The 140382-nt window shown below is 37.7% G+C and overlaps 11 protein-coding genes, 3 long non-coding RNA genes and 2 other non-coding genes across 25 annotated transcripts; 9 read left to right on the top strand and 7 right to left on the bottom strand.

The window, feature by feature from the left end:
• Window positions 1-894: 894 nt before the first annotated feature.
• LOC149040118 (uncharacterized) lies at window positions 895-8254 on the bottom strand. The gene is made up of 13 exons (XM_089181906.1): window positions 8144-8254; window positions 7408-7646; window positions 6895-7073; window positions 6358-6457; window positions 6154-6250; window positions 5824-6056; window positions 5574-5691; window positions 5142-5366; window positions 4117-4224; window positions 3704-3880; window positions 2990-3163; window positions 2644-2711; window positions 895-2041 (listed from the first exon to the last, which is right to left on the bottom strand). Exons 2-13 carry the CDS (start codon window positions 7471-7473, stop codon window positions 1106-1108), a joined length of 2481 nt encoding a protein of 826 aa, XP_089038032.1. The 5' UTR covers window positions 7474-7646; window positions 8144-8254; the 3' UTR covers window positions 895-1105.
• Window positions 8255-10435: 2181 nt separating this feature from the next.
• LOC149040117 (uncharacterized) lies at window positions 10436-12547 on the top strand. Its single transcript, XR_016179634.1, has 2 exons — window positions 10436-10818; window positions 11044-12547. It is a non-coding gene; the product is annotated as an uncharacterized LOC149040117 (long non-coding RNA).
• A 1045-nt stretch (window positions 12548-13592) lies between these two features.
• LOC149040116 (uncharacterized) lies at window positions 13593-16314 on the bottom strand. The gene is made up of 2 exons (XM_089181451.1): window positions 15551-16314; window positions 13593-15308 (listed from the first exon to the last, which is right to left on the bottom strand). The coding sequence occupies exons 1-2, from the start codon at window positions 15912-15914 to the stop codon at window positions 14143-14145; spliced, it is 1530 nt and encodes a 509-aa protein (XP_089037577.1). The 5' UTR covers window positions 15915-16314; the 3' UTR covers window positions 13593-14142.
• A 3528-nt stretch (window positions 16315-19842) lies between these two features.
• On the bottom strand, window positions 19843-22414 carry LOC149040115 (uncharacterized). Its single transcript, XR_016179632.1, has 2 exons — window positions 22035-22414; window positions 19843-21809 (listed from the first exon to the last, which is right to left on the bottom strand). It is a non-coding gene; the product is annotated as an uncharacterized LOC149040115 (long non-coding RNA).
• Window positions 22393-24404, top strand: LOC149040114 (uncharacterized). Its single transcript, XR_016179633.1, has 2 exons — window positions 22393-22731; window positions 24242-24404. It is a non-coding gene; the product is annotated as an uncharacterized LOC149040114 (long non-coding RNA).
• A 7086-nt stretch (window positions 24405-31490) lies between these two features.
• Window positions 31491-34193, top strand: LOC113676498 (uncharacterized). Of its 2 annotated transcripts, none has more exons than XM_027193162.2 (4): window positions 31491-31749; window positions 31838-32061; window positions 32434-32524; window positions 33444-34193. In XM_027193162.2, the coding sequence occupies exons 1-4, from the start codon at window positions 31629-31631 to the stop codon at window positions 33509-33511; spliced, it is 504 nt and encodes a 167-aa protein (XP_027048963.2). In that variant the 5' UTR covers window positions 31491-31628; the 3' UTR covers window positions 33512-34193. The 2 variants fall into 2 exon arrangements, with proteins under 2 accessions (XP_027048963.2, XP_089038029.1); XM_089181903.1 differs by lacking the exon at window positions 33444-34193 and adding an exon at window positions 32740-32901.
• Window positions 34194-36430: 2237 nt separating this feature from the next.
• LOC113676507 (leucine-rich repeat flightless-interacting protein 2) lies at window positions 36431-54697 on the bottom strand. 2 transcript variants are annotated; one of them, XM_089181901.1, is made up of 14 exons: window positions 54293-54697; window positions 48651-48746; window positions 48374-48433; window positions 47653-47769; window positions 47078-47187; window positions 46893-46953; window positions 46252-46344; window positions 45706-45823; window positions 45250-45338; window positions 40435-40525; window positions 38995-39074; window positions 37597-37650; window positions 37423-37473; window positions 36431-37082 (listed from the first exon to the last, which is right to left on the bottom strand). In XM_089181901.1, the coding sequence occupies exons 1-14, from the start codon at window positions 54380-54382 to the stop codon at window positions 36981-36983; spliced, it is 1212 nt and encodes a 403-aa protein (XP_089038027.1). In that variant the 5' UTR covers window positions 54383-54697; the 3' UTR covers window positions 36431-36980. The 2 variants fall into 2 exon arrangements, with proteins under 2 accessions (XP_089038027.1, XP_089038028.1); XM_089181902.1 differs by lacking the exon at window positions 38995-39074.
• A 2858-nt stretch (window positions 54698-57555) lies between these two features.
• LOC113676527 (uncharacterized) lies at window positions 57556-66542 on the top strand. Of its 3 annotated transcripts, none has more exons than XM_027193190.2 (4): window positions 57556-57921; window positions 58154-58304; window positions 61270-62034; window positions 62691-66542. In XM_027193190.2, exons 2-4 carry the CDS (start codon window positions 58272-58274, stop codon window positions 63138-63140), a joined length of 1248 nt encoding a protein of 415 aa, XP_027048991.2. In that variant the 5' UTR covers window positions 57556-57921; window positions 58154-58271; the 3' UTR covers window positions 63141-66542. The 3 variants fall into 3 exon arrangements, with proteins under 3 accessions (XP_027048991.2, XP_027048990.2, XP_089039478.1); XM_027193189.2 differs by having other exon boundaries at window positions 57557-57708; XM_089183352.1 differs by having other exon boundaries at window positions 57559-57713.
• A 587-nt stretch (window positions 66543-67129) lies between these two features.
• Window positions 67130-96293, top strand: LOC113676542 (telomere-associated protein RIF1). Of its 3 annotated transcripts, none has more exons than XM_089181899.1 (40): window positions 67130-67280; window positions 67454-67610; window positions 67994-68069; window positions 68393-68478; window positions 69463-69500; window positions 69888-69991; window positions 70109-70200; window positions 70699-70792; window positions 71331-71429; window positions 71786-71878; window positions 72306-72359; window positions 72494-72578; window positions 77856-77905; window positions 78636-78743; window positions 79451-79781; window positions 80352-80465; window positions 81231-81293; window positions 81603-81697; window positions 82156-82313; window positions 82705-82809; window positions 83220-83295; window positions 83887-83991; window positions 84097-84246; window positions 84475-84705; window positions 85695-85855; window positions 86363-86423; window positions 86623-86718; window positions 87172-87278; window positions 87813-87876; window positions 88054-88086; window positions 88652-88828; window positions 89608-89706; window positions 89876-89955; window positions 90919-91008; window positions 91094-91122; window positions 91711-92759; window positions 93178-93312; window positions 93479-93682; window positions 94415-94565; window positions 95140-96293. In XM_089181899.1, the coding sequence occupies exons 2-40, from the start codon at window positions 67501-67503 to the stop codon at window positions 95967-95969; spliced, it is 5883 nt and encodes a 1960-aa protein (XP_089038025.1). In that variant the 5' UTR covers window positions 67130-67280; window positions 67454-67500; the 3' UTR covers window positions 95970-96293. The 3 variants fall into 3 exon arrangements, with proteins under 3 accessions (XP_089038025.1, XP_089038024.1, XP_089038026.1); XM_089181900.1 differs by having other exon boundaries at window positions 67154-67306; XM_089181898.1 differs by having other exon boundaries at window positions 67144-67610.
• A 2089-nt stretch (window positions 96294-98382) lies between these two features.
• Window positions 98383-116618, top strand: LOC113676562 (ATP-dependent translocase ABCB1). 3 transcript variants are annotated; one of them, XR_016179631.1, is made up of 28 exons: window positions 98383-98554; window positions 100160-101499; window positions 101770-101968; window positions 102401-102525; window positions 103442-103558; window positions 104034-104088; window positions 104279-104389; window positions 104659-104766; window positions 104969-105094; window positions 105547-105750; window positions 106139-106309; window positions 106774-106935; window positions 107267-107312; window positions 107399-107535; window positions 108298-108438; window positions 108673-108771; window positions 109218-109295; window positions 109372-110152; window positions 110325-110590; window positions 110887-110964; window positions 111455-111693; window positions 112007-112107; window positions 112505-112645; window positions 113527-113671; window positions 113970-114167; window positions 114671-114877; window positions 115285-115416; window positions 116122-116618. XR_016179631.1 is itself a non-coding variant. In XM_089181896.1 (28 exons), the coding sequence occupies exons 1-28, from the start codon at window positions 98507-98509 to the stop codon at window positions 116323-116325; spliced, it is 5709 nt and encodes a 1902-aa protein (XP_089038022.1). In that variant the 5' UTR covers window positions 98383-98506. The 3 variants fall into 3 exon arrangements, 2 of the variants coding, with proteins under 2 accessions (XP_089038022.1, XP_089038023.1); XM_089181896.1 differs by having other exon boundaries at window positions 111455-111643; window positions 116122-116325; XM_089181897.1 differs by lacking the exon at window positions 98383-98554 and adding an exon at window positions 98720-98960 and having other exon boundaries at window positions 111455-111643; window positions 116122-116325.
• LOC113676563 (protein canopy 4) lies at window positions 116253-119560 on the bottom strand. The gene is made up of 6 exons (XM_027193232.2): window positions 118737-119560; window positions 118558-118654; window positions 118247-118341; window positions 117382-117509; window positions 116717-116834; window positions 116253-116578 (listed from the first exon to the last, which is right to left on the bottom strand). The coding sequence occupies exons 1-6, from the start codon at window positions 119041-119043 to the stop codon at window positions 116469-116471; spliced, it is 855 nt and encodes a 284-aa protein (XP_027049033.2). The 5' UTR covers window positions 119044-119560; the 3' UTR covers window positions 116253-116468.
• A 573-nt stretch (window positions 119561-120133) lies between these two features.
• On the top strand, window positions 120134-125935 carry LOC113676535 (protein canopy 4). Its single transcript, XM_027193203.2, has 6 exons — window positions 120134-120443; window positions 121532-121658; window positions 122019-122113; window positions 122467-122591; window positions 123445-123562; window positions 125601-125935. The coding sequence occupies exons 1-6, from the start codon at window positions 120203-120205 to the stop codon at window positions 125723-125725; spliced, it is 831 nt and encodes a 276-aa protein (XP_027049004.2). The 5' UTR covers window positions 120134-120202; the 3' UTR covers window positions 125726-125935.
• On the bottom strand, window positions 124150-124222 carry Trnat-ugu (transfer RNA threonine (anticodon UGU)). The gene has a single exon. It is a non-coding gene; the product is annotated as a tRNA-Thr (tRNA).
• Trnat-ugu (transfer RNA threonine (anticodon UGU)) lies at window positions 125181-125253 on the bottom strand. Its single transcript has one exon. It is a non-coding gene; the product is annotated as a tRNA-Thr (tRNA).
• Window positions 125936-127824: 1889 nt separating the features above from the next.
• LOC113676531 (ZP domain-containing protein) lies at window positions 127825-133795 on the top strand. Its single transcript, XM_027193197.2, has 6 exons — window positions 127825-128262; window positions 129720-129845; window positions 130286-130691; window positions 131472-131651; window positions 132477-132808; window positions 133245-133795. The coding sequence occupies exons 1-6, from the start codon at window positions 128190-128192 to the stop codon at window positions 133382-133384; spliced, it is 1257 nt and encodes a 418-aa protein (XP_027048998.2). The 5' UTR covers window positions 127825-128189; the 3' UTR covers window positions 133385-133795.
• A 2366-nt stretch (window positions 133796-136161) lies between these two features.
• Window positions 136162-140020, top strand: LOC113676569 (uncharacterized). 2 transcript variants are annotated; one of them, XM_027193238.2, is made up of 6 exons: window positions 136162-136274; window positions 136516-136607; window positions 137437-137577; window positions 137784-137927; window positions 139212-139348; window positions 139916-140020. In XM_027193238.2, the coding sequence occupies exons 2-5, from the start codon at window positions 136535-136537 to the stop codon at window positions 139334-139336; spliced, it is 483 nt and encodes a 160-aa protein (XP_027049039.2). In that variant the 5' UTR covers window positions 136162-136274; window positions 136516-136534; the 3' UTR covers window positions 139337-139348; window positions 139916-140020. The 2 variants fall into 2 exon arrangements, with proteins under 2 accessions (XP_027049039.2, XP_027049040.2); XM_027193239.2 differs by lacking the exon at window positions 139916-140020 and adding an exon at window positions 139555-139696 and having other exon boundaries at window positions 136171-136274.
• The last annotated feature ends 362 nt before the right edge of the window (window positions 140021-140382 follow it).

Raw genomic sequence — 140382 nt, 5'->3', positions numbered from 1 at the left:
GGCTATTTCGCATGCGAATTAAAGTCAAGATTTCTCCAAAGACATGCGAAATAAAAATTGTCCTGGCGTTTGGTCTAGATACATGGCCTTTGAGAGGGATATGGCAGACTTGGACAGCCAATTTGCACACAGTTTAACGAAGCATTTTTTTTTTTTTGAGTAGATGGCCACTGTTGTCAATGTCCACCGTTTGGGCTAGATATGTATAACCTCTGAGAAGGATACAGTCTAAGCTCTCGTAAGCGGACACCCTCGGTACGCGAAAAAAGTGTCCGTAACTGGAGCTGGCCGCTTACGAGAATGGTTCTGGTAGGCGGCCACCAGATGAAATGGCCGATTACAGGAGCTTGCCAAGCTAACAATAAATATTGGAAATATACCAAAAAATTTATTGCGCCCTGGCTATACAGTGCTACGATAGTGGCGATAACTAAGTACTAGGACTGTCCCTTCGTGATTTACAGTTGTAACCAACACTGAAACAAACAGTAGCTATGCAGTTTACAATATTTAGGAGTGCCTTTCATGATCAGGCCCAATTTCTCTGTATTTCTTTTTTAGGGTTTCCACTTACGGGAGCTGAAAAACAAAGGAACCGTACAAGCGTATCCGCGGCCGCTCACTGGAATGTCCGCTTACGAGAATGTGAAATTTGCAGTGTTTGTATGGGAGTTAAGCTGTCCGCTTACGAGAGTCTGTTAAGAGAGCTTCCACTGTATTATAGAATAGGGCACCCAATTCGCACACAGTTAACTAAAACCTTTTTTTGAGCTGATAGCCATTGTTGTCAATTTCCACCGTTTGGGCTAGATATGATGGCGTTAGAAGACAATTTTCATCAATTGGACTAGATATATAGCGTTTGGGAGGGATCAGACGGAATACGGCACCCAATTTGCACAGTTCAACAAAAGGTTTTTATTAGCTAATGGCGATAGGAGACAATTTCCATTATTTGGGTTTTATATACAGTCTATGTGAGGGATACGACAGAATGTCTGACTTTTGCCTTTATTGGAACCATTACACTTAGTCTTGAGCGTAGTGCATGAAAGATGATTAACCACTTGTATTAACCTATGTACATCGAGGATACTTAATGTCATTAAAAAGAAATAAAACACAAATTAGCGTAGGTGTCATCCTGTAGATCCAAAACTGTTTGGCAGACACTGACAAACTGATTCAAGCTGATTTGATGGCCCAGTAATAATTCGGCACCGTGGAGGCCATGTCGGTGTGTATCCACCAAAACAATGGACGAATTCCCGACTGGTATAAAGACAACTGTCTTCTCGTTCACTATTAACAGGGCAGCATCACCGTGGTCCCGTGCACACAGCCTTCTCAACTGGAACAACAACGTCGTGGGGCCATGTTCATCAAAAACGCGAACTGGCAAAGGGGAGTCAACTGAGACGCTTACACACGGTTGCGCGACGGTGGCAGCCTCTGACGCAGACAAGAAGCGTTGCGGCAAGCTTAGACGACAGCGGTCGTAAAGCCGGTTTCCTACTCTAATAGCGGCACAAAGAAGTTTGACCCACAGAGGAGACAGCACAAGTGTCGGTTGGAGATTAAGACCTTGATGCCATGCGCCATGTGCAAGGATAAGGGCTATAACACTGCAAGCCGAACTACCATTTCGGCCGTCAAGTGTTGATTGGCTAACTTCAGGCGGGAATTTCCATACGAACAAGTCATTCTGAGTAATGCTTTCCCCGAGGACTTCAAAATTGTCATCTGTTGACGTGTCGGTGTCAACGGCATCATTGTCGGAATTAGCAATATAATGCTCATATTCCTCTTCGACATCGTCATGGTCAGAATCATCACCTCCATCCCAATTGTCATTGTCATCCTTATTGTCTTGGATATTTAACGAATCCTCATAGTCACTACCAGATAGTGCTGTTTGAAATTTAGAGGCTGCGCTGACAAGTTGAAGCTTGCAGAAAGCGATCCCTTTTTTAGCATAGGCCAACTTCCCTCCAATAATTCTTGCGTCCACCGACACAGTTCTATAGCTGCCGATCATTTCCTAAAAAAATAACAAAAATGGGCACGTTATATAGCCAAAAAGGGTTGAACTGTATGTATTGTGTACTCGAAATCGCTCTATAATCATACGCGTCATTAAAAAGGACTTACACTTGCAAAGCGACAGACTGATTTGAAAGTCAATACTGTTACAGCAGACAGAATCGGACGACATGAACTTCGGTTGTCATGAAGTCACTTCTACGACAAAATGCAAGAAAGGGAAACGATTGGATCAACGTTTTAGCCAGTAAGGTGACAACAATTTAGATTGTTTTCGAGATACACCAGAAGGCAGCCCATTCAAGTGCTACTTTCTTGTTACAATGTAAGTATCTGTCAGACTACGCAAGTACGTGCTAATTCTTTTATTGTAAGGTCGGACCAGACCTCATCATTAATTAAAAGGTCGGGACCCAGTTATTCGAAGGTTGGATAACACTATCAACCGGATAAATCGTAATGCAGCTGATGTGACAAAGCAAAGCATGATATCCACTGCATAAACTAACTGATTTTTCCAGTGCAGAGTGTTTTCCATCGTTTAAACACTACGCTCAAGGCTTTGCGCATATGACAAATAAAAGTTTTTCTCAGTCCTACATTCTCCGACTCCACAGATGCTTCTTCGATTTCTGGTGGTCCACGGGCATCAAGTGGCCTGGAAAGATCTTAAAAGGAGTAAAGAACGAGAACAAATCAAATAAATCTATTTTTTCGGTGAAGAATGGTTCTCAACCGAAAACAAATTACAGTAGAACCTCTATTAAGCGGCCACCCTCCATTAAGCGGCCATTTTTTTAAGTCCCAAATTATTTCAGTGTCTCTAAACTGCAGTATTCGATACCTTTATTAAACGGCCAACCTCTATTAAGTGGCCAGTTTTCAAAGTCCCGAGGGTGGCCGCTTAATAGAGGTCCGACTATATTTTCAACTGATATTTACTAACTGTCTAATTTTCCCTGCAATTCCTCTGCGATCTTTGTTAGGTGGGGAATGCTCACGTCCATGTAATACGCAATGAAGTTGGCCATCTCCTTTTTTACCAGAGCAACTTCCTCGTCCCATCTCTTCGCTATCTCGCTCTTCTCTACAATTATTCTCTTGATCCGTATCGATGTATCTGCGATAGCATTATCATTAAAGAGAGAAGCAGGTAAACAAAGTACAGTTTTTACACAAATTAAATTGTAGTGAAGTCTTAACAATTTGAGAAATGTCCCGACGCGACTGCGTAGCATAAAACATTACCGTACGAACATAACAGAAGATATGGATTGTGAACATTAGACAATCGCTGTTGTAAGTGCTATAATTGAAGCGCAATAGACTATGGAAAAACGGAACAAATATTTAAGTTAGCGTTGAATGCTGTTACTACGCAAAACAACTTCGACTAACATTGTTGCAAATTATCACGACCATGTACAGCTGTTTCGGCCTATTTGGGCCTCATCAGCACGGCGTAGCAAACCACCCAGTGTGAATGCACATATATTAGTAACAAACTATTTGTTTACTAAAATATGTTTACAAAAGTAAAAGCCTGAGTAATCGGCAGCCGTGGACAGCAATCAGTACATGTCTTCAGCAAATTAAACAAACACTACCACATAACTCAATTGAATGGAAATTTCATAAATGAATATGGATCATGCTTCACCTGCATTTCTTCCCCATGGGAAGTTTCCTTTAATGACTTCAGAGACAGAACATGTACACTGCAGCTTGGCACCTTGAACACCCTGTGTCTCTTCATTATACCGTTGTATTTGAGAAGAAAGTTTGGCTTTATCTGCAGAAATTTTACTACGTAATCGTGTGCGTTGCTTGGATGATCCTGAACGGAATTAAAACAATTGAAAGGAGGCAATATGACCCCAAATCAACTTAAAGTGCTTATAGTATTACAATGATGTTTAAAACAAAGATGTGACCTCAGCTTAAAAAATAATAAATCTAAGCAAACGAGCGATCGAGCGAGCGTGCAAGTGAGTGGGTGAGTGAGAGACAGTGAGTGACGGAGTTGGTAGGTTAGCAGGTATAGTATGGATGGATGAATTTTACCAAACATACCAGCCAGTTTGTTCATGGATTGAGTAGTCTGCTCGATAGTTGAAACCATCATCTCTATTTCATCTTGAAGCCGAAGACGGCTAGAAGTACCCTGCAAGGCTTCCACTTCTGTTTTAAAAAAATATATATATTGTCATTTAGAAGTGACAGAATTTGATCAATCAGTTACCAACCTGGGTTACCAAGTAAACCTATTTTCATAACCTAATCTGAACTTCAAATAAAATAATTAAAAAACCTGGAGAAAAATGGGAATTGGTAAGCAGTATATTGAAACTTCTGCTCCTGATTTCAGGCTAGCCTAAATAGCAGAAATGGTTAGGCTGAGTAGCATTTAAATTGGCCCCAAGATCACTGACTAAAAAGGTGATAGCTACTGATAAACAATTGCAAACATTGCATGATAGCTATATATATAACATGATACAGACATTTGTTTCAGAATTGACTCTTATAACGCTTGACTACCATTAACTTGCTAAATAGAGAGCTACAGAGCGCTGTAAACAGCTTTTGCCCAGATTTCTTCAGTTGATCACGGTGTCTTACAATTGAATTTTGGAATCGCAGCATCTCAGGTTCCGTTTTTACAAAATAGCTAAGTCTTTGTCTCGGATTTTAAACGAGGGCCTTGGCGTCTCAGCTTGTCTTGGATTTTACCATTCTACACCCTTTCATCTGTACACCACATTTTCCTTACTTATAGAAAATTAGTGTAGAGCTCTTTCCACCACCAACAAAAAAATTTACAGGGTTCAAGTCCTACCAGGGGCATGTCGCTGTATCCTTAAGCAAGATGCTTTACCCACTTTGCTTCGTCTCTCGGATAAGACGTAAAGCCGGAGGTCCCGTCTCACAACCCTTCTATGTTACAAATAAATTGTGGGACGTAAAAGAACGCACGCACTGTTCGCAAAGAGTAGGGCACGTAGTGCCCGGTGTTGTGGTCTATCTCGATTTGTGCCGTCGTAGGTCTGGGTGGGTGAGGTGTGATCACAATGGACTGAAGCGGCTGCCAGAGGCGCCTTTAATATGCTGACGTCCGATCTCACCTCTCTGGTTCCTCCGCAATTCAGCCCTTGGCTGCAAGTGAGGAAATTGGCACCATTCATCTTTCATCTTTCTTTCTGTACACCACATAATATACATTTTACCCACACGAGTGTATCGCCGCACAAGACTCTGTACCATTCCAACAATTTTTCTTTTGTTCCACCTCAGTGCATGCTCAGTAATGAGCTCTTCTCGATCTTGAAAATTGTAATAAAAGAGATTCATGGTAAAATAATAAAATGATTTAGATTATTTTCAATTCGTACTGTATACTTGAAAAACTTTGCACTGTATAAGATTAACCAAAATGAAAGTAAGCTGCTACTAGCTAGTCAACCTCGTAAGGAAAGGAACTGTTTTAAACACACTTTATTACTGCATTATTGGTTAAAGTTTCAACTCACTCTCAGGAAGCATGTACTTTGTAGTGTTTCCACAACGAGACATGTGGGAATTGATCTGTTCCAATTCCTCGCCAGTGGAGCAGGCACTTCCATCTTGCCATCGGCCTCCCCATATGACCTGTCAACAAAAATTATAATAGCAAATTTTACAGTCAGCGCAAATCATTCAACATGATGTAACTTAGAATTTGCTGTCCCAAAAACAACCCCTTTCTGATATCACATTTAATTTCTATTTTTGATATACTACCTGGCATGTCCAACTATGAGCTTTTGCATGCATCACAGACAAGGCTGGTTTCACATCACAGTTTTCAAGCCCACCAGCTTTTGTAGCCCACTTCCAGTACTTGTAGACAATGTCTTCCCAGAAATACTTGACACCAGCTGGTATCATTTTTTTCTGGTGTACAAAGTTTGCATAGCCATACAGCTCTCCCTGGAACATGTTCACTGCCCACTGAGCCAAGCCATGTCTGCAACCTACGTGATTATATAAACAGAACTCTCGATAATTATTAGTACATCAAACACACCCTTATCAACCACATGTTTTCAACAAGTTACATTTTATTCTGACCTGCAATTTCCAGTCCAGTCTCGTCCAATTTGGCTGCCTTTCTGCCATGATTGTTTGCAGCCCTCCAATGTGAGTCACCACATCTATTATCAACGTCCTGTACATTGAAAACCCATAAAAGCATCATGTCATGAGAATAAACTCGAACATAGTGACCTAAGTTTTTATTTTAAAATTTGGAACAGAAAATGCATTTTCTAAAACCTTAGATTTGGACTTCTTTGCATAAACTGCCTTCAGGTGGCTGTCAACGTCGTGGTTCTTGGCAATGAACAGGTCTCCATAATATGATGGCCTTCTTTGACTAGGTAAAAGACAATTCAAACACAATTTATTGTATTTAATTTTAATATCACTTTCTCTGAATTGTTATTCTGATTCCAACACACACAATTTTAGTACTGCATTAAGATATACAGAAGGCAAAGTGTTCTTTAATTTTAACATCAGCGAACAAGGTATTTAATTAAAAAGGCAGCCCTTGATATGCTTCAGAAATTCAATAATAAGGCAGCCATTAAATTAATGTTGAAAATGCAGGCTTGCATTAAAAGAGATTGTATTCAAAAGATTCATCATAAATTGAAATAAGCAATGACCGAGACAAATCACATTGCATTAAATTTTTTTCAAAACTTGGAATTAATAAAGGTAGCATTTCACTATTACACTACAACATACAAACATTGGTTTTTCACTATTTAAATAAAACAATTCATCACACCACTATTGAATATTTACCTTCCTGATGTATTGTAACGATGAAGTTTCATATTGCCATCAACATGACATGAATGCTGAAAAACTGAACAAGGAGGGCACTTCATCCAATTTAGTCCTTGCAAACAATCTAACTCGTATTGCAAGAACTTCCACTCTTTGAATGAACGAGAGAACGCAGAATTATTGATGGTTGGTGCCTGTCAAAGTGAATAACTTACTAGTTAAGTTATATACAAAAATGGATTAACACTGTCCTAGAATAACATGTGCAAATGAAGCCATGTATTTTTAAATGTACATTTTTAAAAGAAATAAAAAATAATGTGTAACATTAAAAATTATACATGTATGACAAACCCTGATTATGACAAAACATCGGTTTTTATGATATTCTAATACATGTAGTTTATTTTTTACCCTTTTATATGGTATCTTTACATGTTCTATGGCACTTAGTATCACTGCGAGTGACTTAGTATCACAATGTAGCTATTATTTAGTTTATTGAAAATAAAAAGTGGAATCATGTACCCTTCCTTTTGTTACAGATACGTCCTCGAGAGCTCTGATAAAGGAGCTTTCTGAGCTCCCAGGCATTCTCTTTTGAATGGCATCCCATAGACGAAACAGCTGCTGATCAAAAAGATAGCTTGTGTCTGTTGGGCTTCCTGGCCAATACCCAGCCTGAACCACGTCACTAATGGACCCGGATGGGATAACAGCATCACATCGGCTACACTGAATGCTGAACTTGTTTAAATCAAACCTTCCTGAAAGAGAGAAAATATGTGCTAAAGTAAAAAGAAAGCTAAATATATAAATTTATTAAGAATCAAATACCTAATGTTCAGAGGAAGGGTTTCTATCATGGTTCAGATATAATGGGCACATTTAATGTCTATGAATGTGGTTTTACCAACTTTCCCCAAAATCAAAGATTAGTGTATAGAACAAAGTAAGAATCAATCTCGCCCAGGTGCACAAGCCTATTGCCCTCGTAAATACAGCCACGTTCAAAGGAAAGCTTATTTGAGCATTTGAAAAAATCTTTCTTTTAAGCTAGAGAAGAACCTACATAAAAATAAATATTATTAAAAGCAATTGTTTAGTGCATTTAAGACAACCACATGGCATGGTACCAATTTTTGAGAGGATACTTATTACTTACAATGGGTGGGTGAGGGGAGTTGTTTTAGTTTTTAGGTTTAAAGTGTGAAAGACTTGATGAAGAAAAAAACAATGACTTGAAACTTGTTCTATACACTACCTTTCTCGTTTATGACAATGATTGTTCCTGTAGTTGGTCGCTGCTCTAATACTCCAGCCTCATTACAGCATGGGCAATTTTCAGGTACACTGATGACAGGTAACAGTTTAGCTAACAAATAAAATGTCAGACATTATGATAGCAAAAGAACCATTTTAGTAATAACATAAAAATAAATGTACTATTTGGCAAGGAATCAAATAGCTGCATTTCAGGGTAAAAAACTGAAAGTAAACTGAAATAACAATTCTACATAAAGAAATTTATTCAAAAAATAGGAAAGCAGCACCTGCCAAATATCTAATTCATATATCTGCTGTAGTTAAAATTTATCTTTGGTTGAAAATTTTCAAACCAGCCTGATTTTTATTTCCCTTTGCTTCAGATTATGTTAATGGAGACAATAAAAACATTAAAATCATAAACTGTTTTCCTCTAACACCTTAACAGGAACCTGAGTAATTATATTTAATCAGACATTTTGCATAAAAAGTTAAAAAAATGAAATCAATATCACATAAAACAAAGAAAACAAAGTACATAATTTAAAAAAAATTGAAAATTAATACCACTGTTTGTAATCCTTAATTTAATGCCTGATAATTATTTATATTGTGGTTACTGTGTTCAGACCGTTAGTTTATACCTGCCTACTTACAATACGCTTTATTCCACTTTCATCAATTGTAATGGTTAGAGGGATAGCCTGAAAGAATCCATTAACATAACCATCTCTGTCATGAAAAGGTAACAGAGAATGCACATCTTGGTCACATGAAGGACAGAAAAATTTCTTTGGGCAGTCATGGCACCGTATGCGAACTTTTCCTTCTAAACACATATGACAGCGATTAGGTGAAGGAAGCCCCTCACAACTAAGGACAGCCTCCAGTAGAAGTTTTCGGATGTTATCCCAGTTTGTTGACAAGTTCACCATGCGTGTCTCCCAGCTTTGAGATGAAGCATCGAATGAGCTGAGAAGCTCATTGCATCTTGCCAAGGCAGCGTCAAGATTGTCTGTGGAACAAGTGTTAATATATTTGTTCATTAAACCAGGAACATATGTAATTCCTGAGTTTAGATTGGTTTACAGGCCATGGTATATGAACTCATATATCATGGACCATAAATACAGAGTCTTTCACAATGTTGTATTAAATTTTCAGAAACTTTTTTGAGGTTTTAATAAATCAACTACTCCACTCGCATTTGTTTAATATGACAGAGTTATAGCCATAGCACTGAGTTGGCTATACAGGCTATCAAAAGACGTGTCATCACATCCAGTGGGCTTATGGTATGATGTTAAATATAACCTTGCCAAACAAACTTCATATACAAAGAGTCTTATATGAAGAGTTTCTGTCTATAAACTTACCTGTTTCGTCAACATCATCTGAATCAAACTCATAGCCTGCGTCCAACCCAGTTATGCCAGGAATCGGTTCTAAAGAAAGGCATAAGGAAGGAGTTAGGGGCTTTTGAACAACGAAGGATTATGGACTAGGTCATTATGTTGTGGTTCAATTTTATCTTTGATTAATTTTTTTTAACTCAGATTGATTTTGATTGTAATAGTCTCATACTAATATTAAATCATAATCTGAAACACTGGGTAATGACTTTCCTATTACTTTGAAAAACTATAAATTAAACCACAATTGATAGTTAAGCAGCAGGTTATATCACCTTATTCTCACTCGCTGATCTGAGTTAAACAGTTTACGTGCATAGTGTAATCAACAAAATAATATCAAATCACCTTCGAATTCCACTGATGCATTAGCAAAGGCATTATTTGCCTCAGTATTTATGCTTTTCTTTTCACGAGGCCGATACTCGTACTTGTATTCCCTGAAACCGGTTGTGGAGTCCCTGTAAAATTCGGAATCACTCTCGCCTTTCTTCCTCTTTCGCGATTTTTCTTTTTCTTCTAGCAAACTTGTTGCTTCCTGGAGCAGAACCTCAAGATCTTCTTTCTTCTTGGAGGCCTTCTTCGCCGCCATTTTGTTTTTGGTGATTCGTGTGCTTTTACTCTCTCCAGTCTTCCACTGGCTTCACGGCCATCACAATGTTGAATGATTATACTTCATTTTATGTCATTTGAGAAGTTATGATAATCCTTCATTTGCAGTGGAGATCGTGTTGATTCCATCAACATGATCTCGAGACCGAAATTACGATTATCGTTATTTCTAAATTGGCACCAAATTTATGGATATAGTAATTTCGTGGCACTCTTTACCAATCCTCTTTACACGTCTTAAATAAAGAAAAGGACTCGGTTCCACTGTCTTACAACATTCAAGATGGCGGAGGAAAGGGGTAAATGTGCGTTCAGTTGTGATCAGCATGATCTCGACACCAAAATAACGATTACCGTTATTTCTAAATTGGCCCTGAAATAACGAATATCATAATTTCAATGCATGTCTGAGACCTTCGGGCTCGAAGCTTGGGAACTAGTATTCAGGGAAAGATAAAATGGCGGCTTACGGCGGCGAAGGAAATCTCAGTAGTTTAATATTTAGCGTGAAAAGGCTTGGGTGTTGTGATCTGGTTCTCAAGTAAAAAAAAAATCACGGTCTGCAATGGCCCTACCACCTTTTGAACAACAAGAAAACATTGAAACGGTGGTAAAAAGCAGCAAGTTTCGAAGTCTAAACGAAAGATGGGTAAGCTGAGTTTCAGTCAAATATCATGACATTTGGGATGTAATTTCGATACCGAATAAATAGTTCTACATGGTTATACACGCATAGGATTCTGTTGTGTTCACGTGAAGGCCATTTCAGCCATTCCTGCCACTTGTAAGTGGTAGGAAATAAAAGATATGTATAGTTGTTTCGTATTGAAGCCCTGTGAAATCAAAAATTTGATTTATTTCTTCTTTGTTTTAGGTGGTCATTATCCATTACTTTTGGAAGTCGATGCTGATGAGAAAGAAAAAATGTTTATGATTATTTCTTCTCTCGAACATTTTACTATTTAGGTACCAAATAATCTTGATATTGAAGATCATTGCATTCATTATGGAAAAATTACCCTTGATTGCTTTGTCAACTGGAATGTATAATGTAATATACTTTGTGATTTGTGGGATTTTTACAAGTAAACTAGAAATACTTGAAGAGGGTAATGATGTACTTAATGCAGAGCATTTGGTACAAAGTCTGCTTTGCTGTAATCTACCTGAAGGTGCTTTTTATATGCTAGTAACACTTGCACAGCCCAGTCAAAATGTTTTTGAGTAGTAGAAAAGCTGGCCAAACCTCTTCCTGAAAAGCAGTCTGAAAAATGTGAAGTTAGCGGAAGGTACTTCATTGTAGGCGGCCAAATTGTAAGCTGCCAGCCCATTTTGAGTGAGCAGTAAAACTCAAGATAGGCTATTTTAGCTAATTTTATTGAGAACCAAATTCCCAGCAACGGGCACAATTTTACTGGGCTATTTGTTATTTAACTACTTAGTAATATTCTTATTAAAATTTACTGCATTCCTTTCTAATAATTTGCTGTTGATTGTATGCTGTATATAGCTTATGATTTGTGTGATTTTCACAAGTAAATTAGAAATACCTGAAGATGGTAATGATGTACTAGATAATGTACTTGATGCAAAGCTATTTTGGTGCAAAGTGTGTGCCTTGTCCGTAGGTGATTTTGCATGCTAATAAGACTTGTAATTCAAATAATACACATCAGCTGGAGTGGGAATATTAAAAGAAAAATAATAATATTTAGCTATACCAAGTTCTGGTTTTATGTCCAAAGTGTGTGCCTTGTCCATAGGTGATTTTGCATGCTAATAAGACTTGTAATTCAAATAATACACATCAGCTGGAGTGGGAATATTAAAAGAAAAATAATAATATTTAGCTATACCAAGTTCTGGTTTTATGTCCAAATTAAGCACTTAGTTGAAGATCACTGCACTGCTCAGGTCCAGAAGGCTGAAAGAGTACTGTCTGCTGTTAGTTTGATTTTTGTCATTTCTATTGATTTATTTTATTTATCAATGTTTCTTTGAATTGTAATTCATTGATCTCTTTCAATAGTGCAGGTTCGCTCATGTAACCTAATCTCCCACTTATGTATGTATGTATGGATGAGCTCAGTCAAAATGTTTTTGAGTGGAAGGCAAGCTGGTGATAGTAATAGGCAGCAGAGGCTGAACCTTGTCTTGAATGGAAGTGTGAAAAGTGTGAAGTTAGCGGCAGCTATATTGTGGCAGGCAGCCAAATTGTCAGCTGTGGCACATTTTGACTGGGCTGATTGTGTGTAGTATATATGTGCACTTCTTTTAGGGTGTTAAACAGGTTAAAGTACCAAGAAATCCTCTGTGATAACTTGATAATTCAAGATGTAAAAATTTTAAATAATAAGGTAAAGCTTGATCATTCTTAAGAGTTTCCATTTGTTCTAGAAATTTGGGGGAGGGTCAGGGGAGCACTATTTATATATAAATAATGTACATAAAAAGTAAAAAAAAAGGCCCAAGGTAAAATCCCAATTTGTTTTAAGAGTTAATTTTATTAAGAGAAAACCCTGGATATAGCTTGGGATTTGTGTGATTTTCAAAAATTGTTAGGAACCTTGTTAATTTTCAGCTTCAAGAACACAAGTACATAATCTTTAGTGCAGCCCTCTTTTCTCCCCGCCATTATTCTAATTTTTTTATCAAGTTTCCTTTTTCTTGTGTTCAATTAATTTATTGTCTTTACAGGTGAAATTTTAATATCTGCTAGCACAATTATCTCTGCTAAGAGTGTCTACCATCACTCTTGCCGGTCTCAAGCCCAAAACGCTGCAAGCTAGCTGAAACTACATGTATTTCGTAAAATTGCAATGAAATCTATCTAAAAACACCAAAATCCGGCAGAACGCATGAGTTTTTGCCAAATTTGACGCAAAAGTTGACAAAAGCGCTCAATTCGACCTGAAAAACACTTTTTTTTTTTTTGCAAAAATCAGCCTATTTTACATTCAAAAGCACGATGTCTTTAACAAAATAGGGATACAATCCATGTGAAAACACTTATTCCAGCTAAAACGCAGTGTTCTCAGTAAAATTTGGGGAAAAAACGCGTAAAAACCGTCAGAAACACGACAAATAGGGCTGATTTTACCCACTTTTTGTGTAAATAGCTGCCAAAACCCTCTAAACTAGCTGGAACTACATTTTTTTCACAAGATCGCCATAAAATCTTGAAACGTTGTTTTAGGGACCTTTATGCCTCCAAAACGAGTTTTTACTTTAAAAAAAATGGAATGAACAAAGATGTTAAAGGGGAAAAAGCTGTGAGAAAGGAGAAGTTTAGTGTTGCTGTTTGATATGCCGCCCAGATATATCAATTTATTAATTTAAGGGGGGATTCTACCTAAAAAAAGTGCATTTTTTCAAATAATTGTAGGAATTTAAGTTTTGGTCACAACTATCTAAAACTATATATCACTGGAAAGCTTATGAACTATATTTTTCAAAAAAAGGTGTTATGTCACACCTGCAGCAAATGTAACCTGACACCGGTCATTTCAATTAACAACTTGTAGTGTCTCACCTATATGTACTTGAGTAAAGATTGTTAGAAACTGTTTCAATGAAATACCAATATTTTGCTGTTATTCTAAAGAATATTGAATACTTGTTGGGATGAGTGAAGGATTTCAAGAATTTTTTAAATTTGACATCACAGCACTGGTGTCAAGTTACACATCTAACACATGATCACTATTTGTTTAATCATTTCTTTTGAAAGACCTCTATGGCATTTTCCTTCACTCATCCCAAATAACTCAATTAGATCAGCAATCCCTAAAAATTTCAGGTCCATAGCTCTCATACTTCTTGAGTAATCTTTTCTCAAGTATTAAAAAATACGTTTTGAGAAAAAAAGGCCTAAAGTTACAAGATTTTAAAATTAAACACCTCCTGTATTCAAATTATGAAGTCAATGAGTAGCCATAAGTTCAAATATAATTAGGATAGGCAAGAGCAAGAGTTAGAATGCCCCAGCTTCATATGAAACATCTTCTTTTTCACGAAGAGCCGCTTCTCTTTGAGTACGGATAAGCTGCAATCCCTGCCGGCGCTTCTTCTCCTTGGCCGTTGCCTGCTTATCAGCTTTCCGAAGCCTTGAATTATCTCTTAGTCGAAATGCATCCTCAGTAAATGCACCTCCAGGAATTGAAAGCCTTTCCATCAATCTTTCTCTGCTTTCTGCACCTCTGTGGAAGTGGCAGACTGCAGACGCAGCAGCACACCGGACAACTTTCACTCCATGGTGTTTATGTTTGGGACACCGGACCCAAACCATTGCGTTGATGCTTTCATTTGGGTTCTGGGTTTTTCCTCGTACACATCTTTCTTTGCCCATCCTTTTCTGCACATGGCCTACACAATCCAGTTTAATAACTTCACAGTCATCATAGGCATGTTGAACAGTGTTAAAGGCCTTACTGTCCCCGTCTGACACCATCCATTTGTACCTCATGTTATGAAGTTCGATGGATCTATTCCAAAGAACAGAAGCTCCTTCTGCTTCCATAGCAGGTGAACTTCCTTCGAAGTTGATGTCACAATCTCCAGATGCAACATGCTCCCTCCTCCATTCTTCAAACTCTTCCACATTCCCTTCACATTGTGAGTTCTTTAGGGAGCACTTACGGCAAGATTTAGACATCACGTGATAGTCTAAAACTTCTCCTGTGTCAATTGAGATGACGAAAACAACACCTGTTAGTGATGTGAAACCTCTTTTGGCCCAAGTGCCATCAAAGCTAACAGCAGCATCAATTATTGTGGTGCTGTCTGAGATGCCATTTTCCTCCATGATTAGCTTTCGGAGCCTTTGGCCTGCACCTTTTAGTTCTTCTTTTGCTTCACTTTCCAGTGCTTCCAAAATTACATCAACTTGCTTGTAGTAAGCAGCTCTTGACAAACAAGGCATGTTCATTATCGCACAGAAAGAAGAGAGTCCGTCGTAGCCACTTCCAGTTTCTATTGAGTGGTAGACAGCTCTCCGGTTGACATCAAATGATTTGCCTTTCTTGGCAAGGTTGGGTGATGTCTGCCAAGGAGTACTTTCATCACAAGAATTGCAGTGAATGGAGAGATCTGACATCAGTCCATAACGGCTAGCGGTATTTTCTTCAATAGTAAGGTCTCCTATATTAAAAACATGACGGAAAAGGATGCTATTAGCTATAGTTACTGAACCAAACAGAACCACAATGTTGGAGCATTAGTTCACACCTCCATAAATGTGTACAAGTGTTGCAGTGAAGAAAGATCAGAAAAAATGATTAAACAATAATAAAACTCCTTTTCTGCAAATAATTCTAACTATCGTTTTTCTTTAGGTTCAAGGGGCTGAAAAGCATATTTATGATGTGTGATATTTTTCTCACCTTCTTCGCATTTGTGTAAAGTTGAGAGCACAGAAGAGAAGCTCTTTAGATCAACGAGCCTGTATCCTTTTTCTACCTCAGCTACCTCGAAAACTTTTTTGTTTTCATCAGAACTTGAAGAAGACTCATCTTCTGAGCTCTGGAATCTCATCTTCTTCCTTGAAGAACTAGGAAGCTGATCGCTTTCTTCGCCAAAATCTGACAGATCAGACTGATCGTGCGAAGTTCCTGGGGTCGGTTCGTTTGGTTCACTCTTCCTGTTGCAACCGCTTTTCTTCAGTAATTGCGCTTTTTTACGATCTCCTCCATGCCCCTTTCTTTTCCTAGTTTTCCTGTAAACGGTTCTTTTCTTCTTTCCAGTCATTCCAGCACAAAAGAGACAAAAGGAGTTCAATATTTCGCAATACACTGTGACAACTTTCACACAAAAATCTCTCACTCGTCTCCAGTGTTACTCTTTCAATTTCTTATTTTCCCCTTCATGTAAGATAGCACAAGGATTCTAAGGGGCGTTTCGGGCTTGTTTGACATATTTTGAGCTCCAAACAGGCTGGTAAACAAGTAAGAAACAAAAAATGCTGTTTTGGTTGCCATGGAAACGAGATTTCTATTTAGATACCTCTTCTTTTCTAACGTAATTTCTCATTTATATTTTAAAATTTTTCGGTAAAAACGATCGTCAGTGTAAAGTCGAATAGTTGAACCTCGCATTTCTGAAGAAAACAAAAAAACAATATTTTGAGCTAATTTCAGGTAGAATCCCCCCTTAACGCCTTTAGCCGTGGGCAAAAGTTTTTCTCTAGACTAAGAGGACCCTCCCTATGTTGACGAACCTCAATAACTCGTTGATTTTACTGTTTTTACACAGATTTGATTTTAACCATATTCGCCAAAATAACTGCCAAAACACAACAAACCAGTATCTCGGCCAAGAGCGATATTGGCCATTTCACACATCCTTATTAGATATGAATTTTATTAAAGATTGTCATTCTAGCATATGTTGGCTAGTTACCACAGGTTTCTTGATTTTCATGGGAAAGTGGCATTGGTTGGTACCATGACCAATCTCCTCGACTTTCCCATGATTTTCATAGGATGTTAGCGACCCATACTTCGAACCTCAGTTTTTTTTTTTTTACATTGGCGCGAGTTTCACAACTTTCTTGTGGTTTGGCATTGACTCAGAGTTGGGCTTATTTTTATGGCTAATCCATCGGCGACTTTCTCATGATTTTCTTGGGTTCTCAACAGTGACACGCACTTTGGAACCATAATTTTATAAATATGTCAACACTGGCAAATACTGCTAAAATCTACACTCTACTAAACTCCATGTACCACAATATCCACACAACTGCGTGTGCCTACTTGAAAATCCTAACCCTAACCCTAAAACTATCCAGTTAGCCTAGTATTGTATTGCTGGTTTGAGTGACTAAACTGGCTCAAATGATCCAGCTGCTTAAAAATCTAAGCACAGAGTAAGTTTAAAAGATTCAATTTTGTAAGGTTTCGAAACAGTTCCAAAATTAACATGCACATAGCTCAGTGTAAAACATCGAAGCTTCTAGGACTTCTTATGATTCCTACGAACGTACACACCTAATGCACGTCAATTTGCCTTTGTTGTCCTCGAACGATCACGTCTTCATGGTAACGTGGTGTAAGAACTGTACAGCACTTTATAAATATATGTTTTACTTGACGGTAAAAGTTTGAATCCGTACAAGGAAACGTAACGGAAACAGGCGATGATAATATTCCGTTGACAGAAATGCAACGGAAACGTGTTGTCATATTTCCGTTCAGGAATCATAACGGAAACATAACAGGTCCAAGGAAGAAGTGAATGATGTGGAAACATAGAGTTTCATTTTTCCGAATTACGGAATCATGCTATTTCTTCCTGTGCTCACTCTAACTCTGTGCTATCCTAAACCTAACCCAAACCCCAAACCAATCCTAAGCTATAGTAAAGGGTTTAAGTCAGGGTTGAGGATAGGGTTAGGGCAGGAGCCCATTACCTGGTTAGGGTTAGAGTTTGGGTTGCTTCGGGTCAGAGGGGTCTAGGGTTAGGGCTAGGGTAAAATTATGCTTAGAGTTGGCGGGGTTTAGTGTTAGAATTAGGGTTAAGGCTAGGATGAGGCTATGCTTAGGGTTGGCGTTAATATTTTTCTACAAGCATTCAATTGCAGGGTTTTTGGTATTGTGTTTGTAAATTTCAGTAACTACTTGAAAGTTTACTGAAAAACAAACGATAGGCCGACTGGTACACTTACAGGATAGATAGAGAAGGTTGGGGTTAGGGTTAGGGTTAGGGTTAGGGTTAGGTCTAGGTTAAGGGCTATAGGTTAGGGTTTAGGGTTTAGGGTTAGGTTTTAGGGTTATGGTGTGGGGCTAGGGTTAGGGTTAGGGTTTAGGCTTAGTGTTAGGGTTAGAGGGTCTGCGGTTGAGGTTAGGGCTAGGGTGAAGGTTTGGGGTTAGGGTTTGGGGGTAGGGTTAGTGTTTAGGGTAAGGGTGTAAGCCTCTTCAAAAATATTTTTAAGAAGATTTTGTCACCTTTTTCACTTAAATAACCACCGGAAGAATTTTGACCAGTTAGATTATTTGAAGCGGTTGGAATAATTTTGATTGGGGTTTAATAACTTTTAGTAGTTGGATGATTATTTTTACCAGTTGAACCACTGTAATATGCTGGATCTTTTTAACTAATGTTACCATCCTTACCTGAATTATTTGAACCATTTTCACTGGTTACACATGCATTATCCAGTTAGACCATTTCAACTGGTTGGATTATTTAAACCAGTTTGTCCATTTTAGATATTGGCATCATTTTATCAAGTTGGATCATGTTAACCAGTCGCACCATTTTACTAAGTGAGATCGTTTCTTCCGATTGGACCATGTCACGTATTTAAAATCTTTTCACCGTTTAAACCATTTTATCTTGTTTTGGCTGGTTGGACCATGTTAACCAGTTGCATCATTTTGACTGAAGTGAAAAGTTCCGTTCTTAACCCGAGCCCTAACCCTAACCCGGGGTTAGGGTTAGGGTTAGGATAGCTCGCAGCTAGAGTTAGGGCTTGGGTAGGGTGGGATTATGATTAGGCTGAGGGTCACAATTTTTTCTGAAAACATCCAATTTTTTTTTTGGTATTGTGTTTGGCTCTAAACTTTAACAACTACTTGAAAGTTTGCTTGAAATCAAAATATACCATTTTTTGCCAAAATAACTGCCAAAATGCGCAATTCGGGCCTTTTTATCAATTTACACCTGGTTTAAGCTTGGTTTTTGTGTTTTCCCACAGACTCTTAAACTATTTTGCTGAGAACATTTTTTGAAGCGTTTTTAAAACTGAAATAAGCTTATTTTTGCAAAAAAAACAAACGTGTTTTTCAGTCGAATTTAGTGTTTTTGTCAACTTTAGCGAAAAATTTTGCAAAAATCGTACATTTCTGCCGTATTTTGGAGTTTTTAGACAGATTTCGTCGCGATCTTGTGAAAAACATGTAGTTTCAAGCTAGTTTTCAGTGTTTTGGCAGTTATCTTGGCAAAAAATGGGTAAGTCAGCGCAATTGTTTTTTTTTTTGGTTTTTAAGGTTTTGTTTGCCCAAATTTTACTGAGAACACTGTGTGTTAGCTTGTCTCCATTGTTTTTTCGCAGATTCTATCGCTGTTTTGCTGAAAACATAACGTTTCAGCTTGTTTGCATCGTTTTTGGTCGTGAAATAAGCTAATTTTTGCAAAAGGAAAAAAACCTGTTTTTCAGCCCAAATTGACATAAAGGATACAGAGGAACATTTGCTTATTGCCTTTTATTTTTGTCCTTACTCATGAAGTTGATTTTGGCATTTCAAACAAAAACTCTGCTAGAGCATTAATTGAATGACATATCATGCACTTACTTTGAAGCAAGAACACTTTTTTTTTAATTCAGAAAAATACCTTTTTATTTTTTTTTTAAGGACTGCTGGATATAACCTGTACAACCAAGGTGAATTTACATTCATTATTTGTCATAACTTACACTAAATTAGAAATTCAAGTATGAAATGAGGGTACTAGCCCTTTAATAGTGTTCAAAATTTCCATATGCAGGGGTACTTGTGGCTACTGGAGAAGAATCAGTCTTTAACCCTTCACCCCCCCCAAGGGAGATAATAAGTACAGATATCCTCTTCCCTAGGGGCAACTAGCTCAAAAGTGAGTGATCTCAAGGGCCCTCCAAAAACGTTTTCTACAGCAATAACTAAGCTCTACAGAAGCACACTATGCAGACAAAAGGTGTAAGAGAATTAATGAATTCTTTAATTCTTGGTCCCTCCCAGGCCAACCTATTGTACAAATCTCATGACATCTGTTCCAGTTTCATCAGTCAATTTTTCAAGCTTCAAGCTTTTCCTGCAATTATGTACTTGTTCTTGAAGCTGAAAACTAACAAGGTTCCTGTAAATTAAGTTTACATAACAACCTAACAATTTGTGAAAATCACACAAATCCCAAGCTATATCCAGAATTATGCTCTTAATAAAATAAACTTTTAAAGCAAATTGGGATTTTGCCCTAGTTCTTTTTATTTTTTTGTTACTTTTTAAATACATTTGTATAAATAATGCTCCCCTAACTCTCCCCAAAACTTTTAGAACAGATGCAAACTCTTAAGAATGATCAAGCTTTACCTTATTATTAAAAATTTTTACATCTTAGACTACCAAGTTATCACAGAGGTTTTTTTCGGTACTTTGACCTGTTTAACACCTAAAAAGAAGAACACATACATAACACACACACAATCAGCCAGGTCAAAATGTGCTGCAGCCAACAATTTGGCCAACTACAATGAAATAGCTGTCAATTTCACACATGTCAGACTTCTATTCAGGACAAGATTTGGCCTCTGCTGCCTATTACTATTGCCAGCTTGCCTGCCACTTAAAATTTCAACTGAGATTGTACATACATACATGTGGGATTAGGTTACACGAGCGAACCTGCACTATTGAAAGAGGTCAATGAATTATAACTCAAAGAAACATTGATAAATAAAATAAATCAATAGAAATGACAAAAATTAAACTAACAGCAGACAGCTCTTTTTTGGCCTTCGGGGCCTGATCAGTGCAGTGATCTTCAACTAAGTGCTTAATTTGGACATAAAACCAAAACTTGTTATGGTTAAATATTATTATTTTTCTTTCAATATTCCCATTCCAGCTGATGTATATTATTTGAATAACAAATCTTATTAGCATGTTAAAATCACCTGAGGACAAGGCATACACTTTGTGCCAAAATTGCTTTGCATCAAGTACGTTATCTAGTACATCATTACCATCTTCAGGTATTTCTAATTTACTCTTGAAAATCACACAAATCATAAGCTATATACAGCATACAATTGGCAGCAAATTATTAAAAAGGAATGCAGTAATCTTTAATAATAAGAGTAGCTAAATAACAAATAGCCTAGTCAAAATGTGCCGGTAACCAGGGATTTGGCTTTCCACACAGAACATTTGTTAGGCGTCTAGTCTGGACAAGGTTTGGTCTCTACCTTCTGTTACTATAGCCAGCTTGCCTACTTCTAAAAAACGTTTTGACTAAGCTGAAAAAAATGTTTGAGAGAAAAATGGCCACAACAAGCCCACTTACTGCAAAATAAGAAACATAAAAGTAACACTTCAAATTAATACAGAATATAAGCCTTGCAGGATTTGGCTCTCAATAAAATTAGTTAAAATAGCCGATCTTGAGTTTAACTACTCACTCAAAATGGGCTGACAGCCTGCAATTTGGCCACCTACAATGAAGTATCTTCCACTGACTTCACACCTTTCAGACTGCTTTTCAGGATGAAGTTTGGCCTCTGCTGCCTATAATTACAACAGCCAGCTTGACTACTACTAGAGAACATTTTGACTGGGCTGTGCAAGTGTTACTAGCATATAAAAAGCACCTTCAGGTAGATTACAGCAAAGCAGACTTTGTACCAAAACACTTTGCATTAAGTACATCATTACCCTCTACAGGTATTTCTAGTTTACAAGTGAAAATCCCACAAATCTCAAGGTATATTACATCATACATGTTGACAAAGCAATCAGGGGTACATTTTTCATAATAGGATGCAATGGTCTTCAGTATCAAGATTATTTGGTACCTAAATAGTAAAATGTTCGAGAGAAGAAATAATCATAAACATTTTTTCTTTCTCATCAGCATCGACTTCCAAAAGTAATGGATAATGACCACCTAAAACAAAGAAGAAATAAATCAAATTTTTGATTTCACAGGGCTTCAATACGAAACAACTATACATATCTTTTATTTCCTACCACTTACAAGTGGCAGGAATGGCTGAAATGGCCTTCACGTGAACACAACAGAATCCTATGCGTGTATAACCATGTAGAACTATTTATTCGGTATCGAAATTACATCCCAAATGTCATGATATTTGACTGAAACTCAGCTTACCCATCTTTCGTTTAGACTTCGAAACTTGCTGCTTTTTACCACCGTTTCAATGTTTTCTTGTTGTTCAAAAGGTGGTAGGGCCATTGCAGACCGTGATTTTTTTTTTACTTGAGAACCAGATCACAACACCCAAGCCTTTTCACGCTAAATATTAAACTACTGAGATTTCCTTCGCCGCCGTAAGCCGCCATTTTATCTTTCCCTGAATACTAGTTCCCAAGCTTCGAGCCCGAAGGTCTCAGACATGCATTGAAATTATGATATTCGTTATTTCAGGGCCAATTTAGAAATAACGATAATCGTTATTTTGGTGTCGAGATCATGCTGATCACAACTGAACGCACATTTACCCCTTTCCTCCGCCATCTTGAATGTTGTAAGACAGTGGAACCGAGTCCTTCTCTTTATTTAAGACGTGTAAAGAGGATTGGTAAAGAGTGCCACGAAATTACTATATCCATAAATTTGGTGCCAATTTAGAAATAACGATAATCGTAATTTCGGTCTCGAGATCATGTTGGATTCCATCCACCAAAACCACCTTGGTCGAGAGGGACTGAGATGGAATGATGGACAACTCATGACTAGTTATATTAAATGAAAATTACGAAGCTACGACAACATGCCGACTTATCCCGATGACCTAAGTGTATCATTTGTTTGGGAAATTGCGTCAAAACTTTTTGCTCAAGAAATGGTAAGTATTAATTTATTGTTCGATTGTAGTATTATAAAACAATTTACCCAATTTTATGCAGATATTTCACGTATTTAAAAGGTGCCCAGATGTTACGTAGTTTTGGTAGATGTCATTAGGGAACATCCACCAAAACTTTGACCAAAACCATCAACAATATATTTTTTTAATTTTATCTATAGCCACTGTTAGATGTTCAGGGAGACAAAAGATTTATACCACTAATTAGCAGTTAGTGCTCTGGCTAATTATTTTTTATGGTGCACAATTGCTGACCGACCAAACGTTCATAATGATTATCATAACTCTTAACACATAGAATAAAGTGGTTTTGGTGGATGTTTCTCTCCATCCACCAAAACCACCATAGCAATTTCTGCTACTTCCTTATAGAAGACTGATGTGACCTGCTATTTGGAGTACATAACCACAATCTATTTCTTTGTATGTAGAGATATTTTGCAAAGTTCTTGAGTCAGCACCTTTTATTATTGAAACCATAACCATAACATGGTGCACAATATAGAATACAAAAGGTTCTGGTGTGGTAATCATGTAATCTTGAAACAGGAGAGTTTTTAACTGACTTAAACTGATTTAAACAGACATTTGCAACAAAATTCCAGGTCCAGAAATTTCTTCCACTATTTCCGCTAAAGTCATAACCTTTAAGTACAACAAATCAGCACATTAGTTATCAGGGGTCTGAAAATCCTATAAATCTTTCACATTTATTTCAAGTAACCTTTAATTTCACATGGATGAATAAGTATACGCTCAAGATGCAGAATGTCTTACATTTTACAAACTATTTCCCTTTTTATGGATAGACAGTGAAAGGCCTTTGCCACATTGGTGAATCAAACCATTGTATACCATGCATTTTGTGATAATTGTTTGTTTTTGCTCACAATATCCAGAAAAATGGAGGGGATAAATTGGTTAAAATTGAATAACATTGGAAGATCAAATTAACTTTGTACTGTTTAAAATTCAGTTTTGGTTTCTTGCTTATTCCAGCCTCTTAATATTCAAAAGCATTCCTTGTCATTTTTGTGTTCTTCTGTGTACATAACTTGAAAAATAAACACAGAGAAAGGAAACCACAAAGGATTAAACTTGAAGCTAAAGCAAAGTTTAAGTTGAGCCATAGCTGATCCAAATACTGAGCACTTTGTATTGTAACCCATTTAGCACTAAAGTTTATCTAGATGTCTGCCAGCTTGTCACAAGTCTTACCCCTCTCCTTCAAAGGTCTTTATAAATACATTTTTCTTTGTGGTCCCTAATTGATGATAAGTATATTACAGCTCCTCAATTTTCCTCTTTCAAGACAAGGTTACTCTAAATTTAACAAAGTAATGGACTTGATAAAACTCAAACTATAACTCAGCTGGCTGCTACTTGCAACCTTAATTTCTAGATATCATTATACAATAATCAATATGTTATGAATAAGAACCCTAATGCTTAATTTTGCAGTGATCACCTTCCTCCTTTTCATTTGCAGACCAGACTGGAACCTATATAGGTGTGTTTGCTTGTTTTGAGTGGGGATGGAAGAAAAGGAGTCATGCCGCATATCTGATTTATTAAATTGCATTTGTTCTGTTTATACATGAGTAGAACTACCTTGTTCTCTGAAAAAAATAAAATTTCTCGCATTTTTATCTGTGCTTTGCAGTCAAACTTCCTTGTGTCTTGGACAAGAAATGTTATTTTCTTGAAAACAAAATCTTTGTTTCTGGCCTTCTGTAATAGGTAAATATAACAGTGTAAGATGAGTGACAGTGTATTTCTCAAGTTATTTTTTGGAATGTGACAAAACGGAAGTGTCATAGCGTGATAAGGAGCAAACATATGATTGCTTTATAGAAAGCAAAAAATGCAGAATTGCCCATTCATGTATTTGACCTTTCGAATTAGTAAGCCATAGTTGACAGAAACACAAAGGTTGAGGATAAAAAGAAATTATTATATACAGTACTTCTTCTGCATCTTTTCGTTTCCTTTTCTCTCCAGCTGTTCTATCTATGCTGTGCTGGCAATTGAACACTTTCCTTCCCAAAATTAGGAAAGGAACACCAGTAAAAAACGAATTTTTGCTCCTTAAATATCTCATGCATCTTCCCCCAGTATTTTGTGACTTCCGTCCGAGGAAGGAGGTGTAAGCATTAAATTAACCCGAATGATTCCACAACTGTGGTATCATCCAAGCCATGCCAGAGGACTTGAACTAGATAAACTAGTGAGAATGCACAATAGCGATAGCAAAGCTTTGTAATGCTAAAGAGCTATATCAATATTTATATAATTATATATATATATATATGTTCCCGAAACCTTTGACAGCTTTAAAGAAAGAAAACTTCGTCGTCAATCCTGTTTCAAATTCCGCAATAAGTTTATGCGCCTCATCAACAGAATTTACGTATCCTAAATTATCTGCATGTCTACCATCAATGGTTCGCGACTTAAAATTCTCGCTCTGCTGTTTCTGTTTGTTCCTCAAGAATCATGGGATTTACAGCTTCGGATGTTCGGCTACATCACTTGCGGATTTCCGAGAATCTTCGGTTATGTTTTGCAAGTCATTAAGAGCGAATTTTTTTTATCACCGCGTGGAAGGTGGCACATGATCGGAAAAATCACTATCCTCATATTTCGCTCAGAGATACCTTAGGGTAATTCTATAAACGTGGTATAATTTTTTTGTTCAGAGCTGTTTTTATTTTCTAGAAAATCACCAAACACTGTATCGAGCCCCAACCGCCATAAAATGACCGAAATGAAGTCGACGAGTAGGGCAACAAAACCTTTATTCCTCAAAAGCGCAAAAGAAAGCAAGTCTTTCTGAATTTTACCTATTTGTATACGAGGTATTAAAAAATGATTTGAATCTAATAACGGGCTTGTTGACATAACTATGAATTATTGGCGAATATTTGAAAATAGCCAAAATTTGATTGATTAAAAATTACATTTTGGAGAAGTTTTTCAATAAAAATATTTCCTACCTGGTATAACTCGGAATCACTTGAGATGAGCATTTTTCCAAAGTGGAAAGAATGTTCTTTCCATGGATATAAAAATTAATTTGGGGCTCTTAATTACTGCGAAGAAGTAGCCCGGTCTATTTCGTGCAAATCGCAATGCCGCCATGTAAACAACCGCAGATAATCCAATTAGGCTTTGTATTATCGAAGCCATAATTCCAACAAAATCTTATCGCTTTGACCTATACTAAATTGTAAACTGGACTTCTTAGGCTCACCTGGCGAAAAACACCTTTCTAAGATTGGTTCCTTGCCTCAATCTTGTTATAAAGAGACTTGACAACAGCTTCGATAGTACAGCAGTACAGGCGGTGTATACCAAATCACAGTGAAAACATCTCACGAAGGTTCCTGCCGGAAACGTCGCATTGCTGGACAGTTATAACCATATTTCAGCTTGGAACACTCACATTTTACAAGTCTTCCTTTCACAATAAGAATGGAAGTTTTTCTTTTATAGAACGAGCCAGAGCATCCTGACAGATGAAATGAATCATTGACGTTCGTTTTTTGCGATGGTGTCACGCAATAACATGTCACTCGAAAGGAGGCTCGGTTACCAATACGCTCTTATTTTGTTTCCTTCTTATCCCCTAATTTTTTATTTCCGGGAAAAAGTTTTAAATCCAGAATTTAAAATTACCGTTGTTTGCATTTTTTAAGCGCGATACCACTCATGCGTCACCCTAGACTGCTAAATGAATTAGGTATATGTTACTACAGCATAGAGGAAATTTCACTGCATTAATTTTTAACGACGTAAAAAAATGTGTTATCCTATTTTGTAAATTGTGACGGCTTGCAGGGTAGACAGAGATATCGAGCCATAAATTTTCCAAAGCAAACTAAAATGGTGTTTTCGTTTGGCAGCCGATTTTTTTAAGAGGTGAGCGTACCAAATGGAAATCAATTGCTCCTTTCAAAGATTAGTTGGGGGATGCTGCTCCCAAGATAAGCGAAGTCGAGTTGCAGGAAAAGCTTCTCTTATAGTCCCTCTGCGCTTATGTGAGAAAGACATCTCATCACACAAACAGGCTGTGGGCGTGAATGATGTTGAATCGGAAGTCGATCTCATTTTAGCGCGGGCATCGATATTCACGTTGCCTTCCAATATTTCGGTATCTCGATATCTCCGTTCATCGTAAGCTGCCTTACGTGAGCAAGATCGAAGCCCTTTGTTTTAGCTGTACCTGTCAGCAGTGACAAACTACATGTAGCTTGAATATTGGTTTCATTGACCAGGAAAACACCTAAAGTATATGACACTGTATTCTTTTCCTTTCCTTACTTTCTTTCTTTCTTTCTTTCTTTTTTTGCTTTATAAAACCCATTCAGTTAGCTGGTATGGAGGAACTTCCTGATTTCTTGAATCTCCGAGGGTACGCCACCTCTGTCTTGTCGAGAATTCGGGATCTCAAAGAATGGCCGATTAATTGTTTGATTAAGGGACGGGAAACAACTTTTTTCCGAGTTCGAGTTGAGAAAACTGTCAAGTTTCTAGCGATGGCCATTATCATCGTAGCAATCAAGGTACAAAATCGAAAGGTTTAAATTGATGAGCACGCTATCGTAAGGAAAATTAAAAAAAAACAACAACAACAACAAAAACAAAAAACAGAGATTGTGTAAGTTCAAAGCTTTAAAAAATGTGATTGTAATGACCTACAGTCAGGCGATATCAAATGACACGTAATGTCTCGCGGCCTGATACAAGCGGCCGACTTTGTGACTCGAAGATTTACGTTTTTAGTGAAGTTTAACGTTCAAAGTGCTTAGATAAAGCACGAAATTGTTAGTCTGTTGTTCTGTTTACATAGTCGGTAGAATTTTTCCAGTGTCATTAGAAAAGAACGCCTCACCGTGGAACCTGTCTGCCTGCCACTGAAGGTCATGGTAGACCTTATCGATCCACTAGGGACACGTAGGTGATGTATATAATAACGGAGCACTAGACAATTAACTTCCAACTAGTTGTTTTAGTTAACTGGGAAGTTCGTCATTTGAGAGGTTACGCATGACGTTTGTTTTTCCCGCGAACGTCAAAAATTCAATTTCTGTCGTCTGTCTCTAGGCGTGTGTACACGGAATTAAGTAGGTTTGATTTATTTTATTTTATTTTTTGTGCAGGATTTTTTTAAGAATTCCATAAATAGGTAACAAAATGAAAAGCAAGCTTGCGTTTGCCGTTTGCCGTTTGCCGTTAAACGTCATGCTTAAAGTACCTATTGATAAATAGAATCTTTGCAAGCGCGTAGTCGTGGAAATAGAGTCGATAACAACGCATGTATAGTCAGTACCAGGGGGTGACTAAATTTACGAAAACGTCAAAAAGTAGTTTTTCAGAATGGCACTGATTCAAAACACTCAAAAGAGATCTACTACGTTTTTTAAGTGAATTCGCGCAGGTTTTTGTTTAAACCATAACACTGACTAAGAAATAAATATTAGTTGGCCCTGCACTCGGTACAGCGATGTCTGCAGACGAATGCCTGTCTGGGTGTCTGGCTGTCTTGATTAAAAATTTCATTTTGGAGCAGTTTTTCAATAAAAATTTTTCCTACTCGGTATAACTCGGAATCACTTGAGATGAGCATTTCTGAAAATTGGAAACGATGTTCTTTTCAAGGATATAAAAATTAATTAATTTAGTCACCCCCTGGTACTGACTATACATGCGTTGTTATCGACTCTATTTCCACGACTACGCGCTTGCAAAGATTCTATTTATCAATAGGTACTTTAAGCATGTGCACGTTTAGTGTGATTGCGTGACAAACATGAGCGATGACACACGACTTCGTTGGTGAACATCGTTGTGCCATTTGGGGAGCCAAACGTTTCTTAACTGAAACTGTAAGCAATCAAAGCATCTTGGTTTATCGTACTAAAAAGACTTTTGTGTATACTGGAGTTGTATGGAAGCAGAATATAGAGTTGCGATGGTTTGCGATGATTTATGAACAGCTCCGAGTATTGTAAATGGTCAAGCCGGACGTTGTAAACACTTTTCAAGTGAACATGGCGATTTGAAACAAAAATAATGGAAACATCACTCCTTAATCACTGGTTTCAGAAGGTAAGGGTAACATATTGAGTTTCTGATAAAGCACAGCTCAAAGCGGTAAGATTTTGAAGAAATTATGGCTTCGATAATAAAAGAATAATTGGATTATCTGCGGTTGTTTACACGGCGGCGTTGCGATTTGCACGAAATAGATCGGGCTATTTCTTCGCAGTAAATAAGAGCCCCAAATTAATTTTTATATCCTTGAAAAGAACATCGTTTCCAATTTTCAGAAATGCTCATCTCAAGTGATTCCGAGTTATACCGAGTAGGAAAAATTTTTATTGAAAAACTGCTCCAAAATGAAATTTTTAATCAATCAAATTTTGGCGATTTTCAAATATTCGCCAATAATTCATAGTTATGTCAATAATCCCGTTATTAGATTCAAATCATTTGTTAATACCTCGTATACAAATAGATAATATTCGGAAAGACTTGCTTTCTTTTGCGCTTTTGAAGAATAACGTTTTTGTTGCCCTACTCGTCGGCTTCATTTGGGCCACTGTTATGGCGGTTGGGGCTCGATATAGTGTTTGGTGATTTTCTTGAAAATAAAAACAGTTCTGAACAAAAAAAATTATACCACGTTTATAGACTTACCCTAAGGTATCTTTGAGCGAAGTATGAAGGTAGGGCTTTTTCTAGGCATGTGCCAAATTTTTTTGATTTCACGCGGTCTCCAGAAAAATTCTCTCTTAAATATTCCATCTCAGTCCCTCTCGACCGAGGTGGTTTTGGTGGATGGAATCTAATACTGACCAGCAGGGTCCTTCACTACACACGTCAGCTATATGGCGATGCTGACTTAACATTTCTAGGCGTTTCTGACTTTGCATAGCACATCACGATTACGGAACTCGTCGTGTCAGGGCAAAGTTTGGAGTAATTGCAGAGTACCTTGCCACTTTGGTCCAAAAAAAAAACTTCTCTCCTTGCGTAAGGTCCATTGTAATATCGTCATCGCGTAATGGTCTCGAAATATTACAAAATTAGCCAGGAACCACTTGAAAATAACTCATTTCAGTCTTTTCAGTTGTATTTATACAAGTACTGCCTGTTTTCATGCTTGTTAACGTATTCAACAAACAAATTACGACGTTTGAAAATATACCTCCTCTAAGGAGAGAAGCCGTTGTCCACGGAGATGGAAATTATTTTTACCGAACTGTTGCACTCTGAAAGGATTAAATATGCGGTAAAAACATGAGGAAATCCCTCGTTCAAGTGATAGTTTGTTTGAAAAAATTCAAAAGTCTTTGAGCTGCAACTTTTCTTCTCGAACTCCTGGAAGGATCTTGTCAGGAAAAGCAAGATCAAGCGAACTCCGGCAGAAACTGTGGACATATCATCGGTTGTGTGTCGCTCCTTAAGGGAACAATTTTTATCACTCAACGTCACAGAAGAAAGGGTTCAGTTTTGAGCCGATTATCAACGCTGATTCGTTCGCAATCATCACTTTAATGTACCGCAATAATATTTAATGCCCTAGCACGCCATTTCAATCTCCTGCTGCCTCAAGGCAGCTCTTCTAGCGTTCTTTTGTATTATCAAGCCACGAAAAACGCTAGAAGTAGACCTAACACACGAACAAAAAACTGGAATGGCTTAGTTGAGTTATTCCTTGGCGATTTATAGTTATTACAAAAACTTCCGTTTCCCTTGTATCAGCATTACCCAAATCCATTTCTGATTAAAGGGCTGCGAAAAAGCGAAAATCTCTTATTAAAATCGGATTTTTAGACGTCGGATTAACTGTTTACCATACATTTCCCTATGGGCGGCCGTCACCACCCATAGTCCATTTCACGATTTCCATGATGTTCTAACTCGACATGGGCAACTAGACCGTTTATCATTTGGCTAAACTATTCATGTTTAGGGTGTTCTGTTTCATGAAGAAAAACTAAACCGTCTATAATTTGGCCATGCCATTCCTTTATTAGCTATTCTATCCTGCAGCTGATCCTTAAACCATCTTTGTATTTGCTGATCTATTTGACATCCTTGTATTTTTGGTGGTGACGGCCGCCAAGGCTATCTCGCCGAAACCACCAAAAATACAAACTGCAAATGGAACAGCGAACTGCTGGGGGTATGACGTCATCGAATGTGAAGACTGCCGCGAAGCCATCACATGGCGTAGTCGCTGTATTCTATGGTAATTTTCATTAAGCTTAGCGGAAGCGACAACCAGAGCCAAATGCAAAGACAATAATTCGGAACCGCCAATATCATGTCATTTACGTTTCCTATAAAGCACATCATTTCAATTTTTAATTACGCCTCTTATGTATACAACAGGTTACTCTGAGGAATTATGTGTGCTAAATTGGATAAATTATTTAAGAAAGCGTGGGCATTTTCATCAGTCGAGAAATGTATTAATTTACACTGGAGTGCCTAAACTCAAAACGTTTTAGATTTGCGCTCATTTTTAAGAAATATCTGAAGTTTGCAACACAGGACTTTTTGCGAGTTTAATACATGGCCTCGGCTAAGCACTCTGGAAGTTGGGAAAATCTCAAAAGTTGTACAAACCATCAAATGCGACTTGAATTTAATAACCTGTGATGTATTCCCCAAAACCACTCGAAATTAAAAAAAGCTATGTAAACACGGAAAAACCCATTAAATAACCTTTCCCTTTTGAGAATCACCCCCGACTTTTAAAATTCGCATGAATAAAAAATGAGACGTCATAGCCGTCAGGGCATCTACTACAAGTTCTGGAAATTCGTCTGAAATTCGAAAGAGAAACAAGTGGATATTTTCTAATGGCTGTTTTGTCCCCAAAGAAGTTCCACGGCATCATTGTGATTCTCCAAAGTTTTCTGGTAAATGCATATTCGAAGGCAAACAAAGAATTTTGCGGAAGCATATTTGAAACTCAAGCTGGTAAGCATGATTTAAAACACATCATTTCCAATTTTGTTTCTCTTCTATTATTTTTCAATTACGACGGTTCTTTCTCGTTGCATTTTAGATCGTGTTTTAACTAAACATGTCTTGCGTACCATTGTTGTTTCTCACGACTTTGAATGCCAACTGCAATGCCTCGGAAGTGATAACAAGAACTGCAAGTCATTCAATATCCGACCTGGAAACAAAACGAAAAACCGCGTCTGTGAGATGAACTACAGTTCACGGCAGCTGAAACCAAATGATTTCAAACACGAAAAAGGATCTATATACTATGGTTCCTTACAGGTTGGTTTGCCTGTTTACATTTCGGCCTCAAGTCAGTACAACAAAAGCTTGTTAGAGTCAGTAGCCAGTTTGTGTAACTTAGATCTGGAGTGCCCATAGAAATTATGTTAGTCCAGTGCTGACCCCTTACTTCAACTAACGCCAGACGCAAAGTGCATGTGAACTTAAGAATTCCACGATATTAAGAAAACCGAATTCTTGAAGTTTTGAGGTGACTGAGAGATCAACAGAAACAAATAGAAAGTGATAAGAGGGCATCGCATCGAAAAGACTGCAAGGGGCCTGAGATGAATTTTCGGTAAAAGAAAAAATATGTGATAAAGCTTATCTACCTATGAAACAGTTTTTTGACTCGTTCATTTATGACTCTAGATCTCGTGCATTGATGTCTCCCTCCGGCGCAGCGGAAAAACAAAGAGAGGTCAATGTCATTCAGGCTACAAGGGGAAACATTGTGAAAAATGTGAGTACAGTTATCAATTTATCCTAAGTTTGGTCTCTTTTCATTTCAATTATTTTATTTAAAAAGGGAGTTTTTTTATTTCCGTTTGAGGAACCTGCTAGCTGTGGGCGCAACTCAAAATGCTATTCAATCAAGAAAAAAGGGTTTTTGCTCAATGTTAGCGCGCGCGCCAGCGTTATGTTTTTTCTAGAATATGTTTTGTTTTGCTTTTCAAGGTCATTTAAAGCCATAAAAAAGGCGATGAGCCAGGTTCGCACCATCGTTTGTTTTAGGCGACGCTCATCAACGATACTGTTTGGCTTTGCCTTTGATTTTCTTCAATTTGCTAAGGTGAAATCTCTCAAAATTTTCACAATTTGTGAAATTTGTCCTCCCGATCATTTAAAAGCCGAAAAAATAGGGGTTACAGAGGAAGTTTCACGATTTAAAGGAGCGTGGGCGGAGTTAATATGCCAAGCCTCCAAACAAAGGCGCTGGTGGTTACCACCAGCGCCTTTGTTTGGAGGCTTGGCATATTAACTCCGCTCACGCTTGTTTGGAGGCATATTAACTCCGCCCACGCTCCTTTAAATCGTGACGATGGTGGTTTGCTTCCTGACGCCTATTTACAGCTCGTCAGAAAAAAAAAAAGGCCGCTAATTAGTTATCATATAAAAAGACCTTGTTGCAGCGTTTAGATCACCCCTGATGAAGGCACTAGACAGGAGTGTCGAAACGTTGGGTCTATGAATTGTAACTTCTTCGGTTACATTCATTAAATCTGCAAACCAGTGTAGCATCAAACTATGTCTGATTGTCCACCTGGTTGCCGTGTGAACTTTAACATATTTTAAATGTTAAGACATTTACAGGTTTTCACGTATAATAGACGTTCCCTACCAACTTGTTGATTTTTACTAAATGTTCAAATCGTTTTTAGTCTGTCCAACAGGATGGACTTTGTTCAAAAATAACTGTTACTTATTCAGTGACTCTGCTATGACATGACTCCAAGCTCAAACGTTCTGCCGCGGCCTCAAAGGGGAACTGGTGAAGATTAACAGCGCCGAAGAGAACGAGTTCGTCTGGGACCTCGCAAGAAGACAAGCTCCGTCTGTGAAATATATTTGGATTGGGCTGAAGTGGAACTCAACAGCGAATGATTTCTACTGGTATGACCATTCAGTTCCAGTTTACAAGAATTGGGCTACAGGTGAGCCGAATGGAAATGCTTCTGAGCCATGTGGTCACATGTACGGTCTTTCCTCGCCCGAATTCGAACAGCGTTGGAATGATATCCGTTGTAACCTACCTATGGGAACTTCTTGCCAAAGACTTCCCTAGCCCAGTTAACCCAAAAGTGCTAGTTGTAAAGAATTGTTAACAAGTGAACGATTCCATTAAAGTAATATGATCATGTGTTTGGTGAAATTTGTAACCAAAATATGTGAAGAAAAAGATAACCGCTCCTTAAAATAAAACTTCTATAGAAAGAATGAAGTATAAGCCATAAGCCATGAAGGAACGGAGAAATAGGATCAGTTTGTTAATATGCTAAGATTTTAAAACAGAATGTATATAAGTAAAGATGATCATGTCTGGAGAAGTCCTCTTTTGAGGGAGATAAACTCATGCGTTTGATTAATACACAAAAGGCTGTAAAAACCCTGCATTAAAAAAAATGGACAGATCTTGGCACTCGTGCTTTTGTTCTTTATCACATTCTCGGTTTTACTTGACATTCTAAATACTTTGAAATGATGCCTTGAAGGTCAAACATGAATGGCTATGAATAATTAAATAAGTCATCAGTATGGAATATTGGATGAGGACCACTTTTCCGAGGGTACTACCTTCGAACCTGTCTTCAGCGGTCACCCAAAGAGAAACCGCTTAGTACAGGTTGATCAGCGAATGATTGGCGTGATGTTCGTGCGTATTTGTCCCAACAGTCCAAAGATAATCTGCAAAGTATTAAGGATATTAGAACTCAAAGTTCTGAAATTGATTTTCGGAGACAAACATGGGATCTTTTTTACTCGAAAGATTATTCTTAGTTTTATTTGTGTGGTTCCACTGTAAGTGACCGTTCAATACAGGTGGAAGACAATACAAACAGGCCGTTGGGGCTCGGTCAAACATGACCACAACCGCTTAACAGAAGTGAAAATTATTGAACTTAGAGGGTTAAAAATTTCGGGACTTTGAAAATCGATCGCTTAGTTAATATTCAGCAACCGCCCCTAGTCGCTTTGGGGGACTTCGTTGCTGCGTTGCGGCGATGCATAATTTTTGGTTTCTTTCAAACGAGTTTTAAACCGTACTGAAACAACCCTCGTTAGCGGGATTCGTGGTGGCTGTTGTCGAATTTCAACTGAAGAATAGAAAAACAATTGATAATATATAGATTTAGCCAAGCCAAAAAGTGGAGCTCGCATTTTTTTTTCCCGCACGTCTCAAGGGCACAACGCCTTGCCCCGGCTAGGACTAGAACCCGGGTCGTCCGACTCGGAGCCCAGTGCAGAACAAATTAAAGCCGTGGCGTTAGCGAGCCCGCGGTACAGTTGACCACGCATGTTAAAAGTAGCACCCTGTACGGTCGTACGGTCGTACATCCAAATTTTTTCGGCTTGATGGGTTACTACTATTTTGTATAATTATGGGGCTAGGCTCTGCGAGCTCCGCTATTAATGGTAATTTGTCGCAATGTTGAATGGACAGGTCTGTAAACTGCCTCAAATTGGAGTTGTTGAATGTACCCATGCTTAATACATGTTGGGCTCCACGTGAGTACTACGTGAATGCCTCAGAGCGTGGCGCGACCCCGTGCAAGAAAATCTTCAGTTGGACGCAACCGTTTACCAAAAACATGCTTTTAACGTCGGATAACAATGTTATCAGAATTTTCCCATATATCGTGTCAGAATAAAATGAAACGTTTGCGTCTTGCGAAAAAGTAAACCTAATTATTACTTGTCTCAGTTATAATGACGATTCGAAATGGCACAGAAATACAGATATGCTCAATGGACTCCAACCGTCATCAACTTAATAAAGGGGTAAGTTTCTAAGGAAACTGTGGTGCTGCGTCGGTGGGAGAGTATAGCAGGTAATTTAGTGTTAACAACTGGGTTGAAAACGTAAATTAGCCACCGTAAAGGGTAAAAAAGCTGACGTTTCGAGCGTTAGCCCTTCGTCAGAGCGATTAGATGATGCAATATGCTAATCAGGCTCTTTTTAGCGCCATTCTTGCTGCACTTACGGCTAATAATTACCACTGAAATGAATAACAAGTATTGGAGGGATGTCGGGGTAAACTAGTTATTTTTTGAGAGGGATGCAATGGCTCGCCATTTCGTCAAATGACACCTCTAGAAAGCAATAGCTGTGATGAAAAAGATTGTTTTGGAGAGAGAGAGAGAGAGAGAGAGAGAGAGAGAGAGAGAGAGAGAGAGAGAGAGAGAGAGAGAGAGAGAGAGAGAGAGAAGAAACGCCTTAAAGACCGACCAGACATACCTCTAAAATCCCCCACCCCCCCCCCCCCCCCCGAAAAAAGGGCGCGTTCCGATAAATCTTGTAGAGGACGTTCCAACTACACAAAATTCCTCTCGGAGCCGTTGAAACCTTCCACTTCCTCTATCATTTGAGCATTACTCCCCGCTAGTCGCGAATAATTTCATTTCAATTAGCTAAGAGAATTTGGTGTCATATCAAGTGCAGTTCCAGCCGATAAGTTTGTGCATTTTCGTCTCCTGTTGCTCAGCAATGAAACAATGTATTGATTCTATCGAAGAAAACTATGTGTTTAAAATTCCTAGAAGCAAAACGGTTACACTCAGAAAACCTTTAAATTTCCCTTCATTAACAATTACTAATCCCTAAGTAAACAACAATTTTTTTCCTGTAAAAACAATTTCCACTCCGTACTTTGGCTTGAATACCAGGTTTATTGACTACTACGCATTGAAAGCGATCAAAATGCTGTTAAAGCCAGTTCAAAAGGCATTGTGTTCCTATTTAACTGAAAGAAAACTATTTGTGGAAAAAATAGCTTCATATCTACTAATATAGTCTGCAAGTCATAAGTAAGTAAGCCACAAACGGCATTACGTTTTCCACACCATTCCCTCGAGTTATTAAACATTCCCTTACGAAAATGCGTCTATCTCACGTTGGAAAATATAAAATAACCTCGCGCATATAAAATTATCTTCTATGGTACTCTCAGGTGTCATTTTTCATCAACCTTAACCTTCTGAGGCACTTTGTTAACTATTTCCAGCCAATCAGACAAACTATAACGATGACAGTGACAGTTAATGACGGCAAAACTCATCGGGAAGTGATAACGACCGATGTTGTTTTATTGCACAAACAGGCCTGTTAGCCTCAGATTAAACTGGATATGTCGGTTCTGTTCATTGAATTCGACATACAAATGTTCCCTGAATTAGTAACAAAACTATATCTACATGCACTACGTGTCATCTTTTCTTTTGCTCTTTAGTTTATCGAATCTCTTCTGAAGGTGATCGTTAACGGTCTGTAATTCGCCTATTTCATCTTGAGCTTTACGAAGCTGCAATAAAAAGGGAGAGAAATAGAATAAGAGCAACGAAAACTTGCCACAACGCAAACAACAACAACAACAACAACAAAAAGGGCATTACGTGAAGTTTCTACGTCTCTGTAATTCCAAGAATATTTGTCAGGAGCTTGGGACACAAAACACTTTCGCGTCCCTCGTGAAGATTCGAGCCCCAGAACTTCTGATTTCAAAGTGGTAATCTTTCAGAATTAGCACTATGGAGTCGGGGGAGGGGGAGGGGAAAGAGAGAGGGGGAGGGAAAGAGGGAAAGGGGGAGCGGAGGGTGAGTAACGAGCTAGAAAACAATCTAGAAACATGCATTAACACAAACCTCTCTTTGCAACTTTCTTTTTTCAGCTTTAAGAGAATCCTCCGTCGCTTCCTGTGAGAAAGAGAAGTTTTGAAATTGTAAACTTGAGGAATCAGATAAAAAAAGAAAATAAGAAACTACAAGAACGGCACTATGGGTAAACTGACATCTCAGAACTTAAGATAGAGTTCTCACCGCGGCCTCCGCCTGAGTCTTGTAACGCTTCACTTGACTTTCCAGTCTCGCCACCTAGAGCAGATTTCACATTCGAGTCAATAATGGACGGTAAAGAAGAACACAGAAGAAACTCACGCAATGTCTGTCACGCAACACTTCTCTGCGACAGAAAGCGAAATGACTACTTATTGCCGTTTTGCCTTGGGCCTTCAGAAGTCATTGTAAAATCACTGAGATAGTGAAAGAAATTACGTACCAAGGGAGAAGTGTTGTTTTGGACAATTGCATGAGTTAGATTTCTCGTAGTTTTAGTGAGTAAAGTTCCGCTTTTGGCTGATTAACAATTTGTAACAGTTAGCACTAAACTCCTTCGGTCAGAAATCTTCAAGTTCTCTTGCAAAGAAGGAAGGTATTTGTTCCCCCTACGCAACCAGTAAGCAGGTATATTAGGGTACGTTCGGGGGTTTAACTTGATCACTTAACATGTACTAGGTACATTCAACAACTCCAATTTAAGGCAGTTTACAGACCTGTCCATTCAACATTACGACAAATTACCATTAATATCACTTGCTTTTCTATTCTTCAGTTGAAATTCGACAACAGCCTCCAAGAATCCCGCTAACGAGGGTTGTTTGCTCGGTTTAAAACTCATTTGAAAGAAACCAAAAATTATGCATCGCCGCAACGAAGTCCCCAAAGCGGCTAGGGGTAGTTGCTGAATATCAACTTTATACGAACGTTTGAATGTAACCCCAGGGTTGTAGATAAGAGCCGGCAGCCGGCGAATTACGCCGGCTTCTCTGCAAGGTTTCGCCGGCTACTTTCATTGCTTCGAGAGCCCGTACAGTGATGATGTTTATCAGGTCTAAACTTGGGCTCAATAAAAATATAAATTTGCACTGCCTATCTTTTCTGAAAACATAAAAAGACTTCTGACCCAAGGTTAGTTTAAAAACGTTCTAATGGGGACTGTCTTTTTGACGTTTTGTCCGCCATATTGGATTTCGAGATATGAATACATAATTATGCGAGCAGGAAACTGGGAAAGAGCAGTTTCGAGACCACTCCGGACCCACAGCCGGTTACTTTTAAAAAAGCTCCGGCTACTTAAAACCTTAAAAAAAACCCTGAACTCCCTCTAATATTTTCACAGGCACTACTTAAACTAGAAAGTTTATCCCTTAGAGAACTTCTTGCACTCGTCACAAAACCTTCTTCTCTCCTTCTGGCGTATTCCTATGTAAGAGTTTGAAATATGCTCAGTGTCACTTGTGAGGATAAGACAAGAATTTCGATAAATGAATTCGACTTAGTAAGCGTTTTGTCCAATACTCTCTTCTTTCAAATGACTGACCGATTGACAAGTGGCATGGAGATGAGTTTAAGCTATTTCAGCCATTCAGTTTTACTTACAAGTCCTTCAAGCCGCGCATTGTCCTGCTCTGCTTTTTGCAGCTTTATTTTGAAATCATTTATTTGCCTACTAAATTCTCCTGGAAGGAAAGGGAAAGATAGCATAATAATTCGTAAAATACTGACACTTTGTACCTAAATACAAGTTGGAATACGTTCAACGGCAATTTCACAAGGCAAAGCGGGCCTTTCCGGTCAGCAGTCATTGTCACAGGTCCAAGCTTACGTGGAACGCTGCAAGTGTGTTACCGCTGACATCTTTGAGCCGTCGAGAAATTTGGCAAAGGCCGCTCTTCCAGCGATCCCGGGCACTTTCGTAACTTTTTTACAATCGCTACCCCACCCAACCCCCTTTACTTATTCCCTTCATTGATCTAAGCAGGGTTGACAGGCGTTGGGGAAGCTTACTCATAGCTGGGTTGCGGAGATTTGCCAACCATGAGGGTGATATTCAATCTGAGGGCTGGCTCGCTGCAGTGGAGCGCCCTGATACCACCGGGCAAGCACCTTCAACTTCAGCGAGACAGCGTCTGTTTTGAATGAATCTAATTTACCTTAGGTCATTTAACGCAACGCATGTTTTAATAACGTGTTAATTCAAGTGGTAAGTAAGACGAGGAATGAGATTAGTGATGAAACTGTTACAAATTTTACTCAGCAATTAGTAGACGTTACAATCACATGATTAGGACGCCGTCACTTTTATCGTTCGTTAACTTACGTTAGTTTGCATCCATAAATGCATTCGTTATTACTGCGTTACGCGTTAATTCACCTGTGCATGTAAGTGAAATGAGTTTTAAATTAACCATGAAGCTATGGCAACACAAGAACACACCAAGAAGAGGTAGGAGATTATTTCGGTGTCACTGTCACAGAATTTGTTCGACATTGCAATAACATTGCAGTTCGGTTCATGCAGATGGGAAAAGCTAAGCCTTTCCCCAACACGAGAAAACCTTGCTTTTGCAACACGTACATAAGAAACTGACTATCTAACCCTGAGGAAACGTATGAATTTTCTTTCCCTTTAAAGTGTACTGATACACAGGTGAAACCCACAATCCTAGCAAATCTTGAAGAACAACCATATGAAAAAGAACGACGGGAGAGAGATGTTCTGAGAGAAGGACATGCCCTTCTTGTCCCCAGAACAGGATAATTTTTTTTTGGCAAGGATCAAATTTTCACAGATCTCCAGCAAAATTACTTTACAGGTGCCTATGCACTACCAATTTTTCAAGCTACAGCTGAAAGCTGCTATGAGAAGAGCTAAACCCTGCTGGCCTGGTTCAAATGTTATCAAAACAACAGAACAATGGAAACTGGAAAAATAACCCTGTCAAAAATGAAATGAAGACTACTTGCAGTCTAAAAAATTTGTGTTTCCACAAATACAATTAACTTGTTGATGGTAAATCTCAACAAAACAACACATACTTCTAAGTTCTTCTAAATCAGCCGTGATTGCTTTGGGCGTCTCAATATCTTCTCTCTTCAGAGATGCTACTTCTGTTTGAAGATTCTTTATCTGGTAATGAAGAGAAAAGAGTCAAATACAATGAATCATCAGTATCAGATACATGTGTCATAAATTCCTCTTGCTTGTCACAACTTGAAATCCCCTTTTCAACCTACTCACTCCCAAGAACTCATCAGTCTTTTTTCTTACTGTCTGCCATACCATTCTTATATTAGTTTGGAGAATTTAGTATCGGATCAACTAATAATCCCAACTCCTTACTAATATTTTTCTTTATTCCCATCACTTGTCTGCTTGATATTGTTTAGATAATGTAAGGAGAAATTAAGTCTGGATCAGGTGGGGAGTTAAAGAGGCAAGTCTCCCTGATTTTTGTTGACTTTTGAAGGCCACACTGTATAATTGTGGACTAGTGACTAGTACCCAGCTCAACCTGTAGCATCCACATCTGGGAATGGAGTGATAGTGGAATCAAACCTCAGATGTACTCAAAGAAAAGAAACACACCAAGTGTAATTCCCAGGTTGAGAACCTTGTCAAGATCTTTTATGATCATGAAAGATCTTGGATGATCTTGTCAAGATCTTTATCTTGGAAGGATCTTGCCAAGATCTTGGCAAGTTGAGACCACTGAAAGATCTTGCTAAGATCTTACCATGTAAGATAGTAAAAAATCTTGCCAAGATCATTCCCTTGCAAACTGAATTCCCAGTTTTCTGGAAATTCCTAGGAATTCCTAGGAATTCTCAAAAATTCCCAATTATGTAAATGACCCTTGCAAACTGAATTCCCAGTTTTCTGGGAATTTCTGGGAATTCCTAGGAATTCCTAGGAATTCTCAAAAATTCCCAACTATGCAAATTAACTCTGATTTAAAAAGCTTGGAATTACTGGGAATTTCTGGGAAAGGAAGACTCCAGTTTTGTGAGGACTTGAAATCCCTAGGAATTCCTAGGAATTCTCAGCTTTACAAACTACCTATAATTTAAGAAGTGTGGAACTCTTGGGAATTTCTGGGAATTGAATTTGAGGCAATTTTAATACCCTGAGGTCCACATAAATTCTAAGAAATTCTCAATACCTTGAATGTGAAGGTTTTAAGAAAAAGAGTAATTTCAGAGGCTTAAAACTTTGGCTCAATAAAAGGTATGCTATACAAAACTTACCAAGAGATATACATACATGTACATGTTTATAACTTAAAGATCATGAAATTTATTACTCAAACTAAGTTTTAGTAAATCTTTACATTAATATGGATTTTCTCATGAACCAGCTGTCAGTTATGTTAAATGGAAATTGCCAACTTCGACAATAATTAACAATAATTACATTGTTATATTACTTCCCTACCCTACATTACTGGTTGCCTTTGTTAGAAAACAATGGAACAGTCAAGCTCAGTTGCCTCAAACACTGTCAGAGACTTTTTGTTGACAATACTTTTAGTAGAAATTTCATGCCTTATACAAACAAATTCAACACCTAATTAATCTTTCTTTTTTCATGATTGTTGTTGCTGCTTTTTTTTTCAGTTTTTGTGCTCTATTTTCATGACTAATTGCTGTAATTTGTTTTGCTGTTTTTATTCTTACAAAACATTTTTGTAAGAGTTCCAATACTTGTGGATCATCCACACACTTTGCAAACATTTAGCATGCAGACAAGACAGAGGTAGTCAATGTTCCCTTTGAGGAAAAACACCTTTTATATGACGTCTTCAATTTACTTTATTTGAAACTCTGATCTGAAAATATTTGTCAACAAGACTTGTTAGTAGTGAGAAGTACCAACCAAGTTTCCTTTCATAACTTAATTTCTTAAATGTCCCAATCACTGGATCTCCCAAAAAAAATATTACATCTTTTTATTTTTGGTGCAAATTACAAGTCCTTCTTTATATAAAAATGAAAAGTGCTAGTCACACTTCAATAATAACAGCTCTTAAGTTTACTTGTTGTTCTTCTCTGTCTGTCAGCTATCAACAAAATTGTTTTATACTTCGGGCAGTGCATAACTATTTGTGGACCAGAGTTCCAACGCACCTCTGTAATCGCATATAGCTACTCCTGTCTCTTGTACAAATGTTTCTCCTTTGTAAGACGCACTCTACTCTGTTGTCAATACTGCTTTAAGTTCAGTGGAAACGACTGACTGAGGAATCGAGATGGCGGTGTTGGAACGTGTTGCTGAACGCTTGCTACGGTCAAGCTGTGTAGATTTAGGTACTAGTACACTCAGGGATCATCTATGTATCTCTTATACTTGCGAATGTGGTATCCTTCTTTTATAAATATGAGGGTAAAAGACGATTTGTAGTCGCATTCAAAACTGTGATTGGCTTGTGTTATTTCTCACCTTTGCCATTAACACAACTCAAGTGAGTTTCGAGTCTTTGTTTCCTCGACAACTTTCGGCCACAAATCGTGCATTTGTAATACGATCGATTCTTGTCGATTATTTCTACATAGAGTGAGCTCACATCTTTATTTATATCAACAAGCTGTCCATCTTCTAGAACCAGAGAACTGCTCGGAGAAGTCAGAATAAAGTTGGGCGCTTCTCTTAACACTGCAATCGGCAAGTCAGCGGATTCACTTTGCTAGCCAATGACAAGTCCTAAAAGATCCACGTGATCATGCCCGTGATCGGAAACAAAGAAGACTCCATTTGGCGCTCATCTTTGAATGTACTTTTCATCGGTTGATCGCTTTTCTCAACTGTTTTGCTTAATATAACATTTCTAAAGATAGCTATTATTGTGGTTCAATGGGAAAACGAGAATAGCGTGAGTGTTATAAAAGAGAAGAAAGTCGTTGGCGCCGTGGAGTTAAAAGAAGGGACAACAGTTGACATATGGACTGGTAAAAACAAGGGTCGAGTGGCCATCTGTAAAGCTACGATTTTGAAAGTTTGTGGTGAGTAAAAATTGCGATATTCGTTACGTGATCAAAATCTTATAAAAGAATAGATGTAGCGGGTTGAATTAAGCTTACATAACTCTCGGCGCAACTGAAACTAGAAAAATTCTGAGAATCGAATCGGTCACTTGCATGCCGCAGTTTCTTAAGCTTATGCTTTACAATGAAATAAACCTATCAGTAAGGTTTCAAGATTCCTCTAGTCACGTTTGGGAACATTCAAGATTCATAACAAACCTTAGTACATAAAGAAGCCCTCCTTGGTAAAAACAAAATAATGTATTCAGCCCTTTTTTAGTAAAATCCATGAGAGAGATGTACTAACTCCAATATAAAAGTCACTCGATATAACAGAGATTTCTCAATTTGAGAATCCAATGAATGCCCTTTTCCTCATGGCCATCTTAAAAGCCTGGTCTGAGCTTTAAACATACATATTTTAATATATTATTTTTTTTCAAATTCAGATGTCAAGGAATCCAGATACAAAATGGTCAAGGTTCTTGTTGACAACCTCATTCAAGGCCAACTCATTGTGAGCCCAGGAAAAAAAATACAAACAGTACAAACAGCAGCTAAGTTTGCAGTTTAGGATAACTTCATTCTAATTTATTGTTACAGTTACAACAAGATTTTAATAAAAAAATCAATTTTATTTGTCTGTAATTAGCCCCTTCACTCCCAAGAATATAACTATATAAATATAACTTAAGATAAATTGTATTTTATGGAAGAGAATCAACAGATTTTATTCACAATTTGTGTCAAACCAAATTTAATGATTGATTAGAACTATTTTATATGAATAGCTGTAATTGAGGATTAATCCGTGTGAAGTTTTCAAGAAAAGAAAAATAAATCAAATTCCATCCTAATATTACCACACATTGATGTTAGTAATTAATCAAAAATATTTTACATGTAAGCCTTAATTAAGCTTCTAAATAAATTTTATTGAATACTTGAATTTTAGCTGGGTTTTTTTAATTTAAAGTATTTATTTTATATCATTAGCCTCAAATTTTTGCTTAAAATTCCCAGTAATTCTTAAACATTCCTAAAAATTCCCAGAAATTCCCAGAAATTCCTAGGAATTTTTTAGATTTACAGCTTTTCAGGGAAAGTCATCGGTTCTCTGAGTTGGAATTCCTAGGAATTCCAAGTAATTCCAAGTCCTGTTGGCTATAAACTTGGAATTTCTGGGAATTTCTGGGAATTTTTGGGAATTTCTAGGAATTTCTAGGTTTTTAGAACCAGAGTTGTTATGGTTGGGAATTCCTAGGAATTCCCAGTCCGAATTTACCATGAAAATTCACACCTTTATTCCTAGGAATTCCTAGGAATTCCAAAAGCCATTTCGCAAGGGTTGTAAGATCTTGTCAAGATCTTACCATGATCCTGCATGATTTTACAAAAATTTTGATCAGATCATAACCAAGATCTTGACAAGATCATTAAAAGATCTTGTCAAGATCTTAGCAAGATCTTAAAAATATCTTTCCAAGATCATTGAAAGATCTTGTCAAGATCTTAGCAAGATCCTGCAGCTTCTTGCAGGATCTTGTCCAAGATCTTACATGATCTTACCAAAGGTCTTGCCAAGATTTTATCAAAGATCTTGCCATGATTTCACCAAGATCTTGTCCAGATCTTACCAAGGTTTTCAACCTGGGTTCACATAATGTTGCCATTTCTAAGTACAAAAGTTTGATTTTTTTCTATTGCATCCACAGCCAAAATCTCATTTTCTTTCAATATCAAACAAAGCAGGACAGAAAAACTTGAACCAGAGAAAAACTTCAACAAACTAACCTAGAGATAAAAACAAATTGAAAAAAAACCTTTCAGCACCTGTAAAACTAAAACATCCTTTTCATCTGACAAAGATGGCCGCCGACTGTTTGAACGACTCTTTAGTGGTTCAGATACACTGCTTCGATCTGAATAAATGATAGAAAAATAAAAACAACGACAGCAAGTGAATCCTTAGTTCTTATAAATGTTTGAATTACATGTATATATTCAGAAACTCTGTTTCATGAGATTTCATCATTGTATAACTCAGCAGCAATGATCTCACTGCACTCTTACCATTTCGCATTTGTAACACCATGATATGAATGGAAAATTGGTCTTGTGCAGTACTGTCCAACATTTTTCAATTAACCTTCTAAACAGGGGAACACCTAATTTTTCTTTAAAAACAAGAAAAACTGAGAAGGATGGAGGCAAAAGTCTGTCTGGTAAAGTCATGCAGGAACCACTCAACACTATCTTAAGGTCTAGCACTAGTCTAACAATTCATACCTGAAGATGTTTCATCAGGCACAGCCAAACTGAGAGCATCCCTTAAACTAACTGTGCTAGTTTCATCATCCTCACCATCCTTCAGAACCTGATCTTCGTACAAGGAAAGACCTCGCTCCTGAAAGGACAACAACAAATCATTAGTTTACCCTACAAAGATTCAAGTATATGTGCCACAGCATTGTGACATAGGGTGCAAGAGAAGATAATATGAAATTGGAATGCAAGTGTAATATAAATAATTTTTTTTTTAAAGGGTATCATTTGGCTAATTATTGGCTTTTAATGGATTAAGGTAACGCGTACTAAAAACAGAGAGAACAGCAAACTTAAGGCAACTAAATAACATCCAATTTAACATCTATCTGGGATATTTCTTAGTTCATGGAGAAGTTGACAATGCAACACAGTTCATATGTTTTTGCAGAAACCAAATTTCTTTCAAATCCTAGTTTTTTTCTGCTAAAGTCATGTTTTGTCATGAGAGAAAGCACACTGTCTTAAAATCTTATAAACAATCTTGTACATGTATTACAGACTTCTTACCGCCAAGAAATTATCTCTAAACTCAATGGCTTCCTTGAGTTGTTGAATTTCTTCTTCCTTGCTTTTTATGGTCTTTTCAAATCTATTGCATTCCTGAAAAGGAAACAGAGAATTCATAACCATCAGATAGCTTTAGCTGAAAAAAGAATAATTTAAAAAGTTTGATAAGAAGAAATATAAAGCCTACACCAAACCAAAGAACAAAGTTAACTTTTTTTTAGCAGGAGGCCAAAGGGCTATCAAAACATTTTGGTTCAGTTGCCAGATGGAACAAATTTGATTGTGAAATCTTTTAGCTCACAGGGAAGTACAAAAACTTCAACTTTTAGATACATTTCTTTATGAAGAGCATTCTTGCTCTTCAACAAACACCAGCTGGGTGTATAAGCACCTGAAGAGTTTCCTTCTAAAGAGCTAATTTACATAGAGAACACTAAAAGACATCGAGTTGGTTGCCTGCTGACAACCAGAAATCAAATGCTGATTGCCAACATCAAATTCTAAGTTGCATTGATGAACAGCTGGTCACAATATTGAACCCTGCATATGAGCCTTTTTTCCGCAAACTTTTACTGAATATATACTTGGTGAAAACGACCTCTAAAAGTCTAAATTGCCTTTTAATTTGTCTCTGCAATTACCTTTGCTTTTTCTTTGAATTCAGCTTTTACTTCACCTGAAATCTCTTCCTCTTCAACAAGTCTAAAATGTGATATCAAATAAAACCATTGTTAAGTAGATCAAAAAAGAACTTTTTTGATCCTGTTTACACAATCACTGACTTTATTCCTGGATATGCACAACAATCTCTACCATACATAAGTACCTGTCTTTCAGACAGTCCACTTGATACAGTAGTGCTTGCTTCTCATTGTCCAGCTGAGCATTGGAAACCATTGCCTTTCTGTACTTATCTTCAATTTCTTTCAGGTTTTCCTGAATATCAACACAACAAATGAAGTGATGAAATACATTCCCCTTGTTACAACTAATTGTGACTTTTGAGCCCTTAATTTCCAAAATCTGGTTATCTTGGGTTAAATAAAACAAGGTAATTCAGTATTATCAACTGGGTTGATAACCTAAATTGGCCACCATAAAGAGTTCCAAAGGGAAGATTTCAAGAGTTAGCCCTTTACCAAAGCAGAATCATTTAAATAAAAACATGTGTGTTTCAAAAAATACAAGGCTTGCTCTCATGTTCATTGTTGAGATGATTTACCAGAAGGTCAAATGTTTTCATGGTGTTTACCAAAAAGTTTTTAAGAGGTGATGAAAAGGGAAAGCTACATTGTAGTTACCGAAATTGGAAATTCTGATCTATAAAACATCAACTCGACATCATCAGCTCTGATGTCCACTCTTATATTAAAAAAAAGAAAAAAAACTATGATCACAAACCTGAAGACTTTTTAAAACTTTCTCTGGCACCAATGGCCCATTCATGTCTATACTCTGGTCTCTTTGAACAGTACTAAGGCTTGAAGATCCTGTAGAAATTGATCTTGCCACTGGATTCTTTTGCAAAGATGGAAACAATTGAGGAAATTAAAGCTAAAAACTATGACTAAGTAAAGCACAATAGTATAGTGACAACAAAAGGTTGAATTATGCTTTTTTCAACAATCCAGTTACATTGTATCACAGAGATCTAGCTTACAACATGTTCAATTTGCTTCTTCATAAATCTTCCTCCTCCTGTGATTCATTAAAAAAATTTGATTTGGAAACCTTGTTGCCAATTTGCAATTAGGTTTAAAGGACATTGTCAGACAAGGTAACTATGCTGCTTAGCTTATAAAATAAGAGGTATGTGTGGTCTTTCACCAACATCTACGTATGCATGAACATGTGGCAAAGCCAGTTTTAATTTATGAGAAAAGACTTGTCGAGAGTCAATCTGAAGTTATGTTGGCTGACAAACTGCCATTTGAAAATTTCATAGATAAGGTTAAAGTAAAGAATGGCTGTGAATTTGTATCAGCAACTCTTGGGAAGATTCACTTTTGTAAAAAGAAAAAAGAAAAATAACTTGGCTGCCCTTTGGAGCACTGATGTTGTTCTACTTGTTACTACGGCTGATAATCTTCACTTTCTCACAAATAGTGTATCTACAGTGTACCTTCTTTCTTGCAGGTGGGATGGGTGGCTCCTCATTTAAAGCCTGTTCATCATCATCAACCTGTAAATTTAGAAACAGAGGGAATCTTTTATCTAATTTCCTATCATTCCCATAGCTACATGTCTACAACTTCAAGTCAACTGAATGTGTTTTTGTTGGGTTTTCATCTACCTCCAGCAATCTTTATTCTAATTGAAATTTATCACCTTTGGTTAGAGTTTTAATATGTTTAGTTGCAAAGTACTTAAATAATAAGTAAATTTCAATCAAGACTAACATTTCCTCCTTCTTCTTGTTGCCTTTCAAGCTCCTTCAGACGAATACTCCTTGCCTCTGCTCTGGCTGCTCTTTTTGCTGCAAGACGTGCCTCCGCCTGTAACACACACACACAACCAAATTCAATACTCAATATATGAGTCAAATTCAAAACATGAATAGTCTACAATCTATAAATAATGATGATTTCTACAAACATATACTCAGCAAAATAATTAAACCAAGAAAAAAAAAACATCCAAAAATGCAATCAGACAAACATGACCAGAGCTGTCATGAAGAGCTGTCAGACAGATAGGTCTGCCATCCTTAACCTATAATTCCTGAGAGTGATAAGCATCTAATTTCTCCTTATAATATCAGACCTAAATTAACCATTAAGGTCATGAAAATGAGGGAAATGATCATGAACTCAAGAAGTTATTGACTGTTAAACTCTCCTTGTGAGTACACCACAGGAAATGCATACAGAAAAATTTGGAAAACATGCATACTGATGTTAGGGTTTTTAAGGACTAACCTGCTACTTAAGCATCAATATCATAATAGAATGGCAATAATAATCATTTACATAGTGCTTTTCCCATAAATTTCCAAAAGTGCTTTACAGAGCAAGCATGGTAAACTAAAATTTAGGATGCTCCATAGGGATTTTGCTCAATGTTGGCACGTGCACCAGTGAAATGTTTTTCTAGATAATTTTTATTTTTTTGCTTCTCAAGATCACTAAAAGCCATTAAAAGGCAATGAGCAAGGTTCAGACTATTGTTATCTGTAGTTAATATTATCAAAATGATTTTTTTTATTAAGCTAAGGCTACACAAAGGTAGGTACTCGCCAGTGATAATTTGTTTCTGCCTTTGATTTTCTTCAATTTGCATTGGTGAAATCTCTAAAAATTTTCAATTTGTGAAAATTGTCCAGCTGATCATTTAAAAGCCAAGAAAAATAAGATTTACCAAGCCAGTTTCCTTGCCATTTGCAATTTTCTATTTCCTTCCTCTATGAATTGTATTTATCAACAGGCACTAGAAAGGGCACAAATATGTTTGATGATTCAGCAAATCTTAGGAAATTTCATTGAAGGAAATCCTATAAATCTTTCTCAAAAGATCCCTATTTTCTTTGTTGCAAAACATTACGTAATGGAAAAGAACTTTGCCAAGATCGGTATCTGAGCATGCGTAGACTTTCGAATCTGCCACCTTTTGGTAATCTTTTCCTATAGCAGGGCGTGAAATTGCACCTAATACAGGCGCCAATGTGACTAAATTTTTCACTTTGGCGACCAAATCCTGAAAGTTAGTCACCAAATTGGCGACTAGAATGTTTCATCATAACCTTACCAAGAGATATAGTGAATTAAAAAAATTTGCAAAGATAAATCCGCGGCAAACTTCCTCGTTAAGTTTGTCTCCAAAACATAGCACATGCATCTCGATCGATAACTAGACGCCATCTTGGATTTAGATAAGTCTAAACGTTGTATATCATCCATCCTAGTGTCCTTTTCCCTAACTTAATTTTGGAGGGTCTATCTAGAATGCTGACAGCGTAAAGAAAGATTTTGATTCTTTGAAAATGGCAACCAACTTTTTTTGAATTGGCTACTACTTAGAAGAATTTAGGAGCCAAGTGGCTATCAGAAAAAAAAGTTAATTTCATGCCCTGTATAAACCTATGAATAATATTAATATTATTATGGGTGCAGTCACTGAAAACCCTAGATTCCATCACAAAAAAACTGTATTGTGTTAAACTGTTTTTAACACACCTTTTCAGATAACAATCATACAATCATATCAAGCCACCATGTTTGTTTTGCATGTTGACACTTTTAAAGCTCATGCTATATTTGCAACCAGATCTCACACAGTCCGTAACCCTAAGGAGCTCCCTTAAAAGACCTAATACAGAATTTACAAGCTCAACACTAGCACAAAATATTGAAATACTATTAATCACTATAAAGAGAGTGGTATGCGCCTGTTGAGAAACATACATCTTCAACTGTTTTTTTTTAAAAAATGTTAAGTCTCACATAATCGTATATACTTTGGTAAAGAATTCCAAAGAGATGAAACCAATACTTATAACAATAAAAACCTAAATTATAATGTGACATTTCCAATTTTTCATGGGTTGACAATCTAATATTATGCTGAGGTATATAAATGTCTCAAAGGTCAATAATATATGGTGGCGTAATTCATTCAGTGCTTTGTATGTTAACAACAGTATCACAAAAAAATCAAATAACATCAAAGAAATTTGTGCACTGGCCAATAAACCAATTTTGAGTGGAACTGAATATATAGTTTACCAGCAAAAGGTTTTAGCATGTGCATCAATACTATGTTCAAAATTTTCTCAAAGAGTTAAGGAAACTTTAAGGAACAAGTGACACATTTGTGACCAAGAAAGGTAAAATGGACACCAACAGTTATCTGTTTGAATGGGTAAACTGTTCTTTATCTATTCGTTTTCTGTTCAAATGCCTAAAAAAAATCTGTTCAAAGCGTTCGACAAACCATTCAAACAGTTTGCATATCCGTTTGAAATACATTAGCATCCATTCAAATAGTTTTTGCAACCGTTCACCACTTAGAGGTGTCCGTTCAGAGAACTGCAGCATCTGTTCAACAGTTTGATGTCTGTTCTGTTCATCTACACAAAAGGAGAATATTGCACTCATTTCTCTACAGATACTCAGCATAGTGGTTGAAATGTTGCGATCCACATCTATGTGACTAAATTGTGAGAAAAACGATTAACTCAGCTATCATTTTAAACCATGACGACAAACAGTTTCAGACAATAACTAAAAATGTTAGGTACTAAATAGGCAAGCACTTGCAAAAGAGTCATTTCTAAGTCATGAAAATTCTCACTGAATAAGGAAATTGCTCTAATTGGCAGAGAAAAACGGTGAGAACTATTCACCAAGTAAAGTGAAGGAAGTAGAGCAATGTTGAAAGTGGAGAAACAAAGGCACCTTTGCACCCTCAAACTTCTGCAGTTCTTTTCCACAAAACAAGAGCTGGGTGCCAGTAACACAGATGGAACCCATGGAAAACAGTGATTGGATAGGAACAAACTGAAACATTTAAAAGCATTAGTATTTGCAAAGTTTTCAGTGGAGTCGTCAGAAGAAAAAGAGAAAATTTGGCGGGCTATTACAGGCAAGATTAATATCAAGTGTCAGGTTAGCAAATTATTGACTGTCTAGGCAAATTAACTTCATTACTATTTTTTTTTTTATTGTGAGGTCAATATCATGCAATATCAAAAGCGGTTCTAGCCATGACTTATACCCTATTCACACCACCAAAACATGTTTTGTTAAATTTGTTTTTACTTGAATGAAAATCATAAATGGAGACTTAATTTTCAAGTACTTGCTAACTTGCATTTCCGATGCCCTAAATATAAGTAAAAAATATAAGGTTAAGAAGTTTCTGCAAAGAAAAAAAATACACTTTTTTTTAACAAAACAACTTTAAAACACGTTCAAGTTTTGGTTTTACTTTCCTCATTTGTATGGTATTCATATCTCAGCAATTTCAGTTAATGAAATCAAGTACAAAGTGGCCCACAGTTTATGGTCTATCAGCAGAGCATTGATTTTTTTTGATAACATGTTTTTGATAACATTTTTTTGATGAGAAATTGAAAATCTCCATTTTTGATTGTGAGAATAAAGGCCTTGAAATTGACAACAACGACAAATTAAATAAAAACAATATACAGCAATGTTGCCCGTTCCATGATCAAGCCATGCACTTTGAATGGTTTTGCAAATCCTGTAAGCAATTTATTCATCCATATGATTGGCAAACCAATTATACAACCAATCGTACAGATTAAGAATATTTTCATCTGTTTGAATGGCTTGCCAGTCCATTTGGCATTATAAGTTTTACTCATACATTCAAATGGCAAAGCAAACCATTCAATGGCTAATAAAACTGTTCAAATAATTCATTCACCCATTCCAATGGTTTGTCTGTCTATTCAAAACTTTTACTCATCAATTCAAATGGCTGACCAAACCATTCAAATCCTTTATTTAACCATTCAAATGGTTTGCCCGTCCGTTCGAAATTTTTACTCATCCATTTGAATGGCTGACCAAACTGTTCAAATAATTTATTCACCCATTTGAATGGTTAGGCAAACTGTTCAAACACTTCAAGGACTGTTAGTAAACCGTTTGTCATCTGACGGTTTTGCCTTTCATGGTCACATTTAAACTGACATTTCATCTTCTGCGTAATCTCACAAAACAGCCTAGTGTTCATGATAACCTGGCCACCAACTATTACTTATTTGCCTTCTACCCTTAAGAAAATCCTGCATGACAGTGGGTTATTGAACCAAACCTGGGCCAAACTGCTGGGAAGTGAACCCTCTCATCACCGCACTAATAACGTCAACTTTCAGGAGAACAACATCAGCTTAAACATTCAACCCCTAAGAGTGACAGGAATCTAATCTCTCTTTACAATATCAATGCTTAAGTCATCAGAATGTAGGAAATGATCAGAATAGAGAAGTTCTCAATTGCAAGGCAAATTCTCTGTCAGTACCAAAGGAAATGTTTCAAGAATGCTATTGAGAACAAGCAAAGTGACTAAACTAAGGGTTTAAAAGGACTTCTATCTCATTTTTTCTTTAATCACTGCCATTTATCTTTTGTCATGAAGAAAAATATATTTAAAAGCATTGTGTTTACATGAGATAAACATTCACACACATGTTATTCTGGTTTCAAAAGGATGCATTCGTCTACATGTCTATTAACAATTCTGTGCGCTGCAAATTGAAAGTGTAACTTGCTAAACCTACAAATTCATCACCAAATACAAGCAATTTGAAGAGTTAACTGCTCAATCGACAGAATGGTTTTAATTCCAATATCAGCGACTTTGATTGTCATTTCAAAACAGGAGTAAACTGAAGTGCGACGATTTTTATCACTTGTAGAACGGTTAAAATTCGAATGAAAGACTAACGGTAAATGAACACCTTTAGCGATTAAAAAGTTACTTGGTTCAAAAAGCAGCTGAACGTAAACCATGAATAGTTGGAACGTACTGAACCTACACAGGAAATGGTTTAGGTGGCCGCCCACCGTAAAAAGTCAAAGTGGTAGCAATCGTAAATAATAAACAACACCAACACGCCCCGGCGCCACAGGCAAGAGATAAATGCTAGGTTATCGAAAGCTATGAAACTCGGGAACTACCCGACGCTAGCGAAGACAAAGAAGCAAAACTGAAATGAAAGGAACAAACTTTCGACTCGAAACTATTTTTAGGATGTGTTCAACAGTGAGTGCCACAGCCACCGGAAAATCGTGACTTGCTCCACTAATGTAAAACTGTCACTAGAAATTTACATCATTCATGAACACGAATTGTACGTCGAGTGAACTGAAACGCCAAGAAATTCAGGAAAGACTGAATCTTGAAAACTTATCTGTGACGAACCAAAAAACCATAACAAAAGCGTTCAATTACTCGGCAGTATGCGAAAAATCATAAGTTCTTCGTCAGCATTAAAATTTCTGGTCCAGTAAGTGAATCTCCCGACACGAATCAAAATTCACGTTGAAAAGATTAAGAACAAATTATCCCTTACCTCACGAGCAATTTGATTTAAGGCCTGATCTTCTGAGGAAGACGTTGTCCTAGTAAGCGGTCTCCTTCTGCCACCGTGTGCTGAGCTCATTTTGAACGATGAAGTCACACAAACACACACCTTCCTCGGCAACTTTTAAGCAATCAGCTAGTCTGGATTGAATACTAGAACTTACATCTGTTTCCACAAATTGTACACATTAAGTCGGCTCGTTTTGTAGTTTTTCTACGAAGGAGTCCGGCAGGGAAAGCCTAATTATCTGCTTTGCTTAGTTCAACACTCCTAAAATAAATTCACAAGGCAAGGCAAATATTTTTCGCTTCGTAGCACCACTTTTCCGCCATAGTCGCCTGTTGGTGGAATCTCCCGGATCAAAAGTAACAGAATACATGCGCGGGCATTTTCAAATGGTGCTATCCGCTGACCGTACTCCTTGGCTACTTGGGGGCGAGGCAGGCTCTGTTGGCTGTTGCCTGTAAGCCCTATCATGTCACCAGCTACTATGCCTGATTTTTTTCAAATCATGCTCAAAATTATGCTCGTTTTGGAAATAGTGCTATTTTTCTCCTATGGTTTGCTTTTCAAAAAAAATCAGTCTGAGTTAGATATTTACTGTTAATTAATAGAGTATGACACTCTTCTTCTTTATTTTGAGTGAGATACTTGTTATGATAAACATAACCAGCTACTGCCTTTTTTTTTCTTGTGAAAGCGGGAACTGGAACCGACGCATTCTGTACTTACAGTGTTTCCAGTCCTCTATACGACGAATGACACAACCTTCTTCTTTTCCCAAGACAATGCTGAATTGAAAATAGACTGAACTGATGACCGAACTTGAAAATTTTTTAACTTTGCTAAAGTTTCCAACAAAAACACTTGATATATACTGATTATGCTAGTAGTGCAACTTTCATTAAAAGAGTGCAAAAATTGTAATGCTCGTTTTTTCCCAGTTATCAAAAAAGTATGCAGGCCTAGTGGAGAGAGCGTCGATAATCAGCTTTCTTTTGAATAGTTATTGAGTATGTAGAAGTACTAGAGACTGCATTGAAAAGACAACGAGTTTCAATGTGACGTCTGTAATTGAACGTACGTGCTGGTGTTCAGGCTGAAAGAGATACTGACCTAATAGCGTGCAATCGAACTGAAACCAATCAAGAAGTTGTAAAGTTCTCGGAAATTCGAGTGATGCTGTGAGGGATGCTCATAACGCCCTTGCCCATTTTTCAGATTTCTGTACCTTTTTTTTTTTAGAAGTAAACCACTTTTACATGAAACAAAACAACCTAAAACTACTCGTGCTAAAACCTCATTGAACTGCGTTCATTCTTGTCACCTCAGTGTTAACATTTTTTCTCCCAAGATTTCTTTAGCCGTGATTCTCTTTACTGTCTACCATACAACTCTTACGATGTTAGTTCAGAGAATTTGGTGTTGGATCAGCTGATTAACTCCCAAATTATATTTTCCCCTTATTCTCATCACTCGTCTGCTTGATATCGTATTGATATTGTAAGGAGAAATTCTGTCTCGGTCACTCCATGGAGTTAGGGTATTGAATATTTCGATGAGGACAGTCAGATAACGTTTTCTGGAATCCTACTACACATTAAGGGAATGTATCCTCTGCAATACTCCAATCGTTGCGGTTTTTTATCAGTACCGTTCCCCGTAATCTTCTGAGATAAAATAATACAAACTGTTCATATTCGCTTGTCTGAGCCTATTGTCACCTCTCTATTTTATTGGTTCCACGACGAAAATAGCCAGCCACATAAAACACGGCCCCATAGACTCGCTCCTTGGCGTTTTAAACCTGCCATCGTCGGTAATTAAAGGTTTTACAAACAAAAGTAATACTGAGTGTCCATGATATACCGAATATCGAAAAACTAACTATGTGACTTTTGTGAGCAGCTTCTTTGATGGCGAGAAAAGCCAGAATGAACTAACAGGCGCCTAGGTCAGCATTTGTATTTTGGCGATTGTGGTGGGAAATCGGCGATTAAAATTCACCTGGTTTATAGATAACTGATGACCCAACTGGTTCAAATGACGCAACTGGCCCCAGTGACCCAACTGGTCCAAGTGATCCAACTAGCCCAAGTGACCCAACTGACCCAAATGACCCAACTGGCCCGAATGACCCAACTGATTCAAAAGATCCAAACGGCTCAAATAACCTAAGTAACCCAACAATGAACCAATGCCGGCATTTTATTGCATTTTATGTTCAAAGCATTCATTACTTATCAAATTATCTAGCTGTCACGCTATCATTCGATTGACCGATGTCACGCAAGTTTCGTTAACCGGCACACCAGGACATATTTTGGTTAACCGGTACACCAGGATATAGCTTAAAGTTAACTATTTTAATTTTAACTGTCATCTGAAATTTGACCTGTTTAAGTTGTTTCGATCTCCCTACCTTTATGAAATAATCAACTGCCCAATGATGTCGCGTTTTCCAACTTCCCGTCTACACGGCTTTTAAAAATATAATGAGCTGTTTGGACGTTTTAATGCCACATTAAAAATTAATCGCAAATAGAATACGTAAAATTATACGGATGTTTCCTGGATTTAGAGTTAATGGCAAAAATGACAGCAGGTGCTTTTAAAACATGGAAAACACGCAAACGAAAGGTACGCTCTCCCAAGTTGAAATAAGAAAATAATCCGCAAGTTTTTTTTAAATTTTTTCCGGATCGATATTCGAAAATGAAGACGTGAGATAACAAACACTTGTTTTTCGACCCGCATTTAAATATTACTGTCACCTGATAGGTTAGATCTGTCACTTACGACATTTATTTTGTAAAAATTCACTATAAGTGCTCTAAGGAAATGACAGTCGCGGTGAAATACACGAATAACACACTTCAAAGAAATTTGCCACTATGTTTAATATAATCAAACTATCTGAGACAGCGTCACATAAAATCACGCAAGTCTTGCATAATTCATCACTAAAGTAGCCAATCCTTTTCCTTCAAAGTCGATGATAGGCTTTTGCTCCTGCTCTTTACTGAGTGTTTACTTCTTCAGTCCGACGAATATTTCTTAAAACGCAAACAGATGTGAAGGGGCTATCCTTTTATGTTTTGTGGCGCGGTTGTGGTACTGAATGTCAGTGCTTGGCCTTTATTTACCCTGTTGTGTTATGAAGCGCTCTTCGTCCTCTCCGCCTGAGTTAGCAGTTCAAAATTATTGCGTGACATGTAAGTTGACAAATATTTGAATTAGTGGGGGAGGGGGGGGGGGGGCCTGCAGCGACTGAGCGGGCGAGATTGTTTTTTTCTTCTCGAAAATACGTACTCAGTTTCGGTCCATTATCGAATGCGTGATCACATTACAGCCGAGAATGTGAGATTCGCTCGAGATTTTGAGACTGACCGAAGTAAAGAAGGGTAAGGTACAACTTAATTTTCGTTTTTCGATTAAAAGAACAAAATCCACGGGGATTTCATTTGATATCTGTGAACGCTTTCACATGAGAACCCCGTGAAAGGCGATTGCTTTTCAAAATATTTGACCGCCATGTTTAGCCTTTGTGCTTAAATGTGCGGCTTTGGCCGCCGTAATTACTCGCTATGCTTTCGCCCTCAAGTCTAACACAAATGGTGAGTAGCAGGGGTTTAAATATGCGTATTACAACTAGACTCATTTCTTTAGAATGGTGTTTAAGTGAGTTTACTCACTGAACTTAACGACCATTGTGTTGGGTTTGTAATGAAATATGCTCTTAAATGTACATACGAATGGTTGGCAGCTGCGTGTGAGCGCTCATAAATTTCGAACTTTCTCCATAATTCATAATTTGACTCTTGAAATTTCCTTTCTGTTCATTTGAAGGAATACTAAAGACCATTTGAAGTAAGTTTCACTACAATAGCACAGGACTTGCTTGCTGTGTACAAATCGCCTTTGTGTGGAAATTGACAGCAACAGGGTACAAGCTTGTTCACATTTTATGCTGACATCGGTAACAATGGATTCAAAGTCTGTAAGTTTGAAACGATTATTTTATCTAAGACGGCGGAAATGCCAGAGACGTTTGCCTGAGCACATCGCTAGAGATTCTTTCAAACCAGTGCGCTGCAATTTGCTGTTTCTCTTTTGTTTTATGCTTAATCATGCGAACACAATATATAGTCATGTTTATATTTCATGTCTCATTTATTTTGCTGTATTTATCATGCTCATAAGTTTCCAGTGCGCCTTCCTTATTCATTAAGATTTTAAGGAAATATTTTTGTGGTAAAGAATCTAGAAACTTTGACTCGCTTCATAATAATTAGTTTCGCTTCTTGTAAAGGGAAAAGTCCCTTGCTGAATCCAATCAGGTGTAGGGGATGTTTATCAAACTTCTGTTTTCGAATGAGGTCGGAATTAAATCGTTCAAGCATGGTGGGAAAAAAGGAACCATCTGAAATAATGTTTTGACAGTAAACTCAAAGTTGTCGAAAGCTGCAGACTTTTTCCTTTTAAGTCGGAACACCAAGCAGTTAAAATGGTAGGTGACGTTTATTTCAAAGGAGTGTCTCAAATGGCTATAGGGTCTAATCTGTGCATTTTTACCCACTTAAGTCACTTGAAATTTATTCATCTAGGGTACAAAACCATGCTTTTATTTGTGGAGAAACACAAAGGAAAATGTTAAATACACACATTGTGACTGTGACATAAATTTTCTTCTTGGTTCTAATTTCATTGATTTTAAACCACATTCAATTTGTATTTTTGGTATTCCTTTCGCTATGAATTTTATTTTAGTACAGATTATGTAGTTTCTACATTAAGATCATTATCGTTGACCTTTTGGAGGAAAATCTTTTGTTTTTGAGTTGCTTACTCTTGTGTAACCAAATTGAATTTGCAGATCACATTTCGAAAGTGAAAATAATAAAATTGGGTAAACTAATGTACTGCACTTTCATTCAGAGACCAGCAGGATATCGAAGAATTGCTTTGGGTCATTGATTTCCATCCAAATTGTCAATAAACACTTTTAGACAAAAATAACAATCATAGCCTGATTTAGACTCATTTCAGATGTCATATCAACAATATATCTCACGTGATGCATATCTTATTCTAACTGTGTCATATCTAGCTCTTGATGACTGACCCCAAAGGAATCAGTGAATTTTGTTTCCTCCAGATCCTCAATTTTCCTCTAGGTTTGCCTTGGGGGACACTTAGTGTCTCAGGGAAACAAGAACTCACTGTTTCCCATAGACTCCTTCCTGAGGTGTGTTGATATCCCTCCCAACTAAAAAATGGCCGCTCCTTCTAAAATATGATTTCCTTAATGCCATTTAGCACACAATGCAATGTTGTTTTAGGTAGACAAGCTGATCACATGCAAGTCAAAAGTTCATGAGTTGTGACTCATGGCATGTGACATGTTTCCATAATTGGAAATCATATTTGAGTTGGTAAAACATACTAGTATAAATTGAGTCACTGAAGTTTATTCAAAAGTGGCAAAGAGTGTATTTATGACATGTGATCTGGGCCAAAATTGTGTTGTGAAGTATTAATTTTACTGAAAGGCAAATATGATTTTTTAATTTACATGTACGAGCAAGCGTGAGATGTGATTTGCCTCGTGCATTACTCATAACCTGTGAATTGTTTTTCTTTTAATGAATCTTCAAGATTTCTCTGAAACTTTTAACACACAAGAAGAGAGATTTGAACTTTTCCCTTCTATATACATAACACAGTAATTTTTTTTAAAATAAGTGTGTGAAACAGTATCAGGATCCCCCTTTGCTACCTTGTCATTCACCAAAGTATATTCAACTCAGGCCCAGTAAACCAAATGGAGACACAGTTGCCCAATAACTTGACTGAGCAATATGCATTTTTCTCATTACTAACGATGGATGAGTCCCATACTTGAAAACAAGTTCCAGATGGGAGACATAATTTTGTTGCATAATGGTTTGGATGGTGGAATCAAGCTCAAAAGATGTGGATGTTGGTTTTACATGGGTCACTGTTTTGTGCTCTTGGGAAAGATGCACTTTCAGTTACTATATATATATACTGTATTTGCTCATGTATAAGTTGCACTCATATATAAGTTGACCCACTATTTTCAAGGTCAAAAATTGGATTTTTCATCATTTCTAGTTAAAGACTGAGGTATAATTCAGACCAATAGAAATTCCCCAAAAAGTTAATCTCTTATTTCTGAGAATGTATTGAAAACATGGGGAATTAAAAAATAAAAAAACTGCAGAGCAAACTGTAACTGTGTGCTGCAAATTTATTAGCACTTGTATTTATATCACCACAATTTAAGCATATACGAGCACTTCGATTTGCTAAAAGAAGTATTTAACCAAATTTTGTAAATTTCATTGAAAATGATATCTTCTTACATTTAACTAACCTTAATCGTAATGTTGAGTTTGAAAGGAGATTGAGTAGAACAAAGGAACACTTCAAAAGGATCGCACATAACAAATAAGACCACACAAGAGCTTAGCATTCGCTGGGTCACTCAGCTACTGAAATCCTTTGACGAAAATGAAAGTTCAGCACTGTAAATAGCATTGAAGCTGTAAGAAAAAATGTTTGCTCTACAGATCAGAACACACAATTGAAATCAGCTCCAATAGCTTTGCATTTAAGCCACTTGAAATTTATTATTTAAAACTTTTTTAGTTGATGAAGAATGCACTGAAAACTGACCATACTTGAACATAGGTGGAACTGGTTTTGTAACCTCAGTTTTCCAAATGGACTTGATGCAATTGTCATGCTAATTTCTTGAATTACTTGGGTCAGGTCTGTGTGTATGGCTCATGTATAAGTCAAGGGTGTTTTTTTGGGCTGAGTTTTTGGTCATAAAAGGTTGACTTATACACAAGTAAATATTGTATATATATTTATCTGGTTGTTTGAAAATTCTGTGTAGTCTCTTATGAATAATTTTGTTTAAATTGTATTTTTAGCTGTTCTCCAAAAGTTTGCCAAGTTTGAACAAGAAGGACAACACTAGTGGCAGTAAAGTTAGTCAGCCAAATTCCTTTTCCAGCAAAAAGCTTGGTATGGCAAGTGAGCCACTTTTGCTGTCAGCAGACTCAGAGTGTGATGTATCAGAAGTACCAGAAGTAAAGGAATTGGATGCTTCTTACAATGGTTGTGAGCAAACTCCAAGTTATACCTGCCAGCCACACTATTTGGTGGACAAAGGAAATGGTCCAGGTTCAACAGATTTCTACTTTTTCTGCTCACAACAGGGGCCAGTGATTCAGGAGAACAGCTTTGATGATCGAATGGGTGAAATGAAATTCAAGTCACAAAGCTTGCAACTGTTGACCTCAATCTGTTCAAACAGTGCAAATGAGGAATCTCAGTTGTTGCCAAGGGATAAAAACCAGAACTTCAAAATAGTGCGAAAGTGTAGTTCTGTGTCAGTGTTGGAAAGTGTTGGAGTTACAATTAAGCCTTTTAAGAAAAGTGTTGGGGATCCTAGCATTTCTTCATCACTCAGCAAACTTACAGATTTACGGGAGAGCTGTGGTTTAATGTGCCGCATTTGTCATGGTGGCAGTGAGGATGAAGAGCTCATACAACCATGCAAATGCACTGGAACTGTAAAGTATGCTCATCAGAGTTGTATACTGAACTGGGTTTCAAAATCTGGACATCAGAGTTGTGAGCTATGCAAGTTTAAATTCAAGACTAGGAAGGAAAGTGTGAAGTGCTTTTGGAGGGTACAGTAAACTTTTCTTTGTTTATTACTCTTAAACTTTTGAATGGAATTACCATTTGATCCACCACCAAATTCTCAGAATGAACTTGTGAGGAATGTTTAGCATATAGTAAGAATAACTTTCATGGATGTATTGGGAGGCTTTTTGAAATGTTAGTAATTATGAACTGTCATTTTTAGCACCACTATCACCCCAGATGAACAGACTGAATGAATCATTGTTAGTATCAGAATGAAACCAAGTGTCCTAATATCCCCTATGATAATCTTAGTTTTGTCAGGGGGAGGGGTAGGGGTAGGCCAAGGACATACTGTATCTTTTGACACTTACTAAGGCATGGCATGGTTGGATAACACCCCAACATGTTTTTGAGGTGCACAACAAGTAGAATAACAGAGTAACAATTAACAAGTAAAACTTAAATTTATTTAGTGAAGATCCTATTAACATAATGGCATGATCCTTGCAGGCCAGTTTGTCAATGACTTAAGTTGTAATCTACAAGTTGTTGTAAAGAGTTTTATAGATTATGGCTACCATCATTCATGAATCGTCAGGGAATTTAAAATTATGATGGTTCTAGCAGCCTTAGAATTATTTAAAAATCTAAAAGTTTTGTTCATATATTCAATTTTTTTCCACTCCTCTTTCTGCAGTGGTCTTTTCCTGAAGTAAGTACAAAGGGATGGCTACACATAGGACTTTTCATTGCATTTGCAACAATGCTTTTGACTTCTGTCACATGGATCATCTGGTCTCGTGTCAGCACTACTCCATCTGCAATTGCTGAACGTACAACAGAAGAAGTAAAGTTTGCTTATATGGTGAATGGCTTATTCATTGCTCTAGCTGTTGGTGGCTTGTACTTTGATAGTTTGAAGCATTTTAAACAATATTCCAAACGATGGGCAGCACTGAATCAAAATGTGGTAGTTGAATGCTACACAACTGAAAACAACAATGTTGTCCGAGGAGTCGATGTGGCTTTATTGCAGAGAGCACGTCCACAGCAGTCTTCAAACAGCTCAGCTGTGGAAGACACTGAGAGAGGTCAGACATCATCAAGTGACGGTGCTTCTAGAAATAATTCTGAAGCATGGGTGTGATGGCTTTACAGACTGAAGTTCAAAGAGCTGTTACCAACAAATGATATCCAGGTTACAGCTTGTATGCCATTTGTTTAATTTTACTTACACCTGACTGCCACGTGGACAAATATACAACTTCTTCTACAAAAAATTTTGTGCATAGTTCAATGTTTATTTGCAAACTCTTTTGTCTCAAGTGTGAATCTCGGGCTTGTAGACCAGAAATGTAATCTCATGCTACCTTAAGTCTGCTGACCAATAATTGCTCACACCTGATGAAAACCAGAAAACTTGCATTTTTCACAGCCTTGACTAATTCATTCGTAAATATGAATGAAGTTTATCATAAAGGCTGTAGCCAGTCAAAGAGGAGAGAAGTCCTTGTTAATTGATGTTGCTCTTCCTAGAAGATGTCATATTAGAAGGGAGACTTCTGAAGGTAAGGTTGTGTCACAACTCTTCCAAACATTTTTGTAAATTTTTGGAATGACCTCAAACAGCTTCAGATATGACTGGTACCTCTGTGAAAAAGGTAAACTGATGCCCAAAATACATGAAGTTGGTCTTCTGACAATACATTTGTCGCAGTCAGAACCAAAGTGACAAGAAAGTATAGCTATTACATGGCAAAGATAAGACAAAAACTTCCTTTTTTTAACCCAGCTGAAAAAAATGATCATAAAATGAGTTTAAAAAAAAGTGGAGGGTAGTGGGAGCATGGTATATCTCTAGCAATTATCTGGAACTGTAAACCTGTTTCTGTAAAATACAGTGTGTATTATCCCAGTGAAAAACACATTTATAGTAGTTATCCATCAAAAGTTGAAAATGTTAGACAAGGAGGAGAGGGGCCTTTCGTAACGCAAGTTGGGAAAATAAAGCCAATTTCGTTGTTTTTTTGTTTTTAATATTAGTTTTTTTTTCAACCACAAAACTTGTTATTTTAGCACCTCAACATATCAAACCAAACTTCTTTGATAAACTTTTTTTATACCACAGCTGTCTCATTTACTGATTGGTGTATTTACCACTTAATTATCAGGAGCAAAGCAGAAAGCGGTGTGTTGCTCTTTGGTTGCTCTTTAGTATTTGGCTAATCACCTCTGAAAGGCACTATTCACTTGATATTATAGTGAATTACTGCAGAGCTCTTTCAATCTCAAAAAGGACAGCAAACAGATAATGAGAATATTCAAACTTATCAGGTTGAAATTATCTTGATCTAAAAGGAAATTCTTGTAACTCGTTTGCAAGGAAATGTGGGACAGCTTGAAGGGAGAAAACCAAATTCTCATGACTTGTTTGCAAGGAAATGTGTAACAGCTAGAAGGAAGAATTATCAATTGGATCTTTGGAGTTAAAGGGTAATTTCTTGACAAAGAGTGAAGCCACATGTACCTTATTTTTCTCCTCTGATATTCCCCTGTTTTGAAGTGCCCCCTCCTCCACTGCACACTGCATGGGCCTATACATTACAATTACAATTACGATGGGAAGTAAATGTACATGTTTTCTTGAAGCACTAGAATTTTGTGCTGGACATTATTACGTATTGAAATATCACTTGCATTGTATGCTGTACATAAAAAAAGGGCACAAATACACACACAGTTAGGCAACTATTGATTTTACAGCCTTAAATGATAAATGCAACTAGTTTAAGCTTGTGAATTGCGGATTTACCCAATTTTTTTTTAGACGGTTTGATTGAAACTGCAAAATATAGCATAAAGTTATTGGTTCTTTGTTGCTAGTTATAAGATGTTGATAAATTGCACAGCTGACCTTTTTGCTTTCCTTCATGTAACTGTAAATGGTAGGGTGTGTTCAACATGTGTGCCTTCAAGCCAAGTGAACCAATACCTCGAGCGTATTGGACAACTATTCATTGAAGTGGAGGTGGCTAGTGGTGGATATTTATCGAGCTGCTAAGTGGTACGGTAAATATCCATTGCTTACCACTGACACCGAGGTGAATTGTTTTTTTAGTATGTACTAAAACAGTGAGATAATATAGCACAAAAAGATGATTTTAACTCATTTTTTTCCTGTAATGATTACAATATGTTGCGAGCACAAATACCACAAGATGCTTGGAGGTGAATTGCAAAAGATATATGGAGTTTGAGTCACCAATAGGAATGCACCTTCGTTGCTATCCACTGTCTTAGTATATACTAATCCAAGCTATAATTACTACAAGCTACGATAACATAGGTTACCAAAATTTCACTTCAAAAATATAAAATATTGAGCATGGAAACGAAAAAAATTGAAATAGTTTGGTTATTTTAGAAATCAGTCATCATCAGTGTCTATTTTTCGAAAGACATGTTATTACTTAAAAGTTAAAATTAATTGGTAGAAAAACGTCTCTTCGGAGAAGTAGAGATACGAACTGTGCAGTAGTGCAAAGTGAAAGCTTAACTTGTTTGGTTCTTTTGTTATTATAGATGAACTTAATCCCTATTATCTCTGAAGTGTCAAAATAAGCAGGTTTCTGTAGAAGGTGTTAACTTTATATATGTTCAAATTCTTTAATTATTCAAGAGAGAAATTGCAAAATACTTAGTGGGTCCTAGAAGTTGAAGTGCTGAGTTATCCAGAAGAAATACAAACGAAGATGACAGTTAAGGGTTTTACTCAGGAATTTTGAATGCTGGCACAACAATGAAATGTCTTTTTTAAGCTATTATATGTAAATCATTATACTTTCTCGTTTGTTTGCTTTCGTTCTTAAGCAATGTTCGTACTAAGCTGAGTTTTTGAACGGTCAAAAAAGAGACATCAGCTGACGACTTTTAGCCGTTCATTTTAAATAACTTGGACATATTTATTGCATCCTAGACATCTACAGTTGGAAGAAAGTTTAACTGGTTCCTCCTATATAATCTTTGTCCGCCCTGTGAAGATCATACGCAAGTTTTCAATTAAGTGTCGAAAAGTGAAGACCAAAGTAGTTACAACAACCAATCAGAACAGAGGTTAACATTATCATTAACCATTGAGAACTCAAAGTAAAAACAAATGACCTGCTCGAAGCACGGAAGACGCGGGTAACCCAAAGTTGGGAGCCGTTTCAGTTTTGCATTTGATTGGTTGAGACAATAGCACGCATTTTTTAGACCAATCACTTACCGGGGTAAAGCAGAACCGAAGCAATCCCCTAGTCCAGGGTCACTTTTGATTATCAATTGAAAACTGCTCTAAAATCTTTACTTTCCTTGTCTCGTCTCAGTGATTACTATCTTTTCCAATATGCAGTCTGATTTGCGTGATCGCAAACTATTAATCTAGTATTTCCTTCGATTTTTTCGAAGATTTTTTATGTTAAGCAAAAGTAACTCAACCTTGGATTTGTTAAGTTAATTCAGGAGTTGAAATAAATCACATATTATATATGTTAAGGTTATGACATGACTTACTGTTTGACTGTTTATTAGTGTAGAGTTGGGCTGCAATATTAATTAGCCTTTTAGTTTACGTATATTTTCCCCAATCATTTGGATTAATGTATGTGCATGCATGTGTGTAGGGAAACCTTCGTTACTCTTACCGCAAAACTCGGAAAACGGGGAACATAAGATTCCCAATTCCCCGCGCAAAGCCAATTACAAGAAATAACCACTTTCCCACAGAATGTGTGGGAAAAAAAATTCTTAGAAATTTTTAAAAGGAAGCAAAAGTAGAGAAGAGGTAATCGTGGTACTTTTCCAAGACAAGACGCAATTACAACGGTAGCCTGTTTATTTACCATTTTGCTTTGAGCTACACTAAGAAAGCTATGGGTTTTTTTTTAAAACCAGTGACTAACTGGCTTCTGTGATTTGTATAACTCCTCTTTAAAAAGGCACACCAGACATACCATTCCGCTGCGTGCACATGCGCAGACGTTCAATTGACCGCTGAGAAGCCGCTGTGATCATTTAATATTTTAATATGGGGTCCAGGACTCTTTGTAATGGTTCTTGCCGAGAAGCTCTGGTTGAGAACTAGGAGCCAATCAGAGGGGTGAATCATAACTTTGGCGCGATTTGCAGAGAAACCTTCGCGGCAGAATCGATCTGATACTTCTGAGCGATAAAGACTACGAGTTATTAGAAGCCTTTGATGATTTTTTCTCCGAGTGAAATCTTATTAAGGAAACTTATTGATACGGTACGAAGATTTGCATGAGACCGCAAGTAAGCAATTTGCGATTGCAAATAAGCTGAGGTCGTTGCAGTACACGCGTCGAACATGGACGCTTGCAATTTCACTGATGATCTCAACTTAGGTACGTTTGCGATCAAGCCTGGCTTTTTGTGACCCTGCTATTGCTTTTGCTGCAGAATCTATAGATCTGATATTTCAAGGAACATCTCTAGAGGGAAAAAAGATGGTAACTATACCGGAATACGAAGGGCTTTTCGAACCTCTTCTTCGCATTCTCGAAGACAACATGGCGGCGAGTGATGATCAAGTCGATGCTTATCTGAGAATGACAGAGTAAGTCACGAACGAAAACTAGTTTAAAGTATGTTTACGTATTAAATTCAAACTGTTAGTATTAGCTGTTGGAAATATATTTCCGATTGGCGATCATCTTCACTTTGCCATCAAAATCAAATAGGATCGAAATAAAGAGTGTGTTAACGTTTGAAGCTTAACACTTTAGACCCATATTTATTACAAATAGTCAGTCTCAAGGGTGTTTCTTTATTTTGGCTTTTTAAGAAATTCCTTGTTCACAGGTCAATAATCTACATACAAGTTATATGAGGAAGTGAAAGTGATGTTTAGAATGATTCATGTAAGAACTCGGTTCTCTTCGTCTACATTCACAAAGGCAACAAGATTTAAACAGTAATTGTAATGAAATTTCCTTCCAGGCGCTTAAGAGAGGAGGAAGATGTATTTGTTAAAGAGCTACTTAATCTAATTAAAAGAGTTGTCATGATCTTTCGGGTAAGCAGACCTTGTCTTTTGCTGTTCTCTTCATACAATGTTTCTTCTCTCGACAACAGAAAAGGGTGTCAAGGGAGAAGCATACACACATAACTTGGGTAATACCATATGCTGTCTATACACAACATATGAATTGTTGCATTGCCAGTTTCTGCATGAGCATTTAATTTTAACCTATTTTGATAACTCAGGTAGCAGCTTCGACATTAAAGATTTTAAACAAACATTAGAAATGAAAAAGTCATTATGTGTGTCAGGATGATTATTATGAGTTCAGATTTCAAGCATTATTGCAACAGTTTCTGGTGTGTCATTTTTTACAGAGAGATATTCAGTCTGATAAGTCAGATCTATGCCAAGCATCACTTCAAGCACTTGGTCACTGTCTCTACCAAGAGGAAATAGCCAGGTATGAGTACAGCCATCTTGTGTATCACTAGAGGGTCCCCTATACTCCTTTGTGAAACTCAATCTCTTTAAAATATTTGGCCTTTTCACCCATCACAAATAATATCCAGAATTATTTCATGTTTGTGTAAAATTTGAGATGATCACGTTACATAAAAATTAGAAAGACAAATTCATGAATTAATTTTTCCTTTTTTGGCCTTGACTAGTCCTATGTGATGAAAGATAACTTACTGTCTTACCTTGTTTGTTAAAGAACCATTTGTAGTCTGTTCTATGACTTTTATTGATCCATATAAAGTCCATGTATAGCCAAAACATAAAAATGGTGGAAAATTCATCACACAAAACAAAATGGTCCACAAATCAGGTATAATCCAGCTCTTTATTCATGGGTCACATTTAAATTTAAAAAAAAAAAAAATTTGTTCTCATGGAGATGAAAAGATATTGTCATCTTTAATTACAATTAAAGAATTAAGGAAAAAGTCAAATCATGATTCTTGAGAAAAGAAATTGCCCGATCACGCTTCAGATCAAAAGTACAGGGGACCCTCTTACCAGTTTTACATTTAGGAATGTGCTTGAACTTCTGTTTATAGTGCAGTCCTAATACTTACATAGGGTTGTGCATGTATCTAAGAAAATGAAAGCTGGCAAACTTAAGGAGTTACTTTCCAGGGTTTCTTTGTATACTTTGTACCCTTGTCATCCACCCAAGATATGGCTGGGTATGTTCAAGGTGGTAAATGGTACATTGAAACATCATGGGTCTTACAATCTGAATTTTCATCTGATGTTAACATCCCTCCAGTCTTTGTGATGAGTCCAAAGTCTTATTCATTGTGCATATTAATTGGACCTAGCATTCACAAATGTTATTGATCCATAGCTTCTCATGTCCAATTTTTGTTCACTCAGTCAGTTGAAGTAATGTTTCTGATAATCGTAATGAATCAAAATTATCTTCAATGTCTTTTTGCAGTTCAATTTGCTTGTCAGATGGTCAAGTTCTCATTCAAGGTAGGTTATTATATGCATAATTGCTTCCATGATCAATAATTGTGCCAATGATGCTAAAAACAGGTTTAAAGGAAAGCACTTGACATAAAAGCACCTGACAGTGTCCTCTGACTAAATCCTCTTTAATAACATTCATTTGATGAAACAACTGTATTTACTTTGTAATAGCCTTGCTAAAATTGTATTAAGCCTCGTTTGTCTTGATTAAATTTGTTGTTATTAGAATCTTGGCATTAATTGTAAACAACCTCTTGCAAAAATTTTGTCAAGTGAAATAGCTTTAAACTCTTGTTTTAAACATTTTCTTAAATTGCATAAGCCTCAACTGCCTTGACTGAATTAAGTGTTATCAGAATCTCAGCATTAACCCAAGAAATCCTCTGGCAGGTCTTTTGACAAGAATACAGGAATCTGAGGATAAAGGAGTTTGCACTCGAGCATTGTGGTGTCTTGCTAAACAGAATTTACACAGTGGGATTGTAAATACTAAGGTATTGACTGAATTCTAATTCTTTTAGATTAGATATTAACCCTTTAAGATTTCTTACATAACTGTGATACTGATTGGAAAGATTATTCATTTGGTGTATTGTTTGTTTTCAATTTAGTTGGAATCCATTCTTATTACTTTGGAATCAGTTATCACAAAGGATCTCCAGTCTGTAACTGTGGATCATGAAGCTCTTTGTGTGATAGAGAGGTACAATATATTACATATACTCTCTGTAAGCTGACAATTAAATGCTGTAAATTAGTTACAGATCAGAATTAGTGACATTTAAACTATCTAGATAATAGTTGCTTATCACCTTTATGTTTTTTATCAACAAAGTTCTTCCTTATTAACCCTTTCACTCCCAAGATCTCATTACTAATCCTCATTACTATTTGCCATATAATTCTTATGATATTGCTTTAGAGAATTTGGTATTGGATCAACTTGTAATTCCCTAGTTGATATTTTTCTTTATTGTCATCATTTGTCTTCTTGTTATTATATTGATGATGTAAGGAGAAATTCTGGCTTTGTCACCTATGGGAGTGAAAGGAGTAATGATATTCCACTGATCTTAGGGCTTAAAGATCATGGTGGAAACCCTAGCCAGGTCATTGTATGGAATAAATTGAGGAGGGATGTACCTTAAAGGCAAGATTTCCAATAATTAATGCAGTAACTCTAAATTTTTATTTAATGTAGGCTTCTACAACAGCTTCCAAAGAGTGAAATGATCAAGACAGTAGACTCTTGGGCAAAGCTGGTGTTTCCTCTGCTGGTTAGCTCAGCCATCAAGGTACAGAGTTCAATTAACATAGTTTGCTGTTCACTGCAATAACTTTTTTGGATTCAATGATCTGTATGTAGCTGTGGTTGATTGTAGCTGATAGTTGGTCAATATATTGGTTTATCCATGGCTCAGTGATTGGTCAAGATTCGGTTAACCATTGGCAAACTAAATGTAATCTTCTCCCTTATTTTAAGGGGGGCAGGTAAAATAAATTTTCAAACTGGTACAACAACCCTATTACCTATTAAATTTTTGAGAATTTCCCGCAATTTTAGGCAGTAGTAAGAGGCACTACATGACCAGTTTTGGCCTGAAAAAGTAGAACTTTTTAGTTGAATTTTAGAAGACTGTCGGTCATCTGAACATTGGCCAACCATCACTTGATACATCAATTGACTTCAGACTGATATAATCACCCATTTATTATCACAATTGATTGGTGAAGACCTCCTTAATTGAACATGATCCCACCTTTTTTAGTTTGGCTGGCAGAACAATACTCATTGTAAAGTTTTAAGCCTAGCTGGTTTTCATCTATTTTCAGGTGTGTGAGAGGGCATCAATGGTGATGTATGCTGGATTGGAACACTTGATGTCCTCCCAAGGAATCGTTATAAAAATTCTTCTTCCTCTACTGAAAGGAGTAAGTTGACATTTTTTAACTCCTTCCTTAGAAAATTAGAAATAATTCAATCCATAATTCCTTTAAATCCACACGCTTTCCCTTCCTTTGTTTGAAGTATATATATAGCAATACAATAAGAGAGTTACTGTGTCTCTAATGGTAATAGATATGTGCCACCTGTAGGAGGTAGCCTCTCCTAGGTAAATTCTAGCCAGGATCCCATGGATGTCATTACTCAGTATATTCTGGATTTCAGCAAAATCTTCAGTTCTAATAGTAAAAATTAATACTTTATAAAAATATTCAACTTTCATTTGACATAATTATGAAGAGCTAGATTTACAGCTGTCTTGTTCATTTTTCTTCATTTCCAGTGCTTGTTGAAAGAGTTTCCCAAAATGTGTTCAGAAAAGAAAGGATTATATGTGCTCAAGTGTTGGTGTTGCATCGTTCAAATTCTTGGAGAGGTGATTAAAATGTTCTGTCTTACTGAATATGGCCCAAGCACACATACAGTAGGGCTCTCAATCCTCAATTCTTAATCCCTGATTCTGAATCCTTGTTTCTTGATCCTCAATTCTCTATCCTCTAATTTGTATCCTTGATTGTCGAAAGTTTTTTTTTTTTAATGAGAATAGAGTTTCAAATCAACATACTTTTGAGATGTACTGCAAGGCAGGGCACAATCAAGTATACATATATCTTTAAATCATGTGAATTATAGTTGTGTTTGTTGAGTTCAATTCACACTTCTTATTAATACAAAAAAATTAACAAATTCATTGCCAAGAATGATCTAGGTTTGGTAGGCAGGTTGGGTGAGTTGAGAAAATTATCAAGATATCAGTGCTAATCAACAATTTTTTTGTTTAAAATCTTATTTGTTCTCTGCAGACCTTGCACAGAGGAGGCGGTTTGATTAATGACTTACTAAAGCTTGTTGAGCAGGTAATAGTAATTTTGTTTTGTTTCCTGTTGGGATTTAACTCCAATGAGAACTTTATTTTTTTCTTTTGTTGCACTGAGCAATATTTGTCAAGTCTTAAGACAGCTAATTATTTACATTGTCATATTACTTTTAGGGATTTCGAGATCCATCAACTGAAATTCAGGTTATGTCCTTCTCTGCTTGGAATATCCTTATTGACAACTTTGCCCTCTCATCAGGTAAATTTAACCCTTTAACTCCCAAGATCTGATTGTCAATTCCCTCCTCTGGCTGCCACATATTTTCTTGTAAATAAGTTACAAAAATTTGGTGTTAGATCAAGACAACAACTTCTACTTGATAAGTTTGAGTATTCTCATGTCCTGTTTGCCAGATAATGTTTAGATATTACAGGGAGAAGTTACATGTTAATCACTCTTGGGAGTTAAAGGGTTAACTCTTTGACTCCTAAGAGTGATGGTGCTCTTGGAAGTTTCATATGTTCAGAGACTTTTCAGCAATATCTTGGGAACTTCTCAACCAAATCTTTTATTTTCTGGCAGAGGTGGGGGGTGGAGGGTGGGGTGGGGGAGGAGCGGTTATTTTTCAGTTGGTTAATGTGGGATAATTGTGCATAGTTTAACTGTGACCAATTGGCAATGGCTGATAAGGAAACCAAGATAAATGTGGTTTTTGTGAAATATATTTGAAAATGCCATTTAAATTATTTCTTATTGATTTGCTGTATAAGAGAACATTCCTAATTGTTTTGGATCAGTTGTTGTTTTGTCGCTATTTGCAGTTGAAAAGAATAAACGGCAGATGTTCTTAGTCCAAGTATGACTTCCAAAAATCCTCAAGTCCATCTTGTTCATTGGATTTGAGATAAAGCTGTTCTCTTTTTTGGGAACTGGTGGGACTGAAGTTAATTTTTTCACTTCACAGCTAGTGGACAACCCTCTTCTGACTTCGTCACCATATTTGTCAGCCTATACTAGATTGATTGATGGCAAATCATACATCAGCTCATTGACTACCCAGTTGACCAAACAAATCCTTGCAATCAGGAGCTTTTTGACTTTGATTTACCAACAAACTTCTTGTAGTCAGGAGCTCTTATCAGAGCTTATTGATTCCTCAATTGCGTAACTGCCTCCTTGCAATTTAAAGCTCTTTTCAGAGCTCATTGACTCCCTGATTGACCAACAAACTTAATGCAATCAGAAGCTTTTATCAGAGCTAATTGACTCCCCAATCAACCCACAAACTTCTTGCAATAGGGAATTCTGATAGACTCCCTGATTGACCAACAAACTTCTTACATTCAGTAGCTCTTTTCAGAGCTGATTGACTTTGCAACCTTCCAATCAGGAGCTCTTATCAAGGCTGATTGACTCTGCAATTGTCCAACAATCTCCTTGCTGCAATCAGGAGCTTTGATGCAAGCTGATTGACTAGCCAATTGACCAATAAAATTCATGCAATTGGGAGCTCTTATCAGAGCTCATTGATGCCACAGTCGACCAAAAATTCCCTGTTATCAGTAGTTCTTATCAGAGCTGATTGACTCCCTAATCCAAAAATAAAAGTTATTGCAATCAGGAGCTCTCTTCAGAGAACATTGACTCCATGATTGACCAACAAACTACTGGCCATCAGGAGCTCTTGTCAGAGCTGATTGACTCCCCAATTGACTAAAAAACTCCTTGTGATCAGGAGCACTTATCAGAGCTGATTGACTCCCTAATCAAACAAAACACTTCCTGCAATGTGGAGCTCTTATAGGAGCTCATTGACTCCCCAATTGACTGATAAACCTCATTTAATTGGTAGCTCTTATCAGAGCTAATTGACTCCCTAATCAAACAACAAACTTCTTGCAGTCAGAAGCTCTTATCAGAGCTCATTGCCCTCCTGATTGACCACCAAACTCCACGCCATCAGGAGCACTTATCAGATTTGATTGACTCCCCAACCAACCAACAAATTCCTTGTGATCAGGAGCTCTTATCAGAGCTGATTGACTCCCTGATCAAACAAAACACTTCCTGCAATCTGGAGCTCTTATAGAAGTTCATTGACTCCCCAATTGACTGATAAACCTCATGTCATTGGTAGCTCTTATCAGAGCTGATTGCTTCCCTGATCAAACAACAAACCTCTTGCAGTCAGGAGCTCTTATCAGAGCTCATTACCTTCCTGATTGACCAACAAACTCCTTGCCATCAGGAGGTCTTGTTAGATATGATTGACTCCTCAATCAACAAACAAACTCCTTGTGATCAGGAGCTCTTATCAGAGCTGGTTGACTCCCTGATCAAACAATAAATTTCTTGCAATCAGTAGCTCTTATCCAAGCTCATTGCCTTCCTGATTGACCAACGAACTCCTTGCCATCTGATGCTCTTATCAGATTTAATTTACTGACCAACAAACCTCATGCAATTGGGAGTTCTTATCAGAGCCCATTGATGCCACAGTTACCCAACAAACTCCTTGCAATCTTGAGCTCTTATCAGATTTGATTGACTCCTTAATGAACCCACAAAGCATTTTGATCAGGAGCCTTCCTGATTGACCAACAAACTCCTTGCCATCAGGAGCTCTTGTCAGATTTGATTGACCGACCAACAAACCTCATGCAATTGGGAGTTCTTATCAGAGCCCATTGATGCCACAGTTGCCCAACAAACTCCTTGCAATCTCGAGCTCTTATCAGTTTTGATTGACTCCCTAATCAACCAACAAACTCATTGTGATCAGGAGCTCTTATCAGAGCTGGTTGCCCCTCTGATCAAACATTAAAGTTCTTCCAGTCAGGAGCTCTTATGAGAGCTCTTTGACTCCCTGATTGACCACCACACTCCTTGCCATCAGGAGCTCTTATCAGATTTGATTGACTCCTCAACCAACAAACAAACTGCTTGTGATCAGGAGCTCTTATCAGAGCTGATTGACTCCCTGATCAAACAACAAACTTCTTGCAGTGACAGGAGCTCTTATCAGAGCTTATTGCCTTCCTGATTGACCAACAAACTCCTTGCCATCAGGAGCTCTTATCAGATTTGATTGACTTCCCAACTGACCAACAAACCTCATGCAATTGGGAGCTTTTATCAGATCAAACAATAAAGTTCTTGCAATCAGTAGCTCTTATCAGAGCTGGTTGCCTCCCTGATCAAACAATAAAGTTCCTGCAATCAGGGGCTCTTATCAGAGCTGGTTGCCTTCCTGATCAAAAAATAAATTTCTTGCAATCAGGAGCTCTTTTCAGAGCTGGTTGACTCCCTGATGAAACAAACCTTTTGCAATCAGGCTCTTATCAGAGCTCATTGACTCCCTGACTGACCAACAAACTCCTTGCCATTGGGAGCTCTTGTCAGAACTGATTAACTTCCCAATTAACCAACAAACTTCATTCATTTGGGTGTTCTCATCAGAGCTCATTGATGCCACAGTCGCCCAACAAACTCCTTGCAATCAGGAGCGCTTCTCAGATTTGATTGACTCCCCAACCAAACAAATATTTTCTTCTCATCAACTCCTTGATTGACCAACAAACTTACAGCAATCAGGAGCTCTTATCAGATTATATTGATGCCTCAATTGACCAACAAACCCAATGTAATTTGGGGCTCTTATTAGAGCACATTTACACCACAATCGCCTAACAAACTCCTTGCAATCTGAAGCTCTTAACCAACCTACAAACTTCTTGTGATCAGAAGCTGTTATCAGAGCAGATTGACTCTCTTATCAAAGAACAAACTTGTTACAATCAGGAGCCCTTATTAGAGTTGGTTGACTCCCCAATTGACCAACAAACTCCTTGTGGTCAGGAGCTTTCATCAGAGCTGATTGACTCCCTGATCAAACCACAAACTTCTTGCAGTCAGGAGCTCTTATCAGAGCTCAGGACTCCCCAAAAAAATAAACTTCTTGTGATCATGAGCTCTTTTGACTATCTGACCCACCAACAAAATCCTTACAATGGGAGCTATCATCAGATCTTACTGACTCTCAGATCGACACACAAAGTAATGATGGTGACCTTTTCACTGGATGATTGACACTCATTAACTTTCAGTGGGTAATGACATAAACTGGGAGTCAACGGCACTAATTTTCTGTATCCACAGAGTAAATGTTAGGATTATCTCAGTTTTTGCCTTGTATTTTCAGTGTGTATCATGCTCTTCTGATGAACTTTAGAAGAAGCAGCATAATGTTTTTGTAGCCATCCTCAAAACTTGAATTGTGCCAACAAACTCTGTTCCTTAAATTTGCTTAACAGGAGACATCACAGATGTATCACATAGCAGGAGATATGTACCTTTCCCTTTCCAGTGATAGATGCCATCTTGTATGTGCAGATATTCTTGTTCATCACATCAGAACTTCTCTGAAGTACAGGATCAGAATGCTTTCCACAGCAACCTCAGCAAAGCTTCCATCAAAAGCTTGTGCCTCAACTCCATAGTTTAATGAATTTCCTTCAAGAAGCATGATTGTTGAAAAAAAAGCCATAAGGACCAGTTTCTGTGAATATAATATCTTCAATGCCACTTTCTTGAAATTTCTTGGCTATTGTTGCTGGAAAAATTAATGCGATATGGATCTAGTTAAACAGCTTTGTCTGAACCCAGTCTCCTATTGCTCACTGGTAGAACATCCAAAGTACTAATAAGAAGGTGGAAGGTTCCACTCCAATTGGGTGCACTCAGGTTTCTTTTTTCTCCTAGTATACCTATCTTCACTGGATAACATCTTCTCTCAACATGACATTCTCCCAAAAAAAAACTTAATGTCCTTAAAGCCTTCAGGTTATTTCCACTGATTTCTTTTGCCTTTGTAAATGAAGCAAGATCCTTGGTAAGGTATTTTTTTGAGTGAACAATATTTGCCATTTGTTCTTTTCAGCTTTTTGACTATATTCACAAAATCAGTGGTTTTTTCCTTAGTTTCCTCAGCTAGTGTTGTCATGGTAACCCATGCCAATAGTTATTCTACATTAAGTAACTGCTAAGTTACATCACTCCTCCAAATGTTATTTTATTTGGTTGAGTATTTCTGGGTGTATTGCTAAAAGTTCCTGAAACATAATTATTGGTACTTCCAACACTGACCCCACAATTTGTGGTTATGACTAATGTAGTGATTATCTTTGGGTATCAGGCTATTGTAATCTGATATCAAACCTCAAATGTAGTGGGGGGTGCCATGAGGTAGACTCTTTGTGGCTTCTTCTCCTTGACTATTACATTAGACTGTTCTGAATAATAAGCATGGAATTTCACTCAACAGTATCACCACTGAATCAAACAGTAAGTTGATGAGAATCAAGAAAATGATTGTAACCTCAAGAAGCTTTTAATTCAAGGGCAAATTCTCTCTCAAAGTAGTATAGGAAATATATAGGGAATAGTACAGAGAACTTGCATACTGATTTCAGGGTGCAAAGGGTAAGGCAAAACCTGAGATTATCATTACTTTCTTTTATGTGTGATTATTTCTAGATGTCATCGGCAGTCCAAAGAGGGTCAAGCTTATTCTGACTCCTTTAAGGGTAAGAAAAGATTCCGCACTTTGTGGAACTGAAATTCCCGAATAGAGTCAATATGTCTACAATTTGATTCTTGGTTGTTTGCAATGTGCAAACCACAGCAGCCAAGCAGTAACAAGTGACCCTGGATGGAACAGTTGAAATGTTACATTCTAAAATTGATAGTGACTATATTGCCCCCCAAAAAAATCACTCTCTCCTCATCAAATTCTTTATCATGCATGTACAGCAGTAGATGTATGTTGTGTGTGTGTGTGTGTGTGTGTGTGTGTGTGTGTGTGTTTTTTTTTTTACGTGATGTCATTTGTAAGGCTGCCTTGGACACGATTAATGTGTAAAATGGATATATTGCCATATACAGCTGTCTTGAGGAAGGTTATTGGAATAAAAGCATAGAAATGCATTCAGCAATCTGGAAAAGAATAATTGTGGGCAGTTCCACGTCATGTTTCCTTGACCTCAGGATTTTGGGAAATCTAAGAAAACATCACTGTAAGGCAAGGCATAGGGGGTTTGTTGAATTTGGTTATTTATTTCTGTCACTTATTAAAATAATTTGATTACGGAATACCCAAATTACCTTTCAAAAACATTGCACTTTACTTTATGGTAATAATAATGGTTTATTTGATAGATCCACTGGGTGGTTACATTATTTGCAATTTAAAATAAATGACAATATTTATGATTTTTTAAAAAAAATTGTTAATTGTCCATATATGTTGCTTTCCAGAATCTTGCTGTCAAGGAGAGAAATGAAGCAGTTGAAGCTGCCAGACTCTCTACTTGGTGGCACTTTGTCTGTTCATTGGGTCCAAAAGTCCAAGAATTGTTTGATCAGGTATAATTTTAATCGTCACACTATGCCTTCCAAAATACTGCCAATCAGATGATAGGGAAGTGTAGCTCTCTCCCATTGTGCTATCTGATCTTATTTCTACTAAAATTTGGCAAACAGTGCCTTAACCCTTTAAGTACCATAAAATTAAATGATCAAGCCAGAATTATTTTTGTTACATTATCAATAACATATCAAGCAGACAAGTGATGAGAATAAAGAAAAATATCAATTATGGGATTATAAGTTGATCCAATTCAAAATTTACCAAGCTAACATCATAAAAATTGTATGGCAGACAGTAACTTAGGAGAATTGCTAATGAGATCTTTGGAATTAAAGGGTCAAACATTAGGCCACTGATGATAACTTTTTTGGAACACCAACATTAAAAGATAGTTGTCAGGATGGTGGATGTTGTAAAGTCATAAGTCTGTGCATTCGTAAAATTTATTCTGTTGGCCACTGTTTTTATCAGGTGTGAGGTAGTCATCATGTAACACTCTAGTGGTAAAAGTATATTTGCGTGGAGTATCCCTTTGGTCACTAGGAAATAGGGATTTTTTTCTTTCCCACAGTTTTACTCTATGGAATTGTACTTGTAGATATCACTAGATCAAGGGTTGTTTTTTGACTTTAAAAATGATATGTAGTCTTGAACATAAATTAAACATGTACAAAAATTTACATTGTACTCTATTTTATCCTAGGTTTGCACTCCACTTCTTCAGTTTGTCTTTGGCACAGCCATTGATCAAGTTAGCTCATTGAAGACCAAGGAAGGACTCAGTGACCTCAAATGCCCTCCAACACCAACAAACAACAAACTCTTGTCAGACATGATGGCAGAAACACCCAAATCAAGTATCCGCAGATCCCTCAAAGACATGGGAACTCCAAGAACACCAACGGTGTTAAATGCAAGCTTTGCCAAACCAGTGAAACAAAAGCTTCTTGTACAAGGGTGTGAAATATTGATGGAACTGTTGAAGACAGAGGACACTGAATTTAGTTCAAATTCTGATTTTATTGTTTCACTGAGTAAGAAATTTCTGGTGTTGATAATTTTAGCATAGTTTTCTTGATTGATTGAGATCCTTAAAAACAAAAACAAAATTTACTTTAAGTGGCCAATAGCCTGTCAGAATGCAGGGTTTTCATTGGTATATGTCTTAAAAGGACTAAGCACTTAGAAAATTCTCTCCACTTCTGCTTTACATTAAGCCTACTTTAGGCCAACAAAATTTACAACAGAATACTACATTGTAGCTGTAGAATTTCTGTGATTTTCTAAAGTAAATTAACAACCTGGAATGAAGGGATTAATTATCTTATGGAACCATTGAGAACTTATGATATGGTATGAAAGAAAGAAAACATCAGTTATTACATCATGATTGGTTTTATTCTTGTGTCAGATTGGTTGAATTGCTGTTGGTGGGACAATTTTTTCTACCATTCGTGGAGAAAAATGAAGCAAAGCCATGCATTCCCCCACTACTTGAGACACTAAACATTTAATTGAAACTTGCTTTGTTGCAATTATTTTCAACTGGATTCTGAAGTTTTGAATTTAGACTATAATACTGTAATTTAATTTTTTAATCTTAGGTGAGAGATTGCAGATGGTAACTTTCAAAAAACCAGAGGAGTTTAAGAAACATGCTACTTTATTAACAAGTGCTGTGAGGGAAGTCTTCAAAGCTCTTGGTAAAGATCTTGCAGGTAAATGTAACTGATGACGTGACCAAAAAGTGTTTATTCATGGGATAGAATTGTGTTTATAAGAATCACTGATAATTAAATTTAGGAAAAAATTTCAAACCCATATTTGATAATTCAATTCACTGCTACAGGCACTAAATGGATAGGTCAATTGAGTATATACTAAAACAGTGGATAGCATTGGAGGCACATTCTGATTGGTTACCCAGACTCTGAATATCCTTTGCTATTCACTTCCAAGCAACTGGTGTGGGATTTGCACCCAAAAATATTGTAATCATGGTAGGAATAAATAAGTTAAAGACATCTTTTTTGCTATACTATCTCACTGTCTTAGTGTATACCCAAACAGATATTCACCCTGGTGTAAGTGGCTAGCAGTGGATATTTATCTCACTGCTTTATGGCTCGGTAAATATCCACTACTGGCCACCTCTATTTCAGTGAATTGTTGCTAGAGATGAAATAAAATAGATTAAGAGATGAGAAGTGTATTTTATGCTTTGCCATTGGTTGAACTCTTTCTCTCCAAAGATTCAGATATCAAACCTTATTACTTTTTTCCCTACATTCTGTATAATTTTAGATGAGAGGATCTGATCTTCAGTTAAAGAATATCCTTTAGTTGATAGTTTTCTTACCTCTCCTTACTCTTCTTACTCTGCTTGAAAATTTATTGACATTGAAAGGATAAATTCATTTTTGTTCAATCGTTGGAGTGGGTGGGTCAATTTTTCTAACATATTTGTAATTTCTCTTTTGTAGAACCTTTGGGTATCAGAGTGTGGAACCTGCTTGTTAAAAGAATTGAGGAAGTCCTGGAAAAAGGTACTGACCTTTAAGTTAATGCCACTACTCCGCTGGTTCATGTCTCAACTCCACTCCTATGTATTCTATTGACAATTTGTGATGATCTCTTGTCTGCAACACACAGATTTATTGATAGAAAACACATCAATAATTGCTTGATAGGGGCTCCACTTAAATGAACATGATTACATCATATCCTATTTGTAAATCAACATGCACTACTATGCTTATTAGTTAAGCATAACAGGGCAAACAACAGAAAATTCCGGAAGGTTTTTGTACTAGAACATTCCTCTACAAAAAACACATTCGGTTTTTCATTTTAAGGTCCATTGTCAGAGTGTGGAGAATTTTTCCTTCCACTTCTTGCTGTTACACAGGAGTTGGTGGACAGTTCATTCATGTCATCGTCTTTAGTGCTTGTGAGTTTCACTGAAATCATTGATAATTTTTATTAACAGTCAAGTATACACACCCCTTCCCACCTTGGTACTCTAGTTGCCTTCCATTCTTTGCTTGTTCTGTAGCTTGTGCCATAAATATTTACTTTCCTGTTGGCTGTAGGAAACATAAGGAAATTTTCATGAATGACAATGGAGAATTGGATATTTCATGAAAATGCTTATTTGATAGTTTAGAGCATTTAAAGGATAGCCAATCTCAGGTTGTCACGTAAGGTGAAAATTAAGATGCCAAATCTTTTATCACTCCTCCATGACATATGGAGATTGGACTGCTTCTTTGTTCTGTTTCATTGGTGGTTGCCTCCCATTGGTTGTGATTTTGCAATACTCCTTTAAGAAGCACTCTTGATTAATACTAAGAGGGAAAACGGTTATACTGTTGATTAATTTTGTCATCATTAATTTTTCCACAACAGAAAATGCTTGAAGCTTTGTCTAAGCTGCCTGCTGAAATTTTAAGTCATCACATGGCATCACTTCATTCTAGAGAAAATCCGCAAGGATCACCAACTCTTCTCCTTATTCAACTTTTATTCACTCCACATTTACTGGAAAATACCTGGCAGGATGAGAGGTTTGAGAATAATTCTCTTAATTATTGATTGTAATACCACTTGGACTTTGTGTGAATAGTACCTCATTAGAAAGGGCGCTGTCATGGCAATTACACTTATGTTTTAGGTTTCTTCTTTTTTATCAGACAGAGCAATTAAATGCTTAGGATACTTTGTAATGAGTGGGAGCTTACTTGCATGTAATTCATAGATCTGTTAGAAACTTTCAAATCCCTCCCTCCCTCCCTTCCCCAGCTAGGTTCAATTGCCACTCCCTTGTGGGTTGCTCAGAGGGGGTGGGGGGGGGGGTGAGGGAATGATGATGTTTGCGCATGAGTTTACCGGGGTATATACGTTTTTTAAGTAGGTTTTATAAGCATTTATTACAATAACGTCATACTTTATTTACAGATTTCATTTGGCATTTGAGCATCTTGTTGATTGTGGAATGATATCAGCCTCTGGACAGTTGTTCTTTTTGCAGACTGTTTTAAATCTCCTCAAAAAAGGAACAAGGTACTGTGCAATGTTAGAACTGAATGAAAGGTGTATGAGAACCTTTTTGATAATTATTTGCCTTATGAATTTTATACGCAAAATATATTGTGTAGGGTTTGTGAAAACTGCATTTATGGAATGAATAATCTTAAGAATTAATTATTACAACTAGGATTAAAACTTGTCCCGAGATACCTGCTAAAAAGAACAGCGTCCCAAAAGAGATAGGACATCAACATGATTTTTACATGTTATCTTACGATCCTTGTGTAAAGTTCTGACCAACTGAGATTGAAGTCCTTGAGATTTGTTCATTAACATGATTCGAACTGATACGTAATTTATTGCAAAGATCTTTTCATTTTTTATTTTGCTCTTGCTGAGATGAAAATGCTTAAAATATTTTAAATTGTTTTAAATTTTCATAGTTCTGTCAATGGTAAAGACACTCTTTGGAGGCTGTGGAGCTGCGTTGTTAACCACCTAAGTGAACACATTCAAAAGGTTTGTCAATGAAAATATTTGCTCTTGATTTCTATGGGGATTATGGATCGATCAATTAGAAGCTTCATCCCTTCCTTCCCCGCGCATTTAAACTGTTGAAGATCGGTGTTTTCAATTTCTCCCTCCCCAGAAAAAATTATATTCCAATGCCCCACTCACGCATAATTTTTTATTGCTTCATTCTTTGTGTGGTAAACGGTGTTGTAGAATTTAGCAAAGTCATATGAGCTTTCGGTGCCGCCGTTGGTTTTTTTCGCTGGTGAGAGTCATTATACGATGTGAAAATTTATATCGAGGCCATTTCCTCGTTAAAATGGACTCTTGACCTTTAAACTCCTCCATACTTGAAAATAAAACACGTGCATTCCATGCGTCAAATTCCCCACCCCATCCAGGCAAGGTTCAAATTTCCCACCCCTTGGGCATGGACGACGGTGAAAGATCCGTGGGTTACGGGGGGGGGGGGGTATTGGGGACGATAAATTTTCGAATTGATCAGTGCATTAGTTGAATTTGGCCACGCACCCATTGACTATCACGTGATAGAAATCTCAAGCTCATAGTCCCATTGTTTAAATCTTTTTATCCTAGACGAATGATGTCAACCAAGGAGATGCCCTAGAGCATGACTTCAGCACTCTGTACTTGGCACTAATATTTCCGGTAAAACATCTTTTGGATACAGATTTACCACAGGTATGCTTGTCAGCTGTGCTAGTTAGTATTTTGAAAACTTGGAGACCCGTTTCCGTAGAATCACTTTTCCTTATTCCTTTGCCTTGATGCTTCTCTCATGTGCAGACTCTCGGCAAAGAGGTGGGCAAGACTCTGGTACAGCTGTACCGTTCCTTTTCTCGCGCTGCTGCTCTTGTTCCCACGGCTGAAACTAACATTTGCTGTGAAGAATTGTGCGCAAAGATTCTTACAATAGAGGGTGACTGGAAATCTAAGGTATGGTGAGCTCTTCAGTGGAACAATTGTACGGTAAATTTTTAACTTAACTTAGTATTAATAATGGCAATTCTCTATTTTCCCGCTGTATTTTTGTAGAAAACTGACAATTTTTACCTAATTTCAGGTACAGTTTTGCTCCCTTACATGTTAATCAGTCAAAATTGGATGTTTTGATGATCACATGTTTGTACTTTCTTCATAGAAGTTGTTTTCGTGAAATTTCAGGGCGTCGTTTTTGTTGACACGCTTGTCAGTCTCATTGTGGTGGCTATAGAATGCCTTGATTTCTCAACTCCAAGTTTGTTTGACATGGCAACCACAGCATCAGGAAAGTCACCCAACACTACCCCTACTAAGTGGAATAAACGATTCCAACGGCCCATGGGCAATATGACGAGCATGGTTAGCGTGGTGGCCAAGTTACTGTCTGCATGTGAGAGAACGAGGAACAGTATGGTAATAATGTGAAATATTGCTCTCATCGCCTTACTCTTAACAATAATTTGATGAGGTTTTTGTAAGATCCAGGATAATCAAGGTCAAGGCAGGGGTTATCAGCCGAAGCTGAAGGCTGAGGCTCTGATTTCCGTTATCGAGAAAACGAATCTAATAGTTGTTTTATTATAAATTGAAAGAAAAAAAATTGGTTACCAAAGTGAGTGGAACTGATAATTTATTTTCAAACCTGTAAAAATATACGAATCTGTATACGTAAGCAATACAAAGCATGCGAATTTGACATGAATACCCTTAGAAAACATTCGCCGCGGTTATACATGGCATGATTACCCATGACCTTAAGTGTCCTTGACATGATTGTTTTTTAATCTGGTGCTAGATGACGTCCGAGGCGCTTATTTCGAAAATTTACCGTACGCTTTTGGCCAATCAGAATAAAATTAATAATTGGAAGCCTTTATTTCTCTTGACAGTTAGGTTGCCTGCATGGGAGACACAGTAGCTCGATGGGTAACCCTTTACACCCTAACATCAGTATGCATATTCTCCACACTGTTTTTTATATATTTCCTGAGGTGCTGACAAGGAGAATTTGTTTTCCAATCAAAAGATTCCTTCCCTGCTGACCATTTCCTTTATTCTCATTACCTTAATGTGTGATTCAGGAGTGATATTGTAGTGAGAAATTAGGTTTTAAAAGGTTAATGAACTGCGCTCCGGGCCGAAAGATACGCCTTTATTCATATCTCTCTCTGAGGGCTGATTACCTCAGAAAATGTCTCTCAAATTTTTTTAATTACAGATTACTGGAACGTCCCATTACTCCAGGTTTTAATTTTATTGAGATAATTAGTTGATGATGAAAGAAGACGTAAAAAGTACAACTGTTGCACCTAACTCGCCTTAAAATTACGTATACTAAATCTTAAAAAAGCCAATCATATACTAAAAATTTTAGTAACGCACTGATTATATTATCGTCTTAGGATTCAAACCAAGCCCTTGGTATTCTAGCAGCTGCTCTTACGAACTTAATTGACAAGCTGTCTTACCTGTTTGTTCACATCAATGGAACTGCGACCATAACTGCTGTTCTGAAGACTCTGAGCTCTGCTCTGGTGCATTACATAGAGAATGCGCACACAAGGTAAAACAGTGTATGATGCTATTTTTATAATCGCAGAGCGGTTCCGTTTCTGCGTGTTACCAAAGACATCATCGATCTTGGCGCAAGTGTAAGGAGGCTTTGAAACTGTTGCCTGTTTAGTAAAACTGGTAGAGTGTTGGACTGCTATGCACGATGTTGGAGGTTTGAGCTAGTGTTTGAGCTAGTGTCAAGACCAGCACTCATTTGAATCAAATTGATTCCTTTGTGTTCAAGATTACTTTACCAATGGTTAGACGTTTTAATCTTTATGAATAAGAGCTGTGATGCCATAGGCCCAATTGCCACGTATCGCCATGGTTATGCCTGGTATGTGACGACTTAAAACACACAGTGTATTTCTTGCACAGAAAACCCTTAATGAGGAAACGAGATCAAATGGGACCTAAGGAAGTTACAAATTTGAAATTGCAAAGAAAGAACCGTATGGAAATAAGTAAATTTATTGATTTGCATGTACAAAAGGTGGTGATTTTTTTTCTCACGCAGCACGAAAATCACTGAAAGCTCTTTGGACAAGAGGCTGTTTTCTGCAAGACTTATTCAAAAGGTAGGGTAGAACTTCAGATATTTTCATGTTTAATTCTTTACTTTTTTGCACCGATGTATGTACCCTATGTACTGCCTCCTTATTTTTACCCATGATGGTAAGACGTGAATCATTAAAAGTTCTTATTCAAGTCAAGATTATGAGAGATGATTGGCCTTTCTTGGTCTGGCGTGTTTATTACTATGTCGTTTTTTTCCAGATTGAGAAGCTGTGGTCTGATATTCTCACCTGCATACAGAGCCGCCATGGTGGGCCGTACAACTCTGACCTGTTATCTATCATGTCTCCTCTCCTGGTGTGTTATGAAGCGCTTTTATTCTGTCCTTTTGAACCTTAAACTCTCAAAAGTGATTAACATGTAACTTCTCCCTATATTATCCAACATTATCTAGCAAACAGGTAGTGAGAATACTCAAACTTATCAGGTGCAAGATATTATCTTGAACGAACAGCAAATTCTCGTAACCAATCTACAAGGAAAGTTGTTGTAGCTAGAGGGGAAAATTAACAATCAGATCTTGGAAGTTTGTCTGGAAAATTCCACACTATCGGGGATTCACCATTTCCCGATCGTCCCAGATTTTTCGAAAAATTAAAACTCGAAATCTTGAAATCCCCGACTGTCTCGGATAGTGGGTGACAATTTGGGAAATAGGGAGCGTGAAAGTGTAAATAAGTTTCTATTTAATAGTGAAGCCTTCATCCAAGGGTTTAATAACGTAATTTTTGTATTAATTTTTCTTAACAGGAAGTGACGTTAGTTCATCCTAAAAGGAGTATCAAGAACCACGCTGTCATGTTTTGGAATGCTACTTTTGCTCACTCGCGAACGTTGGAGTATCCTGAAACCTTAAGGTATATAAAAGAAATTACCTCTGGAAATGACATCAAAATAGACAGTGTGGTTACTTTTTTAATAGCTGATAACAATCCATCAACAATCCATCTGTTGTGAGAGTTTGTTTTCTGGGACCTTAAACTTGAACTGGTCCAGGAGATCAGTTATAAGAAAGTAGGGAAAGGTCTGACTTGTAATGGAGTTCTAGCTGTGTTTTCGAAAGGGTTTAACCCTTTACACCCCAACATCAGTGTACATATTCTCCGTACTGTTGACTATACGTTTCTAAGGTATCGAGAAGGAGAATTTATTTAACAATCAAGAGTTGCTTCAGTTGGTAATCATTTCCTTTATTCCCGTGACGTTAATAAGTGATTCAGGGGGTGATATTGTAAGAGGAAATTAGATGCTGGTCAAAACTGTAAGGGTTAAGTTCGACAATCGGCTACAGAGAAGCTTTTACAATTTAGGGTCTTTAATCAACTTGCTGACACTTTTTCTTTATCTCCCCAAGTATCACCTGTTGATAATGTTCATGATTTTTTTCCCAGACCAGTTCTTCAGATTGCCAAAGATAAAATGTCACTTACTTTGCCAGGCTGGGAAAATATGAAGGTACGATTGCCGACTTGGTTATTTTTTCGTAGAAGATTATTTAGGGTACATTTTAATGTGCTTTGTGGCTATGAAACGAACATGAAGTAAACGAAAGAAAAAAAAAACGTGTTTATTCTGATCAACTTTCTTTTGTTTTGTTATATATTTTCTTAAAATTTTTATTGTTATATTCAGATTTCAGACAAAGACGCACATTTGGATCTCGAAGTAAGTAGTTCAGTTTCTGTTTCCCCTTAATAACCCTTATTTCACCGTTGTGCTTGTTCTCTTTTTAGTTTGCAATCATTATTTAGATTATCATCTAACAGTGATACCTGAAGGACTCCGGCATGCTACAGTTCAAGTTTTTGCATCTTGAAAAATCCACGCTAAATTTTTTTCTAGGTTTATTTTGTTGGTCTGTTTTTACTTCAACTATTGACTCTCTATCTTGGTTTAGTACTTTGACATCTTTCCATATTTTGTCTATTTCGTTAATTAAACGACCGTTCCGTTTGGCGGAAAGAAAAAACGTAGTTCCTTTAGCCCTGTTATTCTAAGATTCGATGATACGTTCTCTACAGTTGTCTGGCATTAATTTCGTGTGATTTTAGCTTAAACTTTAGTGCAAGATCAAGCAATATTCCCTTTCGCCTGGGGATGTATTGTTATCGTTTGGAGAAATTCCCTTTTGGTCGTTCCTGGGAGTGACTAGCTTCAACTTAGATTTAATGAGCATCTCTCGTCCCTTGATCTGTCGTTAACTATTTTTCTTCTCTTAACATCATAATAGTCTGAAGAACTTACCCAGCACGCAAACCTTGTGAAACCGCTGCCATATGGTATCTTAGGCTCTCCTCAGCGCCGTAAGCATACGTCAGTTTCAGGAGGGTCCCCACAGTTGAAGGGCAGTTTCTTACACAAGGCCTTGAGTGTCGAGAAAGTGGTGGAAAATGCTTCACCTAAAAGAGTAAGAATTCGTTTACATTTTGACTATATGAACGCTTTTAGAGGGAATATCGACATTTGCAGTAAAATTTGCAAATACATCTCCAGTTGAAATAGTAACAAATGGAAAATTACTCATGATGTGGTGGCTTTAAGGTTCAATCGTCGAATAAAGAGACGTGTGACATTTGTCCCTATCGTCGGGACCTTTCGATTTTCTGGTCGGATGCTCTACCGATCAAGACAGAGCCGACAAGTTAAAGAGCAAAGCTATATACTTCATGCTGGTACGATCACGGATGTTGGAAGCGTCCCATATATTCAATTGACAACTATTTACCAAAGTGACTAGTGGTAGATATTTACCGAGTTGTGATGTGGCGAGGTAGATATCTGCAACTAGCCACCGACACTGCAGTGAATAGTTGTTTTTATATACACTAAAAGAGTGAGATAATATAGCACAAAATATAATGTTCACTCATTTATTCCGCAACGATCACAATATCTTCGGGCGCGAGTTGCTTGGAAGTGAATAGCACAGGATATTCGGAGTTGAGGATCCAATCAGAGTGCGCCTTCAACGCTATCCATTGTTTCAGTATATACCAAGCGAGAATACATCTCCACACAACAGTCTTTCGACATTCTTGGTGGTGCTAATGCCTCAATGCCAATATTTTCAGAGAGTTAGAACTAACAGTCTACTCAAAGGAAGTGATAAAATCAGGATGAATACAGTATTTGGTGTTACTGCTTCCAGTTTGTCTTTAGTTTTCTGTAATTTCTTCATGCATTCAGATAAGTCGCTCACCAAAAGTTGGACGCCCTAGAAATTCCCCGGCCAATACGCATGTGAGGAGAAAATTGCCGCTGTCCAAGTTCGACGACGATGACCAGGTTGGTCGATATCTGTAGGGGAATGCTGACCATTTCAGTGACACGTGACCACTATGCTCGTGACCAGTGTGCACATAACGAGTATGATTGTGATTGACTCTGTAACCATCTCTCCGCTGAAAAGTAATGACATATAATATAATTTGAAGTGAGTATTTCTTGTCTATAGGAATACGTCAGGATTGCCCCTTCTCCGAAAAAGAAGTGCGTGCTTACTGAACATCAGAAAGAAATCATGCGGAGTAGAAGGTAAAAAAATTAGAACGTGGATTATTCTTTGCAAAATTTTTTGTGCACTGTTTTTAAAAAGTGAAACGTAAGAAGTGGTTGTAAGGCCGTGAAACTTGAATAATATAAATCTGTAATATAAAACCCCGCTAATCCTTTGAAAAACGTCAACAAACAAACAAGCAAACTCAAGATGTGGGAAGGGATAGGGGTATTTTCTTTTTCGTTTCATGTCGTTTTAATGTCAGTTTTTGTGGGTAGTGATGTATTATTCTTGAGGATTTGAAGGAATCCAGTGCAACATCTCTGCTGTAAACCAGAGAAAATGGTTGAAAAAATGACTCTATATTTCCTGCTTATTAATGTTTAGCTTCTGGAACTTTCGTTTTAAAAAAATCGATCCGATCAGAAATTTTGGTCAGAAATTAGTCGTTTCATTACATGATAAATCGTTAATCCGTAAAATTAAACTCGGGCAAAATATTCATGGTACACGTTATTTATAAAGAACAGGGATGGTCAAGGGATGGGGAGTTGGGTTGGCAAAATGATGAGAGCTCGTGCCTCCCGATGAAGCGGGTTTTATTTCCAAACCTGACATCACATGAGGGTGGAGTCTTTTGTTGAATCTCGTCCTTGCTCTGAGGGTTTTTCTCCACTGCTTCTTCCTCGAAACCTAGCACCCAAAGTTCAAATTCGACTCTGAAACAATGGACGAAGAAACACTTTGTGGATGTAATTCAATTTACACCCTGTACTGTTATGATTATTTTTGTTATTGTTATTATTATTCAGTACTGTTTAATTTTGTTACCTTGGTAATAAACCCTTAATTTTACAAGGTAATAATCAGAGTATTTTATCGAAAAAATTAAAAAAAATCAGACTTAACAGACGTGATCCTTCACCACATATGAAATATACCACGTATTTTTAGCACATTGGACCCTTGATAATTTGTATCCTTTTTATTCCTCACTACAGTGATGTTCCTGCACTCTACAATGCGCTTGACCACTCACAAGACTGCTCACAATTTTCACAGTTCACTCTTACGTCACATGGAGATGTCACGTGAGTATCCATTCCTTCCTTCTTGTAGGCCAGTGTGAGGTGTCACAATAACCAAGAAGCTCTTTTTTTCATTTCTCCCATATAGTGGTGACACGACTCCAAACAGTTCACCAGGTGAGCTTCTCTTTTATGGATGATTTTAAAGGGTTTCCGTGAGAGCTGGCAACCGGTGGAATTCTCCTTGGATGTCAAACGAAATCGCCGCCTACTTACTCTGAAATTAATGATGTTATGTTAAAAAACGAACTTCCATTAGCCTTCTGCACTGCCTTTTTCGCCATTTACTTTAAAACTTAATGAAACTCCAGCATTTTTGTTGAATCCTCTCCTAATCAGCCAATCAAACTTAGTGTTTCATTACTGTTTAGTGTGGCGCGGAGATTTAGTGGTCAGCGGACTGGAAACCAAATTGGAAGGTCCGGATTCAAACCCCGGCCGTGTCATATCGTTGTACTTTTGGACAAGATGCTTAATTTTTACATTTCCCTTCTCTGCCCAAGAGTATCAGTCGGAATCAGGAAACTGTTAAGGAATTTTGATGAATTGGTGGACCTAGCGGCATTCCATTCAGAGGATTAGTAATACTCTTAGCTGCTTTGGGTAGAATAATAGAAGCAAAATTAGTTCTGGTAGCAAGGGGCGACTAATAGCTACAATCGACCGAAAAATTGTTTAATGTGTTTTCTCTCTTCCCCTTTGTAGAAGAAGAAAAACCTCAGTCGCCTGGTAGCAAGAAACAATTGGTCTGTCAGAACGAGGAAGAGCTCCAGGTTGGCTCAAATGTGCGAGGAACAGGAAAAAGCGAGAGCGAAAACGAAAACAAAGCGGAGGCCATTGAAAGGGCAACAACGGAAAATAAAGTTGGGAGAAATATGGATAATGGCGAAGACTCTAAAGAAAATGGGGTAGAAATGGAAGACAAGATCAGTGAAGGAGCCGATAGAGAGGTCGAAGGAATAGAATGTGAAATTGTCGAATTAGTGGAATCTTCCCAAAATGAAGATGGAAACCTGCGCGACGAAACAGAGCAAACTGATAAAGATGAGGTGGACAGTGATGACGAAGTGATGTCACCTGACGTCACACCGTCGTCACAAACGCCAAGCTTTGAGTCCCCTTTTCAGTCCCTTAGACAAATCACGATCCCGCCCGACTCCATTCTACCAGGTTTAATTCAAACAAGGGCAAGTATTCAGAGAAACTCGAAAAGAGAGCAGAATAATTTAGGGAATTCTGATGGTAAAAACGTTGATACGGCATTGGAAACGCAACTTGAGAGTGATGTTCTGAAAGAAGATAAAGTTTTCGACTCTGATTCGCCTGTGAAAGTTGAAGAACAACCAATAACTAAGACGAAAGTTTCGCCAGTTGCCGGGCGAACGAGAAGGAAACTTCAACAGAAGATCGAGATGACGCCAACGCTCGAAAAACCACAAGAAGAGCCCACAGAGCAAGAGATCAGCAGAATTATGCTCAGTGGTCAGCAACTGGCAGAGACTGAAAAGCTGGGTGACCAAACACCCATGGAGAAACCCGCTGAGCCATTTGTCGCTGGTGTAACGAGGGATGAAACCTCGTCTCCAGTCTTAAACGCTAAGAGCAAGTTCCTTCGTCCATTTGCAGCAGGGGGTAGTCCGTGTCGATTGAATCTCCGCGGAAGAAATTCCCCGGGAGTTTCTCCCACAACTGGTATTTTGAAAAGATACCATGCGATCAAGCAAGGAGTTGACTCACCCTCCCCTCCCGGAAAGGTAGTAATAATTAATGTTGTTATTTATCTTATTACACATCTAGTATTTTCAGGTGTTGTCAATTGGTAAAGGAGAGCGTTTTCCTCAACGGCCTAATTTCTAAAGAGTGAAATTCCACCATTTCTTCTTGAGTCGATATTTTTCTCGTTTTTTATTTTTCAAGGACGACTTCGTCGGAATTTTAAAATATTTCTGATTATCGTTAGAACTTATTTCGATTCTAGGTAGTTGTCAACCCATCTGACAAGAACTGTTTTATTCAAAACTTAGGTTTTGTTTTGTAACGAACGAAAAAAGCAAGGTTTAAGCGATCTTTCTGTTTTTGCTAGTGAATATTAATCTGCAAATGATGTTGCTGTGTTGTGTCTCATGCGCTAACCAAATTGTGCTTTTTCTGTTTGTTATTTTGATTATCAAGGTCAGAAGAGTTTCGTTTGCTCTACCTGTTAAAGATGACAGTTGTGAAGACTTGCAAGAAAAAACCGCTGAACCAACTACCATTGCTTCACACCTTAAAACATCGGGCTCTTCTCCATTCACCGCTGTTAAGCAAGTACGTAACTCCCTTTAACTCCCAGAAATTATTTAGAAGTAGCTTCTCCTTCTTCTATCCACACATTATCCAGCAAACAGGTTATTACCTTGATCTAACACCAAATTTTGAAATTCTCATAACTAAATCACTAAATTACTTTCTTTTTTTTCTTAATTCATTTCAGCGGAGACCTTTACCATCGAGCAACGCCCATAGTGCCCAGGACTCCACCGACTGCATGTTCCCAGATCTTGTGTCTTGCACAGTGCCAGTTGAACAGATTCTTCCCTCCATTCTCACCATGTCTTGGTCACGTGGTATGGGTCACTTGGTGCGTGCGCAGAATATTCACACCATTGGAAACTTGTCAGCTTTGAAAGAGGAGCAGGTAATACAAACAGAACCACCAGAAATGCATTGTGTTTTAGTTACTTGCTTCAGAAAAGTCGTACATCGGGGCTTTCAATCAATGTGCTACCAGTAGTGAGAACAAAAAAAGTTTTTCGTGATGCACAGCCAAGTGTGTCACTGATGTTTTTACCACATTTTGAGGTCTTCTGTGATCTGTTGGCGTAAAGACCCACAGCAATATGGAAGCTATTTGTTTTATGTGACAGAAAAAGTAAAATGTTGTTAATGTCCTACAATAGATCATAAGGAAGAACCGATCAAAATGCGTGTACATGTATAAGTCAGCTTATCGTAAAAACTCTTAGGGCCGGTCGTTTAAACGAGGTCTAACCCAAACCGCGTTTTTACACAAGCAGTGGGCCTCAGGGATTCTCTATGAGAGGGTTGATCTGATTCAATAAATTTCATTCCATTGTTAGTTTTCGCCCCTCATGACACTCTTCACAAAATTAAATGTTCAGATAAAAGGTTCAGCGGAACTGAAGATAGTTTAGAACGCAGTTTTGTTAAACAACAGCTAAACTTTGTTTAAATAACCGGCCGTAAAAGTTCCATGCTCCTTTCACAACGTAGAGAGTGGTACTTCTTTAAAAAAGGGCTCCGTAGCTTTCGCCGAAATTGTCACACAAGGTTTTTACAAACCTTATATAAATAAGGACAACTGAGTTTCACGAGATGACAAGACAAGCTAAAAGAGGTAATTTTTCAGGTAAAAAACCTACCCATCAAATCACCCAAAGTACCAACACTGAAGACAGCTTTAAGAAGATTCCATCAAATTCAAAGAGGGAGGAATTCCAAATCTACTGTGGCAAAGTTAACGGCAGAAGTTGTTCAGAAGGAAGAGAATGAAAACAAAGGTGAGAGTAGTCCCATGATCCAGTTAGGTAATCTAAAGATTCTACAGTAAAATGGATTATCGGAAATGAGAGCTGCAAGTCTGTACAAATAATTTATGATAGCTTTAGCCCTAATAAATCATAAAGGATTGGGAAGAAATTTCAAATGTCATCATTTGTAAATGCTGTTGGGTTTATCCGACTGAGAAAAATCTAATCTTTTGTTTTATTTTTACTTTTATCTCAAAAGAAGCGTTGTGTGTGAAAGGTTTTCTGGGTAATACTCAACTTAACTCTAAAGTAGACCTTCGTTCTTTAGTATGTCTGGTGTTGTTACCACATTCTCACAGCGTTTGTAAATACAAATTGTCTCATTGTATTTTTAGGAAGCCAAGAAAACTGAAGGTCTCAGTTTCTCTTTGTTGCTTCCAAAAATTTCGTTTTTAACTTTTTCAATGCCTTCACCTGCCCAATCCCTTCTAGTCTCAGATAGGACAAAGGCAAAAACTAATTACAGTATGCGAAGCCTACAATTCTAGGTGTAATTTATATTTTGACCAGCGTAGTAACGTGTTTTCTTAATTCTTCGCAACAGAAGATGTAGCCACCTCTGAACATGCGCATCTCCCAGGAGAGGCTGGTATTGTAATGAAGCCAATAATAGTTGAGGACCCTCTGAGTTCCGGCGGCACAGAAAGTACGCAAACGGCTGTGGAGTCTAAGATGGAAGGGATTAAACCCAGTGAAGATTGCTCGTCGAATAAAACCGATCTAGCATTGGTTGTTGAAACCGAAGAAATGGCGTCTGATGTGAGGCCAGAGGGAAGCGAGGCGAAAATTGTCTTCGTCGATGATGAAAAAGTGATTGATCTACTTACTGTTGACGCACGAGCAAATAAGACGGGGATGGAGGCGAGCACCACGGGGTCATGGTGTTCTGCGCATGACTCTGACGTTATCGAAGCGACCGCTGACATTTCTCGCCCTCAAGTTGAAACTCGTTGTGAACTAATGGAGCCATTTCCACGTGAAGAATCGCGCGATGAGCGTAAAGGAACCGACGTAATGCTGTCATATCCAGAAGAAAATGTGGAAATTGATGAGAAAGATTCGGGAGATACAGGGGATATAAACATTAAGGGAACCAAACCTAAAGAAACGGCTGTGGTGGCTCAGGAGAGTACTGATCATTCCCCTGCTTCCACGACATCTATCGGAGGAGACAGTGATAAAGAGAGGTTTTGTAACTGTTTACGTTCCCTTAAAGATCTTGCATCACCTGATGTTTTACAAGCATTGTCAAGTGAGGAGATTTTTGAGGCGCACCACAGCCTGACGGATGTCACGTCGGTCGTAGTGCAGGCTCTGAGGGGGCGTTGGCAATCACCGAGATCTAAGAAACGGGCTGTTCAAGACATTCAATAAGTGTGATAAACTTGAATCTTTCGGTAGCCGGTCTCATATGGTTATGTAAGAGAAAGCGAACTGTGCGTAGAGTTGGAAATTAGAAGCGGGTGGTGTTTTACTAAGGGTATTCTCAAAGATAGAGGATTGTGTTGACCTTGAAGGATTTCAAATCCTTCTTTATTAAGAACTGTCTTGGAAAGAATTGTTACTTGTTTATCAGAAGTTATTATTTCTAACATCAATACATAAGCACATGAAAATAACTATATATTCGGAAAACTTCTCAAAATTGTTAATTTCGATTTTAAGTTCATGTTTCGATAAAATTTGCAGTTGTCTAAAGGTTATGAAGAAGTGGTTTCCTTTTTACATTTGACCCATGAAACTCCCAGAACGGTCGATTGTTAATTTCCGACAACCATATCTGGCGAGATCTCGTGGATTTACCCACCTCGAGTCCACAATCTAGGCCAAGGTCTCTTAAAAATACTTTGTAATAAAGTAAGGGAAAATACAATCGTAACTCCTCATTCCCCGTCAATTGACATCAGCCTCTGCCAGTAGACATCATTCTTCCTAACCCTAGGGAAGATTAACTGAAAGAGATCTACTTTTCTCTTCAAAGGTAGTGTTCAAAGTTTCAATGACCAGAAAAAAGTAAGATAATTGTACGAATTGAGAACTTCAAGTCTGGTCTTCAAGTCTGTGGAGAAGTTACTTTTTCATGTTGGCTTTGTAGTGTAACCCAAAAACAGTTTCCTACACAAGAAACTGAATGAAATTGATTCGAGTCTGCTTAACCTCCAACTTAATCATATCGGTTCAGGGGATAGAAATTACTACTTCTGTAGGTTGCGCATCAGTTAACAACAGCATCAACTGTTGGCCTTGCTAAATAGCCCAAAGTCAGATCTATGTTTTAAAAATAACCTGCTTGTATTGCTTTTGCCTTTTTTCGAGACCTCGAGGTCCTTAAAATTCAAGATCCCGGTGAAGAAGGGTCAGAACCGTACATATGTTAAGCAAAAGACCACTTTCTATCGGCGTAATGACCCACGCGGGGTTAAAGATCACGTCCGAGAAAAATCTTTCAGTGAGCGAGCTGAAGGCAGGTGTATCTGAAGCTTTTGGAGTGCTCTCTAAACATTTTCACAGAGGTATCAATGAATAGATGAAAACCCACAGAAAATCACTTTGTCTGTTGGTCTAGTAAGATAACTTATGATGGCACAATTTTCTGTGAGTTATATGGCGATAAAATTAACAATTATTTACCGACGCGGAGGTTGCTTATGGTGGACAGTTACCGAGCTGCGAGGCGGCGAGGTAAATATCAACAGCTAGCCATCGACACTGAGGTGAATAGTTGTTTTAGCTTATTCTGAAACGGTGAGTTACACACTTGTTTTTATATAAGAGCCTTTTCCATGAGAACATTCAGGCTGAGATTAACAAAACATTTTAAGAGCGTCTTTAAAATTCTCTTTTTTTTCTGAGAAATAAGTAAAAGTGAAAGAAATCTAAAACTGGTCTAACAGGACAATAAACTCAATTGCTTGGTGAAATTTTTTTTAACATTAACAATGTGGTGTCTCACCATTACTCTCTCCATATTTTTGACCGACGAAAGCCCCCTTGGTACAAATTTCTTTCTCTTCCCACCCTTCCGCGGCCATTTACATCAAAGAGGGCGGCAATAATTTTCGTCAAGAAGGTACTGAGCACTCACTCGTCAAAATTACGCCTGCTATGCAGGCTAACGCAATTTACTGTTTCAGTATACAAGGTGTATCGCACCTAATATCTTTACTTTGAACAAAGAGCTGGTGCTGGATTAATCACGCTGTGAATTGAAATATTCCCTACAGGGGGCAAGATGAAGTTAATTAATTTAGAGTTCGTCAATGAATGCAGTTGAGGCACTATAAAAAAACGTTGGTTAGGTCCTCAAGATTATTGGCGATGTTTCCTTTTGGTGCACTCTTTGAGTCATTAATAGGGCATGGTTTGGGAGACGAAAAGCCAGGCCAAGTTGCGTTGAAAGCCTCGCAACCTTGTACTCGAATGTAAATATTCGAATTTCCATTTATTTTTGCTTACAACGGGCCAATAGTAGAAAAAGTAAAAATCTCTTTTACTTACAACGCACATATAGCGAGTTGAAGTCATGACTTTAAAATACTCGATTGTTCTTTGAGATAAAATTCATTTCTTAGCTTTCAGCGAATTTTCGTGACATTTTCCACCAAAGAGAGATTGCTGGTAGGGCGAAAAATCTTAGTGGGGCACCTAATCGAGCAGCGGGGATCTAGATAAACAATTCCATTGAAAGTATCTGAACAACACCGAGTCCGTCAAATATAGCATTTTTAGTACCTGAATCGAATCAGATTTTAAGCAAGGAGAGAACATTTCAAATCTTCGTAAAGGGATTTGGCAGCTTCTGAGACGTAACGTTACACTGGAGTAAATTTTTGATTCCGAACAGAAAAACTGAGTCAAGTTTAGTTTGGTTTTTCTGAGAATTTTTATCACAATAGTACGTTCTCCTTCACATGTCTGATTTAAGGCACGTTTCTGAGGACATTGAATGGTTGGCTCGGGTAAGTACAAAGACGCTGTCGTTACAAATTACTAGATAATTTGTTAACGTACAAACGTAGGTCTATTTGTTATTAGTTTGAAGTTTTCGCACCCGCGCAATCAATGAATTATGACCTGCTAGATGAAAAATTATTGCTTTTGTTAACTTATTATGTTTTGGTTACAGTCCAAGGTGTTAAAACCTGTCAAAAATTTGAACAACAAATTGTAGTAAAACTTAGATCGCTTGGGATTCGCTGATTCAGAATAGTCAGAATTTAAGGGAGCTGGCCTTTGAGGAGATCGCGGTGGGTTCCTTGAACCCAAGGTTAAGGAGATCAAAATATGACGAGGTTTAGTCGCGGGTTCGAAGAAAATGTTATTTAGATGACAATGGTTGAGGGTGAGGAAAACAAACCGGGGAAGGTAAGAGCTTTAATTCTCTTCAATTTGCCAATTCAAAGCTCAAGTTTTTCTGTTACTGGAAGCTTCCTAGATCCTACGGGTAATGAACCTGTCAAGTGGGTTTTATGACAGTCCATTTGGTTCCTTGGTTAAATGATCATACAATTTGGGTTATAATAACAACTAATTATTGCCTGCTGTCAAACAAATTGATAAGTCAAGTTTGGCGGCTGGATCCATTTTGCGTTTTAAACGAGTTAATCGGGTTAGTTCAGAATCTTGTTGGCGTGGGTTCGATCAAATGCATTTCCAAATTGTCAAATGTTTTCTTTGTTATTAAGAGAAGTGTGCTCTAAACTGATAACATAATACTGCTGGGCTCCATAGCTCGACAGAAAAGAATTTTAATCGGCCAAACCTCGAGTTAATTATTATAAAGATTACTCTTATAGAGAAACCTGGATCACTGACGCATGGGTGGAGCGATTATAATTCGAATATCGGGATTGCTGTGGGTTTTTTTTACCTTACGGGATGAGATTGGTTAAGAGAAAACACGCTTCGTTCTCGACCTCATCACATGCCAACGAAAACCAATCACTCCTGATTTCCATCGTTTGACGAAGCAGTTGAGTGGCTTTCTATGGGATGTAATTATCTCCTTTTTAAATTTACCTTTGTTCTGGTATGTTTGGCCGTTATAACTACTTTGGTTTCTCGTTACGACGCCCTCTCCATGAAAAATCGGTCTAACACCTCTTCACTTGACCTGTTTAATTTGATAAATCACGGTGGACCTGTCGTATTTTGATGATACATTGACCTTGTGGCGATCCATATTCATTACTCCTATGCAAGTGGCGCTCGATCAGTAAGGCTTGTCAAAAAACTCACTGACTGCAAGAATCGGTTATTATCTCATTTTGGAGCAGAGCCTTTGGCTTTGATTAGAAATGCTCAAAGGAGCTAGTGAGAAATCAGTGTAGAAACAGGTGAATAATCACATATGCAGTGAAAAGCGAGAGACCAAGTTGTGATTGTTCCAAGTTTCCATCAGTTAGTTGAGATGGCTCAAGTTCTACAGACCAATTACACAGTATAGTGATGTAAGGCCAATGCTAATCGGAGCGTGAACTTTTGACGCTCAATTGAAAACGGTAATTAATAATGAAAAAGGAAAAAAAACTGAAGTATGATTCATTGCCCTGCACAATCATTAGTTTGTTTCAGATCTTGTCTCTCAAGTTCTTATGATATGTGGGTCCCTCATGGCGGTTGCAAACGGCTTGATACCTTCTCTGGGAGCCATGATTTATGGAAAACTTACTGACGAGCTTGTCATCCGCGAAAACTGGAATTGTACTCTAAACGAAAGCGTTACAAATTTACTGCTAAGGAATGTGGTGACCTTGGAAATGGTTCAGCCCCGTGGGTTAACAGCTATAAATGCCACAAAAACAAAGTCTGTTCAAGTTATAGTAAACGAGACTGGAATTAGAGTGAAGGTTGTTGGTTTGAATGGAAGACTGCAGCATAAATCGGCTCTTGATGAAAATAATGCAACATCTCCTTCAGTAGTGCTAAACGGCACTGCTTTGAACGGAACAAAGTTGATGGGAATTATTGTCATGGGAACGCGTGTTGAAATGGTTAAGTTGAAAGAGAAAGCGTTTTTAAACGAAATAACGAAAGAAGAAGAAACAAGTAAAGCAAAAGGAGAGGAAATCATCGGTCATTTTAATGAAGGAAAACATGAAATGAAAAGTCCTCTTAAAAAAAATGGGAAAGAAAGTCATGTAAGTTTCTTTTATTTCAAACGTGAGGCTGACATTTTCAGTAATCAATTAGGTTACGCAAGTTCGAAAAAGCAATTAATGGAAGAGGGCTTTGGAAATTCTAGGAAAACTAAACGAGAACTTGAGTCTTATGGAAAGAAAGTTTTCATCGAAGGTAAAACTTCTAAACCTGTCGTTGATTCTCAATTGGATTTCGAGAAACATTTTGTCGGCAAGCATGAGGAAACAAGGAAAACATACAAGCCTTTTTCAATGGAAGCATATCGTAGAGAGAAAAGTGAGTCTAAAGTGAAGATGAATTCCGATAACACAAGAAAAAAAACCGAGAGGAACGTAATTGACAAGAAATCAACAGTACAGCCGTCAAATAGAACAAACAGAGAAACCAATCAAAAGTTTTCCGATGACGGCATTAATGTTGGTCAAGTCCAGAGTATTAAGAAATTACCTGCGGCTCCCACACCCACACCCACAATCCTACCTGAAACAAATAACGTAAACTACACGCTAAGAAACATCACGAGATCTTGCCGCTTGATACAGGACAGAATTGAGGAGAACATGAGCAAATATGCTCTGTATTATGTTTACGCCGCCATTGGAACCTTGGTTTTTGCATACGGACAGATGGTGATGTGGAACATAGCTTCCGAGCGAGGGGTTAGAAACTTGAGCGAGAATTTAACCGATTCAATGATGGACAAGGACCCAGGATTTTATGATACCAAGATACACGAAGGCGTGGTCAACCTACAAGGCCTCACGTAAGTAAAAGACATCTTGCAACAGACCCTTTTATAATGAAAATATTGCTCAAGCACTAAAAAATCTCATATTTATACATCTCATGATGCATTTAGACTGGAAGTCACGATTCACTCCAAAGAGGGAGACGGGGGTGGGGAGGGATTAGAAACTTGAGAGTCTCTGGGAGGAGGGGTGTTAATCAAAGCGTAACATCAAGGGTTAAGCACTAAGGTTTAAGGTATAATGTATTTATATTAGAATAACTTCTGACTATTTTTGTTTGACAGAGATCCACAGGAAGCTATAAGTCAAAGCGACTTGAACGCGCTCAGCGGGGGACTAGGAGGAGAAATCGCTTACATGATTCAGAGTTTGTCGAGTATGTTGTCGGGATTTCTGGTCAGCTTCGTAGAAAACTGGAAAATCACGTTAGTGATGATGGCTGCTGGACCTGTGCTAGTAGCAGTTCAGGGAATAACCGACAAGGTAAGGTAGAGTGTTGATCCACCTGATGTCGACCTATTTCCAATTTCACAAGTGGACTTTGTGTAGATATAACGGAGGGTCTTAATACGGTGATGAAATTTACGGATAAACGTTATTCCATGGAAAACGCGCACGAACGATTTACTCACGAGTTGCAATGCATCAACTGAAAAAACGAACGAGTGGGGTAAGTGGGTAAGTTTTTTGATGCTTCAGATCGAGTGAATAAAAATCGTTCAAGCAAATATTTTTATTTCATACATACTTAGATTTGCACTGTGAAGTACAAAGCGAAAGACTGTGAAATCACATCGTTCGTCCAATCAGAGACACGAACGATAGCAATTCACAGTGTAAATCATGGTAGGTAAATGAAGATCTTCGTTTTCGCTGGTGCGATGCTGATTTTATTCATCCGCCATTTTTTAAAAGGTTCAAACATTTGTCATGCAGCAGAAGGAAGAGTTGATGAAACGCGCCAGTGGATTGGCCAGGAAGAGCATGGGGTCGATAAAAGCGGTGGCGTCATATGCCGGGGAGAAGTTAGAGAAGGCTAGGCAAGTAAATAACAACACATGCTCAAATGAACTGAGCCCCTGATATTTCAATTCAAGGAAGATAATTTCGCTGCCAATCGTTTGTATCGAGCCAATAACCTTTTTCAGTCAGTCAGGCTGTCAAACGGTCATTCAATCAGTCAGTCAATCAAGAATTGAAAAACCCAGGTGATCAGGCGGTCTGTCAATCGTCATTAAACCACTCATCGTCTGTCAGTCAGTCACACAGTCAATAGGTCAGTCAGTCACTCAGTCATACAGTCAGTCAGTTAGTTGGTCAGTCAGTAAGTCATTCGTCAGTAATACAGTTAGTCAGTCAGTCGTCAGTAATAAAATCAGTCAGTCAGTCATTCTGTCTGTCATTCATCAGTAATTCAGTCGTCAGTAATAAAGTCAGTCAGTCAGTCATTCTGTCTGTCATTCATCAGTAATTCAGTCGTCAGTAATAAAGTCAGTCAGTCGTCGGTAGTACAGACAGTCAGTCAGTCAGTCGTCAGTCGTAATAATAATAAATAAAGTCAGTCAGTGAGTCAGTCGTCAGTCAGTCAGTGAGTCAGTCGTCAGTAATAGTCAGTCGTCAGTAATATAGTCAGTCACTCAGTCAGTCATTCGTCAGTCATACAGTCAGTCAGTCATTCGTCAGTAATACAGTCAGTCAGTCAGTCGTCAGTCGTCAGTAATATAGTCAGTCACTCAGTCAGTCAGTCGTCAGTAATATAGTCAGTCACTCAGTCAGTCAGTCGTCAATAATACAGTTAGTCGGTGCCTCAGTCAGTTAGTAGGTCAATCGCATAGTCAATCCAAACGATAAGTAAAAATGACATTTCCCTCATATTTTTGCATATCGCATTGTATCCTAATTCCTGACAACGAATTGTCTATAGTTCCTTGTTCATAAAGCTTTGTTAAACTGCAGATATTCTGGTAAAGTAGAAGCAGCAAACAATCTCAATAAACTCAAAAGTCTCATTCTTGGTGTGCAAAAAGGACTCACCACTTTACTGGCTTTTGGTTTTCTCGGCTTGGGTTTTTGGTAAGTAAAAGTAGATCAAAGTGAAGACAATGTAATACAATTTTTTCTTGACATGTGTTTCCGGGAGTGGTTATATGAGTCAATTTTTGCTTAGGTATGTACCGCTGGTCTGTCAGAACCTCTACCCCATTATAAGCTGTTCTTTGGTCAGTTATTAACCCCATCTTGGTCACTTTTGGAAAATGTAATTCTCGCCATCCCAACTTAGTGAAGAACGGAATGTTAAATATCAAATATTAAAACAACAGCACGAAATTCATCGAAAACTTTTTAAACCACGAATCTTTCCATTATTAAATTCCTACTTACAAGAAGTTTTTTAACACCAAAAATCCCGACCCCATTTTAATAACTCTTTAAAAAATGCAAACCTATAATAGTCAATCCAGTCGTGAAGATGCGACCCCATCCAATGGACTCTGCTTTTCAGTTTTTTGATACGGAATAAACTTGAATTTTTTTGGAACCTATCTAGGTATAGTTCTACTCTACTACCAGGTGGAAGTATCACTCCAGGAGCTGTGATGACGGTTGGTCATGTTTTAACTTTATTGCTTTTAGTTACTGATTACTGATTACTGATTGATTAAAGATTGCCCGTTTATCTGTGTGTATGTCTTTTCAGCTTAACCATGATGACCATCAATTCTCGACTGGATAAATTGACACATTGTAGAGCTATGATCAGTGAAAAAATAATTGTTCATTTTATCTCTGTAGATATTTATGGCTATCATCTCTGGTGTGATGCAAATAGCAGGTACTGGAGAGCAACTTGAAGATATCGGTGACGCCAGGATGGCGTTATCATCATTGCTTGGAATCTCAGAGGTAATGAGACAGGTTCTAATACTCTTATGATATTCACTACTTGAGATGTCGCATAGACATTTTCGTTTCAGGACTTTTCGCGCGCTAACATCGCTCGAAACGCGCAGGCTACGCACTAAAGAGAGCCTCCACGCAAGATACACAAACTCAAAGAAGATGTGGCAAAGTACCCTCTGAGATGCCGCACAGAGTTCACGCAACTTTCCATGGCGATGCATGGCACTACATTTGGAGCAAACTAATGGCAAGGTTTTTATCTTCCTTCCTAGACCGATGAAGACCCCTTTGACAAGGCCACTAGTCAGCTTGACACAGTTCTTGGTAAACTGGATGTGTTTAACGTGTACTTCCATTATCCTTCTCGACCTGAATATCAGGTATGTCAAACAAGGGTATACTGTTCGTCCGAAGTTCTTTCGTTAATTGCAAAAAGAGAGATAAAAGAAAGAAATTGTCGTCAACTGCTTGCGTAACATCTCAGGTCACCTAAATGGATTTTTCTTTGAACGATTTTCTTATTTTTGACTCGTGTTTGTAAATTGAAGAACACACGAATTTTTCTCTTACTTTATTGCACAGGTCCTTAAATCCATCAATTTCACAGTGGAAGAGAATCAGACAGTTGCTCTGTTAGGAGACAAAGGCAGCGGAAAGAGCGCGTTGATAAAATTGCTCCAGCGAATTCATGATCCACAAACCGGGAAAGTAGGTTTATGAGTCTCAAAAGATGGCCATAATTCCCTTTTCAAAAAACCTTCTTTTTGTCTCTGCGCGATCTGAAAGCACTAATTTGACGTTTCAGCCGTTGAATTTCCCGCTCTGTTCGCGTTTTGGCTTGACATATCTGTCTTAAGTATACCGGAGACGTAGTGCGCTTGAAAATGTTTGGTATCGGTGTCGGACATTCTAGATTTTAATGTTCGCGGAGAAATACCACTTTTTCTTGCGTAAATAACGTCTTTGACCTTTTTTTCAGGATTGTAAGTAAAGAATTATGGTTAAGTGAGCAATCTTAATTCAACGTGGGAACCTTCTGTGACGCATACATTTGGCATCCAACCCAGAATAAGTAGTATTGTTTTAATGAATCGTACGGCCCCGCGCGAAGGTTTTTTGATAAGCTTAACCTTATGCTAACCTTATCTTCACATTACAAGGTCCGACTCGACAGGCAAGATGTTCGTTTTCTTGATCGACGCTGGTATCGCCGGCAAATTGGCATCGTCCACAAGAAACCTGAGTTTTTTAACACGTCAGTAGCAGATAACATTGCTTACGGAAAAGGTGAAGCCACTTTGAAAGAAATAGTGCGCGCTGCAAAGGTGGCTGGGGCGCATGAATTCATCTTAACTTTGCCACACGTAAGTGAAACAAGTTATTTTTCAAACATTTCTATGACGTAGAAAATATTTCACTGGTTCTGTGAGGGCATGGTATGAAGAAATCCAAAGAAACGAACTCCAGGACTTCGGATTTGGCCCTGCGATGTTCAACCACTGAGCCAGGGCAAACGATGGTGAACTAGGGAATATGCAAGGCTCCTATATAACATGCTGTCTGTATACTGCTGAGATCAGCAAAGAGGAAAGCGTCAAAGCTCTGAGTAAAGTATAAAAAATAGTCAATGTCTTATGCTCTGAAAATTAGACGACCGTGCCAAGAGTTTATCACCTTCCTTATTCTGTTTTCTGCAAATGGAGTAATAATTCCATCAAATGATGGAGGAAAATTATTTTGCTTATAATCCAGGGATATGCTACGGTGCTAAGTGATGACGGATCTCCGCTGACTTCTTATCAGAAACATTTAATAGCGTTGGCACGGGCATTGATCAGAAATCCTCGGATATTGTTGTGGGAGGAAGACTTGTCTATCATGGACAACTTTGCCCTTGATGCTTTGACAAACTACTTAAACCAAGTACGTGCCTTAATATCAACTTTATTTCTACTCTAAAGTAAACACCACAGTTTTAAAAATCAAACTATTCACGCGCAAACTTGGTTTACTTCTTGAAGCTTTCCCTTCTACTCTCATAATAAAATAACTTGTAACTTTTCTTTACAATATCAAAAACACGAGTTGCCTGATACTATACCAAACCACACTACCTAATTTACAAGGAAAGTATAGAAGTAAGACGAATCAGATGTCAGTAAAAATGATAGCGTCAATAAATATCCTGTTTTATTCTCAGCGTGATGGTAAAATGGTTTTTTACAAAGTGTACATCGTACCGCAAAGACCTAGAACTAATTCATTAGATATCTGCCTTAGCATGAATTATAAATTCCATATAAATGAAAATAAAGGAGAGTCAATCAATACTGGGTATGATAGGTTTTTCCTTCTCAACTTGTTATATAAAATGTGGAACGTTTCAGGCAAGGCTTGGCCGCACCACGGTAATTTCAACCAGTCACGTGTCCGTAGCGCGTATAGCAGACACTATTGTTGTCCTTCATAATGGTGAGATAATCGAACAGGGGAGTCCCAAGGAACTTATGATGTCAGGAGGGGCATTCAGATATCTGGCTGCTTTACAGGTCAGTTGACTTAAGTTGGGTTTTATGCCAGCTTTCTGTACCTAGAGTTACATGTTCCTGGTAGTTCTGAAACATTTTCCCCCTTTTCTCCATGTTAATATCGATAACCAGAAAGTTGGACGATGCAAAAAAAGAAAGAAAAGGAAAGTTGGTCAAGTCGGCCTACTTCTATGCGTTGTCACGCACCGCTCCCTTACGCGACATTTCAAAGAACGACTCGGTGCAAAGGAGGCTGTGGTGTAATCTCTCTAGGTCTCTAAAAGAAACTAAGGAAATATTTAATAACTTACGACTTGTTAACTTAAAGACACTTAAACTGTTCCTTTTTCAGTATTTTGAATCTCAGACGCTACACCAAGAGAAATTATTGAAGACTGGTGAGACAAGCCTCTCCATCGTATTGTGCAGTTTAAGAATTATTTAGGATCTGAGCTCAGGTAAAATTTTTTTATGTGATTTACAGTACCAGTTGCATCGGAAGTGTCGCTGTTTAAGGATGGCATCGAAGAGCTGGAATCTGGTTTGACGCAGACCCAAGAAGAGACTACAGAGCAAGTGAAAGGCTTCGTATCCAAGATCCGGCACATGATCCAAGAAAAGGTGACACAAGTTCTTGATTCAGCTAAAACAAATAAGTAATGATCTTTTGTGTGTGTGAAAAAGGACACGATGATGTGAAAGTGAAATCTTGAGCGTGTTTTAGTCGGCCAAACTACTTGCTTACCTCCCACCTAACTTTTCTCTCTTTCTCTCTTCCTCACTCCTCCCTTCCCTCGCTTCCCCCCTCCTTTAGCTACCTGTCCAGCTGCCCCGTTGCATGTACCTACGTACCCGGCTGTCTGTTTCTTAGTCTTTCTGCCTATTCTATAACGTAATTGCCTAGCTTCCTACCTACCTTAACTACCTACAATCTTCTCTGCCGCTTTCTTTTGAGAATAGATTAAAAGAGTAGTTCTGCGTTCAATCAAAAATTTTGAGAGCAGGGATGGCACAGTGCGAAGAGTTCCCCTCGCCCTCCGCTGTAGCTTGGGTACGATTCTTGCATCCGGTGTCACATGCGGGTTTAGATTTGTGATTGGTTCTAGTCATTTCCTCGAGGGTTTTGTATTCTTTATTCTTACTCGATCCGAAAACAGCGAAGAGCCACCTGGTATCACGACTAAAGAAGTACAAATGTAATCCTATTCTGGCGGGCACAACCGAGATCCCTTCTATATACAAAATATCAACACCATTTTCTTTGGGAATCAAAGCACTTATTCTTCGTTTCCTCTGTTAGTTTATATAGCAACGAAATATAGTGAGAAGTTATGTGGTTTCTTGTTTTTAATAACTAACTAATATTTAAACATCGCATTTCAGTTAAACGAAGGAGAGGCTGCGTACAAAATGATAAGAATGCAGCTTCAAGACCTACCACTGTTGTTATCGGGGGCTCTAGGAGCAGCCATCACAGGAATGATCGCCCCGGGCCTCTCGTTTCTATTTGGAGAGATACAAAAGGTGGCTTTCATACACAGAAGAATATGAACTAAGCTTATTTGTTCTGGCTCTCTCCTGGAAAAGCTACATATGTTAAGGCGCTATTAATTCTTTACAAAACTGCAATACAATACCGTAACACTATATCACTGTTGATATTCCAAACTGGTTTGCCTAAAATGATATCTTTAAATTTCTTTTTGAATCATACGTTTTGATTCGTTTTAAACGGCACATTGCTTTTTTTCTTTGTAGTTTATGAATGATCCTCTAAGAGTTGCTCGTGAAGGACCCTTCTGGGCGAGTATGTTTGTTTTACTTGGAGCAGTAGTAGGATTTGGTGGCACGATCGAGGTAAGAATCTCTTTTGCTTCGCAGCGGCAATATATCAGAGACGGAAAATATTGCATGAACGCTGCAGGTAATAGACTAACTGCTTATCACAATAGTAAATCAGAAAAATGAGTTTAACCGTATTTTTGATAACATACGGAATATGAGGGCTGCCGTCAATCAAGATGCAGAACACTCGAAAACGGGTGCAAAGTTTCATTGGGCTGAAAAGGTCAAGCTCTGAATTGTCATGGAAGGATTTCGATCCATTTTAATTTAGAATCGCAATTTTGGCTCTGAGAATCAGAATTCGCATGCTATAGAAACGTGTATTACTGTTTTTTTTTCTCTCTAAATTAATTCTTAAGTTCATCTCAAGTTATTTTGGTTTTGATTCTGAATAAAACTAGACATTGTTTTATTCATATATTACATAGTTACAGATTTCTTTATACTTTCAATTTCAGAAATTTATGCTCACCTTTGCTGCGGAGAAGTTAAAGACACGACTCCAAAAACTGGCCTTTGAAACAGCAATAAACAAAGTAAGGGTTTAATCTCATTTCTTTCTAAAATCACTCAAGACAAAAAGGTGCTAACGTGTGTGATCTCCTCAATTAGAACTCAGTGCCTCAGAATTCAGAGATGGGTGACGTATTTCCTGGTGGTGGTGGGCAGATTCCCCATTCTACAGGTTTTGACCTCCCATTCGTTCCTGGCGTTCCCACACAGCAGTTTGGAATTCCCTCTCAAACGTTACCAACAGGAATGGATGGATTGCCAACCTTCCAAATTCCTGGGATGGGTGATGGCCTTCCTCTCACGCCTGAATCTGGAGGAGGGTTAGCTCAGTCTAAGGGAAACCCCTTCGTAGCAGTTCCTAGTGTTGGAACGCAGCCGTTTGGAATCCCTTCTCAATCATTACCCTCCGGAATGGAAGCTCTTACGTCTGGTAGAATCCCGGGGATGCCTGATGGTACATCATCGATATTTCCTGGATCAATAGGACCGTTTCGTGGTGAACAGCAGTCAACGCCAATGAGCTCACCCACTGTTCCTGGTTTACCTTCAGAGCAGTTGCCATCTCTAGGAGGGATTTCTTCCGAATCGTTATCATCAGGCTTGCAAGGACGACTGTCTGAACAAATCGCAGGAATGGGTGATGTATCTTCTGTATTTCCTAGAGCCAGTGGGCTGAGTGTTCCTCCTGTACCTGGTGTGCCTTCAGAACAATTGCCATCCTTTGGAGCAATTCCTCCCGAGGTTTTATCATTAGGCATGAAAGCAATTCCCTCTGGCCAGATTCCACAAACGAGTGACGCATACACACCTCAGCCAATGGGACTAAATCTACCTTCTCTTCCTGTTGTGCCCACAGAGCTTTCACCCTCACAAATACAAGGTAACATTCCAGTCGAGTCAGTCCACAAGGAGTCAATCCTGTGGATTGGGACTTGAACAAAGACTTCCCAGTAATTTGACACAGCTTAGTCCAACAGGAGTGACAGAGCTTGCATTAAACAATCCCCAGTTGCACGTTTCTGGCTTAATACCCGGCTCATTACCGTTTGCAGGGATTCCAACAGGAGTGGCATCAGCCGGAGGAGTGGTACCTTTACCTGGTACACCCATGGAAGGTTATGGGGCATTCGTACCCGGCTCGCAGATTAGTTCTGGTGAGGTGCCTCATGGAGGTTTACCTTCCACGTATGGTGTTGTGCCAGCTGGAACACAATATAATACGAACAACGTGCCTTCATTTGCTGATCAACGAGGGATTCAAGATTTAGAGGGAATAGGGCTCCCCCCAAATATACCAAACCCACGACCAGATCTATTGGTGAGTTGCAAACCACTTGAATAATTCGATATGATGAAATTTCCCTCTTAATCTCAGCTAACCTTAAGCCTTCATTTAAAGACCTAAAATTTCTTTTCCTTCATAATTCAGGCACGTGTAGCGCGCCTGTACATCTTTGAAAACACTAGCACTTTGTGTTCAAGTTTATCTTTATACAACTGAGGAATATGTAGAACTTGGGCAAGCGCTTGAAGTTAAGAAAATTGAAAGTAACGGCCGCTTGAAGTTAAAAAAATTGAAAGTAACGGCAATAGCTTATTTCTATTTGCCTTTAGGTTTTGCCAGATCCACAACAGCAAGCGGATCAACTCATGAGCCAAGTTGAAAAGGATGTAGAGGCAGCTTTACAAAATGTGAGTGTCTCTTAAAAGCTGAGGTTGACATTCCTTAATCTAATATAACCTGTTTCTCCGTCAGCCTTGCTTAGAATGTTTCATAGAATAAAGTTTGAGATCACTGATCGTCGTTGTTACGGTAGATTTGATTTTGTTAAGGTATCAGAGCAGAAGTGTCCGAGATACAATGTTAAAATATTATAATGACTTTTAGGGCATCAATAACTTGTCATGTTGAAATATCTTCAGCCAAAGAACTAATGTAATTCTTTAAAATCTAGCTCTTTTAGTGTTTGTGTTCTTAAGCCACACTTGCGGAGAAAAAGAAAAGTGTGTCCCAAGGTTCCGTTTGCGGTGAAAAAAATTTGATGGAGCCAATTGAAGAAGATTATCCTGCCTAGTTTTGCCGAAAATTGTGTGTAGAAACGGATGGCTGCACGAACGTACAGCCGAATTGACACACACAGAATATGTGCTATGAGGTACAATGATGCTCTCGCTCTATCAGTCTATAGGAAAATACCTTGGTCCCAAAGTACAGGAGACCATTTCGTCAGTATCAACGCTCGGCATGGCTCTTTACAACGGATGGAAGATGACCTTAGTGGTGCTTGCTGGACTGCCAATAATTGGGCTGGCTAATCGGATTCAACAGAACGAAGCTGACGCCACGGTGGAACCAGAAGGGGTCGAAGCAGTAAGTGCACCATGTTGATGCAGATCCTCTCTTCTATTTAGAAAGACATTGTGAGTACTGGCTTTCTATGTCTCTCTATGTCTCTATTAAATTACACCTCGATATTTTCTCTGGTTGTGACTGCAATGACTCTGACTTTTAAGAAAATATTTTGCTGTCTCAAAAAATTTCGAAGTAACTCCTTTTTTCACATGTTTTCTGTAGAAAGTTGCCAATGCATAATAACAAATTTGCTCTAAAATGTTAATTACGTGGTATTTCTACGGACAGACTCGATTTAAGTCAGTTCTCGAATATATCTGAATAAATTTTAAACAAAAGGCCCTTTTGCTCATCGTTCCATTTTTCTCTTTTCAATCGTAGCTCATGAAAACAAGCTTCAAGAAAATGGAAACAATTTCCGCCCTTGGAATGGAAAATAAATTCGCGAAGAAATACAAGGATGCAATCTTCGAAAAATATAAGTAATAAATAATACTTGTGTTCCTAATCTTTACTTACTTTTCGAAGATAATGATATTAATCATCAACTACATTTTTTTGTAGCTTACAGCTTCTGTTGTGCGGTTACCAAAAAATTTTCTGAAAGAAGACGCACAATAGACCATAATCATACCCTCAGACCATAAAGCTTAGTTTTCGTGCTAATCTCTTTGCAGGCTCTCTCTCTCTTTTCTTGTAAAACAAGTTAGCAGAATTTAACTTTTAGTAATGATCTCTTCGCCTCAAAAAGTACCCTATTTCAAACCTATTACGCCTTCAATCTGAGGACACTAACTACTACCTATCACCTTCATTGTGTCCGAAATTTTGACTGTATTCAGTTATCATTGCTCAACCGTTGACTTTCCTTTCTCACAGACAGGCGTTGAAGAAGATTATTGCCAGTGGTTTTGCTTTCGCTTTGGGACAAGCTATGGTGTTCTTCATTTACGCAGGTGCACTTAGGTTTGGATGTTACCTAATCAGCATAAGGGATATGGCTGCCATTGAAGTTTTAGGGTAATTTTCCATTTTGTTCTTGTCACTCCTACTAACTTATTGTCAAGTGGTACAAGCCGTTATATAGAGAATAATACATGGGCGCGCCTAGATAAGGAATTTCTCTTCGAGTGTTTCACTCGATAGCTCACGAGTGAGCGCTGCGAACGAGTGAGATGTCGAGTTGAACACGAGAAGAGAAATTCCATATCTACAAGCAACAACAAGTATGTATTATTTTGTTTATCATATAAACACAATAGCCCTTTACTGAAAAGAAAATCCGACTTCATTAATGAATGAAAATAAATGAATCGGCAATCCCCGAATAACAATCGTAGAGTGGTGCGTTGGCGCTAACTCTTAAGATGGAAAAAATGCGTTGAATCATGATTACAAAAACAACAATGGTCATAATTTTCAATTTACAAAATTCTTATTTACTGACTCTTTCCTTACCGACAGTAGAAGTCTTTCAGGTTAACGGCCAAAATCGGCCTCTGGTAAATCTTCCAGTTGTCAATTTTCATTCCCAGCCGAGAGAAATGCTAACACCAAAGCCACTGAATATGTAACTTTCGGTTTTTCTTTTAGTATACTGATTTCCTTCCCCTTCTAAGAAATTTTGAACCTCACAGTCTGTCAGCGATACGGATTTTTTAGTGTTTTAGCCGCCATAAACAACTTGTACTGAGAATTGTGAAGGCCTTGCTGTTCATATTTTTCAACCTGACTTGGTGGTGCCAAAGGCGAGTGATGTGTCAGCAGCCGATTGGCTATATCACCACACGTGAAAAAATACGATTTTTTTTCACGTGTGCTGTTGCAGCTTTTCTCAGAGCTGGAAATCCCGGTATAACACCGCAGTTTATGTGATAAAAATATTTCTCCTTTTGTTTTAGAGTGTTAATGACTGTACTGTTTGGTTCGTATGCAACGTCAAGCTCACGAGCGCCGTCCCACGCGCATGAAGAGAATGAAGATTCGCTGAACAGACTCTTTGACGACGAGTCACTAGACGTGCAAGATCACATTGGTGACAAGTTGGTGAGCTTTTACAATGATTAATTTGTGAGTTTACCATTAGTTAATGAGGCTTCAATAATCTCTCTGCCTCGTTCCTTTGATTTGCAAGTGAACTAAAGAGTTTCCAACCGAGATGTCATGCATGAAAGTTAAGAGATGCTTTAATAAAAGGAAAGAGTTGTTCATGTTTTACCAAAAAAAAGATTTTGTAAGGAATCACTTAAATATATGAATAACAGAAAAAACGGGCGATCAAAAGTCTGGTTATTGGTATCAGAAGATTTTGAAAGTTGTTAAACTAAAGTAATTTTTCACGCAGGATGAGGTTGAAGGAAACTTGGAGTTTAAACATGTTGAATTTCCAGATCCACTCCATAACGACGCTCCGCTACTGAGCCAGCTGAGCGTGAGGGTCAGCAGTGGACAAAAACTGGCTATTGTTCAACTGGACAGCGATAAAGTGAATCCGTTTGAACTCTTATTGGAGCGTTTCTTTGATCCTGTCAAGGGAAACTTGGTAAACATCATAAGTTCATTTTACAGTTTACAATAAACACTTCTCTAAACGATGTAACTTTGCCTCATATCTTGTATGGAGCTAAAAAATTCCATTCAGTGATCTTCTTTCAACAAAATGTTAGTTATTTGCTTTTTTGAACGCATCATCGACAAATCCCGTCCCGCGCCAGGCAAACAAACAGTCAAACAAACAAACAAACAAACAAAAAAACCAGCAACAAGAGCGACAGCACAAAAGCAGATCTTAAAAGGATAAACTGCCTTATTCAATGGACGCAGTCTTTGATCTTGATTAAAAACATTTTCTTACGACTTTATCATCTGTTGTCTTCATAAAATGGACACCTCTATTTTTCTGAATGCGTCCCTCAATTAACTAAGCTTGCTCTGTAGTCAATGGTGTATACTAAATTCTCCTTTGCCCCCGCAGCGTCGTCTATCATATATTATAGCGATTAGGGCTCGTTTGCATATACGTTTTTAACTCTGCATTCGTTTTAGCTTTTAGATGGAGCAGATATTCGCAATCTGGATCTTTCTTGGTTACGATCCCATCATGCAGTAGTGTCCCATCGATGTTTCCTGTCACATTACAGTATTGCTGAGAATGTTGCTTATGGCGACAAAGGAAGACTCGTGACACAAACGGAAATTGAGGACGCTGCCTATTCAGCGTATGCACACGAATTTATCGTGGATTTGCCAAAGGTAAAGAACTGGTCAACTAAATCGTACAGATTGCTACATTTTGAGTGACAAATACTTAGAGTTGATCTTCAAAAGAGAACAATTGTTTGCATTCGAGCCAATAAAATAGAAGGCTAAAATAATGAAGCAGAGATAAAAGAAAGTGTTCCTCCCTATATAAGCACTGTAAAACATCAGTTCTCCAAAAGTCTTCGGTTAGCATAACTAAATTCTTTTAATTTTTTGCCAAACTTTGAGGAACGTGGTATAGCAACGTCTGCGTTTCTATCGTTGATAGTGATTCATTAATTTCCTGATTCATTGATTGTAATCATGTAAAAAGTAAAGGTTTGAAAAATAGCTCCATATGGAGATAAGTTATTCATTTTTCAACCTTTTCAATGGTTCGTTCTCGCTGTCTGTTTTAGAGTTATGAAACAATTCCTGATGAAGATCAAATCAAATTGAGCGACAGTCAGAAACTAAGGATCGTTATAGCACGGGCAATTATCCGAGAATCGCCAATCATCATTTTAGATGAGCTGGAAGAAGAAGATCAGGTATTATGATTATATTTAAGGAAAGAGATTAGAACGAACGACTGTTGGATTATGCGTTCATCTATGCGTTCATCTATTGTCCATTTTTTCATTCAGTCATTCATTAACTCAGTCGTCCACCTATGTGAATCACGTAAACAGTCAGTCAATTAGTCAGTCAGTCCTATTACCAGCCAGTCAGTTCCTTTGTCCGGTTGTTCATACTCAGTCAGCCAGTCAGTCAACCAGTCAGTCGTTCAGTCAGTCTGCGAGCCAGCCAGTCAGTCGTTAGACAGTCAACGAGCCAGCCAGCCAGTCAGTCAGTCTGTCATTCAGTCAATCAATCAGTCAGTCAGTCGGTCAGTCAGTCAGTCAGTCAGTCAGTCAGTCAGTCAATCGGTCTGTCACTCAGTAAGTCAGTCAGGCATTTAGGTTATTCAGTCAGTCAGTCAGTGAGCCAGCTAGTCAGTCAGTCAGTCTGTCATTCAGTCAGTCAGGCATTCAGTCAGGCGTTTAGTTACTCACCCAGTTGTTCAGTCAGTCAGTGAACCAGCTAGTCATTCAGTCTGTTAGTCGGTCGGTCAGTCTGTCAGAGAGTTGGCCAGTCATTTAGTCACTCAGTCAATCAGTGATGTTTTCTTCCCAATCTCGCGGCGTTTTCCAATGAGTTTCATGACTGCCTCAGAAGTAAAATAACACGATGAATTGACCTATTTTGGTCCGCAGGCTGTGACTGATGCCACTGATATCCTTTGCCGAGATAAAACCTGTATCATACTCACAAGACGGAGACAAACAATTGAAACTGCAGACTACATTATTCTTATTTACCACGGGCGCATACTTGAACAAGGAAGTTTGAATGACCTTCTGGAGCAGAGACGCTTGTTTTATTTATTAACAAATTTAGCAGACGCTGACGAGTTTTAGGTGGCTTTTTGTATATTTTAAGACGTTGCTAAAGCGAAAAACTTTTCTAACTTTATGAACGTGTTTTATATCTTTTTTCCTGAATTAAAATATATAAAGATCAAATAAAATGTTAGACTATGTTTAATCATAGTTATGATTTATCAAAGTTCTTCATGCGAAGCACTTGTTGTCTTGTTTTCTGCGATCTTTTCTTTCTTTTGTCTCAATGCTGCAACTCGGTTACTCCTGGGCATCTCAACTTGTAGGCATCCTGTGGAAGAAGAAGACAATAAATTTTATCAAGATTCTAACTGAGATGTTAATTGCATGAAAGTAGCCTTGTGCCGGTGGTTAACGAAATAAATGGTAATGTACGTCGCAACTATTTAAGGGAAATAAACATACATACCTTTGTCGTCTTCAACTAAAACTCTCCTGGCGCAGAGCCATTTGGTCAAGTCACGAGATTGCGCCTTCATAAACCAATGGATGAGCAGTTTTTGCGTCTCCTTTAACATTTCGTGGCACTATATCAAAGGAAAAATGGAAAAAAAGGTTGAGAATTGTTTGCTTTCGCTGTTGGTCTCTCAACTGATACAGGTAGTCGCGTGTGTGTTGTCTAAAGCTAGTTTGTAAGCTGGTAGATTTTAAGAGATTAACCACTACTAGTTTTGATTATCAGAATGTCGGGACTATAGCTGTATGTCAATGTCGCTTACACTTTGTACAGGAAAAAACGTATATTCATGTGTACATAGACAAAGCACGATTTACATAGTACAATGAGAAAACAACTGATATCAGCAGAGAATATCAGCTGATACTCTCTCGATATCAGTCATTACGACAGAGCACCAACTGCAGAAAAAAAAAATTCTAATTTATATTAGAAGAATGTTTTAAACCCTGAAATATGTCATATTCACATACAATTAATGTAATTCAGTTCTAGGTAGTAACTTAATAGAAGAAAGTTACCAAAGTTAACGTAAATGCTATAACTATAGTGAATTTAACAAATGAAAACTTTTACTTACTTAATCAATTTTTTTTTACAATTTGAATTTGGCGCACCTGTTCCTTGAGCCGTCTTATTTCGCCTGTTGGATCATCAATGTCCTCTTCTGGCGTAGCAAACACCCACTTTTGAATTCGAGAATCTTTTGTGATCTCTTCAATTTGCTTGCGGAATATACTTTTTACTGAAAACGAAAAAATCCACAATGTTGTAGGTATTAAAGCCTTGTTTGTACCCTTTGTTGTTCTTTACTCCAGAAGCTATCTTCAACCATTATGTTCAACCAATCTTGAAAAAAGAATCCTTATCTCTCAAGTTCACCATTAGCATTCCGTGTTCATTACTTACCCTTGTTACTTTTGCTTTAAACTTTAATTTTATTTGGTGTTTTCTGACGAGGTCTTCGTCAAATATTCCTCTACACTTGAACTAGAATTTCGGAACGTAGCGCCTTTAAAACCTATACACCGTTCGCGTCCCACAAGCGGCTTATCTGTGGACTGCAAGCGCAATCTTATCGTTTGCTGCGTGATAGCTAAAAGTTTTTGTGAGTCACGAGAAACTGGTCTTCAACACGATATATATCTGTAGTATTATTTTTATGACTTCCTTCGCGTGATCAATGAACTTTAAATTGATAGAGAAAGCATTGAAATGAATAGCGACTGACTGAAAAGGATTGCAAGGGTGTAATCTTTGATAAACTAGTGCACCATTCACCTATAAATTAGGAATTTACTTACTATAGGTACTTCTAAACGACTTATGCTACAGAAACTGGTGCAAGGTTCGTCAGCTTGCTGAAACAAGCCCGCATTTACACTTAAACTCCTCCTTTTGCCAACATCAATAACTCAATATTGCATGCCTAAGCCTCTCCCCCTTTGACTATAGTTTTTTTACGTTTGGAACGGTACTTACCTCCCCGTTTATATCTAAAAGGAACCTTTGCTCTGACGCTGTACTTCGTCATTGCGTCACATATGTTCTCCGTAACCCTCAACATAACTAGTTCCCTGTTATGGAAGATAAATAAAAAATGAAGGCTGTCTGGTGTTAAAAAAATGGTGCATTACGATGAGAGAGATCTTCGTTCCCTCAAAGTTCACAAATATCCTTTTCTTATTGTCTGAGAGGATCCTTTTTGCTTACTTTAAGATGCACGAATAACATACTGTAACAAATGAGCTAACAATGAGTTATTTCAATCATAAATAAGAAATATTTCTTACTCTTTGTAGTAAATCGGAGGCCTGGTCTCCCGGGGTTTTCTAATCCTTGCAATCTTTGTAAGCTTATTCTCAACTTCAACCGCCAATAGTCTACAAACTTGAAAAGAGTACAAAGTATTACACTCGCAATAACAAGCATTCATTATTTCCTTTGGGCAGCTTCGTTTATTTAGACTCACCATGACATTTTGTTGGAAGATGCTTGGCTGTTTCTAAGTCTCCTTCTCCCCCATCATCGCTATCATCCTCGTCATCGTCATAATCATCGTCTTCGTCTTCCTCCGAAACTTCTTCGCCTTCATCCAAGTCTGATCGTCCGTTCTTTTCACGTTTCTTGTCGTCTTGCTCTTTTATCGTTACAATCGATTCTTTTTTGATTCTAATTCCATCGATAATTTCATACTCGTTCTCAAAGTCTTTAGCGTATATTGTAGTCCATAGGAAAACTAGAACAAAAGCCGTGCAATACCTCGAAGATAAACGCATTTTCCATGCACACTTCGGTGGAAATAGCTTAAAACTTGTCGAGGATTTCTTCAACGAAGTTTTGTTAAAGATGAGTGGGCACAAAGGAAATAAAAAACTAAAGACGGATTGTGACACTCAATCAGTTGTGCGAGTTACGGTTATGCTGTATTGGTAGCAAGCGAAAAAAGTTTAGATCGTTGACAATCGTTGAGGACGTTTGTCTCATTCATTGTTATTTATCGTGGCACAGTGCCATTGTATAATTTGTTCTATTGTTAATCGCTAATGTATGCAATGAGACAAACCATTTAGTGTTCATAAAGAGATATCCTTCCACTGAAACTCGAATGCTTTAAAAATGATTATTCACCGCCAGTTTCTCCGTTTGCAAAGAGAAATCATACTGCAGTATTCTTCAGTGACTAGTTATTTTGATGGATTTAAAGAAAGCGAACCCGTTGTCTGTGCGTGTTACAAATGACGTGTCGCAAACGCAGCTGGAGCCAGTCGGCTGGGTAAACATGAAGATCGAACTATTCCGTGTGGAGAAATAATGACACTTTATTCTTTCTAGAACCTGAAATTTGAAACACAACTGAGTTTCTATTCAAACGCTGAAGCTTCATGTTTTATTTGTAGAATATAATATATAAAATGAAATAAGACAACTTTAATTAAACGGAAAAGTAAAAGGACTTTTCTAGTGTTTCTACGATTTTTTTTGTCTCAGTTGTTTCGTATTGTTCCCTTTTTCAGTAATTTTTTTTTCATATTGTGATATATCCTCCTCCTTTGACTCATCGCTTAACAAAGGTTTTTAAAAAGCATTCTCCGATATTTCACCAATAACTTTTTAAAGGTAAACTTTTACAAGGAAGTTTTGGAGCGCAGGTGTTCCTTGAGAAACGTTTTTAAACTGTTATATGATCTGTTTAGAAATAATAATCTCTGAAGCTCCTAAAAGAAAACTTTGAAGCTCATTAATAAGCGGAAATAATTAAAACGCATGAAAGTGTTTGCTCAGCTGTTTGTGTTACATTGAAAGTTGCTTAAAAGAGCCAATCAGTAGTTCACAGATAGCATAATCGCTTACATAAGAAAACATCAAATCATAATACTGATATAACTTTCGAACATTAAAATTAAAAACATTGCCGAAAAAAATCCACACAATTTTATGTGGACCAACGTTTGTGAAGGAAAGGGGAATCGTTTTAAAAGTGCTCATTCTTGTTTCAGAATGTATTTAACGGCATCACCATTACTTTTTTCAAGTCTTTATGTCTTGTTTGTTATACGGAACATATTATGCGAGGAGAGGATAAAAGTAGGACCTGGAGCAGATAAAGAGAAGAAAATTAATCCATATATTACAAAGTTTCACCAGGGAGCTAATTTAAGACCCACAAAATGCCAAGGTAAGCAATGTTGTACGTCTTAAACAAGATTGTAAAATTAAACTCAGGTAAAAAATATGACGAACAAAACTTGATTGCTACAATTAACTGATTTAGCCGTTATTACTGTGGAAATAACTACAGTATATCTTAGTACCTCATATCGGTTAAAGTTGTGTGAAAATTTCAAAATAAGTCCGTTTTTAAACAAAATCTTTGACTGAATTGTTTCTCAAGTTAAATTTTAAAAAAAATTTAAAATTAAGCCACACGTAATTCTCTTAGTTTTCTGTAGAGAACATTTTACCGCATGGTTACATTCAACTAGGATCTGAAAAGCTTGTGAGATCTTTCTATCAGTATCAGATTTGAACGACTCTCACATCGCATAATTATCGTCGTTAAACTCTTTTAAAGCTCTGGTTTGTAGCTTTTAATAGTATGGTTTACTTTTCAAAGGCCGTTTTCACAAAATTAACCTTAGTTTGAAATCTAGCTACATCACCTTGCTAAACAGGTTTTGAATTGACACATGAAAAGTAAAAGAACATTAAGGATACCATAAATTGCCGCTCATAAGCCCTTCCTCCTCTCCACTTATAAGCTGCCCTGGTTATAGGCCCATCTACCTGAAAACAGAAAATTCGTCCGGTCATAAACCCTCCCGCTCTCATGTCTTCTTTTAGCTTTTCTTGTTTACTCTGAGAACTCTCTGCGACATCAAACAGTAAATTTGAAAAATTGTTACGGAACAATAAGTTCATTAATTATTTTTGATTGTGAAAGACGAACTGCGAGGGAAAAGTACGTCTGAACTTCCGTTTTGTTATTTTCCAGTTGGTTTTAATTCTTTTCTAAATGTAGTAAAAAGTATTGGATTTACTGTGACATATTGAAGCCTGATTAAAAACCAATGAAAACAAAACCCATTTTGATCAGCATTTCTATAGCTCGTTCCGAAGCGCTTTTTCTATTCCTGTCATACGTGTCCCCCGCAAGTAAGCCCCTCTGTTTATTATCCCACCTATGAACCCCTACGAAGTTGTATGAGCCCACGGATTATAAGCGGCAGCTTACGGTATTAAATAAACATATCTATTTTGTTTCAGTGTGTCGACTTCTTGTTACCGAGTTTCTAGAGCAAATGAAGAAAACGAATCGTCGGGAAGATGTACCTCGAGGATATTTACTTGAAGATCTAGACAATCAGGAGAAAAGTATCCATTATGAAAAATCGTGAGTTCTTCCTACCGCGTACAAAACCCCAACCCCTTTAACTCCTTGGTGTGATTCGTATGTAAACTCTCCTTAGCATGACAATACGTTATTCTGCAAACAGTTGATGAGAATAGACAACTTTCATCAGCTGAAAGATTTAACCCTCATAGAACACCAGTTCTCTCAAATTAGTGACGGGGAAATGTTCACCAGCTTGAGAGGAGATATGAGAATCATATCAACTGAAGGGTTCAATGCGCTACCACCCTGTTCGTGCATCTCGACAATATTAGCATAATATAACATGTCCAAGTTGGCTGTTTCCAACCCGTGTCAGCTGACCACAGATATCTTATCACGTGTATTTCATCCTTTAAGGGAGCTTCGTCTCTTGGACGTCTTGGACAATTTGTGCGAGAGAATGAAACTTTACCGCGCCAGGCCTGGTCCTGAATTTCCTTACATTAAAGGAGGTTTGTGACCCAGTTATTTCATCCGAACAAAATTTCAAAGATACTTTGTACAGTATTTAGAAAAGAAAATTTGACGAGAACCTTAAAAGGAGCATGCATGTTTTGTAGATTCCATCACTGTCAGTAAAACTTTGTGTTAGACTATTGGAGGACAGACGCACAGATGACGTCAAAAATACAACACTTTACGTCATTTGTGATCTACTAAAGTAACTGATCAAACACATGATAACACGTAATCTATTTATTAATTAGACAATCGGACCTGTAAATTCTATCATTACGAGCGATGTAGCTGTCAGGGTTAGACTTGCAGTTGGAATACGGCATAATAATTCTTTTTTATTTTTCAGCTAAAAGTCAACTTCGAGAAGTTTTGGAAGATATGCAAGAGAAATCAAAAGTTAAACTTAACTACGAGCTACCGGATGAAGTCGTAGAAGACTACACTTATGAAATGGGGAGACTCAAATTCAAGGTAAACAAGTTTCGCCTCCATCTATTCAACCCTTTCTGCCTTTCCTCCCAGGCTAAAATTCTTATTAACTCAAATAAAGGCCGTTTTTCAAATGGCAAAACTTGCCAGTCAAACCGCTCTATCCACACACTGAGCGGAGAAAGTGTTTCAAACGGACGAAGTGGGTTCAGGTCGAAACAGTCTGTTTTTTCTTGAGTATTCGCAGAGTGTATTAGCGTTTTGAATCCCCAATGAAGAATATATGGCGTGTTTAATCTTCAATCATTTCTGGCATTTGGAACACGCAGAGGACACATCTCACTGGCCCTCGGGCACAAGAAGTAGTCTTTCGTTATCTATTGACATCAGCGAGGAAGTGCTTGTTTGATTTAGGAGGGGGGTGGGGTCGGGTTATTGGGATTGATGTTGTATTTCAATTATCCTGTTAATTATCAAAAAGGAATATTTTTTACCATTTTTACCCAATCAAAAGCCGTTTTCAAACACTGAGTTTATTTCATAAAGGATTCTATTCAAGAACCTATCGTTTGGGAGATTTATCTAAATGTGTTACGTTTTCATAAATGCAAGCTATCACTTCCATATCAATCGCGATTAAAGAATGGGACGTTCAATCGGCACTATTTTGACATTTTTACATTTATCGAACGACGTTTTTAGTTCAAGTTCAGTTATCAGGGTAAATATGAGCCAAGGAAAGTAAAATTAGGAAGTTCCAGTTCACTGAGGTCGAGTTAGCTGATAATAAATGAATGAAAAAAATGGGATCAAGTCTAAGGGACTATCAGCATTATCATTATCATTTTAACAATTATTTTTGATTAAATATTCTCTGATGCCCTTTGTTTCTCAGTGTATTCATATGTTGGAAAGCCATGAGGATGATATAACGCAGTGGTACTTAAGTAGTCTAAAGGAAAATCTAATGGACTGGCTGTGTGTAGAACGAATTCTGGACGAAAATGAACAAGGTACGTATTGTTTTCAGCTCCCAAATATCGAGATTATAGTCGATGAATAACGGTAATGGATGCGTTATTTCGAAATCGAACGAGCACGCAGCGCGAGTTTGATTTGAAATCACAAGCATAATTTCATCCCAAAATTGCACCTACTCAGTACAATAACCACTTTATTAAATTCATTTGAAATTACAAAATCCAGTCGCTCAAATACAGGATTTTTTAGTCTGCACAAATATTTTGTTGATCCAGTAAAAATGTTTGCAAAAGTTGTCTCTCAAATCTGTAATTTGATTGGTTACTCGATTGGTTACTCAAAACAAGTAGATTTAGAAATCTGACTGGTTTTTGTGTTTAATAAAGCTTTCTCATTGATACAGCCACCTTGCGTTTAGGGCAAGATATGACGCAACTGTTGACCAATCATAGCACGCTATGAATGCAGTCTTCTTCACCAAATAGACACGCAAATTAATCAACTTAAATATAACATCAGAGAATTGTTTTGGACCATACTCTAAATCTAGCAAATTTACCAGTGATTGGAAACTTGTTTTCTACTTTGATTTGAAGTGAACAAAAAGGAAGGCCTGCTCAGCCCCGTGAGAGATTTGAACTCTCGGCCCCTGGTTTACAAGACCAGTGCTCTAACCACTGAGCTAACGAGGCGGCCACTTGTGATAATGCCAGGATTAATCATTATTTACAGCCCTGGGGGAAGAGGTGGAGGGGGTTGGAGGAACTTGATGTGATCCCCGAAAAATCCTTAGACGATGATTAATGTTTTCAGCTCCCAATTATTGAGATTACAGTTGATGAATAATAGTAATTGATGCGTTTTTTCAAAATCGAACGAGCACGCAGCGCGAGTTTGATTTGAAATCACAATTATAATTCTATACCAAAATTGCACTCCACCAGGAGGCCAATAACCACTCAAATACAAGTTTTTTAATCCGCACAAATATTTTGTTGACACAATAAAAAAATTTGCAAAAGTTGTCTCTCAAATCTTGTAATTTGATTGGTTACTTGAAAACAAACTTAAAACAAGCAGATTTAAAAATCTGATTGGTTTTTTGTTTAATAAAGCTTTCTCATTGGCTAGGAAAAAGATGTGATTTAGAGAAAAAAAAATGCGATTGGTAAGCAAAGCGCTTATTAGATTCCAAGGATCTCGTGATTTCAAAATGGATGTAATGAATAAATAAAACCGATAAATCAGTGTTTTGTTAGCAAACAAATTATGACCCAGTACCCAAGAAAATCAAATCTACATAGCTCAAGATTGGCTTCTCATAAAATGAATCCACATATGAATTGATCTGTTGAAAAAGAGAGAAACAAATTTCATCTTATGTTGGATAATTGTCAGAAGACAATTTCTAGAATCAGGGCCTCAGAGGATTGATCAAGCCACCCTGCCTTTAGGATAAGATATGACGTAATTGTTGGCCAATCACAGCACACCATCAATGCAGTCTCCTTCACCAAAAATAGACACACAAATGAAAAAAAGTTAACACAATATCAGATAATTGTTTTAGACCATACTCTAAATCTAACAAATATTTCAATAATTTGAAACTTTTTTTTTATTTGAAGAGGACAAAAAGGAAACTTGCCCAGCCCCGTGAGAGAATTGAACTCTCGACCCCTGGTTTACAAGACCAGTGCTCTAACCGCTGAGCTAACGAGGCGACCACATATCACATTTGTGATCCCCCCATAATTGTTCGAACCCTACCTTCCCTCTCCCCCAGCGAAGAACAATGACCCGTCTTTAAATAGTGATTTCTTGAGAACGGGATGTAAATTTATTCACCACTTCGACGGTTTCTTCGGAATCAACATAAGAAGCAGCTCCCAGTTGGCTTGTTATGTTAGCTGGTGGAGCGCTGCACTGGTATCGCAGAGGTCATGGGTTCAAATCCCGTACGGGCCTGAATTTTTTTCAGGCCTTATTTTCACTACTAATTGAGTAGTGTTCATAACTGCAAGGATCGCTTTGAATTAGCCTGTTAACGCATATTTTTCTTTTCCCAAGATTGCCTAAATGCTTCAACAAATATGCCAGAAGATTACTACTCATTCATACAGGATGACAAATCTACCATACCAGCCCCTAAACCAGACATACCAATGAGAGATGATAAGCGCTGGGAGTTGTAATCAGACTGTGTGAGAGTTGAAGAATATGGGAAAGGCGCACCAAATTGAAAATATGCCGTTGAGGATGACCTTTTAAAGCCAAAACGACTTTAGTGATCGTCCATCCAAGTTTTAGCATATAAATAACGTCTGATTTTGTTACAAAAATCGTACATCATAAGGCTGTCCCGATTAAACGCAAATATTGCAAATAAAATTTCTTACAAATGGTCTTCTGAGTGGGAAAATTCAGTTAAAACGCGTGTTAAATGATGCAGTATGTACAGCCGAGACCGTAACAATATCGACAACCAGCAATGGGGATGTGATTCCAAATCAGAGCGAAATTATTTATGGTTATAAAAATCACATAAAGTCTGTAGGAGGGATCCACCAGCTAATTTATGCATACTACACGAAGTACTAAACTTATACAGTTCTGTCCGATAGTTATTCCCAAAACGAGTTAGATAAACGTAATTTCATTCCACAAGAGAACTACGATGATCTTCAAATGACTATATCTGTTCATTTTTGACAAACAAAAGTACCTCCAGCTTTTGTGTTCTTGAAATATTCCGCAAGAAGGGAATCGAAGTCACCGGGTAATTCATTTGTCGCAGTTGTCTTGAAACTATCGTGAACGTCTCAGTTGTGGGAGACGTTGATAAGGTAACTTTACAATCAATTTATGCAGTCATTGTCGTGTCAGAGAGGGTAATATTAGTTTTAAGAGGTTAAGTCGAGCCAAGTGACAATTAGAATTTGATTGCTTTGTCGGCGGTCGGTTAAAATTTTCGACCTTTGTCGGTAGTCGGTAAATCTCACTTAATGATTAAAATGTAAAATAATCATTCATATTTGTTACGTATTTTAGCCAATTTTAAGACTCATCATTTCATTGCACTTCAACCTCATTAACTCGGGTTTCTATGAGAAAAATGATCATTTATTCCTCCTTTGTTTGCCAATAAAGTGCCGATAAAATCACCAAAGCTTTTATTGCGAAGTAATCAAGATGAGAGACAGAGAGCAACACGCCCACTTTAGCCTTTTTAATACGTTATAAATTCTTAATAACGAATATCTTTTTCCGTGACGTCTTCGAAAACGCACTGATTTGTGGCACTACCATCCTTACAAAGGGAATTTTTTGGGTCTTTTGCCACATTTTTGCTGCAATTCATACTAATAAAAACTTCAGAATTAAGCTCTCCGGACTTCTCCGGAAACCAACGTCCGATGTCCAAACTTAATTTCAGTCGAACAAACACAGATAACCCAGCTTTTCAGTCCCATTATTCTCTCTTGAAGAAGCATCATTAAGACAGCTGCCATTAATCCACACCGTCACAAGTCCAGACGCATAAATATACGAACAGAAAATTTTATAGTTAATTGAATCTTAAATTAAAGTGGTTACCTCCTGCACTAAAATGCTCTTTTTCCTGAGAACAAATACGGATAATATAATGGTGGACCATTCCGCTTGTCGATTAGTATTTTCTTGTCGCCAATCAATATTTTTTTTGCGTTTTGTTGGTATTCAGTTTTATTTTTTACGCCCTTTGCCGCTTATCGGTTAACCCCGTTCGGGCTCTTCATGACATGACAAAGAGCATTTCACGAATAAACACTGAAAAGAAGAACTCTTGATCCGACCAAAATTGAAATGAAAGCCCTTCAAAGTTTACACTATTCACTGATTCTTTAAATCGGCTTAAGAAGCACGTTATTGACAACTAATTTGCATCTGTGTTGCCTCACGCTTGGAGTGTTATCAACAAGAGTTTGTTCATCGTGTCAAAATGCATGAACAGCGAGGAGAAATTAATGTGTACCCAGCTTATCAGTTTCATACCGATTCTCAAATATATGTTTTTTTTTTGCCATGGAACACCAAAGACTAGTACAAAAAAAAAACTTTTGTTAAGGATATTTACAAATTCTACCACGACTTGCATTTTAAAATGATTGGGTAGAGTTCACAGGTCAAGAATCTTTATTCACGACGCGCGCCATTAGATAGCCGTAACCAGCCTGCAATGACACAAAATTAGTCGTAAATACTTCATGTTTACTCGCAGAGGAACAAATAAAGAAACTTCTTTGAATTCCATGTCTTAAACGAGTCCCAAGTGACTTACTAGGGACTCGTGATATTCTCTCGTTCTGACACGATTTAAATGAAATGCCCGAATAATTTTTCCTGTTATATTCTAATTGCTAATTACAACTTTCCTGAGGGAAGCTACTAAAGCATTGTCATACGCTTTCGTCAGAGAAACTACTCTATTGTATTTATGACAATAGAAGTTTCAGATCCAATGCATGTTTTTCCGGGTACCTACGAAAACCGTGTTAAACTCTACATTAAGATGAGCAATGCGGAAAAAAAGTCTTCGAGGTCACTTAGTATATCGCGAGAGAGCGTCTACAGCGTACAAATTAATACTGGTATCGTTGTTTACTTATTGGCTTCAAGATGACGTTGAAGCAAGAAACAATGTTCTATGCCATCTTTCTGCTTTTTGCAATTTCTGCCAAAGGATATGAAGGTAAGATATAATTATATGATAGATGATTATTTATTCTCTTGTTGACATTACTTAGCTTTGAACTAACTGCAGCACTGATGATATCTACAAAATGAACTTCGCTTTGAAAAACGTACAAATAACGCGAAAGAGCTTTCTGAAACTTTAAAGAAATACTGGTCTTCGGAAAAACTTGAGTTTTCGAATGAAATCAAAGTCGAGATTTACAATAGCTCGGCCGTATTTTCTAAAATTTCCTGTTTGGCCAAAATCAGGCAACAATCTACTGTTTACTCAAAGAACGGTCATGATGTGACATCGATAGAGTTCTGAGTTTTCAGGCAAATTTATTAACATATTCATGAAAAAATATTTAAAGAATATTTTCGAAAATTTGATGTTTAACGGCAATTTGACACCTTAACTGTATTGTTAAATTTTGCTGGGTTCGCTCTGATAATAATAACAATAATGAGCTTCATACTTGTAACTCTTTTTAATCATCGATAATTTGTCCCAGCTCCTTCCCCGCTCCCCCTCCCTTCTCTCTATTTCCCCTTCTCCTATTCGTCGTCTAACACCCTTAGGAAAAAAAAAATTGCAAGCTTGTAGTATTAATGGATACAGCTTCTTTTAGGCGTCAAAAGTTCAAGTTTCTTTCTATCCCTTCTTTTTGATTAATTATTGTACAGAGTAGTGAATAGATAATTTTTTCCTGTTTAGAAACAAAACAGACGCATTTGAATAGACGCCCACGGCGAACGTCTAAAATAATAGTGTTTGTCCAACCTGAAAAATTCTATTCATTGACTTGAAAACCACAACTTTTTTTTAATTTACATGTTATTTTGATATATTTTTTATTTTATAGCTCAATATAAGAGCTTTGGTCCTTCTCTCGAAACACAAAACCCAAAATTTGGGGATATGATGTTCAGTGGCTGTGTTGGTGAACTTTTCTTTGTCCGTGCATTAAAAGCGTATGACTCAAGTAGCTCGTTGATGACGCAACTAATCTTGGTTCGGTAAACTAAACCGACTCGCGTATGATTGACAGACATTTTGTTATCGGCTAAGTTAAATGAACAGGAATGCTAAATAAATAATTTTCCCTGTTTTGAGCAAAATACGTTCACTGCGATGTCAGGGGAATCACTAACTGTAAAACCGCGGCATACAGCTTTTTTCAAATCTAAATATTTCTTCAGCTAAGGTATTTAGCCCTCTTTGATCGATAATGGGGTCATTATAACGAGAGGTGGGAGATCAGAGCTAATATGGACAGAAAGAAAGAAAGCTGAACTCAAATCGCCAACAAAATTCCATTGTTAATGGCCTTTTACTATTATAGATCACACCTCTGCTAAGACGATTAATTGTCCGTTTGTCTTCTTTGCTGGGCATAGATTAGACATCATTACATTTCCTACTGATTTAACGAGACTTTTGTTTTAGTTGAAACGTCTTCTTTCTTTCAGATGTTAATGAGTGTCTGGACCAGAATGGACACTGTCAAGATATTTGTGTGAATACCAATGGCAGTTACTACTGCGCTTGCTCAGATCCAGAGTTCAGCGTTGCACAAGACCAGCGACATTGTATTGGTAAGTAGAACAAAACCACAGGAAATATGTTTGGAAGATTATCAGGAATCGCCCGTGTTATGTATGTATGATTTCCTTTCTCATGGTGAATTCCATTAAGGTTTTCGAAATAATAGTCACCTCTTCCAACAATAATTGCACCCTCCCTTGGGAGATCAGACAACACAATCAATTTATGATCACTGTTAAGAGTTTACAGGTGTGTGGTAAAAATAATTTTTTATGGAGATCGGCCCTTTTGCTCAATGATAAGCTTATTCTTGCCGATATAATTATGTGCAGCACAAAATCTTTCTTATGGCTATATTATTACCCTGATTTTGCAGCCAAATTTCGGCGATAAAGGTTCCAAGTTTATTCTTCATGCTGTCTATGTCCTTTGTGGCATTTGATTTAACACTGCAGAACCTTGAAATTAAATCTGTTCTTTTTTTCAACAGCCGAAGGAGTGGAAGTAGACTGTGGTCAGGACGAGATGACTATCACTCTACCCAAGTCTCTCCTTTTGGGTTTAGACCGTGAGCATTTGAGGCTCATAGATCCAGAGTGTACAGCCACTGAAAATGAGACTCACTTTTTCCTTCAAACCAAAACCGATGAATGTGGTACAATTCTGAAGCATACTAAGGATCATGCCATATACAGCAACATGGTGTCGGAAATCCCCATAAAAGAAAACCAGATTGTGACACGCGTGCGCGATGCTATGATCCCCTTCCACTGCTATTATTCCAAATGGGGTGTGGTGTCCTCCATTGGAATCAGACCATCGAGCACGAAGATTGTTTTGTCTTCAAAGGGATTTGGAAAGTTCACTCTCAGTCTGGATTTGTTCAGAAGTCCAGAGTAAGACAAGTCTTTACAATAGTAAATGAGTAATTGTAATGTAATTGGATTTGATTGGGCTATTTCCCAATAACTAAAAAAAAACTCGCTTTCAATCTGAGGAAAAGCACAAAACTTTTCTGTAGAAAATACCCATTGAGGAAAATGAACATTTTCATGGTAAAATCTTCGCAATAACCCTTGATTTAAAAAAGGGATCTTAAGCATTTTTGATAAGACTCTGCTTCTGATGCAATGTATCATCAATCTTAACCGCCACATTGTGGGATCCCGTCGCGCTGTACCTTCAAGGGAATTTGAATTCTGAGACTAACCGTTCAAAACAATATGTATACTAAAATAGAAAGAGAAACTTAAATTTTTAACGCAAAGTCACATTTTCAACATTTGAGAGAATGCAACCTTTTTTGTGCTGAGAGGATGACCGAGTGTATACCAAATGGTGAAAATGTCGCGTATAGCTTTCAAAAGCCTTACTCTTTGCTTTTGTCTCCAGAGAAGACATTATTTTATTGATACTAATGGTATCCCATTAGTGGACTCAGAATGATCAAGATAACAATCCAAAAGGCGGCTAAGAGAATGTTTTAACTACAAAAAGGCTGATTCTTGTATCTAAATCTCCAAACATATGCCTTGAAGAAATACTTTCAATAACGTTTTTTCTAAGTGTGAACATCGCTTTTCTAAAACAACAATTACTTGCACGTCCTCGACAGACGTAGCTTTCCAGCACGAGAGGTAAGGTCTAATCGTATTTCCACATTTTTGTTCAAACAGATTCACTGCGCCCTTCTCTCAGGATGACTTCCCTGTCGAGTTCACAATCCGTGAACGAGTGTACTTTGAAGCCCGTGTCGACACCATTGACACAACATTGTCAATTTTGGCCTTGGACTGCTATGCCACCCCCTCTCAGGACAGGAATTCCCAGCCCAGATATGATATTATTAAAGACGGGTGGGTATTTTTCATGATGTAAATTTCACCCGTCATTATGCGCCATACGTCCAGCAAGCTTGTCTAAAAGTAATGGACTTTAGAGAGCTTTTCAAGTTTTGCCTAAAAAAAAATCCATCACCATTTGAAAGTGACGGAGACTAGGTGACACTTTTCCGTATCATGAAAAATTGTGCATGAGAAGAATAACTGATTTCTCGTAACATTTGTGGTTTATAACAGCAGGTACCTTTTTTTAAAATTTTATTTATTTTTCCTCGATAAAAACTACAACCCGCAACTTGTCCACTAGGGGAAAGGCAAATCTACACCATTTATCCTTTTACTAGTTTCATGGAAGAGTGCTAATATTCTTCCCTCCATTTCTTCAATAAAATATTCGTTGATTCATTGAAACCAATCACAGGGCGTGTATCTCTCCAATCACTCGAACTATTTTCTCATGAAGTAATCAAACGACGATGGCCTGTAAGTGCCATTTTACATGAATGAAAAAAAATTGGATCGTGTTGTTTAAGTCATTACAAAGGATCCAAAGTTACCTTTACAAACTTTGGATCCGTGGTTCTAAATTTGGATCCTTAGTTGTAACTTTTGTCTTTAGTTATAACTTTGGATCCTTAGTTATAGCTTCAAAACTAATATCCACTGTTTTTCATTATTTAGAATGGCGCTTAAAGGCCACCGTACAAAACTGAACCTCAGAAGTTATTAGTAAAGAGAAAAGTAAAAACTTTATCAAGAGAAGTGACTCGTGAGAGTTTTACCCTAGAACTAGTGGCCGTCAAAATTTACAAAACTAAGCCTACTTTATTACTTTCTCAGGTGTTCGGTCGACGATGATGACACACTTCAATTCCATGACAGCCCCGGCAACCAGTCTCAGCGCTGGAGCCTTGAGGCCTTTCAATATGTCAGCAAGCACCCGTATGTGTTTTTTCATTGCCAGGTTCAGGTCTGTGACGCCGCAGATCCTGCCTCAAGGTGTGCCCAAGGCTGCATACAGAGAAGAAGAAGAAGCGAGAAGGTCCTTCATGACAACCCGGATGACATATATGCTTTGGCCCAGGGCCCTCTCGCACTGAACCGCGATAAGAGGGAGGCAGAAGTCGATGAAGCGGTTGCCTTGGATAAGAGCACGCTCAAACTCAAAACAGGCGAGTATTTGAAGTAAACACATTGTAACATTTGGATTTACTGGCAGAGAGGTGAAGATTTATCTAGACAGAAGACCAAAATATATTTTAAATCGAGAAAAAGTATTATTTGGCAGATGGTTTTTTTTAGCTCAGGAGTTACAGTTGATTGTGTTCGTTAATCTTTTAGGTGAGAGAGGTCCTAAAAACAGCTGCCATCGATTCATGAAAATGATATGAGCTTAGGGTGTTGATAAGTAACTCTTTGTCAAGGACGAAACTCCGTTGTAAGACTACTCTCATCCGGATGATTAGACAAACGAGCAATCAGTTTCCCAATAACTGGCTTGAAACATCACCACTTTTGTGTATCTCATTATGTTTAAGGTCCACCCTCCTCAGACGAGGATCTAACATGATCAAGCTAATCTTGATTTTCTCACTTTTCCTTCATCAGGTTTCCACGCGCCTGTTTTAGCCTCGCTGGGTGTGCTTATCGTATTGTGCTTAATGGGGATGATATGGCTGAAGGTCACTTCGAACAAACAGAGAGTCGCAAAGCAGTTCATACCACTTTACGAGGACCTGCAGAAGTGATAACGTCATAGAGAATTTTCCGACCTCAATTGCTCAGTGTTGATGCTGTTCTTGTTAAAATGTATGTCTCTCTGTAACCACTTTAGGATGGATTTCATACTTCATCCGACAAGAAATATGTAATTTTGTATTTTTTTACTGTCTTCTTTTGAATAATTATCGTGAAAAAATCAAGATATCATTTTTTTTCTCCGGAGATATTTTGTCTTATAGGATAACTGTAATATTGAGCGCACCCTGATGAATGCAAAAACCAACGTTTACTAACACTGGAAGACCCATAGTTGCTTCTTAAAATTTAAAAAAATGCTCTTCCTATCACTTTACGGAACTTATAACTCACTTGGTATTTAGATGGATCGAAAACCCCAATTTGTAAGAGCTGCGCAATAAAAAAAATATTTACTCAAAGTCTACTCGAGGACTTGTCTGTGAAAGGTCCCTAAACAATCTCACTAAGTGGCTGAGTGGAATAAAAGAAACACAGAATATTCAATAACGGAAAGAATCATTAAGCGGTTACATACCTTCAGCTATAAGACTTTCATGCTCTTCACAGATCCTGTATTTGGAGCGTTCATCTGCAGTTAATTAAATTATTTAAGTATTTGATAGAATATCATTTCTAAGGATCGTTAAAAATGGTAATCTGAAACCACAAAATGCTCATTAACGCGTTAGTTGTCTTTAAAGCCACGTCTCATGAGCACAATTCTTGACGGCGAGTTTCTTATTGTCAGAGCTCCTCACAGTGGATGCACAGTACATAACAGCAAGGTTTGATATAAGGAAATTTTCAAGAAAAGTTTCAACAAATCAAGAACGGTCGTTAACGGCAAGGATACAGTACAAATTAGTACAGCTGCATAGGCCATACTGCACAACTTAGCAGTCGACGCCCTTTGCAAATCTCTCCTTCTGCTCAGGCTACGATCTCTAACACTTAAAAGGGGAACTTTAACGGGAAAGAAAAATAAAAAATGCCAAATATAAGCCCGGCAAAAGTGAATCCATGAGAGGGGAATATGTAATTATCACACAAGTAGATTAAAATGGATTTTAATGACCGGTAGTGCTTCTGTCACTATTCTCTTCAATCTGTGCACGAGGGTCCAACAAATCCTTCATCAAAAGACCACCAGACTGAAATGGGAGGTTAAGGGGACTCAAGTAAAAAGCAATAGTATATCCATAAGGTTAAAAATACTCAAAGCGTGCGTTGATTGGCCAGCAGAAGGTGACTAGCGTGTATTATTCACCTCCAAGCTGCTAGAGAGACGAAATCGCGCGTCCAGAGTTTAGTATATGATCACGTGTTGTATTTTGACAGAAATGGACGAGACATTTGTGAGTCAACTACTTTAAATTTCCAACTAACGTTGTGCTGCGTCGACTGGATATGACTATTATTGTCCTTTCAAAATTTGAAATATCAATTTTTTCCGTTTGTAATCCGCTTTCGAGGGGGTTGTGCTCTTGTGCATACTTCTCTTCATGATTGACTTGACCATTGGTGACGTACAAGCTAAACACGAAGTGCATGCATGAATTTGTCAAAGGACGGGCTTTTAAAACCATTCATGGTTTTTGTACCAGTGTAGCATCTGAGGTGAAGAAAAACAAGAATTACATAATGGACCATGGAGGTGGCCACGATCGCTTTTTGTTTTGCTGCATTGTCGGCACCTCTACACGCTCCGTTTCAGGCGTGCACCATTTGCCGCGTCGTAAAATTGTCGTTTTGCTTTTTTTCTCCCTCTCGAAAATTTCCCCCTTCTAAAGGCGGTGGATCTATGAAATCTCTGCAACTTCACCGTAAATAACTCTCGTATTCAGTACGGTCAGTATAGAGAAATCTATATTGACCGAAATGTAAAAGAGAAATAGGCACATGGTGTGAAAATTACCTTTACCACTTCTCATTGAAGTTGGTACCTATAGCTATCATTTGAAGCGGTGAAACACCATAAGTCTGAAGCGCAAGAGTCTGTTCCAATGTGGCGTTTTGTAGAACACGAGATTAACCAATCAGAATTGAGTTCATAAAGTCCTCGAATGTTAAATGATTGGAAATCCCTATCAACAACCTTAAAAAAAATAATAAAAAAAACCCGCTATTTATTGCGCTTAGGGAAGTCGGTAAATTGAATGTTCTTCGTAAGTAGACAAAGCCTAGATAGATTAACATGCTGTCCAAACTACATTAAGGGGAGGAACAAAGCATTGGGCTGATTACTTGAAGAGATGAAAAGTGTTACTCTGCCGCACAAGCAAAGTTCTAAATAAAATATATATCACGTGTTCACTAATACAAACCACCAAACTTTCAGCCTGTCAGTGCCTTCCCCCTTCCAAATGAAAGCAAGTGAAACAAAGTCTTTCGCAATACTCCCTATAAGGAAGATAAATTTTCTCTTGGTAAAACGTAACACTTCCTTGAGTCACTATCTTGTCCTAAATCATCTTGATAACAAGTAGAGATTTTTATAATTATTTCTGATATCATATCATTTTTTCAGGTTCTCTAAGCACATAGTCGTTTGTTTTCTTCCTCAATGGCAAAGTTTGTCTAATCTATTAAGCCGGCTGTGTAACTTAATGGTTACATAGTCTTTTGTTTTCACCCGCTGGTTTTGTCCACTGTACATTTAGCTGTGATGCTAAAACAAAAGACGGCCTGGAAAGCCACCGCTGAGACAACATTTGCTACTGTTCGTAGAGTTTGCTTTTGTGTCGATAGACTTGTAGATTTAGATAATGATTCTGACAAGTAATATGTGGCCACTCCTCTTGTCAGGGGAATACATAATACGTGCTGCCCCGCACAGGCAAGTTACTCCGACAAATTCTTAAAATTTAAGGCCACACACTACTCAGAGACCTTTACGTGGTAAGTTTCTTAACTAATCTATCATTTTTAATTATCATATTGGGTGATTTCTTCCTCTTTTAAAGTTAGTAGTTAATCATCTCTCCTGCGTCGGTGACTCTCGTCTCGAACGAAAAAAAGAAAAAAAAAACTCCTCTCAGCGACGGAATTTAAGAAATTAAGTTTGAGCAATGCTTTTTTTAGGGGTTCCGCTAGAAAATGATAATTTGCTTATACAATAGATACTTTATTTTTCTGCCAGAACAAAAATCCATCTGGACATGAACTTCGAGATCATTCTGTTTCTCGTTCACGCATTAATCGTGCTAGGGAAACCCGCTCATCAAGATGAAGGTATGAGTTTCACTGTAAAGCATTCTGGGATGAAAAAAAAAATAGTTTCCATTCAAGAAGAAGTTTCTTTATTTTTCAGATGATACTGAACTTGGAAATGCGCAATCATACTTAAAAATTTCCACTCGCACTAGTTTAGAATCAGATTTTTTTGCCAAAAAATGTATTCCGATAGTTTAGTTAAAAATCAATAAAGCACATTTATTCATGCTCACTTGGAATCTGCGCTATTATCGCTAAATCATGATTATCAATTGTGAGACCTTCGCCCCCGACAGTTGTGCCAGCCTAAATTATCACTAGAGTAGTGCATGGAAAAGAAGAATAAAAAAGTAATTGTAAAATGTAAAATTTGAGATCTGTAACCGCTGTGGTATTGTATACCTAAAATGGCATGATGTAAACATTTTTTGTTATGCTATTCATCTCTCTCGTCTTTCTCTGTCTTCTTCAAATAATGAACAGAAGATCTTATCATAGTACGCATTTATTCCAGATATAATGGCCATAAAGTTTCTTTTGTCTTGTTTACACCAGCTCTATCAATAAAATTGATAATGTAAGCGAACAAACGTCATTGATTCCATGAAATTTAAGCAATAATTTCATTCTCAACGATTCCTCCCTTTGTCTTTTTTGTCCTTAGTTTTTCTTTTCTGTTGTCTTTGCATCTTTTTTTCTGGTTGTTATGCTCTCTTACTATCAGTTCTCTACTTTTTTTCCTTATTTCGACGGTAAAAACACGATATGATATATTGACTTGGCTACACTTTCATCACAACCAGATTGCGAATCGTATAATTTACTGTGTTTTATATCTTCATCTAAGTTGGCAGCTGTGATGTTAACTCCAGATACAGATGGGAATGCGGTTGGCTTGGAATAGACAAAGAAACCTGCGAGAAGCGCGGCTGCTGCTGGGATGACAGTGATCCTTGGGCAAAGTTCTGTTTCGTCAGGAAATATAAAAGTAGGATCCTTCTCATCTATGTAGTATAATTTCAAATGATTTCAAAGGCCTTCTCGCTAAACTACGTATCATCCCAGGGATTCTACTGAAAAATCCACATGGAGAAGTTGTTCTTAAAATTGCATTCGGTATCCTTACTGATAAGAGCCTGCCCTTTTCAACGGAAGTATTCATAACTACTAAAGAGGTAACTTATTGTGTTGCAGATCTCCCTGATGGACTCTGCCCTGTTGCTCCTTCTGAGCGCCAGGAGTGTGGTCATTATGGGATAACAAGGGATGAATGTCTGAGTAAATCATGCTGTTGGGACCCCACCGTACCTAACGCAAAATGGTGCTTTAAACAGCCTGGTGAGTAATTCTGATGGTACCTTTGAAACGTTCGAACATAATTTACCCTTTCCGACTACTTTCCAAAATCGAGTGAGTGTCAGAGTACATCAGGCATTTTCTAACCTTCCGTAGCTAACGCAAAATGGTGCTTTAAAGAACCCGTTGAGCAAATATGATGTCACTTTAGAATCTTTGGAACCGAATATGATCCCCCCCAATCAAAGAATGAATGTCTAAGTACATCATGCTGAGTGGCCTTACCGCAGTGGAAGCTAAATGATGCTTTATCCAGCTTAGTAAGCAACTTTGATAGCACTTGTGAATCGCTGGAAACGACTCCCATCCTGAGCCGATGCTTGTTGTTATCATGACAATAATATTTCCCGTACCTATGACTTTAGATGGGTGACATATTTGTTTTTCTTAATTGGAATAGTTATGAGGAGTAGTTGGAAGAGACTTCACATTTAAGATTTTTATGCGAAACATTTTAAGTATTTTTTTCTTGTTAAAATGTTGTGCATGAATTCCTCAAGTTTTTTTTTTAAATGCACCAATCCTATCGATCTGGATTCCCAAAACGAAATCTAATCATAAAGGGTTGTAACTGATTTACATTTTACGCTTTAACAACCATCGTCTCTCTCCCTTAGATAAAATGGTGCATTAAATCAAAAGGAAATTTTCTGAAAACTTCACCCTGATTATGGCACCATATTTTAACATCAAATGTCCAAACTGATACAAGGAGTGATGATTTTAGATATAGGAAATTCATATATTTGCACTGCGGTGAAGAAATAAAATTAAGAGATCCTCGCAACTAAGAATACTACTGAAACGAGTAGTTGAAAATAGAACCTGAAAAAAAATTCATATATTTGAACCCATGATCTCTGCGATACCGGTGCAGCGCTCTACCGTACGGGCCTGCATTTTTTTCAGGTCTTATTTTCAACTACTCGTTTCAGTAGTGTTCTTAGCTGCGAGGATCTCTTAATTTCATGATACTAAGAGCTCGACCTTTCAGAGCTCCTTCTTGCCTAGAAAGAAAATAAAATATCTTCATAAGTCTTCACATAGCTCAGAACGAGCTGCTGGTGTGGCATAATTCAAGTATGAAGTTCATGCCGTTTTCCGGCAGAATTTAAGTGTTTATTTGCCTAATTCAACGCTTCAGTGCTGTACTTTCAATGTACTGTATAATTTTCAAATCTGAACTGCTGCGGGTTTTTTCCTTCAATTCATGCTGATTTCCATAAATTCCATATGAATAATATCAAGAATGTTTCTCAATTTCAGTTGAGGAAACGAGATCTTGTTACATTTATCATGGTGTATCGGGAACCTGTAAATACGTGTGTGATAAGGACGAGAAAAAGAGCTATGGAATGGGACAATGCAAAGGGAGAATATGCTGCTTTTAATTAAAAAGTTATGTGAGTGGATAATACTGTAACTTTGTGTGGATGGTGAAAAAGGGTATACAAATCACCAATCTGTGCTCTTTCGTTTCTTTTTTGAATGGCCTGATCCGTCAACCTGATGTATTTTCTGTTCAAATCTGGACCCAAAGTACCCCAAATTTTTCGTGTTATCAATTTACTTGAACTAATTCAAACATCCTTCTTCTATCATAAATCAGTTGGGTTGGGCGCACGAGTGGAGAGGAGGCGTTTTGACCTGGCCTAAGTTGTTTCAATTCTCAATGTGAAAGCTCAACCAATTTCGACAGCAGAATGCCGACTGACCATAACAAAAGAATAAACAATTAAAAATGAACAATATCATTCTGAGTATTACCTGGACAAAAGCTTCAGGCATTTCGAACTCAGACCTTTTCGCACATGATTTTGTAATGTTAATATAATTGCTATGATATCTGATTTATAATCATAAACATTACTTGAGCCAATAGGAAATTAAACTATGTATACTCACCTTTCTTAACATTCAATTGGTTCAACTGTTAACCATGACTGTATTTTGCGTTTCTTTTTTTATAGTGGAAAATGATCCTTGAAAAGTGCCACAGGACAAACAATTCATCGCTTACACGAAGAACGTAACATTTCAATCAACATTCAATAAAACATTCACACTCATGAAAACTGTCCTTAATTCATTTTTGATTGAGGCTCCATTCAAGGCATGCGATGCCAATTGCAACAAAACAGGGTATTATATGTTTTAAAGGTGCCAGCAGACCATTACTCCTTTGACTGCTTAAATGTATCACATTTTACAAACACCACCATTTTTTCAAATGATGTATCCACAATAATTTACTCCCAAAGCTAAGGTAACAAGAAATAGCTACAAATGAAGGATATATATCAATAAACCCCAGCCAACAGTTATGCATCTGAGAGGCGACACAGCGACCGGAAAGTTTTTAATTGAAGTTAAGTTCTCTGAAATCTAGCATTAGCGAAAACATTGAAAGCACCAGTAACCGGAACTGATCCTACCG

Source organism: Pocillopora damicornis, chromosome 9, assembly GCF_964200805.1.
Source record: "Pocillopora damicornis chromosome 9, jaPocDami1.2, whole genome shotgun sequence".
Classification (NCBI taxonomy): Eukaryota; Metazoa; Cnidaria; class Anthozoa; order Scleractinia; family Pocilloporidae; genus Pocillopora; species Pocillopora damicornis.
Note: the sequence above shows the minus strand (reverse complement) of the source record. Positions and strands in the feature narration are given on the sequence as shown.

Bases quoted from the DNA above. Each gene is read 5' to 3' on its own strand.
- LOC149040118 (XM_089181906.1), bottom strand. From the start codon at position 7,473: ATGCCTGGGAGCTCAGAAAGCTCCTTTATCAGAGCTCTCGAGGACGTA. The intron at 6,458-6,894 runs GTAAATATTCAA...TCTTTTACCTAG, and splicing joins CGTTACAATACATCAGGAAG to TCAAAGAAGGCCATCATATT. The intron at 5,692-5,823 runs GTAGTATATCAA...TTTTGTTGACAG, and splicing joins CTCATAGTTGGACATGCCAG to GTCATATGGGGAGGCCGATG.
- LOC149040116 (XM_089181451.1), bottom strand. From the start codon at position 15,914: ATGACTGGAAAGAAGAAAAGAACCGTTTACAGGAAAACTAGGAAAAGA. The intron at 15,309-15,550 runs GTGAGAAAAATA...TTTTTAATATAG, and splicing joins TTTACACAAATGCGAAGAAG to GAGACCTTACTATTGAAGAA.
- LOC113676507 (XM_089181901.1), bottom strand. From the start codon at position 54,382: ATGAGCTCAGCACACGGTGGCAGAAGGAGACCGCTTACTAGGACAACG. The intron at 46,954-47,077 runs GTACTTATGTAT...ATCACATTTTAG, and splicing joins GTGGACTGTCTGAAAGACAG to ACTTGTTGAAGAGGAAGAGA. The intron at 37,474-37,596 runs GTGAGAACTCTA...TCTTTCTCACAG, and splicing joins AGACTCAGGCGGAGGCCGCG to GAAGCGACGGAGGATTCTCT.
- LOC113676563 (XM_027193232.2), bottom strand. From the start codon at position 119,043: ATGCGTTTATCTTCGAGGTATTGCACGGCTTTTGTTCTAGTTTTCCTA. The intron at 118,342-118,557 runs GTAAGAAATATT...CTTCCATAACAG, and splicing joins CCTCCGATTTACTACAAAGA to GGAACTAGTTATGTTGAGGG. The intron at 117,510-118,246 runs GTAAGTACCGTT...TTTCGTTTTCAG, and splicing joins TTTTAGATATAAACGGGGAG to TAAAAAGTATATTCCGCAAG.
- LOC113676498 (XM_027193162.2), top strand. From the start codon at position 31,629: ATGGCTGTTTTGTCCCCAAAGAAGTTCCACGGCATCATTGTGATTCTC. The intron at 31,750-31,837 runs GTAAGCATGATT...GTTGCATTTTAG, and splicing joins CATATTTGAAACTCAAGCTG to ATCGTGTTTTAACTAAACAT. The intron at 32,062-32,433 runs GTTGGTTTGCCT...TTATGACTCTAG, and splicing joins TATACTATGGTTCCTTACAG to ATCTCGTGCATTGATGTCTC.
- LOC113676562 (XM_089181896.1), top strand. From the start codon at position 98,507: ATGTCTGATTTAAGGCACGTTTCTGAGGACATTGAATGGTTGGCTCGG. The intron at 102,526-103,441 runs GCAAGTAAATAA...GTTAAACTGCAG, and splicing joins GAGAAGTTAGAGAAGGCTAG to ATATTCTGGTAAAGTAGAAG. The intron at 104,089-104,278 runs GTTGGTCATGTT...TTATCTCTGTAG, and splicing joins CTCCAGGAGCTGTGATGACG to ATATTTATGGCTATCATCTC.
- LOC113676531 (XM_027193197.2), top strand. From the start codon at position 128,190: ATGACGTTGAAGCAAGAAACAATGTTCTATGCCATCTTTCTGCTTTTT. The intron at 131,652-132,476 runs GTGGGTATTTTT...TTACTTTCTCAG, and splicing joins TATGATATTATTAAAGACGG to GTGTTCGGTCGACGATGATG. The intron at 132,809-133,244 runs GCGAGTATTTGA...TTCCTTCATCAG, and splicing joins CACGCTCAAACTCAAAACAG to GTTTCCACGCGCCTGTTTTA.
- LOC113676535 (XM_027193203.2), top strand. From the start codon at position 120,203: ATGTGGACCAACGTTTGTGAAGGAAAGGGGAATCGTTTTAAAAGTGCT. The intron at 122,114-122,466 runs GTTTGTGACCCA...TTTATTTTTCAG, and splicing joins ATTTCCTTACATTAAAGGAG to CTAAAAGTCAACTTCGAGAA. The intron at 122,592-123,444 runs GTAAACAAGTTT...TTTGTTTCTCAG, and splicing joins TGGGGAGACTCAAATTCAAG to TGTATTCATATGTTGGAAAG.
- LOC113676527 (XM_027193190.2), top strand. From the start codon at position 58,272: ATGCTGACATCGGTAACAATGGATTCAAAGTCT. The intron at 58,305-61,269 runs GTAAGTTTGAAA...TTGTATTTTTAG, and splicing joins TAACAATGGATTCAAAGTCT to CTGTTCTCCAAAAGTTTGCC. The intron at 62,035-62,690 runs GTACAGTAAACT...CTCTTTCTGCAG, and splicing joins GTGTGAAGTGCTTTTGGAGG to TGGTCTTTTCCTGAAGTAAG.
- LOC113676542 (XM_089181899.1), top strand. From the start codon at position 67,501: ATGGTAACTATACCGGAATACGAAGGGCTTTTCGAACCTCTTCTTCGC. The intron at 72,579-77,855 runs GTAAATTTAACC...GATTATTTCTAG, and splicing joins CAACTTTGCCCTCTCATCAG to ATGTCATCGGCAGTCCAAAG. The intron at 83,992-84,096 runs GTATGCTTGTCA...TCTCATGTGCAG, and splicing joins TGGATACAGATTTACCACAG to ACTCTCGGCAAAGAGGTGGG.
- LOC113676569 (XM_027193238.2), top strand. From the start codon at position 136,535: ATGAACTTCGAGATCATTCTGTTTCTCGTTCACGCATTAATCGTGCTA. The intron at 136,608-137,436 runs GTATGAGTTTCA...TCTTCATCTAAG, and splicing joins ACCCGCTCATCAAGATGAAG to TTGGCAGCTGTGATGTTAAC. The intron at 137,928-139,211 runs GTGAGTAATTCT...TCTCAATTTCAG, and splicing joins ATGGTGCTTTAAACAGCCTG to TTGAGGAAACGAGATCTTGT.